At 38.1% G+C, this 144,179-nt stretch overlaps 1 protein-coding gene across 2 annotated transcripts; it reads right to left on the minus strand.

Moving 5' to 3' along the window:
- Nucleotides 1–16,990: 16,990 nt before the first annotated feature.
- On the minus strand, nt 16,991–85,805 carry SLC27A6 (solute carrier family 27 member 6). 2 transcript variants are annotated; one of them, XM_037028427.1, is made up of 11 exons: nt 84,786–85,805; nt 72,895–73,098; nt 69,612–69,770; nt 60,390–60,514; nt 32,968–33,162; nt 26,964–27,054; nt 26,281–26,367; nt 23,853–24,051; nt 22,831–22,928; nt 19,862–19,992; nt 16,991–17,394 (listed from the first exon to the last, which is right to left on the minus strand). In XM_037028427.1, exons 1-11 carry the CDS (start codon nt 85,357–85,359, stop codon nt 17,218–17,220), a joined length of 2,040 nt encoding a protein of 679 aa, XP_036884322.1. In that variant the 5' UTR covers nt 85,360–85,805; the 3' UTR covers nt 16,991–17,217. The 2 variants fall into 2 exon arrangements, with proteins under 2 accessions (XP_036884322.1, XP_036884328.1); XM_037028433.1 differs by lacking the exon at nt 26,281–26,367 and having other exon boundaries at nt 84,786–85,801.
- Nucleotides 85,806–144,179: the final 58,374 nt, after the last annotated feature.

A 144,179-nucleotide genomic window follows, 5' to 3' on the forward strand; every position in this document is an offset into this window, starting at 1 on the left:
TATTATATCTAATGCAATTGAGGGTAAATATTTTTATTTATTTATTTATTTTAATGAAACTTTTAAAAAAGATTTTATTTATTTATCCTAAAGGGGAAGGGAAGGAGAGAGAGAGAGAGAAATATCAATATATGGTTGCCTCTCATTAGTCCCCCGCCAGGAACCCGGAACCGGGAACTGGCCTGCAACCCAGGCATGTGCCCTGACTGGGAATCGAACTGCAATCATGTGGTTCGCAGGCCCGCGCTCAATCCACTGAGCTACACCAGCCAGGGCCCTAAATATTTTTATTAAGGTTAATTACATTAGTATACCATGATGAGTTTCAAATAAGAGTCAAGTTCCAGGTGGAACGGTATGGGTTTTATGTTTATGTTCCTCTGGAATGTTAAATTTATTAATGAAATTGTCATCTTGTAGTTAAAAATATTTTTTTATAATTTATAATCATATATTTGTATTTTTAACACTTTATTGATTATTTTAAAGATTTTATTTATTTATTTATTTAGAGAAGGGAAGGGAAGGAGAAAGAGAGGAAGAGAAATATCAATTTGTAGAAGAAAAATATCAATTGCCTCTCATGTACTCCCAAGTAGGGACTTGGCCCACAACCCAGGCATGTGCCCTGACTGGGGATTGAAATGGCGACCATTTGGTTCACAGTATGTGCTCAATCCACTGAGCTACACCAGCCAGAGCCTATAATCATATATTTTTAATGTTTATATTATTTTGTAATTATGGACTAACTCTTCTATGTTCTAAATAAAAAGGGGTAAATTAAATTAATTAATTAATTAATTTTTTATTGTATTTTTTCCATGACCATTTAGCCCCCTTACACCTCTCTCCTCTCTGTAATTACCACTGTGTTGTCCACATCCATAAGTCTTTTTTCCTTTTTGCTCCATTCCTCTACCTCCTGCCCTCCCCCCCCATAGCTGTCATCCTGCTCTCTGTCTATGAGTCTGTTTCATGCTTTTCTTGTTAGTTCAATTTGTGCATTAGATTCCACATATAGTGAAATCATATGGTATTTGACTTTCTCTGACTGGTTTATTTCACTTAGCACAATGTTCTCCAGGTCCATCTGTGCTGTCGCAAAGGGTAAAAATTTCTTCATTTTTATGGCTGAGTAGTATTCCACTGTGTAAATGCCCCATAGTTGTTTTATCCACTCATCTACTGAGGGGCACTTGGGCTGCTTCCATATCTTGGTGATTGTAAATAATGCTGCAGTGAACATAGGGGTGCTTATATTCTTTTGAATTAGTGTTTCAGGTTTCTCTGGATATATTCCCAGAAGTGGGATTGCTAGGTCAAAAGACAGATCAATTTTTAATTTTTTGAGGTATTTCCGTACTGCTTTCCATAGTGGCTGCACCCTGCACCAGTCTGAATTCCCGCCAACAGTGCAAAGGGTTCTCTTTCTCCACATCCTCGCCAGCACTTGTTCATTGATCTATTGGTGATGGCCATTCTGGCAGGTGTGAGGTGATCTCTCATTGTGGTTTTATTTGCATTTCTCTGGTGATTAGTGACATTGAGCATCTTTTCATATGTCTATTGGTCATCTATATGTCCTCTTTGGAGAAGTGTCCATGCAGGTCTTTTGCCCATTTTTTAACTGGATCATTTGTTTTCTTGGTGTCAAGTTGTATAAGTTTTTAAATAAATTTTGGGTATTAACCCCTTATCAGCCATTTTGGCAAATCTGTTCTCCCATTCAGTTGGTTGTCTTTTCATTTTGTCGATGATTTCCTTTGCCGTGCAAAAACTCTTTACTTTGATATGGTCCCATTTGTTTATTTTTTCTTTTGTTTCTTTTGCCTGGGGAGATACATCTGATAAAATATTGCTATGAGCAGTGTCTGAGGTTATCTTCTAGGATTTTTTTTATGGTTTCAAGTCTAATACTTAAGTCTTTAATCCATTTCACATTTGTTCTTGTGTGTGGTGTAAGAAGGTGGTCTAATTTCATTTTTCAGCACATATCTGTCCGGTTTTTCCCAGCACCATTTTCTGAATAAACTATCATTGAATAAAGCCCATTGTGTGTGCTTGCTTCCTTTGTCAAATATTAATTGACCATTAAGTTGTGAGTTTATTTCTGGGTTCTCTATTCTGTTCCATTGATCTATGTGTCTGTGTTGATGCCAATACCAGGCAGTTTTGATTACTATGGCCTTATAGTATAGTCTGATATTAGGTAGCATGATTCCTCCAACTTTGTTCTTTTTTCTTAGGAAACTCTGTTGCTGTGTGGGGCCTTTTGTGATTCCATGTACATTCTTGAAATATTTGTTCTAGTTCTGTGAAATACGTCATTGGAATTTAATTTAAACATAAAGGCTTCAGTTCAGAGGAATTTTAATTTCTCTAAGTTTATCACAAACTCTTTAATCAGAAAGTTTTTCTTATACTTGACTTGCTTTAATCTTTTTAATTTTTAATAATAGAAACTAAGACATGAAAGTGATAAAAACTATTTTTTGAGTATTTTTCAAGGGTTTTCACTTGTGCCATACTTTTTTTTGTACCAGCAAAAGTTTTTTCTCTTTAATATATTAATATATATTAGATCCAACTTTTATTATTATGCATAAATACCTTATTTATACCTAGGAAGGTTTTAAAAATGTAGAGAATTTAAAGTTCTACAATTTAAAAAATGTAGAAAATCAAAATAGATTTATATTAAAATAAAATTTATATTAATTGAAAATTGCATGTACATCATGATTACAATTAAATATTTATGCATATAGAAGATGAAATGCAAAAGTAAAAAGTTTATTTCACTAATGTAGGATTATACATTTTTGCTATTCTAGACATTTATTTAATGTTAGGTATTCTTTCAATAAAAAGTGAGTACTCTGTGTGTGTCTGTGTACACATAGACAAAAATGTTTTCTTATACTCTGTGATGAGTTTAGAAAAACATGGGTCTTAATCTAAATTAGAAATATTAATTTTCTTTGTAGCTAGTGTTTTAGTTCTTTTTAAAATTTTCATACCGAGTTCATATTCTCTCATCTTCTAAAAACTTTGTTTTTACTTTCATATTTATATTGATAATCAATGTGTAATTGATTTTTGTTTGTAGCATGATGTTGAAACAAGTTTTATTGTTTTTCCACATAGATATCCAATTTCCAGAGCATAATCTTTTGAAATCAATGCTATTTCCCCGCCACTCTTCTGTGCTACTTTTTTCCTCAACAAAATACACCTACACAGGTATGTTTCTGTCTTGCCTAATCTCTTCCTTGTTCTATTTTCATCTTTGTGACACTATGATAACATCTTAATTATTTTAGCTGTATAATAAATCTTTAATTACAAATTGGATTTATTTAATAGAAGAATATTCAGATTTACCATTTTGTCCCGTATCAGGTTTAATAAATTGTATTTCTCTAGAACATCTAACATATATTTAATTAAAGCCACAGAAGGGGAAGAAGTGGACAAAAGAAATATCCGAAGATATAACATTGAAGAATTTCCCAAAACTGATGAGACTTTGATCCATTAATCCAAGAAACTGAAATTGCAATCAAGATGCAACTTAAGTTAGAGGCAAATACAGGGGAAGATGGTTAAAGAAGTCACAAAAGTAGAAAAAAGAACAACAAGTAGGCAGAATATATAGACCGCAAGTAGCGAGACTACAGTTTTTAACTCAAATACTATTGTTGCTAGTCACAGTCAACGCAAATGTGCTAAGTGCCAGGACTGGGATTTTTCCAACTTCTCAGATGACTTCCTGCTGCTCTGCCTTCTCTGTAAGAGCTGACTGTTCCCAGTTTACCCTGATTCTTAAAATACAATTTTCTGAGCCTTAAAGCACTGTGGGTTTCGAAGGGTGCCTACCCCTGGTGGGCTCCGGAGTGCAGGCAACCTTCGTCCCCACTCGCCCCGCACTCCCTCAGCCACTTCCGGGCCCGACCAGTCCCCGGGGATCCTCATTTCTCTGCATTTCTGTCTTCTAATTCAATAATTCTTTATTGCTTTGTTGGGGTCCGGATCACTTCAAATAAGTCTTTTATAACGTATTTTATTCAGGTTTTCTAGTCATTCTCAGTGGGAAGAGGAGTCTCAATAACTAGTAATTCCCCCATTATTATTTTTTACATGGAGAGGGGCCATCATTTTACCTTCTAACCTAGTTAAAATGGTTTCTTTACTTTTTAAACTTATTAACCATAAGCATTTCAATAAAAACGGCATGCAAATCACATTAAAAGTCAGAGAATCTGTGAAGTTAATCATTAATATTATATTTATTATTTGCAGACAAGAATTTAATGGATTTATTGTATACATTGCCCCAGTGTCCAGTTCCATCAATATTTAAATGAGCATAAGTTTTATGGAAGAGTGCTTAACTTCAACTTCCTTTAGCTTAGCTGACTTTAAAGAAAAATACGGTAATAATAAATATGATCTTAGGGATAAGGAGCAAGTGGATTCCTATATCTATAACGAGGAAGACATGGAGAAATAGAATGACCATGAAGCTGAAAGGAAGGCAGAAATAAAGGGAGACACGCACAGAGGACAAATTTCACTTCTCAGTTTCGCTGTGATCTGCTATGGCTCTCTGAAGCTGTACTAGAATAGCTGGCAGCTCTCGTAGCATGCAGACCACACTGAGCTGGGGGCTCATGTGATGAGTTCTCTCATCTCAGTCTCACAGATCTGTGCTTGGCTATTCTTAATAATGAAAACCAGGCCAGATGGTATGGCCCGCTACCAGGCTGTAAGAGACAGCTACCAGAACTTAGTGGGAGTTAGTTTTAAATAACTCAAAGGCTTTTGGTTGCTTTTCTTCGTGTGAATGGGAAATGTGTAGTCAGTTGGCAAGAGATGGACTCAGTTACTTTAATACTTTGAGCTTTGCTCAATGCAGCTCTGTTCGGAAAGTGCTTATGGAGTAAGAAAAAATTTCCTGGTAAAGACCAAGTCTCTGGTGACTGTTGAATAATGAATATGAATTAGCGAAGGTAGAGAAGGGCATGGGGAAGGGTAATCAATGCAGGGAGATATTTAAGAAATTTCCGACCTGAGTCACTGTGTGGATGGGTAGTAGTGGGTTCACTATGGTCAGAAGAAATGCAGTAGGTTGAAATCCCGAGATACATCAACATTTAATAAATGAGTTGAAAAAGAGGGGCAAAGGACTTTGAGGTAAATAGAGGGAACCCAGAGAAAATAATATCCTACAAGTCAAGAGATCTGAGAGTTTAAAGAAGAAATAAAGTCTCAAAGGTGTCAAATAAAGTCTGTGAATTTGAACAGGAAACACTGAAAAGCCATTGGATTGAACAATATGTTGATCATTAAGGACTTTCAGAGAGCAATTTTGACATTAGGTTGGCATCAAAAATAAGATTTAACCGAGTTAAGATGCAAAGGAAACGGAAATAACAAGGACATAGCAGACCGCTGAGAATCTGGGCTGTTGTAAGGTGGAGTGGTAGCTGCGAAAAGATGCAAGTTGAGGAAAGGTTTTTGTTTTTGTTTTTCTGGTTTTTTTTTTTTTTTTTTTTTTTGCCACCTGAAGTAGTAAACTTAGAGGCCAAGAAAGACCCAGAGGACTGGTAGGATAAATACAGGAGAAAAATTGTATAATTGATGGAGAAAATACCAAATGAGAAAGAGACGTCTTGATGGAAAATAATAGGAGGTGGTTGGCTATAAAACAGGGCATTTTTAACACCTGGGTTGGCAAAGTTGCCTTAATGAAGATACAGATGTGCAGGTGTTTATAGAAGTTTAGCTGTACAGATGATTTATGGTCAGGCCTGAACTCTGCAAGATATATTGATTAGTTGCACTCTAAAAACTCAGTGGAAGTTGATTTCAATACAAATGTTATAATTAAGAAAAATAAGGTGATTTGTAATAGTCACCCACATAATGAAGACTCAAATAAGAAACTGTTTGCAGACAAATCCAACAAGAAGACTTTAAAAGAATCTCGTGTGGTAGACTAAGTTTGAATGACGATTGTAGACTGGAAAGGAGTTGCTGATTCCACACAGGCTATATTCTCTCCAGCCAGTCTACCCTTATACTTCAAAGACGTGCCTGTAGTCAGGCTAAGGTGAATATTTGAGATGGCAGAAGACAAAGAGCAAACTCTAACTAAACACATGATGCAAAATAACAGCTGCAGAAAGGATTTTGAGGCATTCACACTACCACTCATTGTACCTGGTAACCTTGTCTATTTATATTTGGGATTTAAATAGCAATCCCACACCCTAACTTGCCTGGTTTATAACTATTGTCACAGCATCATTTCCTGTTTTGTGTTTGTCACAGGGTGATCCTAGATTTAGCCACATTTGGTTGAACACCAAAATGAAGAAAGGTCCTGATGGAGTTGCGTGCATGTGTCAAGTTAGGATAGCTAAAAATAATTTTAAATCAGATTGCTGCGTCCACTGATGTTTGCCCTGGGCCACTTGCAGCCAATGCATTTTGCTTTAATCTAATTTGACCTTGATATGCTTGATATTATGAGCTTAGCTATTCAGACTACAGGAAATTAGCTAAGGCTGAACTCCTGGCCTGATGATAAAAATCTAATCACAGGAAAAATGCCTGTGAGGCTCCTAAACCCCTGGAAACATCCTCACGGTCTCCTGGTGGCGCCTGGGAGAAGAGTCAGTGGCCTAGAAAGAAGTTATTTGCAGTCACATGTGATCAGGAAAGATTCCATTAGTATTTTTTTAAAAAGAGAGCAAAGGAAAAAAAAACAAAAAAAAGTCAAATTAATTTCTCTTTTTCCTGTTCATTTGCTTTGCTTTTCTTCTTTTTCTTCCCCATCTCCCTCCCTGTCTTGGAAAACTAACTTGTATTTTGAATATTGTTTCTTGAATACAAAAATCAATTCCAAATTCTCTGTTGGCAGATTGGATTTTATACTTGAGCTAAATGGGTCTCCAACTTTGCCATTAGAAACTCCTGGAGGGCTTGTTCAAACACGGATTGCCCCCGGAGTTTGTTTCAGCAGGTCTGGAGTGGAGTTGGAGAATGGCATTTCTTTCAAGTTCGCAGGTGATGCTGAAGCTGCTGATCCAGAACCACACCAGAGAACCACTGCCTGCTACAGATAATTGCTCAAAACACCCTCTTGCTTACATGGTACCTGAGAAGCCCTGATTCCTCCTTCTCCCACTGCACTGCTTCCCAGAATCAGTGAAAATTCAGGCCTGCATTGAAATCCCAGATTACTCCTGCTTAATGGTGTGCTTCAAGATACTTTCTAGCCCTGGCTGGTGTAGCTCAGTGGATTGAGCGCGGGCCTGCGAACCAGATAATCGCGGTTCAATTCCCAGTCAGGGCACATGCTTGGGTTGCAGGCCAGTTTCCGGCAAGGGCCAGTTCCCTGTAGGGGATGCACAAGAAGCAACCATACATTGATGTTTCCTTCCTCTCTCCTTTCTTTCCCCTCTAAAGATAAATAAATAAAATCTTTTAAAAAAAGATACTTTCTGACACCCAGGGGGTTCTTTTGAGAATTAAGTGAGAACATATTAAGTTACATGGCTATCAAGGTTCCTGATGGAAAACCCAAAAGTCCACTGGTTACCAGCACAATGCCTATAGGAGCCCAATGAACCAGTGTACACGACAGCATCCCTGATTTGTGATGTGTGACCAACTTGGACCCCGGAGCAGACCACAAAGAACTCATCTGCAGTCAATGAAGCATCATTTCTTTTGTATCCTCATACAACTATGATTCTAATGGCAGTTGGCAATTTTACAGATTACTTAATAGAATTGCCTAAACAATAAACCATCATCCTTAGTAGTTCTTAAATTTTTTAGGTCCTGGACTTTGAAAAATTGAAGAAAGTGATGGACACTTTTCCCAGGAAAATGCATGTGATTTGTTGGGTGAGCAGTTAGAGATCTCCCGAGGGACCTATGTTCTCCAAATTCAGAGCCTCTTCAGGTTGCTCCCTTCCTGCTGAGAGAGCAGTTCACCGTGTTACCTACCATCTGAAGGGTTACTTCCCGGGGGATTTCAGAATCAGGATGGGGTGGGTTCCTGTTGACCTGATATAGTCTCTGACTTTACCTCAATTTTTGTCCCAGAACTTGACATCTATATTAGTTTTAGCTGTTGTGACAAAGGACCACAATCTCTCATAGCTCCGGGGGCAGAAACTCTAAGATCAGAGGGTCAGCAGAGCTGCATTCCTCTTGGAGGCTCAGGAGAGAATCTGTTTTCTTTCCTTTTCCAGCATCTAGAGGCCTCTGCCTTCTTTGGCCGGTGGCACCTGCCTTGGTCCTCAAAGCCAGCATCCTAACTTATTCATGTCTCTCTGCTTCCCTCTTCGTGACTCGGGCTTTCGTTCTGAGTCTCCTGCCTTCCTCTTTCCCTTTATGAGGGTTCCTGTTCTTTCTGTGGGTCCACCCAGATAATCCAGGATGACCTTCCCTTCTCAGTATCTCTAACTTCCATGGTGGTAATATATTGGTAAATTCTCTACTCTATTTAAGGGAACATAGTCATAGGTTCTGGGAATTAGGACACAGACAGGGTGTGCAGGTGTGAGAGACATTAATCTGTCTACCACAGCATCCATTTATATTATTATTATCTCTCTAACACTTAATACTGGCTTTTGGTTGATAATCATTAAATTTGACATCAGTCAAAAAAATTATTAATAACTGTGGCTGTCAGTTAAGCATCTTAAACTTACTGGTAATATTTGGTAGGACTCTAACAGTCATGCCATGAATTGTAAAAAGCTTCTAAAATTAGATATTTATACCCACATGATAATAATGCTGCTTCTAGTCCTCTAACGTAAAAGTCACATCCTATGGAAACATGGTCAAATGATCCTATGATTTGGGGCCAAATGAAAAAAAAGATAGAAAAAGAACAAATTACTTTGCCCTAAAAGCAATAGAAAGACATGATTTCACAGAAATATTGTCAAAAGTAAAGTGCTATGATTAGTTGACTCCATGTTCAATATGAATTCTTAAGACAATGCAATTTTAAGCTGAATTAATAGTAATATAATATTTAGAAAATAAGATAACATTCATTCATTTCAAAACAGATTGTTTTCAAAGCATCTATGTGCCAGGTACTGTGCTAGACAATGGAGATATTGTGGGGGTGACTTTGTCTGCAAGTCCCCCATGCCTGCAATGGATGAAGGTAACACCACCAAGACATGATCTGCTTGGGGAGGAGAGGTGACCAATTTCTCAGAGGAAAAAGGCCAGGAGCCCCTTCTTCCAGGGGCTTTTATTGGGTTGTAATACACAGGAATACAGAGCAGCAAGGATCAAACAGTAGATAACATTTCAAAGAAATCTGAGGGCTTTGTCTGAGTCAGTGTCTGTCAGGAAAGGGGGCTACAGAAACTTTGGGAGACATAGTTGTTTTCTGCTTGGACTCTTAACATATGAATGAAAACACTCCTAGAGAAGCAGGTTTCACAGGATTTTTAGGAATTCTTTCTTATGCCTGATTACCCCGGATACCGCTCTAGCTGGCAAGGAGCTGCACGGCCTCCCCATCACAGGTTTTCAGGCTTAAGTGGATTAGAGCCAGGAAGCACTTCTCCCAGAGGACAGGGGGACTTGGGCTATGTTAGAATAGCCAGGGGGCAAGGGTCCATCACTCCCTTTTTGTTGCAGCCAACCCCCTCCCCCCACCAGTCCTTCCATGAAGGCCTCCCAAGTGATTGTGTCTGGCTTAGGTTGTCCCTCTTGTGAGGAGTCTTGCCCATCATGGACTAACCCACCATGCTTTGGGGGCTAGGGGTGAAGCAGAGGCAGCGTTTGGACCAGAGACAAGCTTTGTCTCCTTAGTGGCTCAGCCTTAGCCATGGGGGGTAGTTACAACTCCGGAAACCAGGCAGAGCGGTTCCCAACAAGATACTTTTCACTCTGTACTCTTACTATGTCCTCATTTAAAAAAACAATCAGGTTCATATAACCTGAATAAAAAATGATTGTGGTAATAGAAAAAGGCCTAACCTTTAAACTCAATAAAATCTTTATACAGCAGGTTTTTTATGAATTATTGTATCTGATCACATAGATTTATTAGCAAAAATCTCATTTAAAATTATTTATTATCTTCTAGGTCTAGGTCATGCATATTAAGGTTTTAAACAAGCTTCTCTCAAAGATCACCATCTGCAGCATTTGAAAATTGTTTATTTTTCTTTTAGTTTTGCTTATATTCCTCCTGAACATTTCTCATGAACTTAAATCATTTATAGAACTTACGTTCTACTATTATTTTTAACTAAACTTTAAATATATTGCAATTTTAAACTGCAATAAGAGTAATGAAGGAGGTATTATAAAACATTTTTAAACAAATTATGTAGATAATACTCTAAATTATCTCAACCTTCTCCACAGACTCAAATCCCTATTTCATCAGTATATTCCACACGCATGCATGTTATTAAAATCCTGAATTGATACATATGTAGGCAGATGCTATTTGTGTTAAACATTTTATGACAAATAATTCATTTCTCTCCCACAGCAAAGGAAGCACTGCAGAAGGTGGGCAAATAAGAGTGGTGGCTGGTGAATGTGTCAGGTCACAAACCGAGGGGCACAGAAACGACACCAATCCTCAGTCTTTCTCATTTCACGCTGGCACCTGCTGACTCGTCCGTCATCCCATTAGTGCCTCTGGTCTGCAGACCAGACCAGTGACACACCAGTGCAGCTGAGTGCCTGTCTTCTCCAGTGCCAAAACTTTTTGGTCCAGTTCTTTCATTATTACGGCAACCCTCCAAAAGGCTTGGGAAAATACTTGGCTGTGCTCCCCATTCCTGGTGGAGCGAGAGGCATGCTCTCAGGCTATCTCAGACCCTTTTTGCCTAGACATGCAACAGGCAATCCCTACCCACACACCATGTTGGTAAAGGGGTCCTTTAGGTCTTGCAGCCCCTCCCCCAAGCACGATTTAATTGAACTGGTGTTCAGACCCCCCCCCCATCAAGTTTCTATTAGGGTTTCTATTGTTCTTCTCTTTCTGGTATTTGGTCTTAGACATTAGCCTGGGAATCATACCAACATTAACCCTTTTGTATCTACCCCCTGCACTCTCCTTCTGCTCTGGAAAACTTGAATATTATTTTCAGAAAGAATAAACTGTGGTTCTGACTGACTTAGCAACATACATTTCCGAGGCCCGGAAGCTATGTACTAACTTCTTTGTTCTGTGTTCTGCTGTAATTGGCAGGCTACCTTTGAGGTCATGAATGGCTCTTGCCCTAGCTAGTTGAGAGGGTGGTGAGGGGGGAGGGCAGAGGGTGGTTACTGGGATAACTAGGAGGTGGATTACAATGTGGAGTATTAGTCTCAGATTCATAGGGATGAGGAAAAGGACAACTATGAGAGTAGATATTTGGAGGGGAAGCTCTTAATTATGCAAAATTCTTGAAATTGGATGAGTTGTGGGGTGAAAATGGCTCTGCTTGAGGGAAGAGCATTAAAGAGTTAAATTCAGGCTAGAATAGAACATCTATTTTCCATCTCTCTCAGGTGAGAGAGAGAGAAAGAAAAAAGTTAATTAGCCAGTTTTGAAAAGTATGTGCATTTTTATTTATTGTAATTCTCTTGACGTAAGTTAACTTTTAGATTTTTAAAAATGCCATGAGGAATAAAATGTGCTGGGGAAGAGAAGAATTCACTCACATTTTTACAGCCTGTTCTCTTCCAGTCACAGGGGGCTTGCAACATTTTACCTCAGGGAAAAAGTAAAACAAACAGGCAAAACAGAGAACTGGTCCTCATCATCCTCTCCCTTTTTTATTGACAAATTTCAGTTGTAAACATCAGATGTTACCCAAAGAGTATGAGTGGAAGTTTTCTTTGTCTCTCTTTTTCTTAAGTTGATATTTTCAGAGTTACTCAAGCAGTACTTGTGTTTTTGCTAGAAAATTATTATTACAAAACTCTATTTAATCTAAATGTCTTTTCATGTTTTCATATAGCACACAATTAGGTCATAATATCTTCAAATATGTCCTCTTTTTGGATTTAAATAGGGTTGGAAATTATTTTAATGTAGGTCATAAATAATGGACCAGTTATAGACTTTTAAAAATTATATTTTATTGATTATGCTCTTACAGTTGTCCTAATTTTTCTCCCTTTGCTCCCCTCCACCCACACCCCCAACTCCATCAGGCAATCCCCCCACCCTTGTTCATGTCCATGGGTCCTATGTGTAAGTTCTTTGGCTACTCCATTTTCTATACTGTATTTTACAATCCCCATGGCTATTCTGTAACTACCTATCTATACTTAATTCCCTCACCTCTTCACCCATTCCCCACTGTAGGGTAAGTGGAGGCAGTCTGGCTTCCTCACCCAGGTGCCTGGGTAACTAAGGGGAGCAGTGTTCTCATAGCCTTGGAGGAGCCTGATAACCCATGTTCTCACAGCCTTGAGACTGGGTCCTATAAACTGTTCCCATAACATGAAGTGAGCTCACATGCACAGAATTATGTTATATAATGTTCTGGCAGTTTTCCGGCTTTGTTCCTCTCTAGCACTTAAACAGATAGGGACTCCCTGCTGGGGCGATGATGATGAGAGATGCTGGGGACATCTCTCATCAGGTGCCATCATGGGTGCCAGCCACGCTGGGGAGCAGGGGCCATGACATGAGACATGCAGATAGACATGCAGCTTACAGCCCACCCATGAATAAAGGCATGCCAGGCATTCCAATGGCTCCATGAATATTTTCCATCTGCACAAATATCATGGACCTGCCTGGCCTTGAAGGGTGTCGACACACCTACACCCCCACACCTCTTATTTTTAATCTTTGGCATTTTAATTATGAAGTGTCTTGGAGTGTGCCTCATTGCATCCATCTTTTTTGGCACTCCCTGTGCTTCCTGGACGTGTATGTTTATTTCCTTCATCAAACTCTCCCCCTCTTAAGAATCATCCCCAGTTATTCTCTTTTCTTTTTTGCATTTAACCTCTCCTCTTTACTAGATTATTTTCCTTAGCATGTAAATATGCTTTGTTATTTTCCATACTGAAAAATACTTCCCTTTCCTAGAACTAGGTATGGTGATTTTAAAATTTGTGTGGAAAAATAAACAGGCAGAAAATATCTAAGATAACTTTGAAAAAGGAAGAGCCATGAGGTTAAAACATACCATAAATCCTCAGCAATTAAAGCAGTGTTACTGGTTCATAATTAGACAGATACACAAATGGAAAATGATGAGAAGGTTAAAACAAAGGTAAAAATTTAGAATACAATAAAAGTGACATCAATAGGACAAATATTAAATTTTAAATAAATGGTCTTCAGATAACAAGATTACCACCCAGGAAAGACAGTTAAATTAACGCCACACACTACATGTGAGAATAACCTCTAGATACATGAAATATTTTAATGTAAAAAAACCATAAAACACTGAAAGAAAATATAAACCAATTTCTTTATGATACCGAAGAGGTTAAAGCCTTTCCAACTTAACTCAAAATTCATAAAACCAAAGAGGGAAGATAAAACTATTTGATTATATAAAGGAGGGAAGGAAGGAAAAAAAAAGAAAAAAAGAGGTAAGGAAGAGAAAGAAAGGAGATGGAGAGCAGGGAAAAAGGTAAGAGAGAGAAAAGAAAAAAATTCTGCTTGAGAAAAAAAGCTACAAATAAATAAATTAAAAAGCTACAAATAAATAAAAAAGCTACAAATAAAAAGCAGAGGAGAGGATATCTCAACTCACATCACAGATAAGGGATAATCTCTTAAAGAAAGATCTCTTAGAAAAGGTAAGTAACAGAAAAAAATAGACAATGGTAACAAGCACAAACAGTTCAGAGAAAATAATTCAAGTGTATAAAAATGTCCAAGTTTATTCCTAATAAGAGAAACACATACTGAAAGTGCACTTAACTTCTGTTTTTCACTTATCAGATTGGCAAAAATTAAAAGTTTCACAACAGTTGGCAAGGGAATAGGGAAACAGGCCCTCAGACACTGCTGGCAGGAATGTAAAAGTTTATAACCCCCCAAAAGTCAGTTTAGCGATACCTATCTACATTATAAAAACACAGGCCAGCCAACTCATTTTCAGAAACTTACTCAACAGATGCACCTGGACATTCACAGAAGGAATGTTTACAAGGCCACTGATGTGGGCACTACCTGTAGTAGCACAATTTTGGAAACAATCCAAGAGCACTTCTACAGGTGGCTGCCTAATGTGTGATATATACATCAAAAACTACTACAAAAAATGAGAGAGCTCTCTCTCTCCATACACTAATGTGGAAAGGTCTTCCACATTCATTATCAAATGGAAAACTTCAGGCACAGAATAGGATTTTATATGCTTAAAATGGGCCCAGAAATAAGAATATGTATTCATATTTGCTATATCTTCATAAAGAAACAGTGAAAATTTTCATAAGAAATGAATAAAATGAAGTGTTTATCAAGGGTGGGCGACAGGATGCAACCAAGAATCATCAGTGGACTGTCTCATCTTGTCTCATTTAAATATTGCTTTATTTCAATCAAGATGGTTTACTTAAATTATAAATAAAATATTTACATTCTCTTGACTCCACATATCCCTCAAGGTCTTTATTTCTCTGTTCCTGTTTAATCCAAAATTTCCTAAGAGGTTCACTCCACTTCCTCACCTGTCTCATTCACTCTTCAACATACCTGAATCTCTTTTTGCCTCCCACCAGTCAAAAACCACTCTTGCTGACGTCCATACTGACAAACCCATGTAACTCTTTCTAGCCTTATCATTGTAGATCAACCAGTAGCATTCTACACCCGTGGCTGTTCCCTTGGTAGGTCTGCGACACTATGGTGCTCATTTACCTCCTACTTCTCTGATCTCCCCATGTTTCCACTTCTACCCAAACTCTGACTGCAGTTTTCCTCACACATTGGTCTTAGGCTGTCAGGGCTGGACATGGGTCATCTTTCATCCTGCTACTAGGAGGTTCCCTCAAACTTCTTAACACTAAGTATTCTATTTATGTGGCAATCCCAAAATTCAAACTCAAACTGCCCACTGAATCACATATTCAAAACTTCACGTGTATACTTGACCCTCCGTGGATACCTCACTGTTAACCTGGGCATAACAGAACTAATTCCCACTATTCTCACCACCCCAATACCTACTGTTTTCAGTAAATAAAATCACTATCCTTCATTCCAGTCAATAAAATCACTATCCACCTAGTTGTTTAATCAGAAACCTAGGAGGTAATTCACTCCCTTCCCCTTAACCCTTTATTCAACGTCATTAAATCTAGCCAATTACACACAGACATATCTTGAATCTGTATACTTTTATCACCACTCTGATTTTATCTCTTGCCTACACCACAATAATAGTGTATCAGTCAGGGTTCTCCAAAGAAACAGAATCAATTAGATACGAATTTATATCTAGATATATATCATGTATCTATCTTTAAAGGAATTGACTCCTATGATCATAAGGGCTGGCAAGTCAGGAATCTCTAGGGCAGGTCAGCAGGCTGGAAACTGAAGCAGGATTTCCGCATTACACTCTGGAGGCAGAATTCTTTCTCTAGGAAACATGTGTTTGCTCTTAAGGTCTTTACCTGATTGGATGAGGCCCACCCACATCTCTTAATATTAACTGATTGTAAACTTAATCATGTATATGAAATACATTCACACCTGCACTAGTGCTTGCCCAAACAACTGCACACCACAGCCTTCCAAAGTTGACCCCAAACCATAAAACTCACCAAAACATGTACTTCTAACTAGTTTGCCTCATTTCCCAATCTGATTCCCACACAGTGGTTCGTATCATCTTTCTAATAGTGTCTCTTCCATGATTAAACTATTTCCATTGTTTCTCACTGCGTTTGAAATCAAATCCAAACACTCTGCCTACAGGTTCATCTCTAGCCAAGTTTTCTCCTCTGTGTTTGCTGTGCTCAAGTCACGGGGAGGAGTACAAGCCTCTGCTCTGTTCATCCACCACTTCAAATTCTTTCCTTTACTCGGGCCTCTGCGACTACTTCTCAGATGTGTGACATGTATTTGCTAATGAATAAATAATAAATAATCCCCTCCGATGGAAGAGAGCTTTGTTAAGAGAGTCTTTTGTGTGGCTCCCTCTTGAAGCAAACCCTGGAGGCTGGTGCTTCCAGACTGAGATTAGCACAAACCATGTGCTCATGACAGAACCCTTGCACTGTATTCCCAGTCAGCCACTCACAGCCCTGTCCCACTCAAAGCCCTTTCTGCCTCTGATCTTGGTATTAAATCCTGTTATATCCTAGTCTCTCCTTTCCATCTATTATAAGTCGTTTCTCTAGCTCTACTGGATTTGATTGTGAATTTGATCCCATTTATATATCTTGAAAAATTCCCGAGTCCTTTGGTCTTACCCGTTTTCCTCCTATGTAGTTTCACAGTTTTATGTTTCTTCTACCATTTTAGTGTGTGTTTAAGATATGGGAGATAGGAGTGCATGCATTTAGTCAGTCAGTTTCTTTTGACTGGACATTTACAATTAAAAATATCAGAACAGAACCTCAAAACACATATTAATGAAGATGATTTTATTGAATAACAGGACAAGGCACATAAAAATCAAACATTCGAGTAAAATTTAATCATGTATTCAAAACTAGAAACTTTAAGTATTGAAAAGTACATTCTTATTAAATATCTAAACATTGCCCACTTATTTATTATTTAAAAGTTTTTTTAAAAGATTTTATTTATTTATCTTTAGAGGGGAAGGGAAGGAGAGAAGGAGAGAAATATCAATGTATGGTTGCCTCTCGTGAGTCCCCTGCTGGGAACTGGCCTGCAACCCAGGCACGTGCCCTGACTGGGAATCGAACCACAATTGTGCGGTTCCTAGGCCTGCGCTCAATCCACTGAGCTATACCAGCCAGGTAAAAGTTTTTATCAAGGCAAATTTTTAGTTATGCACTGAATCCCCCAATAGGTAAAAAGGCTAGTAAAGTCTGTTATTAAAACAAATTAAAGTTCTTAATTAAAGAAAAGCAGTTGCATAGTAAGGAAATACAGCACATGCTTAGTGAATGTCAGTTCCTTTCCTTGTCTCGCACCGAGAGCCACACACCCTCCTCTTGCCTCTCCTGAGAAAGCATATGGAAATGCCACAGGTTAACCAAACCTTAAAGTCTGATCTCACCTAGCATTATCTGATCATAAACTTCTTTGGTCAATGGAACATAAGCTTTTTTTGAGTTGTCCATGAAGTAAAGTGGATCAGAAATTTTCAGTGGACTAAATCCTTCTTGCACCAACTGAAACTTCTTTGGTTTGAATGTCCCTGTCACTTCCATCTCTTCCTACAAAGCAATGACCAAGATTAGTGGAATGATTTAATATTATTATAATATGTAAGTTAACACATTTAACAACATAGACTGTAATACTGAGTTATAACATTTTCATACCCAGTGGCCGTCTCTATGCATTACTAGTAATTTAACATTAGAAATAAAATATGCCGTCTGGAATATTTAAATCTTTAGCTTGATTTACCTGTGAACTTGATTCAACAATAAAAATTACGAACATAGTCAACAACTGATTACAACTGATTACAAATATACGGAAGAAACATTAACTCTTCAATTCAATGTCAATACAAAATGATGTACAAAGAATGCCATTTGACACCAACAATATAAAAAATGTAAAAGACAGCAATCTATTCCATCAGGAAGAACACTTTATGAACCAGGAGGAGGAAAGAATGATCTAAAGCTTGAGTTTCCAAGCTATGCACTGAGGTGCATTGCGGAACCTCACTGAATTTCCAGGTTCTTCATGGAATATTTTAAATTTCCAAAATAAACCCAGTGACATCTGTCAGTCACCACTGGCAAGCTACTAGCTTAGTATTACTTTCTGTTACATTCTTATCAACGATGTCATAGCTTTGTGAAACAGTATCAGGGGAGCTACAGTAAAAAAGCAACTCCAGCCCCAAATCAATGTGAACATGGAGTTAGGCTGGCCCTGTTCAGTCAATCCAATTCCAAGGCTTGAAGAGCTGTGTAATGCTCAACGTACACATCTTTAGCACTGCGGTTATTTGAAAATGAAATAAAAGCATGTTTCTTTCAATATATATGTATTGTTTTTTCAAATGGCAAATACTTTGTTAGGCCCGTACTTACTAATTTGTTTTGAACTAACCACTGAATAAATGAATGTTTAGGTATTTGTTTTGGCTCAAGAGTATCATACACTAATTACTGAGACACTAAAGATGCCATGAATCTAGAAAGTTGAATTCTCTACTTTATGGGATTTAAAGGAGATGAGAGTGGACTCTCTGTGGCAGTTTCAAGCACCGAGACTCAACCTTGTTTTAAAACAGATGACATGTACTGGTCTGTGTAAAGGTCTATGAGTAACTTGGTCATTTTGATTTATCATTTTAGACTAATCCTAGAGTCACTTTCTCTTTGAAACTCCTTCCCTGATCCCATCTATTCTCACCCCTCTTCTACCCAACAATGTCACCACAGAATTAGAGGTGACTGTGTAGAAACAAATATTTTAAAAATTTTATGTTTATTTCTCAATTACAGTTTACATTCAATATTATTGTGCACTAGTTTCAGGGGTACAATGGTTATACAATCATATACTTTACAAGGCTGGACCCCCAATATTTCAAGTACCTACCTATCATCATATATAGTTATCACAGTATTATTGATTGTATTCTCTCTATAGTACTTTGCTTCCCTGTGGCTATTTTGTAATTATTAATTTGTACTTCTTAATCCCTTCACCTTTTTCAGTGCACTTCCTAACACTCCTCCCCTCTTGCAACCCTCGGTCTGATCTCTGTCTCTATGTGTCTGTTTTTATTGTTTGTTTGCTTATTTTGCTCTTTAAAGTCCACATATAAGTGAAATCATGTGGTATTTGTCTTTCTCTGTCTGACTTATTTCTTCGATGTTCACTGCAGTGCTATTTACAATAGCCGAGAAATGGAAGCAATCCAAGTGCCTGTCAATAGATGAGTGGATAAAAAAGTGGCGGTACATACGTACAATGGAATGTTACTCAGACGTTAAAAAGAATGAAACTTTACCATTTGCAACAACATGGATGGACCTAGATGGGATTATGCTAAATGAAACACATATTCTTCTTTTTTTTTAAAAAAAAGTAGAAGCTCACTATATTTATACAATTTGATGTTCTGCTTTAAAAAAAATAGTATGCCAGGTAAATCTCCCCAGGTTAGGTAATTTTCATCAAAACAGCACTTTTTAATGGTGTCATGTCATCTAATTATAATATTTTAAGTAATCTCCCTCTTATTATTGAATTTAGAACATAAGAATTTTTACTACTATAAATAATACTTTGATGGTATATTTACATAATGGAATACTACTTGGCCACGAGAAAGAAAAATTTAACCCTTTGCAACAGCATGGATGGACATGGAGAATATTATGCTAAGTGAAATAGGGCAGTTAGAGAAAGATACATACCATACAATTTCACTCATTTGTAAAATTAGGACAAAGACCTCTTAGCATTTCATCATGCTCCACCTTCTATAATTAGGTTTCAAATATGGCATAAATTAGCATCCCCAGACTTTTCATTGCTCTTGAAATTCTCTAATATAAATAAAAATTCTCTAATATAAATAAAATGCACATATTAGCTAAAGGATAAAATATTATTTTTTAATGAATCCATCTCCAAAGGATTTTTGGTTTTAAATTTTGTGGGTAAATAAAATTACCTTAATTCTTAAAATTCAGACAGCAAAATTACCTGAATTCTTAAAAACTGTGGCCAGGCATACGCTGGTAGAAATGTTACAACTTGTTTGTAAACTTTTTCCAAGTCTAAAGATTTATTTGGTTTTAAAATAATAGAGGCCATCCCTGCTTTCCCTTCACAACCTGAAAAAAAAGTTTGAAACACAGTTTATTTTATGAATACCAGGTGAATTTTTAAAATAATACTGTCAATTACATACCAGTTGCTAAAAAGGGAGACATTAAACTACTGCAGTGGAGACAGTGCAACGGGAGGGTGAGAGTGGGTCCTTCCCTGAGCGTACGGTTAACCCTCCAGAGATAATTTGGGAACGGGGAAGGGCAGTCTATCCCTGACTGTCTACACCACAAAAATAAAACAGATGGAATGGAAAACACCATAAACGACCCATGATTTGCCTCTTACCACCATTAATATAAAATATGAAGGGAAAAATTTATTTAAAGACAAATATATTCCAGAGAAATGTCCATAATAAGCATCCATGTAAAAAATAAAGGGTATAGTTTTAAGGTCAAAAACCACAGGCCGGTTTAGGTATTTTCATAACTAAATCCACAGATCACTTGCTGCTTTATTATGCCACCTGTGGCCCTTCCCGGGGACTGGAGCCTCGCACAGCACTTCCCCTGCACCCGGCGCTGGCCACTGGAGGAAACACCTACTTCCTTTGCTCCCCCGCGCACGTGCTCATCGCCACCCCCATGTCCTCAAGCACCCACAAACATTAGCTGGAAAATATTGTCATTAATTAAAAAAAAAAGACAGTGGAGAGGAAGCTTGTGATTTCATGTCGGTCACTTTTATTTGCCATTTCTACCATCACGATATAACCCTGCATATTCATATAGATAAATGAGGCCAAACAATTTTTAAATAAGTAATTTTTAAAAAATTCAACTTAACTACAAGTGAGTGCTATTAAACTTTTAAACTAGAACACATTTCTGTTTCGTGTGGCATATGTAAACTCTAGTCACAAAGAGAAAAATAATATCACTCAAACAAAAATGGGCATTGTGAAGGGAGCAGATAAAGTTCTGGCCAAGATGGAGGTGTAGGTAGTAACCCTTTGCTTCTTCAAACAACAAAAAGGAGGTTAACAACCAATCTAAAATCAATAAACAACCAGAGTGCCAGAAAATCAAACTGCATGGAACTCCCAAGAACCAAGGGATTAAAGAAACAGTCAGGTAGACCAACCAGACTGATAGCAATAAACTACAGCAAAGAGGGTTGCCCCACCCTGGTGAATATCTAAGGCCCCACCCCCTTATAATGTAACAGCTGCACAGAGACAAGAATAGAGCAAAACTCTAGAAAGAGAGCTAAGCAATGAGGAGACAGCCAACCTATCCGACAGAATTTAAAGTCCTGGTAATCAAGATGCTCACAAACTGAGTGTGGTCGCAAAATGAAAGAAAAATGAAGGCTATGCAAAGTGAAATAAAGCAAAATATTCAAAGAACCAACAGTGACAGGAAGGAAACCTGGACGTGGATCAACGATTTGGAGCAAAAGAAAGAAATAAACATCCTATTGGAACAGAAGGAAGAGACAAGAATTTAAAAAAATGAAGAGAGGCTTAGGAAACTCTGGGACAACTTTAAATGTTCCAATAACCAATCATAGGAGTGCCAGGAGAAGAAGAACAAGAACAAGAAACTGAAAACTTATTTGAACAAATAATGAAGGAAAACTTCCCCAATCTGGTGGAGGAAATAGACTTCCAGGAAGTCCAGGAAGCCCAGAGTCCCAAAGAAGTTGGACCCAAAGAGGAACACACCAAGGCACATATCATTAAGTTACCCAAGATTAAAGATTGAGAATCTTCAAGCAGCAAAAGGAAAGAAGATGGTTACCTACAAAGGAGTGGCCATATGGCTATCAGCTTATTTCTCAAAAGAAACCTTGCAGGCAAGAAGGGGCTGGAAAGAAGTATTCAAAGTCATGAAAGGCAAGGACCTATTAACAAGATTACTCTATCATACAAAGCTATCATTTAGAATGGAAGGGCAGATAAAGTGCTTCTCAGATAAGGTCAAGTTAAAGTAGTTCAGCATCACCAAGATCTTATTATATGAAATGTTAAAGGGACTTACCTAAGAAATTGAAGATTAAAAACTATGAACAGTAAAATGACAACAAACTCAGAACTATCAACAACTGAACCTAAAAAACACCAAACAGCAAAAACAAATACTAAGCAAACAACTAGAACAAGAACAGAATCAGAGAAATGGACAGCACATGGAGGGTTTTCCGTGGGGAGGGGAAGGGGAAGAATGGCAGGAGAAATTGGTAGGAATAAAACAGATGGGGAGAGGTTGAGAATGGTATAGGAAACAGAGAAGTTTAAGAACTTATATGTACAAGCTATGAACATGAACCAAGGGGAATGCTGGAGGGTTGGGGGGTGCAGGGCAGAGTGGGGATAAAGGGGAAAAACTGAGAAAACTACAATAGCATAATTAATAAAATACAGTTTAAAAAAGGAGCAGATAAGATAAGCAACTGTATGTTCACCCCTATTGATGTGATTTCTTTGCTTGGCTTTGTTCAGGATAAGCTCCTTTCACTGTGTATGTTTCTCCATGGCAGTAAATTTTTAATGCCCGCCCCCCCCAAAAAAAGAAAAAAAACAGACCATTGAAAAGCTGTAACTATGGTCAAACAGTGAGTCACTGACCAGAATTTTTAAACTCTGCTTAAACACACACAAACACACACACACACACACACACGTTAAATTTCAATGGGGGGAAAAATCAACCCACACTAAAATAAAAAAAAATCATTAAAAAATTCAGTGGGTACTTTTCCTCTGTAGGGCATTATTTATCATGACAAGATGAAGATAACTATTGGATATATAAAAACCAAAATGTTGAATTAGTGAGATAACTGCAGACTAAAGAAAAGAATTCAGAATTCTTCTAAAACCTGAAATATATTCATACCTGGCACAGCCACACCATAGACATTTGATTCTTCTATGAAATCCAACATTCCAATAACGTCTGCAACCTCCGTGGTTGCAATGTTTTCCCCTTTCCATCTAAATGAAAAAGAAGTTCCATTTAGCACACCTATATTTGGAGAATTTGGCTCTGGGCAAGTACCAAGTAACCAAAAATGATGGCAGTTTTGCAAACAAAAAGCCTTTTTACATAAATGATTGATTATGTTATTATTTTTATTTTACTTATTTACTATTTATTTCTAGGAAGATGGGGAGGGAGGGAGAAAGGAGGGAAACATTGATGTGAGACATAAACAATGATTGGTTGCTTGTAGTATGTGCCGCAGTACCTGACCAGGAACTGGCAACCTTTTTGCTTTGCAGGATGGCACCCAACCAGGCCACATCAGCCAGGGCCAAAAGGCACTGTTTAAAGATGTGCTTTGTTGATAAGTCGATGAAATCAACAAAATCAATTTTTTAGTTGAAATTACTTTCTTTTTCTTTTTTTTAGAGTTTATTTATTTTTAGAGAGAGGGGAAGGGAAGGAAAAAAGAGAGGGAGAGAAACATCAATGTGTGGTTGCCTCTTGCACTCCCCGTGCTGGGAACCTGGCCTGCAATCCAGGCATGTGCCCTAACTGGGAATTGAACCACAGCCCTTTGGTTCACGAGCTGGCTCTCAATCCACTGAGCCATGCCAGCCTGGTTTTGTTTGACTCTACCATTTAGACCGTGTGTCTATCTACTTGGTTGATGTTCTAAAAAAAAGGAAGCTTATTGACTGGAACCAAATGGAGTCATTAAAATAATGATAAAAATTGACATCAAAATTTAACTTATGTTTCAACCTAGAAACAGACAGCCAATGGTTTTTTTAAATGGGGACACATGATTGAGATAAAAGGCTGTGTCTGCCCTGAAGGTAAAGAGCACATGGTCTGAGATGTTTCCATAGAGCCTTGCTGTGAGCAGGGTTCCCAGTCACTGAACAGGCAGTGTGACCGACAATGTCTCATACCTGAAGGTGTCTCCAAGACGGTCCCAAAAATAAAGGAAGTCCTCCTGATCTTGGACCATTAAATCTCCTGTGTTAAAGTAAACATCTCCCTTCTTAAAAACATTACATAGCAATTTCTTTTCCGTGTGCTTCTTATTTCCAGCATAACCAAAGAAGGGATTGTTTTTATTCACTTGAGAAATGAGAAGTCCGGGTTCTCCTGTGAGAAAAAGGCATTTTTCAGTGATTTGAATAAAACTATTATTATACACAGCGGGCATGTACCTAATTTATATCTGACTGACACAACCAGTGTTGCCTATCTTCCTTTCCTCCGAACTTATTTTTATTATATTTGACATCATTTGCTCTGGGTGCTTAGAGCAAACAAGCACATCGTTTTGCAGACTGCCAAAAATGCAAGTAACTTTGGAAAAACTAACAAAAAGAAAACTGAATGTGAAAAAAGGTACATACATCCTGGGTGGATAGAACAATGGCTACTTTTCTTTTGCATTATGTAGATTTCACCACTGATAATAATGGCAGTGATATAAATAACACCATGGCAATAATTTTAATAAGGTTATGATAGTAGTCTTATTCGTTGGGCACTTACTAGGTAGCAAGCCCCATATGCCCTCTGCAACTGCCGTCTTGTTTATTCGTCACAGAAATCCTTTGAAATTGACCATTAAAATCCCTGTTTCACACGGAAGGAGGAAGGGCCCCAAAGAATAAAGTCATTTACCAAAGTCCAGCCGATATAAAGGAATGTATGTAGTACTCAAAGTCAAGTCTTAATGATTTTGCAACAAGGTTTTTGTATAACGCTATCTCTAGTCTAATTAATGTTATTGGAAGTTTAGGCAAGTGTTTTATTCCTCTGGTATGTTAGCCTGAAAATTCTCAATGGGCAAGAGATGAGACATGAAATTCATTAGTTTTACTTATAGACACATTATCAAAATGTTTTTCTCAATCGCATTTATTCAAATGAATCAAAATTTTGGACAACGATTTGCAAGGTGAACAACTAGTTCTAGGAGAAGGTAGAAGACGAGGGAGAGAGCAGCAATTTGTGAAGAGAGTCATCATCCTCTTGACGAGTTAAATGGACTGAATTCCAGTTTGTTTGTTTATTTGGTTTTTTTAAAACTCTCTTTTCAACTTGCAACTACTTCCACACCTTCTGGATATTCTGGCTCCAAGAGCACACACTGGCATGGAGGTCAAAACAAGCCTGTGCTGCTGCGGCAGAGAATGCTCCTCCTCGCGGTCATTATCAACATCCCTGTCATTATCCTCATCTTCATTACACGTATTGAGCACTTTTTGGGTACCAATCACTATTCTGAGCACTTTACATATGTATCCCATCTGATTCTTATCCCAAACCTGTAAGGCAGGGAGGGCCCTTATATAATCTTTATTTTACAGCTAAAAAAAAACTGAGGAAATAGAAGAAATGTATTTTCCCTGTAGCATACAGCAACCAATTGTTGGGGATGGAATTTTTCTTTAACCAGGTCCACCTGACTCCAAAGCCTCCTGTCCATTGCATGTTCCATCAGTCTATACACACTGTAATTCAGAATTTCCAAGCCTCACATTTCCCTTAAACTTTAGGTTGTTTTTCTTTTTCAGGACACAAGTGATGGTTTCTTTCTGAGAAATCAATTATTGCAAATGCTTAAAAGGTCAGAGTGTATTCTTATCTGTCCTTTATAGGCATAACTTATGCAAGAAACAATGCTTTAATGGAAAAATAAAATATTTAGTAATCCATAATGAGAACAGCAAGGTAGGAAGAAGCAGTTTTGGGATTCAAGTTCCAAAATCAGATATTATTGTAATTGTAAAACAAAACAAAACAAATCAAAACAAAACAATACATATTAGCAAAGTGTGCTTAAATGAAATTCTTTGTAATCCCTTTAGAAATGGCTCTTCTCTTGAATACTACCTATAAAGTTCAATTAAGGAAAGATATTTGATAAATGCCCTTAGGCTTGGGATTCAGAAGACTAGGAAATCTGCTTTTTGATAGGTAAGGTTTATATTTTTTCCAGTGTTTCAGCTGTCAGGAAAAACAAAACAAAACAAAAACCAGGTTTGCAACCTTTATCTCCACAGCTGAAGTTAAGATGAACAGGATATCATCTCTGAAATGTAGTTTAAACATTTTGAGGCACAAAAAAGTCATTTTGGCCAGATTTATTCAGACTGGAGTGCCAAACAATTCTAAGTGCACAGCTATACATTTAGTTTTCTAGAATAATTATATGCAGTGGCAAGTTAATTGGAGCACTTGCTATCATTAAAATTTCTAACCAAAAGCTATAAGAAAGTCTACCTTGGGGGAGGAAGGGGAGTGAGGGCAGAGAGGAGGGGTGGTAGGGGGACAAGCAACACACCAGGCTTTCTGCAGGGGTGTCCCTTTGCCTACCAGGGGCGTCCAACTTTTGGGCACCTCCGGGCCACTGGAAGAAGAGTAGTCTTGGGCCACACCTAAATACACAAATGCTGATGAAAGCTGATGAGCAAAACAAAGGTTTTAAGTAAATTTATGATTTTGTGTTGGGCTGCATTCATAGCCTTCCTGGCCACATGCGGCCCACGGGCTGGACACCTCTGCATCATCTCATGTAATTGTCAACAATAATCTCATGAAATAAGCATGTCACTTCCACTCTACATATAAAGAAAATGAGACTTGGGCAGTTTGAGTGACTTTCTCACAGCAGTACAGTTTCTAAGTGTGCAAGCCCAGATTTAAATTCACATCTGCCTGACTTCCCGCTACACCTAGAATGTTAAATTAAGTCCTTTGTTTTTACGTTGTGTTTTGGTGATATAGGACATGGCACATTATTGCCACAGTCACAAACCAGAAGTGGTGGATAAAGAAAAATAAGAGCCCAACAGTAATCACTTTTAAATTTTAATAATTTATGATCTGAGAGACTTTGAGTCTCCTAACATCTACTAATTAAATCATTCTACCTACACTGAACTTCCAAGTAAGTCACATTACATGTTAGAAATATCCACTTTCTTTTCTAAATTTAATAGTAATTTATAAGGAAATTCAGAAACTGTGCCTGAGGCGGCATCTTCATACAGTATTACCTTTTTTCACACGGCTGCACCAGCCCTGTTCATTTCGAATGGGTTCATCTTTCTGAAAATCATACTTTATCAAGTCAAAATTGAAAAAAACCTGCAAAAACAAAATCAAATGAAAACACAATTTAGTTATTTGTGCAGTGACATCTACTGGTAGATTTTATGCTCAATTGAAATGAATTAGAATGTGGATTTATTAAAAGAAGGAGCCTTTGCTGATGAAATAACTAAATATTGAGACACCAAAATTGAAGGTATTAGTCAACAGCACTCATGTACTGGCATTTACTTTCATTTCTTTTATGTTGCACATTCCTTGACAAAACATCACTAATTTTAATGCTGAATGAGTGAATGCAAGCAATCCTTGAGCTTGACTACATTTCCTATTAACTATAGGGAAGAGGACCACTTCTCGCTTTCTTCTTTTTGTATTCATTGGAAACATACTTCGAAATGGAAAGTTTTGATAGCACTAAAATGTAAACTATGTGAATGCAAGGATTTTATTGCCTATTTTTAATTTACAATCTCTTGAAAAGGGATCAGATGCCTAAAAAGTACTTGTTCTCTGACACTGTGACCTTTCCCACGGGGCTTTGACCTAATGTCCCTAATCTCACACTCGGTACTTCTGTGCACTATCGTGGTGGGAGATTGCAGGTTTGTTGGACCGTCCTAATCACGCTGGTACTAAGCTTGTTGGACATCTCTCTTTGCTGCCAAATATGGCCAGTTGCCCTGTTCCTGAAATGTACATTACTGCCATGTCAGGCGGAGTCACAGAGTCACTAACATCTGACCCTGAGAGAGGAGACGGATTGATTCAATCCAGCCCCCTCATTTTACAGATAAGAACATTGAGCTTTTCTTGATCAATTAAGTAAGCAATCTTATTAATTAAGCTAAATTAGAAAATACTAAACTGAAATGGAGGTAATAAAGTGAAGTGAGAAAAAAATAGTAAAAAAGGACAAATAGAAATAGGAGAAGGGCCAAGAGGACATGAGAAATGAACACATATAGAACAAATAAGTGGGAAAAGATGAATGACATTGATGAGATAAATGTAATAGTATTATTTATTATAAAAGACTAAACGCAAATATCTCTGGTTTTTAATCTCAGTAAAATCAGCATACAGCTAGAATCACAATTCACTATTTGAATTAAAATATAAAAGGGATTGACTAACACTGATTTGGCACTTAGAATATGCCATTGTGCTAAGAGTTTAAGAGCAGTATTTAATCGTCAAGACACTCTATGAGGTAGAAATTAGTGTTATTCTATTTTAAGATGAGGTCCAAGGAAAGAGGTTGCAAAGCAAAATATATTGTTATTCTGGACATAAAGAATCTTTATTAAAATGCAAGACTGCATCTTGTTGGTCTTTGTCTGTAATTGGGATAACAGGATATTGGCTACTTGCCTAATGACTGGCAAAAAGAAAGATTCCAGAAGTTCCGGAACTGCATTTATCGTTTTGGCCAAAGAAGAACAGAGCCCTGTTCCTTATTCAATCTTTTCTCTGCTGTTTTAACATGCTTTATATTTTGAAACATTTGCCCACCAACTGGCGTTATCAGCTTTAGTGTTATTTGTTTTCAATTAATTTGGCAGCCACATGTGTGGCTGATATTCTTTCCACACTAAATTACTGTTCATTGTGCCCGTTATCAGACACAGGTGACTCGATGGTCAGAAATTGGGTGATTTTATAGTACAAATGAAACTTACATATATCACAGCATCTTCTAGAAGTAGTCAGGATCAGAGCATTAAGTCTCAGCGAGAGGGATTTCTGTATTTTTTCCTGCCTTCAAGAGGTCCCATAAGATTATAAAAAATGGCTGTTATAATGCACACAAAAAACTAGGTGCCACACGTTAATATGCCTTTGATGTATATGTACAGACACATCTTCAGCCTACACTGTGTACATCCTCTGTTTTTTCTGCCTCAGCATCTCCTTATGGTTCTTTATGTTCAATAATTTCACCAGGATATATTTTTCTGATGATCATTCTGTACCATATTTCACCTTACCCTCCCACCCTGGAATACAATGTGCTCTTTTGCTAAATACTCAAATCTTTATTTTAAGGAAGTCTTCTTCTGTTAGGTTTCAAGTGCTTTTTAAAATCTCTCTGACTTGTCTTTTTTCCTCCTACAAGAACACCACTTAAGCATATGTCAGAACACTGTCTTTGTTTTCAAATTTTATCTTTGAAATTGATTTTATATTATATGCCTATTCTTTTGTTTGTGTGACCCCTTAGTCCCATCCATCTTGCTCCCTGATGATGTTTACAGTCCTGCTTAAGTCCTTCAGTGTGATCATCTCTGCAATATTTCCATGTTTTCCTTTTATGAATTTATTTTTCAGAGCTGAGCAGACATACTTTCAAACTCCTTTTGTTGATTTAGGTTTTCCTTGCATTTTTGTCTTCTTTGAGCTCTCATTTTTAAAGGAGTTGGATTAGGTACTTTTTTCATTTCCAAATTGAAAAAAAAGAATTTGAAAATCAGAAATTTTCTAAGTAAATAGGAGATGTAATAACGCAATTTTTTAACCTATGGGAAATAGTTTTTCTAAATATTTCCTGGCCATGTTGGAGGACTTATTATTTTGATGTGCATCCATATTTTTTCCAGCTGCTTTTTATTTAGACTTACCTCCCACCCACTTTGCAAATTTCATTTCCCCTGGGGATTTCATGGTTGCTCCTTTTCTCAAATACTACCTCCAGGTATAGAAAAGAAGGCAAGTCCATAACTTTTACTTGAGTTTGTTTCTCAAATGAGTTGTCACCAAATTTTTTATATTGTTTGCTTTGGGAGCATATATAGGACACACAGCCTTACAGTCTCATGCATTTAGATAGTGAGTACAGCACACAAGAAGGACATTTGGGTCATAGGAACTCTGTTGCTGCCTCATCTTTTTCCTTCACTTACTAAATCCTCTCTCTGTTTACAGCCTGATTCCCTCCTGAGACAGTAAGTGTAGACCTCTGTGAGGGTTAAATTCTTGAGAGATATACTTATCACATCTCCCCACGCAACGATGGAACAGTTATTGGCCCAGTTTTTTCTGATCGCCTGCTATGGAACAAAAACAGTATGTGAATGAAATGATGAAAGACTAAATTTGTACTAGGTACTTTCCTCATTTCCAAACTGAAGAAAAACTAAAATAATTTGAAAATCAGAAATTTTCTAAATAAATAGGAGACATCAGGAGTTCCTGCATTATTGCCATTATTATAATCTGACAGGGAATTTAAGATATCAGAACATTAAAGTCAAGACTGATAAAAATACAAGTATAATACTCTTTATTATACTCCTGTGGGATGATTACTTTGGAATGATGCAGTTTCACTAAAGGAGCTTTTAATATAAATACCAGTTTTTAATGGAATCAGTTCAATGAATTGAGAAAATTAACTGTAAGGAATGTAAAACTCAGTAATATAATCACTTACTTTCCCCAAATTACTTTTGTTCAGAATGCAAATCATTAGAGCAATTTACACCAGCTTCAAATTTACTTTTTAACAGTTATATTTTATATCTCTTTTTATTTTGAAATTACTGTGTAAATTCAATATTATTTTGAATTAGTTTCAGTTTATAGCATACTTTTTATCTTTTTTGACATTAAATGTTTCCTTACTATTTAAAATTTTTTTGCTTTTTATTATTTCATTTTATTTCTTTGATTTTTAAAAAAAATATTTTATTTATTTATTTTTAGAGAGGAGAGGGAGGGAGAAAGAGAGGGAGAGGAACATCAATGTGTGGTTGGTTCTGCATGCCCCCTATTGGGGACCTGGCCTGCGACCCAGGCATGTGCCCTGACTGGGAATTGAACCAGCAGCCCTTTGGTCTGCAGACTGGCACTCAGTCCACTGAGCCACACCAGCCAGGGTTGAGTTTTTTAAATTAACTTACAGAAATGGATATTTAGCCCACAAGTTTTCAGCTGCTATTATCTGAGTTTATACATTTTGAAATGTAACATTTTCAATATAATTCAGCTCAAACTGTTTCCTAAATTTGGTTTTTTTTGTTGACTCATGAAAATTTAGAGATGTTTTATTTGCAATCATATAGGAGATGATGTACCTGTCATTTAAAAATTTTATTTTACCTTAATTAAACTGTTATCAGAGAACACAATCCATGTAAATTCAATCTTTTGAAATTTGCTACAATTCCCTAAGTAGCCCAATAATCTTTGTGAATTTTCATAAGTGCTTGAAAATAATGAATATTCTGTAGCTTTCAGATGTGGTGTCCTATTTATGTCCATTAATTCAAGTAGTTTGTTTATAATATTATTCAAATGTCATATATCATTGAAATTTTTCTTTGTTCTATTAAATATTAAAAGAGATGTGTGTGTGTGTGTATATATATATATATATATATATATATTTCTGTTACCAAATAAAAAAGATGGTTTCATCTGCCTGACACCACAAAAGCGAAACTCATGTGGCAGTATCTGGTAAAAAAGGAAAAAGGTTTTATTCAGATGGGGCATGACCTGGGAGAATGGTGGACTCTCTGTCTCAAAGTCCATCTCCTCTGTAAGACCAAGACAAGTCCAACTGTCCTCAGCATGACCAAAACAAAAACCAGTGTCCAGAGTTTCTGCTCCATTTTAAAGTCCTTTGGAGCCTGCAGGGGGTTGCTAAGTGGACATCTAGGTAGCTTAACTTGTTCCTGGCTGCTGCCCTTTTTGGGCTCCATCCTGGAGTCCATGGGCCATGAGGCTGCTAGGGCCACAAGATCGTGCATTCCTGTACCAGCAAATGCATCACCAGGTTTATGAGAAACAGATAGATAGAAAGATAGATAGACAGACAGACAGGCAGGCAGACAGCTGGTCATGTTGATTCTACCTCCTGGAGGCCATGGGCCATGTGGCTGCTAAGGCCACATGGCCCATGGAAAGAACAGGCAAGTGCACCATCCAAGTAGTGAACCATGAACAGGAGAGAGCTTCTTTGTTCCCCAGGGACTATATTAGCTTGGGTGTGGGACAAACCCAGTGCTTTCTCAAAAATGACCAATCAACTTCCCAAATTTTCATGTGCTTCAGATGGGTCCACCTCCCAACCAATCCTCTCCTTCCCCAGGTTAGACTGACAGAGCCTCCTGTACCACCATTTTGACTTCTATGGTGCATATTCCTGTCTTCCCCTGGTCTCGGAGAGGCAGTGGGGAGGGGCTTTATGCAGTTTCATTGAAAGAACCTCGCTCCGCTGCCATCCTGACTGGGGGTGGGAGGAGACACTCCCACCCCTGCTCTGAATGACCGTCCACTGGTAGTAACACTACTTATAATTCTGATTTTATTTTCTCTGAAGGTTATATAAATTCTGAGACATCTTCTTTATTTTCAATTTTATTCCTTAAAAATATTGTTGAGTACTTATTCTATTTGACTATTATTTTCTCCAAGCCTGTTAAAGATATCTGTCTATCATCTTTTGTCTTCCATGGTTGCTATTGAGAATGCAGCTATAAGTCTTTCTTAAGAAGGTGATTTTTTGGCTGTTTTTAAGATTTTAGTGGTATCTTGATATAGTTTTTAAATAAACCATGTATTAGAAGCTTAAACATAATTTTTGAATGATATAAAAATGCAAAGTAAATAGAAATAATGGATTAAAAATACTTAAAGAAAATGGAGTCAAATTAATATATATCAGGATCTATGCTTGCTTTTCATACTTATATCATGAAATTTAAAAACTAAACAAAATAATTAGGTATCATTATCCCCATTTGATAGAAAGAAAATATGGGAGGTTGAGGTTTTCATAACCTATAGAATACAGTTCACTTAGAGGCCACTACTTTATTTAGAAGTTCTCAACTTAAAAAAAAAACATGTGATGATATTTACCATAAGGTATAAGCACAAAGCTAGAAGACAGGCTGGCAGGTCTCAAAATACTTCTTTTGTAAAAAAGAAAATGGTACTTACTTTGTAAAAGAAATTTGTTCTCCCGACTGCTCCAATTTGCCCAGTGTGATTCATAAAACAAATGTTCCCTTCAGTTGCTCCATAAAACTCACACATCTTAATATTTCCGAATCTGTCTACAAATTCTCTCCAAACATCACTCCGCACACCGTTTCCAATTGCCAAACGCACCTGATGGTCCTTTTCTCCTTCTCTCTGTCAAAAGAAAATATTTTACTTGTAATTTATTAAATTCTAGTTCCCAATTCTTTCTTTCATTACTATAACTTAAATGGTAACTATCTAGAAGTTGCCTAAGTGCAATAACGAAGAGAAAGTAAAAAAAGAGAAATCATGTAACTCTTACAGAACTGTGTCCACTAGCTAATAAAACTAAAGTGGCCCAGAGTAATACAGCTTTTATTTTCCCGTATGTGGGAAAAGCTCTTCCCAAACTCCAGCTTATTGAAACATTATTTTGGTAGAGTTAAGGTATGAAAGAAAGTGCATTCCAGGGGAAAAAACATTACTTTAAAAATACTGTAAAATGCACTTGAGTTCATATTGTTAGCTTTACCATTATCTATGTAACTTTGAACATGAGGTTGAATAATATTCCAACTCAGTTTATTGTTCTGCAAAAACTGCTAATAATATCTATCTTATATACTGAAGTATACAATTAAGACCAGTGCCTAGCATATAGTAAGCAATAAAATGAGGTCATTTAAAATGACACTGTAACCTGTCTGTCATAGCTCAGTGGATTGAGTACAGGCTGTGAACCAGAGGGTCACAGGTTCAATTCCCAGTCAGGGCACATGCCTGGGTTGCAGGCCAGGTGCCCAGTGGGGGCCACATGAGAGGTAACCACACATAGATGTTTTTCTCTCTCTTTCTCTGTCCTTTCCTATCTCTAAAACAAACAAACAAAAACCCACTGTAATATTTGGCTTGCAAATATTATGATTATTACTTGTAACTATTATATTTTCCAATGTGCAATGTTCCATTAATTTTACTTCTAGATTATATTTGGAATTAAAAGAAAAGCTAGATCTATATTTTATTCTGGATTCAATAAGCACTATGTTAATTAATATGAATGAAACAATGATAAAAAGTCACAACCTCACACCGGTTAGAATTACTATTACCAAAATGACAAGAAATAACAAGTGTTAATCTCTCTAGGATGTGGAGAAAATGGAACCCTAGTGCACTGCCAGTAGGATTTACATAGAGAATTGCAATCACTATGGAAAACAGTGTGGAGTTTTGTCAAAAAATTAAATATAGAACTACCGAATGATCCTGAGATTCTACTTCTGGTTATTTTTTCCACTTTTTAAAAAAAAATTTAAGATTTTTATTTATTTATCTTTAGAGGGGAAGGGAAGGAGAGAAGGAGAGTGATATCAATGTATGGTTGCCTGTTCTGAGTCCCCTGCTGGGAACTGGCCTGCAACCCAGGCATGTATCCTGACTGGGACTTGAACCGCGATTGTGTGGTTCGCAGGGCCACACTCAATCCACTGAGCTACACCAGCCAGGGCCTACTTTTTAAAATTGTTCAAGTACAGTTTTCTCAATTTTCTCCTGACTGCTCTCCCCGACCCCAATGACTCTCACCTCCCACTCTCACATTCCTACCCCACTTCGGTTTGCCCATGGGTTCTTTTTTTTTTTTGATTTTGTTTTTTAAAATTTATTTATCATTAGAGGGAAAGGGAAGGAGAGAAGGAAAGAAGTATCAATGTATGGTTGCCTCTTGTGCATCCCCCATTGGGAACTGGCCTGCAATCCAGGCATGTGCCCTGACTGGGAATCGAACCGTGATCCTTTGGTTCACAGGCCTGCGCTCAATCCACTGAGCTACACCAGCCAGGGGCTATCCATGGGTTTTTATACATGTTCTTTGAGGACCCTTCCTTTTCTTTTCCTACTTTACCTCCTGCCACCTCCCCTCTGGTTATTGTCAGTTTGTTCTTTATTTCATGTCTCTGGTTATATTTTGCTTGCTTGTTTGCTTTGTTGATTAGGTTCCACTTATAGATGAGATCATACAGTATTTGTCTTTCACTGCCTGGCTTACTTCATTTAGCATAATGCTCTCCAGATCCATCCATGCTGTCTCAAAGAAGGAGTTCCTTCTTTCTTTCTTCTGCATAGCTTTCCATTTTTTGATCCATTCATTTACTTATGGGCACTTAGGTTGCTTCCAGTACTCAGCTATTATAAATTGTACTGCTATGAACATTCTGGTGCATTGGTTCTTTCGGATTGGTGTTTCAGGATTCTTAGGATATTATCCCAGCTTGGAAAAGTGTCTGTTCAGATCCTTTGCCCATTTTTTAATTGGATTTTTTGTCTTCCTGGAGTGGAGTCATGTGAGGTATTTATATACTTTGGAGAGAAACACTAAGCAACGTGGGAGTAGAGGGAGCATACCTCAATGTAATAAAGGCCATATCTGAGACTACTACAGCTAATATCACACTCAATGGGCAAAAACGAAAAGCTTTCCCCCTAAGATCAGGAACAAGACAATGGTGTCCTCTTTCAACATTTCTATTCAACATAGTATTGGAAGTCCTAGTCACAGCAATCAGACAAGAAAGAAAAGTAAAAGGCATCCAAATTGGAAAGGAGGAAGTAAAACTGTCATTGTTTGCAGGTGGCATGATAGTATACATAGGAAACCCTGTAGGCTCCACCAAAAAACTACTCAAACTAATAAGTGAATTTGGCAAAACAGCAGGATACAAAGTCAATATTCAGAAACTGAAGCCATTTTTGTACATTAACAATGAAATATCAGAAACAGAAATCGGGAAAAAATCCCATTTGCTATAGCAGCAAGAAAATAAAGTACCTAAGAACAAATCTAACCAAGAAGGCAAAAAAGACCTATATTCAGAAAACTACATAACACTAAAGAAAGAAATGAAGGAAGAAACAAATAAATGGAAGCATATGCCATGTTCATGGTTTAGAAGAATTAAAATAATCAAAATGTCCATATTACCCAAAGCAATTTATAGATTCAACACAATCCCTATTAAAGTACCAATGACATATTTCACAGATATACAGCAAACATTTAAAAAATTTATATAGAACCATAAACAACCCTGAATAGCTGCAGCAATTTTGAAAAAGAAGAGCAAAGTAGGAGGGATCACAATACCTGATATCAAACTATTCTAAGGTCACTGTAATCAAAACAGCCTGGTATTGGCAGAAGAACTGACATGTAGATCAGTGGAACAGAAGAGAGAGCCCAGAAATAAACCCAAGTTTCTATGGTCAATTAATATTTGAAAAGGAGGCAGAAGCATAAAATGGAGTAAAAAATAGCCTCTTCAACAAATGGTGCTGGGAGACCTGGACGGCTACATGCAAAAAAACAAAATCGACCACCAACTTATGCTATACACAAAAGTAAACTCAAGGTGGATAAAGGACTTAAATATAAGTTGCGACACCAGACTAGTCCTAGGGCAGAACATAGGCAGGAACATCTCAGATAATCCATGCAGCAATATTTCCACCAATATGTCCCCTAGAGCAAGGTACATAAAGGAAAGAATAAACAAATGGGACTTCATAAAAAAAAAGCTTCTGCACGGATAAAGAAAACATCAGCAAAATGAAAAGTGAACCAACTGTATGGGAAAATATACTTGCCAATGATATCTCAGATCTCCAAAATATACTTCTGATTGTTTATCTGAGAAAATGAAAACACTAATTTGAAAAGACAATGCACCTCTGTGTTCACTGCAGAGACAATGTATCGATAGCAGGAGGGTACTGTTTATCTTGACAGTATTATTAGACTTTTTAAAACTGTTAAAAACAAATTTGATAAAACATAAAAATTAAATTAAAAAATAAAATAAGAGACAGCTAGACTGTGGGTACATTGGAAATAACATTCTGACCTGTTTCAGGCTTAGGCCCACACAAGGGGGTTAACATAAATATTTTATGGATAGAGAAAAAAACTCATTCATACAAGAGCAGCTCCTTCCAAGTCAGAGGATTCTTTTCAACCGCTAAATATAGCTCCGAGCTGTCTGTCCTGGTTCACACCTGTGGGCTTGTCAGCTATCGCCTACCTGGCAGCAACTAGTTCTTGGACCTTGCACTGCTATTTTCCCATATAAAACACTAGTGTTGGCAAATCTTAGGATTCATTCTGCTTGAACAGTGAACACTATTTAATATGGCCTAACTCTTGGATGCTTTTCAGGTCAGAGATAAGTTTTAGCAAGTGTTATTATTTATAAAATATGTTGGCATACTCTGAAAACCAGTCAAAAGGAATCTAATGAGCAAACTAAGGAGCAAAACAGAACGAGAGACATGGAAACAGGGAACAGACTGACAGCTGCCAGAGGGAAGTGGGAGGGGAGAATGGTCAAAAGAGAGGGAGAGAGTAGTCAAAGAACATATATGAATGACCCATGGACATGGACAAGGGTGTGGGGATGGACTGTGGGAGTGGGTGAAGGGACAGGATGGAGGAGGGCAAAGGGGGAAAAATGGGGACCACTGTAATAGAATAAACAAGAATATCAAAAAGAAAAAAAGGTAAAAAGCTTCCCCAAATATCCAATTTTAATGCAGTTTCAATAAGAATAGCATAGTTTCTGAGCAGAAAAAAGGTGGTTTATGAATCACATTCCACAGACTTTAATCTATGTGGGCTATAACCACACAAGCTTACTAAGAATATACATGCATCAAAATAATTTAGTTGGTATAGAAAATCAGATTCTCAAAACTAAGACAGGGCTTTTGTCAAGAAATATAAAATTCATTTATTGAACTCTCCAGGTATTTTTATTCTATTTTCCTCTCCTTTTAAAGAAAATCTGGAAGATCATGCTTTAAGTCTTACGAGAAAAGGTTAACTGATTCATTACTTAGTGTTGTGGGAAAAAGACAGTCTGTATCTCCTGTCAAAAAGTATGCATATGATAGAAAAGTTGGGAAGTACAAAAAAAAAAGAAATAAAAGCTGTAATTCTATCACACCATTCTTATTTTTATATATCCAGATAAAATGTTATATACCACACTATGTATAGAGCTAAATACTATTCTACTTTATTAATATATATTACATTCTGAGCATTATTCTAAATTATCAGCTCTTATCCTTTAAAAACATGATTATATGATTTTCATGTAATGATATCACAATTTATTTATTATCACCTATTTTGGGGTAACCACACTGTTTATAAATGTTCACCCTTATAAATAATAGTGAGTGAATGTCTTGTTTATAAATCTTGGCATCTCATTAGGATAGACAGATTCCTGGAAGAAGCTAATAGTTGTAAATATTTTTATGATTTTGCTATCAAATTGTTGTGTAAAAAGAACATCCTATTTATATAATGCCTCCTCAATGCACCAGAACTAAAGACTTCCAGAGGGTGGAGGGTGGGAGGTGGGGATGGCTGGGGTGGGGGGGAGGGTGGGGAAAAATGGAGACAACTGTACTTGAACAACGATTAAAAAAAATAATTGATTTGATAAGAAAATGTGGTGTATTCATTTCTAGATTCAATTTGTTTTTTCTGTGATTTTACACAAGCTGAATATCATATAATAAATAAGATTAATATTTTATTTTAATGGCATCATTCATTTCCTTTTAATTTTACCTTTAATATTTTTATTTGATGTGTTTATTCTTATAATTAAATATATTATTCTCTTCTCCTGTTCCTATTTCTTAATTTATGATTAAAAATCTTTCTCAACTCATAGCCAAAAAAAGTCAGTAGATTTTACATTTAACCATTATATTCATCTACAATTAAACTTGTGAGAAAAGTGTAACATTTTATATTTCATATAATGATTGATCTAATTTATTTCCAATTCAGACTTCATAAAAGTTTAATTTTAAATTCAATCAACAATACTTACACAAAGACTTGCAAATGAAAATTCTTCAATTAATGTCTAAAATTTTATGAACATCTTTAAGCTGATTTAGTAAGCATCTATAAACAAAATACTTTTAAACAATTCTCTAAAATCTTTCTTTAAAAGATAACTGAGAACCTAAATATAAGCACTACTGAGGGAGTAAAATATAAAGGACTTAACTGACATGTGATAGAAATTATTTTACAGTTTATTGAGATCATTATCTAAAGGTGTCATTGACATTATTCAGATTTTTGTTTGCTTGATTCAAATTATATCTAGGTAATAAATATAAATAAAATAATATATAAAGATAAAAATAAAAATACATTAAAGTAATATATAAATAACAATAATATAAAAATTATGTGAAGCCCTATAGCAAGCCCAAAAGATACTGTTATTTTTGGCAAACACACACACAAAAACTCTCACTCACTCATCTGTATATACATATATGGAGAGAGAAAAAGGAAAAGAACCCAAAAGTTTTTAAAAAACAAGTTTGCACAGGAATGGAAATTTTATCTGAAAGATATACACAATACAATGTTACCATAAAGTCTAAATCAAGGGTTAGCAAACTACAGCCTACAGGGTCCCAATCTAGACTATGTCCTGTTTTTATAAATAAAGTTTTATTAGAACATAGTCATACCGATTTATATGAATTGTCTATTTCTTTTGCAACACAGAGGCAGATGTAAGTAGTTGTGACAGAGACAGAATGACCCCCCAACCCCCCAAAACTTACTAATTTGATGCTTTACAGAAAAAGCTTGCTGACTCCTGTCTAAATTATAAATAAAGTGAAAGAGCAACAAGTTCTCTACTGACACAAGTCAAACACCATTTGGTTCATTGTACGACACTGGTGCTGCAAATGTTGGTTCATTAAGCTTTCTCATCCAGATTCCCAGGTATGTCCATTTTATGATTCTCAAAATGGGCTTTATCTCATTGGAAATAACTGGGCATCGGTTTTATTTGTAAAAGAGGTGAGGAGAGTTTTGGGCACATTGAGCATATCGGTAGGTGGGCAAGATTTTGGTCAGATAAGTCTTTTAAAAAAACAACTACCCACCTAGTGATGTTGTGAAACTCTCCTGTGACCCTGGAAGGTGACTGGAAGCCAAGGGAAGGCATCCAGCAGAGCCTGATGGAAAAACAACAGCGCTTGGCTCCACCGGGCACAGTGGACTGGGAGGATGGCAGGGTCAAGGAGAGTGGCTGAAGTGGTCCAGATAAAAGATGATAAAGGCAAGAACCCAGATTACGGTCAGAAAAATGGAAGAGGAGAGTCCGCAGAATGACAGAGGCGAGGCAGGAAAAAATAATCAGAATTGGTAAAAAAGAGCCTTAAAAAGTGATCCTGGAAAACACAGAAATTGAGAGGACGGTCTGAGGTTTGCTAATTATTTTTGGATTTACATGTGTCCATTTTGAAATCGCTGTAAAGCAAGCAGTGCTTCGTGTAAGACAGAACCAGGTCTTTGTAACCCCTACCTGTAGTTTTAAAAATCCCCTTCTTTGTTCATCAATCCCCTGAAGCCTCCTTTAGAACAAATTCCTACTCCTTTAATCCTTTCTGAGCCAGGAGGTCACTACCTAAATACCATGGGGTATCTAAATACGCTGGGAATAGAATGAGGAGAGCATGCGCACATAAATATGAATACAATTAATTAAATGAACAAATATGTAACATCTGCATGTATATACACACAAGAGAAAGACAAGCGTGGCAGAGAGAGACAAAGAGTTGGACAGAGCCAGAGACAGGGTGATGAGACAGAGAGAGACTGAAAGCAGGAAAGACAGAGTGAAAGCTAAAGAAAGTGAAAAGAGACCCACAAAGAAAGAAAGCAAAATATAGAGACATAAAGAGCAAGAGGAGAGAGAGAGAGACAGAGAATATAAACAAACAAAGAGTAAAACAGAGATGCTCCACAGAAACCCAGACACAGAGTGACATGTGCAGGGACATATGCACACTGGGAGTGAGATACACAGGCGCGCAGAGAGATGCTCTCTTTCTCTTTCACGCGGGGGCTCGTGCACACACACACACTGTCTCTCACAGAGAAGCAAAAGAAAACCCCAACAAACCTGGACACAGACATACTTGAAAAACCGAGAGAGCCGCACACATACGAGGCACACTAATATGTAGACACAGTTGCACACAGAGACATAGTAATTAAGACACACACAAAGATATACATACAAACACAAGAGAAGATGTACAAACAGAAACTGACCTAGAGAGAGAGAGAGGCCAAGAAAGAGTGAGTACAGATATACAGAGTGCAGAACAGGAGCAAGAAACATGTTTGCAGCCAAATCAGGAGAAGCAAAGGGAGTAAATATCTGAGTAAATATTTGAGTTCCATGTCCAGGTACTATCTCATTTTAATCACCACAATACTCTATAAAATAAGACGCATTATCCTCATTTTGCACATTGAGGTAATGAAGTTCAGGTCCAAGGTCACATACCAAATAAGCAGAGAGAGAATTTGAAGACATGAAAATGTAAGTGCTATGTGGGCAGGGAATGTTGCCAGTTCTATCTGCTGTACTAACTGCCTAGGACAATGCCTGGTGCACAAGTGATCCTCACAACCCATCTGTAAAAGGAAGAAAGAAAGAAAGGGAGGGAGGATGGAAGGGGAAGAAAGGAGGGAAAGAAAAGAAAGGAAATAGTGAGAAAAACCAGCTTTAATAACCCCTTAAAAGCCCATACTCTATTTTTCCAAGCCTTTCCCCATGATTTCATTAATGGGAAGCAATCAGAACTTAAGTTTCTGACTCAGTAGTTAGTGTTTAAATGTTGACACGCTCCCACCTACATATAGAGCAAGCCATTTCACGATATGCAGAAGGTACTCATTTTATCTTCAGCCATTTAAAATCCCATTTGGAATTTAAAAGAGAATTTACTGAATGGATCAGAGCTTTTCATATTGCCCCAAATCTTGGATTTTCAGCAGACCGGTTTCATTCTGGCTTTCAGTGCCAAGCATCAAATTGATGAGACCGTACCCGTGAAAGAGTCACATTGACTTCAACCAAAGCTCCTGTTTCCTCAAAACCTTCTTTGGGACCTGTGTTTCCAACAGTGCTGCCTGTTGGCCCACTATTATGTGAGGCAGTGATTGAGCTATAGTTTCCTCCTACCGGGTCACAGATTTGTTTACTCAGTAGTGGGAGATAGCAGGCCTCTAACAAAGTCTCTTTCTTCTAGAACATGTGCTTAATCTTACTCAGAGAATCCATAACACACCCAAGCTGAATGGCCTCTTTATATGCTTATGAAAGGTGAAATTGGAAGTTCTATTTAAATACAGGTAATTTTGTATCAACCTTGATTTCCTAGTCAACAAAGAACGTGCTGTTTGTTAATAGAGAGACAGTAAAGAAAGATAAATTCATAGTGCAAACAAAGGGGAATCATTTCTTCATTCAATCCAGGAAAACTAGCTGCTTAATGCCTCAAAACAAAAGTATGCTCTAATTCCTAAAGGATCATCTAAAATGTATAACGACACATGTTAGGGATTGTAATTCTTCACACTGAGAACCACACATGGGTCACACTCACCTACCCCCCACGACTACACACTCCAACAGCGTGCTTCCCTCACAGACACTGACATACACTGAAAGCACATGGCAGCGAGCCAAGCAGGTATTACAGAACAGGTACAGAATAATGCTCAACACAAACAGGACAGCAGATAATCCTAGGACAAACAAACAAACAAACAAACAAACCCAGGCATAAAATAGCAGACTTTCTTATACTATAGCAGGCAAGGAATGGTAGTGGGAGAGGGTGGGGGCCTCTTTTGAGAGAGGATGGGAGAGTCCATAAAATGTGAAGCCTGCTAGGCTAGGACAGTAGGGGCTCCAGCTGTCCCCTAAAAGTCCCTGTCATGTTGCCTCTCAGCCTGGGTCTGGGCAGGCCACGGTTTCAGAGATGACAGCCATCAGCTCACAAACTACTTTAAGGCATAAGTAATAGTTGGAAAAACATGATCTGTGATCTCAACTGTTGGAGAAAAAAACATATTGTGGGCTTATTCCTAACTCATTTTCTAAATATTACAGCAATAGGGATTGCAGAACAGCTTTTCTGAATAGGTGTTTTCCATCCTGGCAGCACTTGGGAGAACTTAAAGTGGGAGGAAGGCAGTGCTTCAGGCCAGAGACATTTCGACATTGCCTTGGAAAGAAAGACAAGTTCCAACAGTCTGCAACGCTCACCTCTAACCTAAAAAAAGGCTGTATAGACATAAAGGGAAGTTGTCATGCTGGAAAACCTGGGAAAGGGTCACCTGAGCCGCAACTACCATGATTCATTAATGAAATGTTCTAAAAAGTACGGGTGCCCATTAGCAAGATCATTTCTGCTGTGAGCTGGATGCAGCAATGGCTTGACACCCTCTGTGCAATGATGCAAATCTTTAAGTTACCTAAACTCCCTCTTTGGGCAGTGTCATTCTCAGGAACTCTGACTTTCTGATTACAACTGAGCTTCCCTTGCACACTGAGGACTAGAGGAAATTGGGCTGGACATGAGCGCCTAAGTTCTCAGCAATTGAGCTTGTTATATTTATTACTTGATTTAAAAAAATAATTCTACAAATTTCCACTGAGCACCTACTATGTGTCAGACACCATTGTAGGTACTGCAGATACAACTATAGATAAAAAACATTAACTCCTCACTCTCCTGGAACTTGTAGTGTGTGTAGGGTAATGAAAGGGTAGTATGTAATGTGCTAATAAGTTAGATGCAGAAAAACAAAGCAGTGAAAGAAGAGAAGGAGATAAACAGTTGTAATAAAGAACTGTACTCCATTCTTGATGTTTAACTACTGATGACCTTCAAGCCCCACCAAGTGCCCTTTCCTCTTCTGCCCCATATCTGGCAAGCCAATCAGAAAGCCCAGTGCCCCTTCCATTGGCACTAACAGGAAGTTCAAAGCTCACAAGCAGTTCTGTGTGCAGACTCCTTATCTCAGCACTGTCTGCCTATCACAATAAAACCTGAACCAGTCTCTTTCGCTTTCTCAAGCCATGTTTCCACATGCTTAGGACCCTGCCCTGCTTACCCCAGAAAGCCCCATTACATGAGTAATAAGCCTGTTCATATTCTCCTGGTGCACATGTGGCATCAACATAACCAAATTTGCTACAGGGTCTGAGTTAGTAAGGTGACCATACAAGACATCAATAGGGATTGTGACCAGAAAAGGCCCTTCCCTAGGGGGCCATGTGACTGGGTTAGGGAGTGAGCCATCAAAATATCGGGGTGGGGGGGCATTCAGTGGGTGAAAACTGAAAGCCCTAGTGCACAGAAGGAAAAGCAAGGAGGTCGGGGAGGCTGCAGTGGAGTGAACAAGGAGTAGAGTGGGTGTGGGGCGAGGGTGCAGGGTCATGGGAGACCCCAGCAGGGGAGCAGGTCCCTTAGAGCTTTGGGGTTGATGCTAAGGGAATTTGGATTTTCTTCCATCATCAGAGGGATCTGAGTAGTAAAGTAACATAATGTGACTTATACTTTATTAGAATCATATTAACTACTATTCCAGAGTAGAATTTAAGAGGCCAAAAGTGGGGTTAAGAAGAGGCTATAGCTAACATCTGAGGCAGGAAGTAGTGCTGACTTAGATGAGAGCAGCAGGTAGGTGGTAAATTGAGGTTTGTCTGTGGACATATTTGAAAGTACAGTCTGCTAGATTTACTCATGGATTAGATGAGGGAGTGAGAAAAAGAGGTTTCAAGGTAGATTCCATAGTTTTTGTGACTGAATACCTGGAAAGATTGAGCTGTCATTAACTGCGAAGGCCAAGATGGCAGGAAGTGGTGCATTTTGATGAAGGAGGTGGTAAAAAGTTGGTCTTTGGCCATTTTTGACATAAGATGTCAATTAGATTTCTAAGCAAAGATATTAAGTAGGAATCTAGACATATAAAACTTAAAATCAAGGGAGAAGACAGGGCTGGAGATATATATTTGAGACTTCAGTAGTAGACGGTACCTGTGGCCAGGAACATGTTCAGGGAAAGAAGGAAGAGAGAAAAAAGAAAAAGTTTGAATGTGAGTTCTGGGCACTCTAACATTTAGAGACTGAGAATACTGAGGAATATTCAGCAATGGCAATAATTTAAAGCTATAAACTGGCATTTTGGAGCCTGATGTACGTAAGTCTAATATAAAGGCGTGTACTGATTAAATGGGGTTGTGAATCTGTCGGGATGAAAATGAGATCTTCAATTTTCGTGCATTCACCAAAATCAAAACCATCTTGTGAGGCCTCTTGGGAGAAGGCTGTCTCCTTTTCCAGAGAGCCTCTACTGCTGTGGTCCATCTGTCTCCACGTGAATTTCGAAACTTATGTCAGCTCATTAATCCTTATATCAACTCTGGATGCAATTGCCACTATACTCATTTTATGCATGAAAAAAAAACTGAGATCAGGGTTGCTTAGAAAAGCAAGATAGTCTGCTCAAGATCACAGAGCTTGAAAGACATAGAATTTAGGCTTGAATTTCAAGCTCTTTAATTCCAAGGACAAAGAAATAAATGACTTGCCTGATGTCAACTGGTGAATTAATGGAAAAGCTGGAATTAGATTCTTGATCTTTTAAAATCTAAATTAATTGCTGCAAATTTTTTTTCCATTGGGAACAAAATGGTCTATTGGAAAATTATAGTCATTAATCATTTGCTGAAGATATTGTATTTGCTGGTAAGTCCTCATTGCAGAGCGAATAGTGATCATTTCTGACTTTGACTTTGACTTCTCCATAGCAAGGAGAAGTACAAATTACTACAGAAGTAGGAAATGTAAAACATAGTAAATGAATAATAGTATAAATAATCTTGAATGTAAATTTAAAAATGTTAAATAAATTTGGAATGTAGGAAAATCTAACATACCACATTTATAGTAACAAAAGTATATAACCCAAGAGGAAACTGGCATAATAGTTTCAAGGTTTCTGATTTTATATTCTGATTTCTAGTGTTTTCATTTGTGACAAGTATATTACTAAATTGTTAATATTTTAATATTAAAGTTTTATTTTTAAATTATCATAATCTATTTAAATTGACTTTTGCAATCAGTATTGTATGATTTTTTAGTAGTCAAGACCAATTATTTTTCAACACCTACAAACATTTTTCTAATTTATAATGATATTTGTGAAAAACATTGCTACATTCTATTTAAACATAAAACCCTTCCATTTCTCTTGAACATTCCAGTTTACATTTTTTTCACATGTATCTTGTGACTGGATTGGGAGAATCAAGGGCCAAATTAGGAGGAATGGGTATTGTTACCTATTTTATATAATCACAAGAACCACAGCTCAGAGGGAAAAATGATGAACAGAAAGGCAGACAACAAAAAGAGTTTGAAATTGAGCCTGTGTTTTTTGATTCCACAGCCAATGTACTATCTGATGACTTTCTAAATAAAGATTATATAAAGCTACATTTATTGGGAAATTTAATAAATAAGACATATGTGTATTTTCAGTGGAAATGAGAGCACAGATTGTATAAGCAGGTTGACATAAAAAGACACATCTATTTTATATGTAACTTAACTATGAATCATTATGTATTAAAATTAGCACTAACTAAAAGTCTTTAATATATACACAGTTCTAAAACCTCCCCAAAATATTTACTAATTCCCTTCTAATTCTATTAGCATTTACATTGCTAATACCTACTTCTTATCTTAGTCTCTTACATTTCTACATTTGTAGTTTGTGAACGGAAAAAAAAAGGTGGTACTTTGCCAACTTTTCTAAATGCTTTCATATCTAGTATAAAAATATTAAGCACATCTTTGGTTTATTTAAGGAATACTGAGATTTAAAAGAGATGTGATTTTTCTCAATCGTATAACAGTATGTTTCAAATATTTGGGGAAAAGAAACAATAAAAACATGTACACATCTTAAAACAACTATGTCTTGGAGAAGAAAATGGTAATGAAACTAAATCAGCACATCTTAATAAACAGCAAAGTTTACATTAATGTAAAAGTGGCACTCATTAGAGGTTACTAAGCAATGAGAGAAGTTTTCAAAGATTAATGCTTTGGTAGCTATGTCTTTTACAAGATGTGGAATGGGGGAAACATGATTACAAAACACCTGAAGTTATGTAAAAACTAAGAAAATGAAGACATAAAAGAACATATGTTTCTGATATATTCATTTTCAATAGGAAAAAAAAGAATAAATGGTAATGCACTGAACCAGGGACAAGGTAATGCCAATGTATTACTATCTTTAGAGTCATTTAAAACATAACTGGTAAGAGAGATGCAAGATGGTGGCAGAGTAGGTGGAAGGCACATCCATCTCCTCCCAGGACCAAACTGGAATTACAACTAAATTATAAAACAGTCATCCTGAATAACCAATTGAAGACTAGCTGAAGAGAAGCCTTATAACCAAGGATTTGCAGAAACAGCCACATCGAGACTGGTAGGAAGGGTGGAGATGCAAAAAGGGCTGGCCCTGCTTCCACAGACAGCAGCTGAGGTCCTGGAGGGATATCTCAGCAGCAGGGAGGGGTCCTCCCTGATAAGTGTGGAGTCTAAGCCCCAAGCTAAGCCCAGAGCACCAGAGCTGGGAAGAGGTACCCATATAACATCTGGTTGTGAGAAGCAGTGCGGTTTCTGTCCTTCATGGAGAGACAGGAGCCTGCTGGAGACACAGGGACCCTCTTAAAGGGTCAATACGCGAAATTTCATTTGCAGCCACTCACCTAGGCTCTGCTGGAGGGAGAGCAGAGTGGACTAGTGTCGTGTAAGGAGAGTCTGGGACTTGTGGCTCTGGGGAGAGAGACCTGAAGGGACAACTGGCAGAATCCCTATGCTGAGTCTTTCTCCCATGCTGCAGATGCCATCTTTCTTGGGTGGAGCACTCCCCTCTGTGCTGCACAAGCTTGGGGGAAAGCAAGAGCCCCACTCTTTAAATTTTCTCTTGCAGCACTTTGCAAAGCTATGCCTTGGTGAGGAGTCAGCTGCCTTGGCTAGAGTGCAGAGGTCTGGGCAGATTCAGAGGGTGTCAATGACTGGGTTGTGTGACTTCGGGATGGGGGCCATTCCCCCAATTTCCCATGACTGGCACTTCCCCCTTATAGGAGATCCACTAGAGCCACCATCTGGGCTTTGGTTAGACCTACTCTCTAGGCTTTGGCTCCAGAGGCCCACCCGACTCCTAGTGGCTCCATCCTGCTGGGTGAGGGCAAAATCTGGGACAGACTGAGTGGTGTGGCTCTGGGGAAAGGGCCACACCTCTGCATTCCACAAAGCCTGACTGGCCTCTCCCCTTCATGGGAGATCCACTAACCCCATCCTTCTGACTCCTGGCAGCCCCACTCTCCCAAGCTCCATCCCCTCACAATGATATCTGGGACATACTGAGCTGTGAGGCTCTAGAAAACACGCCATTTTTCCCTTGATTGCCTGACTGGAGCAGAGTCCTCTCTTTGCGTGGCCAAATCTTAGTCTGTTTGGGCCTAATAAACTCTGTTGGCCTCACCCTGACAATTCCCCGAGATCCTGCCCCAACAGAAGTGTGTGAGCACCCAGCAGGTGGCAGCCAGACTTGGCATACCAAGAAAAATTTGATGAGTGACCTCAGATCCAGCACTGGCACCAAGTTTGAACCTGTACAGACCTGATGAACACTACTCATCCCTACCTGGTAACTCACTGTGAACCTACTGAATCCAAGTGGAGTATAACCAGAGGCTTTTTCAGTGACTCAGTATATTAGGCAGCCAGCAGGCAAAGGCAGGTGGAGGAAGATTTTGGAGTGCCTTGGGACTTTTGCAAGCCTGCCCCTGGGCCTGGTATGGTAAGAGCTGGCCATGGTGCACAGTTTGGTCCTTCCCATGCATTCCTAAGCCCAGCAGAGGCAGCCAAAAACTGTGAATTGCTCGTAGTTTCAAAAAAGGTTGCCGAGGGCCAGTCACAGGAAGCATCTTATATTGGGCTGCACCAGAGCCCCTCTCGAAATGTTCAGAATCAACACACACTAAGACCAGTTTCAGAAAACATCAGAGCAGGATCCAATAAGCTTCACAGCAGCATATCCAAAGATAGATCTTGGCAGGCACCAAATATTAGTGAGACAAATTCTGTTTTGTGTGGTTGGCATAGCAGCTTGCACATCATGATTGGGATTGAGCTTGACAGTAAGTCAGCCTAAGGGTGGGTCTCACACAGATAAGCGACATAGCAATCAAGACTCAGTTACAAAGGGGCCCCCACATAACGCACACAAGAGACAGTCCTGGAGCATCTGGCTCAGGTGATCAAGGAGACTGTACCACTGGACCACACAGGACACCTGCTACATAAGGCCACCACACAAAGACTGGGGGTCAGAGCAGATCTATTTAATACATAGAACAAACACAAAGGGCAGCCAAAATAGAGAGGCAAAGAATCAAGCCCCAGAGGAAAAAAAAAAACAGGAGAAACCTCCAGAAAAACAGCTAAATAAAATGGAGGAAAGCAATTTATCAGATAGAAAGTTCAGACTAATGGATATAAGGATGTTCAACAGCATAAAAAAGACATATAAATCATAAAGAAGGATGAGTCAGAAATGAAGACTACTATATGTAAAATGAAGAATACACTGCAAGGAATAAACAGATTGGATGAAGCAGAGGATTGAATCAGTGATTTGGAAGACAAAGTAAAAAACCACCCAATCAAAGCAGCAAAAAGGGAAAAAAAATTTAAAGAATTAGGATAGTTTAAGGGACTTTTGGGACAACATTGAGTGTACCAACATCTGCATCATAGGGATACTGTAAAAAGAAGAGAGAAAGCAAGGGACCAAGAACCTATGTGAAGAAATAATGACTGAACACTTCCCTGACTTGCTGAAGGAAAAAGACATGCAAACCCAGGAAGAAAAGATGTCCTAAACAAGATGACCCAAAGAGACCCATATCAAGACACATCATAAATAAAATGATAAAGGTTAAAAACAAAGAGATAATCTTTTTTTTAAAATTTTAATTGTTCAAATACAGTTTTCTGCCCTTTACCCCCATTTCAGCCCACCCCCAGCCCTCCCCACCTCCCTCCTGTCTCCACCCCCAACTTGTTATTGTCCATGTGTTCTTTATACTAGTTCTTTACAAAGATATAATCTTAAAAGCTACAAAAGAAAGACCATTAGTTACCTACAAGGGAGCTCCCATAAGACTGTCAGCTGATTTCTCAACGGAAACATTTCATGCCAGAAGGGACTGGCATGAAATATTTAAAGTGATGAAAAGTAATGATCTATAATCAAGACTGCTTCACCCAGCAAGGCTAACATTTAAGATCAAAAGAGAAATAGAGAGCTTCCCAGACAAGAAAAAAACTAAGAGTTTGTTACCACTAAACCAGTATTACAAGAATGGTTAAAAGACCTTCTGAAGAAGGAGAAGGAGGAGGAGAAGAAAGAGAAGAAGAAGGAGGTGAAGGGGAAGGAGAAAAGGGAGGAGGATAACAGAGGAACCTAGTTAAAAGAATAAAATCTAAAAAAACCCACATACCTATCAATATTCAAATTTAAATGTAAAGGGCTTAAGTACTTGTCATAAGACACAGGGTAGCTGAATGGATAAGAAACCAAATCCATGTATAAGGTGTCTATAAGAGACCTACCTCAGAACAAAAGGTACGTGCAGACTAAAAGTAAAGGGATAAAAAAAGACATTTTATGCAAAAGAAAATGATAAAAAAGCTAGGGTAGCAATACTGTATCTGAAAAAATAAATTTTATTTTCTTTCCATTTGTAGATCTATCTATCTATCTATCTATCTATCTATCTATCTATCTATCTATCTAAATGTTTATTCTATTACAGTTGTCCTAATTTCTTTTTTCCTTTTTGTCCCCTGCCACCCAGGCTAGCCCCTTTTCCCACAGTCAATCCCCTCTCTGTTGTCCATGTCCGTGAGTCATTCATCCATATTCTTTCACTAGTACCCTCCCCTTCCCTCCACCATTCCCCCACTCCCTCCTTCCCTCCTACAGCTCTCAATCTGTTCCATGTTTCCATGTCTTTGGTTCTATCTTTCTCATTAGTTTATTTTGTTCATTAGACTCCAGGTATAAGTGAGGTCCTATGGTATTTGTCTTTCACTGACTGGCTTATTTCACTTAGTTTAAGAGTCTCTGGTCCTATCCATGCTGTCCCAAAAGGTCAGACTTCTATTTATCTGTTACATAGTATTCCACCATGTAAATGTACCACAGTTTTTTAATTCACTCATTTACTGATGAGCACTTGGACAGTTTCAAAAACTTAGCTATTGTAAATAGTACTGCTATAAACATAGAGTGTAAAAGATATCTTGAATTTCTGTTTTAGGATTCTTAGGGTATATTCCTAGCAGTAGAATTGCTGGGTTGTATGGTGGTTCCATTTTTAATTTTTTAGGAAATTCCATACTGTCTTCCACAGTGGATGGACCAGTCTGCATTCCCACCAACAGTGTGCACTAGGGTTCCCTTTTGTCCACATCCTTACCAGCACTTCTTGTTTGTTGATTTATTAATAGTAGCTATTCTGACATGTGTAAGGTGATAACTCATGGTGGTTTTAATCTGTACCTCTATGATGGCTAGTGATGTTGAGTATTTTTTCATGTCTATGGGCCATTGTGTATCTTCCTTGGAGAAATGTCTATTCAGGTCCTTTGCCCATTTTTTGACTGAATTGTTTGTCTTCCTGGTATTGAGTCATCATATGAGTTCTTCATATATTTTGGAGATTAAACCCTTGTCTGATGTATCATTTTCAAACATGTTCTCCCATACAGTTGGTTCCCTTTTTTATTTTGATGGTTTCTTTAGCCATGCAGAAGCTTTTAAGTTTGATGTAGTCCAATATGTTTATTTTTTCCTTTATTTCCCTTGCCCTAGGAGATATATTGGCAAAATACTACTATGTGATATGTCTGAAATTTTACTATGCTTTCCACTAGGATTTTTTATGAGATGGATAGAAAGAGACCCACTCCAAGACACATCATAATTAAAATGGCAAAATTTAAATACCAAAACAGAATCTTAAAGACAGCAAGTAAGAAATAGCTATTAATATACAAGGGAGCCTGATAAGGCTATCAGCTGATTTCTCAACAGAAACACTATAAGCCAGAAGGAACTGGCATTAAATATTCCAAGTAATGAAAAGTAAATACTGCCCTGGCTGGTGTAGCTCAGTGGATTGAGCATGGGCCTGTGAACCAAAGGATCATGGTTCGATTCCCAGTTAGGGCACATGCCTGGGTTGCAGGCCAGTTCCCAGCAGGGGATGCACAGAGGCAACCATACATTGATATTTCTCCCCCTCTCTCCTTCCCTTACCCTCTAAAAATAAATAAAATCTTAAAAAAAGTAAATACCTGCAACCAAGACTACTCTCTCTAGCAATGGTCTCATTTAACATGGAAGGTGAAATACAGAGCTTCTCAGACAAAAGAAGGCCAAACGTGCATGTCCACCAAGCCTGCACTGCAAGATATGTTAAAGGGACTGCTTTAAGAAGAAGGAGAGATAGACAAAGAGAGAGAGAGAGTGGGGGGAACACAGGTACAAAGGGAAAAAGTGGCAATAAACAAGTACCTATCAATAAAAGCCTTAAGTGTAAATGGATTAAATACTCCAATCAAAAGGCATAGGGAAGCTGAGTGGATAAGGAGACATGCTCCGAATATCGGTGTCTACAAGAAACACACCTCAAAACAAAAGATCCACATAGGCTGAAAGTGAAGGGATGGATGAAATAGTCCAAGCAAATGGATATGAAAGAAAAGCTGGTGTGGCAATACTCATGTCAGACAAAATAGACTCAAAACAAGGGTCACAATAAGAGACAAAGACAATCACTACATAATACCCAAGGGAGTGGTACAAGAAGAGGATATATCCCTTATAAACATATACGTATCCAACATAGGAGCAAATAAATACATAAGGTAAATCTTGGAGGACTTGAAGGAGATTGACAGCAGTACACTCACAGGGAATTTCACACTTCACTGTCAACAACCAATAGATCTTCCAAAAAATCAACAAGAATATTGGAGCATAGAACAACATTCTAAATCAAATGGACTTAATTGATATTTGCAGAACATTTTTCCCCAAAGAAGCAAAGTATACATTCTTTTCAAATTCACATGGATCATTTTAAAAAACAGAACACATGGTAAGACACAAAACAAGCCTTAACAAATTCAAGAAAACAAATCATATCAAGCATCTTCTCAGATCACAGTGGCTTGAACCTACAAACCAACCTCAAGGAAAAAACTCAAAAACACTGACATACATGGAGACTAAATAACATGTTATTAAACAATGAATGGGTCAATGATGAGATCAAGAAAGAAATCAAAAAGCATCTGGGTACAAATAAAATGAACATACAACAACGCATAACCTATGGGACACAATGAAGGCAGCCTTGAGAGGTAAGTTCATAGCAATATAGGCCTACTGAAAGAAGAAAATCTCATATAAAAAAATCTAACCCTACATCTAAAAGAACTAGAGGAATACCAAACAAAGCCCAGAGCGAGTAGAAGAAAGGAAATAATCAAAATCAGAGCAGAATTAAATGACATAGACATTAAGGGCTCCAGGAGCTAGTTCTTTCAAAAGATAAAATCGACAAACCTTTAACCAGACTCATCAAGAAAAAAAGAGAGAAGACCCAAATAAATAAAATCAGAAATGAGAGAGAAGTAACGACCACAGAAATACAAAGGATTGTAAGAAATTACAATCAACCACACTATATGCCAAGAAACTTGGGTGAAGTGGACAAATTTCTGAAAGCTTGTATATCTCCCAAAACTGAATCAAGAAGAAGCAGAGAGAATGAACAGACTAATAACAACCAGTGAAACTGAAACAGTAATCAAAAACCTCCTAGCCCACAAAAACCTTGGTCTAGATGGCCTCACAGGCAAAGTTTACCAAACATTCAAAGAACTAACACCTATCCTTCTCAAACTATTCCAAAAAATTCATGAAATCCAGCAAACAATTAGGGGTTCACTGCAAGACTGTATAAACTTTACTAATGAAAATACTGTACAATTTGTATGGTTTTTAACAAGTAATATTTAATAAACACTGATCAAATATTCAAGTGCTTTAAAATGTCCCTCTTTTCATAAAGGAAGTTGATTATAATCCATTTTGTCAAAGTTTTAATACACCTTAATGAAAATATATAGAATTAAATATATAGAGTCAAAGGATACTTTCTGGTTCCCAGTGAATTTCTTAGCTTTTAAGAAAACAGAATAAAGGAAAGGGATATAATTTACAGAAAACATATATATTAAAATATGTATATTAAAAAGTATGGAAAAAAAAGTATGGACTGTGTGTTTAGAATGCCAAAATGTAGGTGTTCCACATGAAAAGGTATGAACAAAATAGATAGGCTAAGTGATAAAGTATGATATTAACTTTATTTTTTTTAAATTTTTTAAAATTTAATTCTTGTTCACGTAGTTTTCTGTTTTGTATTCCCAGCACCCCCCCAGTGCTCCCCACCTCCCTCGCATTTCCGCCCCCCACCTTAGTTATTGTCCATGTGTCCTTTATACTTGTTCATATGAGTCCATCCCCTTTTCCCCTGTGATTCTCTCCCCCCTCCCCTCTGGACCCTGTCAGCCTGTTCCGTATTTGAGTGTCATTGATCATATTTTGCTTGCTTGTTTGTTTTGTTGTTTAGATTCCTGTTAACAGTGACATCATATGGTATTTGTCTTTCACCGCCTGGCTTATTTCGCTCAGCATAATGCTTTCCAGTTCCATCCATGATGTTGCAAAGGGTAGGAGCTCCTTCTTCCTTTCTGCAGCATAGAATTCCATTGTGTAAATGTACCATAGCTTTTTGATCCAGTCATTTGCCGATGGGCATCTAAGTTGCTTCCAACTCCTGGCTATTGTAAATTGTGCTGCTATGAACATTGGGGTGCATAGGTTCTTTTGGACTGGTGTTTCAGGGTTCTTAGGATGTACTCCTAACAGTGGAATTGCTGGGTCAAAAGGCACGTCCATTTTTAGTTTTCTTAGAAAATTCCATACTGTTTTCCATAGTGGTTGTACCAGTTTGCAATCCCACCAACAGTGAACTAGGGTCCCCTTTTCCCCACAACCTCTCCAGCACTTGTTTGTTTCTTTGTTTATGATAGCCATTCTGACTGGTGTAAAGTGGTATCTCATTTTGGTTTTAATATCATTTTCTTAATTAGACCATGTCCTCTGTACTCTTTGGGCTCCAGATTTGTACATACAACTGCCTATTTTTACTTCTTCACTTGGGTGCCCAATTAACATAGCAAACTTTACAGGTCCAAAAGAAATTTAATTTCAGTCCTTAAATTTCAACTTTCCTTATCTCTTCAAATGGTTCAAAATCTACCTAGATGTTTGAACCAAAATTCTGGGATCAATTCTTGATTTTATCCATTCCTTCACTCCCTATCCCTGAACTAACATGTCCTTTTGTTATCTTTCCTTCAAAATAGATCTCAAATTGGTATAGATTTTTCCAATTTGCTTTTATCTTTTCACAAATGCTCTGATGGAAGTCAAATAAAGATTTCTCTCTACGGTCTACCAAGCCCTGTAAGGTCTGGTCCAAGGAAGGCTTAGCCACACTCTCCTTGCTGTATGGCTTCTTAATTTTCAGACTGTTCTGTTGCAAGTACAATCCCCCAGCTTCTCCATGTCTGGTTCCCACTTGTCCTATCAGTTCCTCATCTCACAAGTCACCATTTCACTCACCTCCTTCCCTGATCACTCAATCTAATTAGCAATGTCCCACTCCCATCACTTATCCTTCTCTATCTCCTCAACTTGTTTTATTTCTCACAATACTTGTCATCGTCTGTAATTGCTTGTCTTCATGTTTTTGCTGGCTTATTTTCTTTCTCCCAAATGAGAGTGTCAATTCCATGAGAAAAGAGATCTCTTGTGTGCTCCCCATGCACTCAAACCTACAACATGACTTGAATGAAGGAGTGAGTGACATGTATGACCCTACCTCTAGATATATCCTTAGGTATGGCTCCCTGGTGACTGCCTTAGGCAGTTAAATACCATATACTATGTACAACAGGAGCTCCCCCAGGTGATCACTGCTGTCTAGAATTCCACCATATTCCTCATCTATCAACATTAAAAGCAGCACTGATATTAAGAAAATGTAAAACTAGATCCAAATGGAAATTGTATGGTATTGATCCGTGATGTAGAAAACCTGGAAGACTGAGAAGTTGGGATGAGCTGCTCTCCGGGTCTCAGGGAAAGAGAGTAATTACCCCATTGCCCTGTGACCAAGAAAAGCCAGTACCTTGGCTTTTTTAAAAGGATAGTGCTGCTGCCAGTAGTTTGAGGCACATCCAATGTTTATGCCAAAGGAACTTTTGCAACTGGAGCTTTGAAAACAAGAAAAAAGTCAGGATTCAGCGGGGGCTGGATAAACACTTTCCACCAGGGAAAGGGCAACCCTGGGGTGTTTTTACGCAACTACATATAAATGCTCAATTCAGACTGTGAGTCTGCTTGCAGATAAATCTCCTTAGGAATACATTTCTTACCCTGAGATTGACAACAGATCTGGATATATTTAGAAAATATGTGGGGTTTTTTTTGCTTTCTTTAACTTAAGTATTTATTTTAAGTAAATGTTTATGGAGCTTCAAGTCATAGCTATGAGACACTTGATTTTCATTCTTTGAGGGTGTGGACTATGTCACTTGTTCACCCCCTGGCCCTATCTGAATCCACTGCTGTTCTGGTTGCACAGCCCACAGCACTCCTCCCCTGGAGAAGTTCATTGAAAGGGATAAATATTGGGCAGCAAAAAGTAAGATCTTGAAGGGAGAAGATGTCATAACAGAATGACTCTCCTTTTCCTAATCTTTAATGCCAAGAACTGCTTGTACCCACTCTGTGTGAGATCAACAAAGGGGATTAGGTAATACAATGCATCTCTGCTCAGAAAAATGATTCAGCTTTCCTTTGGGCCAAGCTATATTTTTTTCACTCTTCCTCAATTTGCCTTAGAGGTTATTTCACAAATACTGTCTTGCCTTCAAAAAACTGTAGCTAAGGATTAAAATACTTAATTAACTAAAAGCAATCAGGAACTCTTTTTCAATTCTCAGCTTTCTCAAATTATCTAATTGCTCCAAAAGGTAGCTGTGCATTACAAATTCAAAGAGGTAAAAAGGATATTTCATTTCATAAAAAAGTGAAAGGAAAACACCTTGGAAAAATTTGTAGGAAACATGACAAATTATTTATATCTTTCTTATATAAAATAATACCTCAAATGGATAAGATAAAACATTATGTGCCAGAGTTAAATGAGTAAAAAACTCAGAAGAGATTTTAAATGGCAAATATAGCTAGAACACTATTCCACCTAGCCAGTAAACTTAATAAAGAAATTTAAAATATGCTTTTTGCATTCTATAAAATTAAAAATAAAGTTAAATAATCTTTTTCCCACTCTTTAAAAAAAAACCCAAGGCATTCCTTGTTAAAACAAAATATTATTAAGAAGCGCAGGCAAACTGGGTTTCACCTACCCTATTTGAAAGGGTGAACCACAATGACTGGCCTATTTTCCCTGTTCTTCCCTCAAGGACTTTGAGGAAGCTTGAAGGAGCATCTAGTTCTCTAGCAAAATTGGAAGATCTATTTTTAATGCCAGCGAGTACCAATGAAAGATAGTACAACAGGCATATTTCCACATTGTTGACACACTAAATCATGTCAACCACTTTGAAAAGCAACCTAGAAACATTGCATAGAAACCACCCTGATACTCACGTCCACTGACGACCTTCACATCTGTGACCCATATACTAGCCATAGTGCATGAAGATACTTAAATGGCATTATTTAAGATAGTACAATTTTAGGAAGAAAATAAATGCATGTATACAACCATTCAATAAATATTTACTGAGTAAACAAGCTTGCAAAAGCTAATGTTTCTACTAAAGGATGAGAAGAAATAGGAATGGTTGGGGGAACAGTTTAGAAAGGTCATGCAGTTCACTAGATAGTGCTCACTATGCCCTTTACTAAAGGTGGCTTTCATCCTACTGGAGGACATTAATTCCTTAAATTAAATTAGTTAGGATATTATATCACCAAAAAATACAGTGAAAACTAGAAGAGAAAATTCTTCCTTTGGAACTCTTCAGGTGAGATCACAACACTGATATTGCTAAAAATCAATATTATATTGATATTACCAAATATCAATATTCTCTTTCTGAAGAGACTAAAGGTAAAAATAACCTAAGACATTTCTCTGGGACTCTCTATCTCAGTTGTGGGCCTAGGAAACCTATCGTCATTTGAAGCACTCCTGACCAGACGGGAAGAAGCAGGATTGCTTCTGTCACAAAGTAGGTCAGGAGCGAGACAGGAGGTTTCTCCCTGGTAAATTCCAGGCTTAAAATGAATAAAAGCATTTGTAAGTAAGCTTATCCAGTTTCACATTTTTTTCTGTGTTTATTTCCCTTTTGTAACCCCATATCTTAAATAAAGTTTTATTTAAATACCTCCAGTCTTTTTTCAACTGTGCTGTGGGTAAAAGAATTCCTTATTTTAGCCAACCAGAGAAGATATCCCAGCCCCCTCTTATGCCTTCAGTTGGTGTAATGATGGCAGAGGTGATGAGTGAGTGTTGGGAACCGCCCTGCCTGGTTTCAGGAGCTGTAACCCACTGTGGCTAAGGCTGAGTGAGTGACCTTCAGACCATAAGCCACTAAGGAGAAAAAGCTTATCTCCCTGGCAGGAGCGCTGCTTCTGCTCCTTTTTTCATAACTGGCCCCCAATGCTTGATTGGTTAGCCAGTGATGGGTAAGATTCTTCAAGGGGGGATTGACCTATGACTTGCAAGATCACATGGAGGCCCCAGGGAAGGACTTGGGGGGCTATGGAAAAAGGGGATGATGGACTCGCACCACTCGCCTTTGACAAAGCCTGACTCCCCTGAGTCCAAGAGAAGTCTCCAAAAATTCCTGGGCTATCTGGCTCCTCTGCCTAACTTAAGCCTGAAACAATGACTGAGGGCAATGCAGCCCTGTGCTGGAAAGGGTGGGCTTCCCAGGGGATCAGGCCTGAGAAAGGATGTAAAATCCTTTGAAGGATTTTGATATGTAAAATCCTGTGAAGCCTGCTTTGCAAAGAATGCTCTTAGTTAAATGATAAAGGTCTCAGCAAGAAATGAGTTTGTTTCCCAAAGTTTTGTAGCCTTTTAGCTGATAGATCCTTACTCAGAAGAAGCCCTAATAGTTCTGTGTAGGCTATCTATTGCTTGACAATGATTAATGAGCTGTACCAGTATCCCTGAGCAAATTAAACCCCAAAAAAGCCTGTCTGGGCAACGGTGAGTGCTCTCCCCTTGAGAGAGTGGCCAGGCCATTCTAAGGTGCTCCCCCCTTGAGGGAGTAGCTGTGCTGTCCCTTTTCCTCCACAGGACTCGGTAGTCCGTGTGAATTTGTTTCATATCTCATCCATGACGCTGCAGGCACTGCAGGCTGGTGCTTGCGTCAAGTGAGAGATGCCCTAGTCTAAGAAAGGTGTTTCTCAGAGGCCAATGGCAGGCCAGCAGATTCTGCTGCCCTGGCCCACACAGGGAAGCATTTTCTATCACCATCCTTCAAGGGGCTGGTGTTAATTTGATTACTGAATCACTTTTTTGTAGCCTCAAAAATGTTTAGAAATCAGACAGTTAAATAAGCATCTGGAAATACAAATGATACCAAGGAAAGAAAAATAACGTCTGAGGTAAAAACGCAAACTAATAAAGACAAATTTCAGGCAACTCTCTTTGCCTGTTTACTTTAGAAAGAGGGTAATTTATAAAACTATGTGGAAATGAGTGCTTTAGGGGAGAAGATAAGTGTAAATCAAAGCAAACCCAAACAAAAAGATATTCTAATATAATCACTTGTTCAAAAGAAAAAAATAGAAAAACAAACATAATCAGTGTTAATTTTCATTTAAAAGATTATTTAACTCAACCTTGGAATAATTGGTTTCTGTAAACATAGCATGCATCTAACTTCATAATCAGATTTATGCCATGTATGCAGAGCGTTTAATCAGTTCAAACATGAAGTGAACTGGATTGCAGGTCTGCCTTTCCTGCCACATTATAAAGCACATTATTAGTACAATCCTAGATAGGTCTCCTTTTATTTTCTCTGACTTGTTTTGCATTCATTTTATCTTGGGGTAAGTCATTTTATCTGTGTAAGTCAGCTAAACTATGTTGTGGAAGAAGATGGAGTATAAACCAATAAAAATAACTTTTTCTCTTAATACTTTTCCTTTCTATGAATGACTTTTTCTGTGTGAGAATGACTACTCTTACCTTAGGTTGTTTGCAAAGGTAGCGACAGATTTCCCCAATATATTGAAACACAGTCACATTATACTTTTTGCAGTCATTCCAGAATTGGCTTGCTGAGAATTTCTTCTTTAACACACAAGTAGCTCCTATGAGAAAAGGCAAAAGAAACACTAGGTGAGAAAATTCAAGGGCAGAATTCAGATAAAACACACATGATGTTGCTCTGTCACTTTATCACTTTCGAGGCTTTTACAATCCATCAGTGTGGCCACTTATATCAAGTTCATTTGAAAACATTAATGTTACAGTTCATATCTTGAGGTTGAGAGTAAGGTAGTTAGTTCACTGATGACTGTAGAACCTAACTTTAGCAATGATGTAAGTCATATGAATATGTCTGAGAGAAAAAAAACACACTGGCCTTTGTCTTTACTTATCGTGAAAGTTAACCACAGTCTAAATATGCTACTCCATGAAATTACTTTATAGTATTTTAGACATATGAAGGGGCACTAAAAAAAAAACCAGAATTATTTTTTGGAGGGTGGACCCCTTGTGTACAGGCTTCCTCCATGAGGTTAGTGTTTTAGGAGCGCATCTGTATCACTGTACCACCTGGTATGGGTGTGAGAGGTTGCATTTGGCTTTGGTGAATTTTTTGAAAACCCATTCAATGTACTTGCTCATTTCATGATGGGTGATTTACAGGAGCACCTGTCCATACTGCACTGAGTATTCAGCAGTTTTTGGTCAAAATCAGCATGACCCCTGTCCCCAATCCTCACTATTCACCCAATCTCACTCCAAGTGACATTCTTTTTGTCCCCAGGGGAAAAAGTCCTCAAAGAGAAATGTTTTACTGATGTGGAAGAGGTGAAACAAAAAACAGCAGAAGCACTAAAAGGCATCAAAATTGACGAGTTCAGAAATGTTTTGAACAGTGGGAAAATGGCTCTATAGGTGTGTTGCATCAAATAGAGAGTACTTTGAATGTGACTGAAGTTTAAACATGTAAGTAAACACACAAATTTTTATAAATAAATTCTATTTTTTTGACACCCCCCCAACCCCATATCAAACACAGTAAATGATCTCTCTTCATTTATTATTTTGGGACCAGCTGGTAATGGACCCATAATCTCAGCATGTTTATAAAGGGAAGTGACTGTGTTACAAGCACTGCCACCGGACTTACTGGGTATTTGGGGTGTACTGTTTGTGAAGATAGCCTCAGCAATGCTTACCATGCACTTACCTTTGCAATGTGAATTTGCTGTTCCTCCCTTCAGGAGGTGATGTTTATTTCCCAGCCCTTCAAATACTGAAGCTAGATTGGCCTGTAACTTGCTTTGATCAACAAAATGCAGATGAAGTGATTTAAGTGACTTCCACAGATAAGCCTTAAGAGCTATGTAGTTTCTACATTCACTCTCTTGGAAGGTTCCTCACACCATTTAAAGAGGTGGGGGTAGATTATCAAAGATGGAGTGACCACATGGGGAAGAAAGCCCAGTTAACAGCCAGCACCATCTGCATGGCCAAATTACTGGGGCAGTACTCTTTCAACTTCAGGAATACACTGAGTGTACATACATGGTTCCACTGTGGAGGGACCATATGAAAATTTCGAAAAACTCAAAACAAAACCAGTGTAATACAAAGCTAAATTTTCAAGCCATACAAGTCGGGCTTTGGCATCCTTTCAGCCACTGCTCTAATGGCTGAAAAACCTCTGGCTCAGACTACTAGGCCCAGCAGAGGGAGCCACACTCTGCAGATCACTCAGCCCCAAACAGATTGCACAGGGTCAGTAACAAGCAGCATCTGACAAAGTCTGCACCAGAATCTTTGCAGCTCAACCTAATACATAGAAACAAATACAAAGAAACAGCCAAAATGGAAGACAAAGAAACAGGCCCCAAATGAGAAAAATAATTCTGCAGAAGAAGAATTAGATGAAATGGAGGCAAGCAATTTATTCAGACAGAGAGTTTAGAGTAAGGATTATACTCAACAGCATGAGAAAACAAAACATAGGAACCACAAAAAAGGACCAGTCAAAAGTAAAGAATGCAGTATTTGAAATAAATAATAAACTGAAAGGAATACATAGTAGGTTAGAAGAAGCAGAGGATCTAATCAGTGCCTTGGAAGACAATGTAGAAAAGAACACCCAAGCAGACAAGCAAAAAGAAAAAAAGAATTAAAGACTTCTTTCTGGTCAAGGTAGAGGGGTAGGTAAGCACACTTAGCCTCTGAGCACAACTACTGCAAACATTACAACTAGACTAAAAAACAAACATCATCCAGATTTGTCAGAAAATCAAACTATATGGAAGTCTGACAACCAAGATTTAAAGGAGCTACATCCATCCAAGTGGGTAAGAGAGGTGGAGATGCAGAGTGCTACAGAGAGGTGGTGGGAAAAGTGGTCCCAAATTCTTGTGTGGTGGATAAAAATTGGGAGGGATACATTGGGAGCAAGTGACTCCAGTCCAAGAACAGACCACCCAGCCCAGGGTTCCAGTGCCAGGAAGAAAAGTCCCCATAACTTCTGGCTATAAAATCAGTGGGGTTTGGGGTGGCAGAAGAAATGGAAGGTTTCTCAGGAGAGTCCTCTTAAAGGACCCACTAAGGTCTCAGGATTTATGCAAAACATACCCCCTCTAGTATTCAGCACCAGGGCAACAGCTGCAAGGGCACAAGTGCAGATGGAGAGAAGGGGAGAAAGTGAATTGACTGGCAACAAGGTAAATGCAAGAAGACAGCTTCCTCCCAGGCAATCACCACAGGCCAGGTATCATCATTGTCCCCTCTCTCAGCCCTCCCCCACACAAGCCACAAAGTAGTGGAATGAATGGGTTGCCTCACCCTGGTGATTGCGTAAGGCCACCAAACAATTTAGACGCGCCTTTGCTACAATAGGTCACATTACTAAAACAGAGTCAAAGCAGCTCTATGTAATACACAAAAACAAACAGAAGGAGGCTGCCAAAATCAGGAGACAAAGAAATATAGCCCAAATTATTACATGAAAGAACAGAATAAAACTCCCCAAAAAACCCTAAATGAAATTGAGATATGCAACCTATCAGAGGCAGAGTTAAAAACACTGGTTAACAGGATGCTCAAAGAAATCACCGGGTACTGCAACAGCCAAGAAAGACCCAGGCAGAAATGAAGTTGGCATTAAGTGAAATTAAGAAAAATCTACAGGGAACCAACAGTGGAGGGAATGAAGTCAAGAATCAAGCCAACACCAGAAGACATAAAGAAGAAAAATCCATTCAATTAGAACAACAAGAAGAAAAAATTTTTCAAAAAATGAAGACAGAATAAGGGGCCTCTGGGACATCTCCAAATGTACCAATATCCATATCATAGGGGTGCCAGAAGGATAAGAGAAAGAGCAAGAAATTTAAAACTTATTTAAATAAATAATCAAAGAAAACTTCCCTAAATTGGTGAAGGAAATAGACATACAACTCCAGGAAGCACAGAGAGACCCAAACAAGTTGGATCCAAAGAGGACCATACCAGGATATATCATAATTAAAATGCCAAAGGCTAAAGATGAAGAGAGAATCTTAAACACAGCAAGAAAAAAGGCAGACAATTACCTAGAAAGGAGTTCCCATCAGACTGTCAGCTGATTTCTCAAAAGAAACCTTACGGGCAAGAAGGGGCTGGAAAGAAGTATTCCAAGTCATGAAATGCAAGGACCTACCTCCAAAATTGCTCTATCCAGCAAAGCTTTCATTTAGAATGGAAGGGCAGATAAAGTGCTTCCCAAATAAGGTCAAGTTAAAGAAATTCATCATCACCAATCCCTTATTATATGAAATGTTAAGGGGACTTATCTAAGAAAAAGAAGACCAAAACTATGAACAATAAAATGGCAACAAATTAACAACTATCGACAACTAAATCTAAAACACAAACTAAGCAGACAAACAATGGGAACAGAATCATAGATATGGAGATCATTTGGAGGATTATCAGCTAGGAGGGGGAAAGGGGAAAATAAGGGAAAAGGTGCAAGGATTAAAAAGTACAAATTGGTAGGTACAAAATAGACAGGGGTATGGTAAGAACAGTAAAGGAAATGGAGTGGCCAAAGAACTTACATGCATGACCCATTGGATATAAACTAAGGGAGGGAATGATGGAGGGAATGAAGGTGAAAGGTTCCAGGAAGAAAAAATAGGGACAACTGGAATAGCATAATCAATAAAATACATTATTAAAAAGATAAATTTATTTCTTGCAAGCAAATTTTAAAAAGATCTTATTTATCTTTAGAGGGGAAGGGAAGGAGAGAGGGAGAGAATATCAATGTATGGTTGCCTCTTGTGAGTCCCCTGCTGGGAACTGGCCTGCAACCCAGGCATGTGCCCTGACTGGAAATCGAACTGCGATCTTCTGGTTCACAGTCCCACACTCAATCCACTGAGCTACACCAGCCAGGGCCTCTTGCAAGCCAATTTTTTAAAAAGATGTGAAAAAAGAATTTTAAAAAATGAGAAAAGCTTAAGAAACATTTCAGACAACATGAAGTGGAACAACATCCACATCATGGGAATATCAGAAAGAGAAAAGAGTGAGCAAGAGATCAAGAACTTATTTGAAGAAATAATGACTGGAAACTTCCCTAACCTGGTGAAGAAAAGACACAGAAGTCCAGAAAGCTCAGAAGTCCCAAACAAGTCAGACCCAAAGAGGCCCACATCAAGACACATCATAATTAAAATGACAAGGCTTAAAGACAAGGAGATAATCCTAAAAGCCACAAGAGAAAAGCAGGGACAATCTAATTTCTCAATAGAAACATTTCAGGCTGGAAGGGAATGGCATGAGATATTCATGGAGATGAAAAGCAGGGACCTTCAGACAAGGCTTCTTTACCCATCAAGGCTATCATTTAAAACTGAAGGAGAAAAAGGAGCTTCCCAGACAAGAAAAAGTAAAGGAATTTGTTAGCACAAAATCAGAACAAAACAAATGTTACAGGGCTTGCTGTAACAGAAAGAAGAAGAAAAGGAGAAAGGAAAAAAAACACAGGAAAATACTCTAACAATTAATGGCACTAAATACATATTTATTAATCATCACCTTGAATGTAAATGTCTTAAATGCTCCAATTAAAAGTCAGAGGGTAACTGAATGGATAACAAAATAATATTCATGTATATGCTCACTCTAAGACTCCATCTCAGATGAAAAGATACACACAGACCAAAAGTAAAATGATGTAAAAAGATATGTTATGAAACTGGAAAGGAAAATATGACTGGGGTAGCAATACTTATATCTGACAAAATGGACTTTAAAAACATGACTATAGTAAGAGACAAAGAAGGACACTATATACTGACAAAGGGAACAATCCAACAAGAGGCTATAACCCTAATAGACATTTACACACCCAACATAGGAGCACCTGAATCCGTAAAGCAAGTCTTGATGGACATAAAAGGAGAGACTGACAGAAATACAGTCATAGTGGAAGATTTTAACACCCTGTTGACTTAAATGGGTAGATTTTGCAGAAGAAAATCAACATGGATATAGCAGCCTTGAACAGCACACTAGATTAAATGGATTTAATTGTTATCTTTGGGGCATTTCACCCCGAAGCAGCAGAATATATGTACTTTTCAAGTACACATGGAATATTTTCTTAGATAGACCACAGTTAGGATACAAAAGAAGTCTTAATAAATTTTAGAAGATTGAAATCATACCAAGCATCTTCTCTGACCACAATGCTATAAAACTAGAAATCAATCACAAGCAGAAAACTGAAAAACACCCAAAGACATGGAAGCCAAATAAGATATTATTAAAAAATGAGTGAGTTAACAACAAGATCAAGAAAGAAGACAAAAGAGACCTTGAAACCAATGAAAACGAGGACACAACAATCCAAAATCTGTGGGACACTGGGGACGCAATCCTAAGAGGGAAATTCATAGCATTACAGGACTATCTCAAAAAACAAGAAAAAGCTCAAATAAATAATATAACTTCACATTTAAAGGAACCTAAAAAAGAATAACAAATAAAGCCCAAAGTGAGTAGAAGGAAGGAAGTAATAAATATCAGAGCTGATATAAATGAAATAGAGTCTAAAAAAATACAAAAGATCAATGAATCCAAGAGCTGGTTCTTTGCAAAGATAAATAAGATTGACAAACCTTTAACCAGACACATCATGGAAAAAAGAGAGGACCCAAGTAAATAAAATCAGAAATAAAAGAGGAGAAATACTGATTGACACCAAAGAAATAGAAAGGATTATAAGAAAATACTATGAACAAGTATATGCCAACAAAATGGACAACTGGAGATGAAATGAATAAATTCCTAGAAACGTACAGTCTTCAAAAACTAAATCAGGAAGAATCAGAGAACCTGAATAGACAGATTACACCTAGTGAAATTCAAGCAGTCATCAAAAGACTCCCAACAAACAAAAGCTTTGAACCAGATGGCTTCACAGGTGAATTTTATCAAACATTCTGAGAAGAACTAATACCTCTCTTTCTCTATTTAAAAAAAATTCAAGAAGTAAGGCTCCTAAGCTCATTTTATGAGGGCCAGATTATCCTAATTCCAATACCAGACAAAGACACTACAAAAAAAGAAAATTATAGGTCAATATCCCTGATGCACATAGATGCTAAAAATCTCAACAAAATATTAGCAAACCAAATACAGCAACACATCAAAAATATTATACACCACAATCAATTGGGATTTATACTGGGAATGCAAGGATGGTACAACATTCACAAATCAATAAATGTGATTCACCACATAAACAATATGAAGTATAAAAATCCCATGAGCATATCAATAGATGAATAAAATGCTTTTGATAAAATCCAGCACCATCTATAATAAACACTCTCAGCGAAGTGGGAATAGAGGAAATACACCTAAACATAATAAAGGCCATATATGACCAACCCACTGCCAGCATCACACTCAATGGGTAAAAACTACAAGTGTTTCCCTTAAGATTGGGAAGAAGACAGGTATGTCCACTTTTACCTCTCTTATTCAACATAGTGCTGGAAGTCCTAGCCATAGCAATCAGGCAAGAGGAAGAAATTAAAGGCAACCAAATTGGAATGGAGAAAGTAAAACCATCATTATTTGCAGATGCTGTACATAGAAAATCCCAAAGATCCCACCAAGAAACTACTAAAACTAATAAATGAATTCAGCAAAGTAGCAGGATACAAAATTAATATCCAGAAATCAGTGGCATTTTTATATATCAATAATGAACTAACAGAAAGAGAAATTAAGAAAACAATCCATTTATAATTGCTCCAAAAAGAACTCGGTACCTAGAAATAAACCTAACCAAGGATGTAAAAGACTATACTTGGAAAATTATAAGACACTGAAGAAACTGAAGAACGTACAAATAAGTGGAAGCACCTACCGTGTTCATAGATTGGAAGAATTTACATTATTAAAATATCCATACTACCCAAAGCAATCTATAAATTCAGTGCAATTCCTATCAAGATACCAATGGTGTATATCATAGAACTAGAACAAGCATTTCAAAAATTTATATAGAACCACAAAAGGCCCCACATAGCAACAGCGATCCTGAGAAAGAAGAACAAAGTTGGGGGAATCATGCTACTTAATATCAAACTATACTACAAGGCCAAAATAATCAAAACAGCATGGTACTGGCATAAATACAGAGACATAGATCAATGGAACAGACTAGAGAGTCCAGAAATAAATCCATAACTTTACAGTCAATTAACATTCAACAGAGGAAGCAGGCACATACAATGGGCTAACGATAGTTTACTCAATAATCGTGTTGGGAAAATTGAAAGATATGTGCAGACAAATGAAACTAGATCAACTGCTTACACCATACACAAAAATAAATTCAAAATAGATTAAAGTTTTAAATGTTATACCTGAAACCATAAAGATCCAGAAGAAAACATTGGCAGCAAAATCTTTGGACATTGTCTGTAGCAATATTTTATGATATGTTCCCCAGGCAAGGGAAACAAAAGAAAGATTAAACAAATGGGACTACATCAAACTAAAAAAGTTTTGTATAGCAAAGGAAAACATCAGCAAAATAAAAAGAGAACTCACAGAATTTGAGAACATATTTGCTGATATATCTGATAAGGGGTTAATATTCAAAGTTTATAAAGAACTTAGAAACTCATCACCAAAAAAACCCCCAAACAACCCAATTAAAAAACGGGCAAAGGACCTGAAGAGACACGTCTCCAAAGAGGACTTACAGATGGCCAACAGACATATGAAAAGATGCTCAACATTACTAATCATCTTACACCTGTCAGAATGGCTATCATCAGTAAATCAACCAACAACAATTTTTGGTGAGGAGGTGGAGAAAGGGGAATCCTTTTGCACTGCTGATGGGAATACAGACTGGTGCAGCCACTGTGGAAAACAGTATTTAGATACCGCAAAAAATTAAAAATGGATCTGCTTTTTGACCTAGCATTCCCATCTCTGGAAATGTATTAGAAGGAATCCAAAACACTAATTTGAAAGAACATAAGCACTCTATGTTTGTTTCAGTGTTATTTACAATCACCATGATATGGAGGCAGCCCAAGTGTCCATCAGTAGATGAGTGGATAAAACAACAATGGGACATTTACACAGTGGAATACTACTTGGCCATAAAAAGAAGAAAGTTTTACCCTTTGTGACAGTATGGATGGACCTGGAGAATATTATGCTAAGCCAGACAGAGAAAGACAAATACCATATGATTTCATTCATATGTTGAATCTAATGAACAAATTGAACTAATAAGCAAAATAGAGACAGACTCATAGATAGAGAGCAGGATGACAGCTAAGGCAGGGGTGAGGTCAGGGGGTGGAGCAACTGAGCAAAAGGAAAAAGGACTCATGGGCGTGGACAACAGTGTGGTGATTGTGGAAGGGAGGTAGAAGGAGACTAAATGGTAATGGAAAAATACAATAAAAAATAAAATAAAATAAACTTACCAAAATTAGAAAAAAGGAATATACTGAATATGTCATGACACTATGTACTTTTAATAAATTGTACAATTTATTAAATGGCATGATTTTATAACACACACACGCAATCATTCTGAATTCTACTGGTATAGTTTAAAACTTTAAAAACATGAGTTCTAATTATTAGGCATTTTGAAAACTTACTATAAACAAAATAAAAGCTTACCTAACTCAATACATCCACCAATTCCCAGGAGAGCTCCTGCGCTATGATACAGAGGAAGGGTTATGTAAATAATATCGTCAGTAGTACAACCAAAAGCCCACATTCCAACGGAACCCTTTAAAGCCTGCAGCTGAGTAATCACAGCTGCTTTTGGTAGACCTAGAAGCAAAGAAAAGAAATACACATGTAATATGTAACAGAAATCAAGTCTAGCCTTTCCTAGACATTCCTCTTTTTTTTTTAGGTGTCAGAGGTCTTTATTGAAATAATAGCACAGTTATACATCCAATACCCTTTCCACTTATATACAATAGCTTAAAAATGCTTGTTACATGCAGTGCACAGACAGTTCAATAATTAGGACCAACTCAAATGCATCTGAAATAAATAAAATAGTCTATTGAATAATTTAAAGTAAAATGACTGTACAATATGAACATAAAGATACAAAAGTATTAGGATTACTAGACATGCTTGAGGCCACCTAACCAAGGCCAATGGCAATTACAGAACTAGAAGTTAGCAGACTGAATACACACATAGACCCTCAAAACAAAAAGAATGGAATTAGAGATGACAGCAACAAAATTTAGAAAAGCAGACGGACAACTAACACCACCCATTCAAGAAGCTGAAAACTAAGGTGAAGCCTTGAAGAAAGGTGATTTCCCCCAGAGAATTCCACAGAGGCTCGGAAAGTTGACCACCAGGTACCTCACAGAGAGAAGACAGTTATGGAACTATAAACAGGGAGTTTCAAAGAAGTTCTGTTTATGAAGCAATTACATCAAGGACATAGAAAAGGGAGTTTATGTAACTCTTACCCCTGGTTCATCAAGTTATTACATAACCTCCCTAGTCAAAAGATATAAATGGCATGAAAACTGACCTCAATTCTTTTCTTATTCAGAGACGCTCTGAATTTGTTCCTGGATCCTGGAATGTAATCTTTTCGTGATCTTGGGCAAACAGGACTTGGCAGTAGTAAGGGTTGCTAGGTAATAGCCAACATCATCCAAAGAGTTCCCTTACAACCTGCAGAGAGAGCCTATGAGCAGACCCTACTCCCATTGTGTAACTTTTCAAAGCCTCACTTCCTAACTGGCACCAACACCTCCTTCATTATCAATGTAATGTTGTTGGTGGTTAAAATCAAGTAATTTTTATGATTTTAGGTGGCATAATATTATAAATTCTCATATTTTTAGCACTACAATCACTTAATTCAGCTCTGGATTTTGAGTTGCAAAACATCAGTTTATGTTAGTGAGAGAGAAAGAGAGAAATGTGTTTTATTAAAATGTCAAGTAAATCCTTAATGAACTCAATGTGATTTTATTACACTCTTTGATAGCTTTATATCCATAAAGCATGACATTGTCTGTATGCCCAATTCCGTATGTCGCTCTGTGCTGCTCTCAACAAGATTTCATAGTGCTCAGGACTTTAGGCTATGAGAAGATATTTGTATTTCTTTCTTGTATAATAAAGTCATTCACAAACTAATTTTGCAAGAATATCAATACGTACTTTTACAAAAGATTTTATTTATTTATTTTCAGAGAGAGGGGAAGGGAGGGAGAAAGAAAGAGATACATCAACATGGGTTGCTTCTGGCGCATCCCCTGCCGGGGACCTGGCCTGCAACCCAGGCATGTTGCTTCCCATTCCTAACTGGGAATTGAACCGGTAACCCTTTGGTTCTCAGGCCAGCACTCAATCCATGAGCCACACCAGCCAGGGCTCAACATATACTTTTGATATTTGCTTTAAAATGCAAAAGAATAAAAATGAAAGTAAACTACAGTTCCAGATTGATTCTTCTTCCCCGGTAGATCTCAGATTCATGAGATCTTATGAAAGGTGATCATATTAAAATCTCTTTATGAGACTTTATTAAAGGTGACTCTGGAAATAGCAGAAAAAGAGAGACTGGACAGTTGGAGAATAAGAGCAAGTCTGCAGACTCCTGCAGCTCCTTTTCAGCCCTTGACTAGGTTTACCCATCCAGAGTCTCATCTGAGGACTCCGAATAGCTCAGAATAGCAAAAACTGAAAGACACTGACAGTCACGAACCCCCCAACAAAGTGCCATGGACAATGACACCAGTCAGTCCACCAGGTCCACTCGGGCACACTGAGCTTATCTAGTCAGGATACAGTACGTGTTGTGTGTCTGTGTTCTGGTGTCTGTACTTCAAATATTTACTGTCAGCCCAAAATCAATAGATATTTCAGGTAATCCTGTAGGGTAAAGGTTAGAGACCAATACAAACCCCCAAAACAAAAGGATGTTGAAGAAAATAAAGACAAGACGGAGAGAAGAAATTTTCAAAAAATGACTATAATTAATATTCCAAGAAAAACGAGACTATAGAATGTCAATAATACAAAGATAACAGAGAGAAGAATATTCAGGAAGCATAAGAGAAGATACATCTCTTAAAAAGTCAATTGGAAGTCAGGATAATTGAAAGAGAAGAGAAGAAAAATGGGATAGAAAAAAATACAAAGTGAATAATTCTATCCAGGAGGGCCAATCTTCAAAAAGTTAGAGTTCCAAAGACAAACAAACAAACAAGTGAACAGGGAGAAAGAACAGAAATAAAAAAGGAAAAAGAAGAGAACATACAATAGCATCAAAATTTTTTTTCGAGTAACTAGAATTGCAAGCTCTGAGTTTCTAGACTAAAAGGGCCTACAAATTTTTCAGCAAAAAAAAATGATTTAGACAGTCCTGGTACAAGTCATCATGATGTTATAGACTAATAAAAACTCATAAAAGATTCTAAAAATTCCCAAAGAAAAAAAAAGGATACTAGTTTGCACATATAGGATAAGAAATCTGAAAGAAAAAGACTACTCAATATGTATGCTGAAAGTTGGAAGGTAATAGAGCATGCCTTCAAATTTCTTCTACAGTAGGAATCTGTTTAGGATTTAACATTTTCCACAAGAATATAAAAAACTGTTTTAAAGTAGACTAATGGATTCTCCAGCAGGATAACTAGAAACCATTTAAACTAATCTCCTCATTTTATTTATCAGGAATCTAAGGAACAGAGAAGCTAGCAAAGATCTTGCCAAAGAAGCTGTTCAAGGCTTCAATGGTGCTTTGCTCTTGGTACTGCCAAACTTGAAGACAATAGCCCAGTAGTAGATGGACATGGTGGCTTGCCAAATTAAAGGTAGACCAAGTTAAATTTAATGCCACTACTCTTGGCAGACATTTGTTCAACATTGTTGCTTTCTTTTTAGATCTTAAGAAAAAAAGAAATCATACCTGTTGTTCCAGAGGTAAAAATATAAAGATAAGGAGACTTGAGGTTGGAGGCAATATGGTGGCTACGCGGCACTAGCTTGTCAGAGGCTGTCATCAGTTTTTCTGTGAGTGAAATTATGCCTCGGGGAACAGAGTCTCTCACTCCCCAAACACTGATATCTTCTGGGAGGTTGGGGAGGATTTCTTCTATGGCTTCAAGCAAATCTGAAAACCAAAGGATTAGCAATCAGTAAGCAAAACCTAAATCTCAAACCATTCACCTGGTGCTTTCTCTGGCATTTTGGAACAGAGATGAAATTTAAATACAATGCTGATTTAATTTTCATGTTGAGTAAGTAATATCTAAGTCATGTTATGATTCTGTTTCAACAGGACCAACTAAAAGGGAAATCTAGTCATCATCTAATTTAATAAATGCAAATAGACCAATTCAAATTAGATTTTGGAGAGGCCATTATCCAAATGGCTATTTTTTCCCAATTTTCAAATAAAACTAATATTTAGACTCTGCTTTAAATCTAAGGTCAGGACATTGCGCTAAATGTTGTCCTTGAAATATTGTGCAACTCAGCAGCTCATTATGCCAAAAAACCACGTCTGTCACTGTTTAGTTCCACAATAATGTAATACATTTGGGAGAACCCCCTGAGCACTCTAAAATCACAAGACCACTATGACCTAGAAACCACCGAAGAGCCAAAGGGTAAATGAGGAGATTTAGAGATGCCACTGGCCCTTTAGAGTTATACAAAAAATGCCCAATTACCAGGAACCACCAGAAGTTAGGAAGAGACCAAAAAAGACTCTTTCTTAGATTCTTGTGGGGAGCACTGCCCTGCAGACACTTTCATTTTGGACTCCTAACCCCAGAACTGTGAGGAAACAAATTTCTGTTGTTTTAAGCGACCCAGCTGTGGCACTTTACTGTACAGCTGCCCCAGGAAACTAACACACCAAGGTCACAAGTTGGTGGACAGTGAAGTTGATGTTATTATGACCCAAGTGTAAGTCTAAAATTTATACATGATCTCATGACAGAAACCAATGATAAAAAATATTATTATTAAATATAAAATATACCCTGGTCAGAATGTTCAAGAACATGTAAATATGGACCTTTCCACCTAAACAATTATATTTATTCTCAAGTTTTAACAAAAGTTTAAAAATCATCACAAGGTATGTTCTGCTTTGAAGCTGAGTTCAGGGCGCTGCATTAATTAAATTTTTTTCCTGGAAATGTCAATCACTATCCCGTTATCTCAAAAAGCCATCTAGAGACTTCCAGTCAGGATAGCAGCATAGATAAACACGGCTCGTCTCCTTGCACAACCACATCTAAATTACACCAAAAATGTAGAACAACTGTCACTCAGAATTGTCAGAAATTGAGCTGAATTTGACAACTACAGAATTCAAGAAACCACATCCATACAGACTGGTAGGAGGGGCTGGTCCCCCAACCCCGTGTGGTAGGTAACAACTCAGGAGGCATATCTCAGGAGTAAGAAGTCCCAGCCCCACACCAAGCCCCCCAGCCCAGGGTTCCAGTGCCAGGAAGATAAGTCCCTATAACTTCTGTTAGCAAAACCCAACAGGGATTCGATCAGTGGAAGAAACTTTTGGAGTTCCAAGCAGTTCCTCTTGAAGAACCCACATAGACTACCACAGACTCACTCCCTCCGACCCCCAGCACCAGGGTAGCAGCTCGAAGAGCATCAGTGGCATCCAGGGAGGAACTGAGTGTCTGGCAGAGGCCATGGTCCTTTTTCTGAACCCTCCCACCACACAGCCGCAGAGTTGGATGCAGGTGCCATTTCTGAGACTCCATCAACCTGGCTAACACTGTTTGCCCCACCTTAGAGATCCCCAGAGACTCTGTCCCACCTAATTTATGGGCCCACCGAAGCTGCTTTTCCATGTGAATGGCTGATCTTGGGTCTTGCTTCATAATTTCCTAAATCCTCTCAAATAAGCAACAGCCAGCTTTAATGAGCCCCCAGCTCCTGTGCCTTTTGCTAAGTGGCCCCAGGCCCAGGATTAGTGACAACCAGCCTAGATTCACAGCTTGGCTTCCCTTAGGTATCTCCAAGGCCAGCACAAGTAGCAGCCAACATAAATTGTTTTACAGTTCAGGCAGGGTGGCCCATGGCAAAACAAAGATGGGAGTTGACCTTTCTCAGAAACCACAGAGCCTGTGTACCCAGTGGAAAGCTACGGGCCATGTGGAGCACCACTGCCCTGCACCCTCACAGCTGTGCCTGCACGGAGGGTGGAGGTGGGTGGTCAATGGACACTACCAGCCCTGGCAGCTGACTCATCTGGGTAAATCCCTTCCATTGACCTGCCAGCAGTAATCAAGGCTCAACCACAATAGGAGAGTGTACCCATTCCACAGGAAAGGCACACCTGAAGTACTCAGTTTAGGGGAGGCTATGCCACTGGACCCTACAGGACACCTACTTCATAAGGCCACAGTACCAAGACAGGGAGTCATAGCAGCTCTACCTAATACATAGAAACAAATGCAGGGAGGCTGCCAAAATTAGGAGACAAAGAAACATGGTCCAAATGAAAGAACAGATCAAGACTCCAGAAAAATAACTAAACAAAATGGAGATAAGCAATCAATCCCATGCAGAGTTCAAAACACTGGTAATAAGGAAGTTCAAGGAACTTAGCGAAGACCTCAGCAAAATAGAAAAGACCCAGTCAGAAACGAAGGATATACTAATTGAAATAAAGAACAGTTTAAGCCCTGGCTGGTGTAGCTCAGTGGATTGAGTGCGGGCCTGCGAACCACACGATCGCGGTTCAATTCCCAGTCAGGGCACATGCCTGGTTGTAGGCCAGTTCCCAGCAGGCAACCATACATTGATATTTCTCTCCTTCTCACCTTCCCTTCCCCCCTCTAAAGATAAATAAATAAAATCTTAAAAAAAAATAAAGAACAGTTTATAGGGAAACAACAGTAGAGTGGATGAAGCTGAGAATCAAATCAATGATTTGGAACATAAGGAAATGAAGGAAATGAAAAACAACTAATCAGAACAAGAAGAAAAAAAGAATCCAAAAAAATGAGGATAGTGTAAGCAGCTCCTGGGACAACTTCAAGAGGTCCAACATGACAGGAATGCCAGAAGGAGAAAAGAAACAGCAAGAAACTGGACATCTACTTGAAAAAATAATGAAAGAAAACTTCTCTAATTTGGTGAAAGAAATAGACATGCATAAAGAATCCCAAACAAGATGGATGCAGAGAGGCCCACGCCAAGACACTTCCTAATTAAAATGCCAAGGGTTAAAGATAAAGAGACAATCTGAAAAGCAGCAAGAGAAAAGAAATTAGTTACCTACAGGGGAGTTCCCATATGACTGTCAGCTGACTTCTCTAAAGAAACTGCAAGCTAGAAGGGATTGGCAAGAAATATTCAAAGTCATGAAAAGTAGGGACCTACAGCTAAGATTGCTCTACACAGCAAAGCTATCATTTAGAATCAAAGGGCAGATAAAGAGCTTCCCAGGCAAGGAAAAGCTAAAGGAGTCCATCAGCACCAAACCATTATTATATGAAATGTTAAATGGACTTTTTAAAGAAAAAGATCAAAACTGTGAATAATAAACTGTGACTAATAATAGTACATACAAATCTCTCAACAACTGAATCTAAAAAATAAACTAAGCAAACAAGAACAGAGACAGAATCGTGGATACAGAGAGCATTTTGACAGTTGCCGGATGAGAGAGGGATGTGGAGGAATGGGTGTGGAGGTGAGGGGATTAAGAAGTACAAATAGGCAGTTACAGAATAGCCATGGGGATGTAAAGTAAAGCATCGGAAAAGGAGTAGCAGAAGCACTTATATACATGACCCATGGACATGAATATGGTGGGAGGACTGCCTGAGGGACTGGGGGTGCTGGGTGGAGGGAGGCATGGGGGAACAATTGGGACAACTGCAATAGCATAATCAATAAAATGTAATTAAAAAATAAAAAGCCATATGCCAGCCACTGTTTAGTTCTACTATAATACAAGACACTGGAGAAAAACTCATGACTTCCTTCCTCAAAATTTATAATCCAGGCTGACCACAAAGGGGCAGCAAAAGAAATATGTCAAATGGGACAAGGCGGTTCACCAATAAAACCTGCAAGAAAACAAAAGGAACACAGAGAATGGTAAAGGTTTTATTTTGTAGGTGGTAGGCAGATTGGGACTTGAAATTTCTTACATTAATTTTTATATCTATAACAAATCCAAATAAAGTAAACTGCCCGAGTCTAGAGAAAATATCTACGATAGTTCTACTGAGCATACACAGCCAGCTGCTGTATACAGATTGCTTTGGTAAGAGGGAGAAGTGAAAAATATCATGAGGAATGCTAGGGGAAGAATAAGTCATAAACAAATGACAAAGCAAGATAAGCAAATAATCTAGACTTCCTCTTTTCTTTTAACTTTTAGCAGTAAATTTTGTTTAATTGCTCTCTGTGGCACTTTGCATGTGTCAGTACAAGTCTCTGAATTGACTCATTTTATTACCTTAATTTCAAATCTCTCATCTGGAATCGTAAATTAGAAGCATATACTTTTATATGTTCTTAACCATACATATGTCTAAGTTGGCAAAATTAGCATAAATCAAGATAAAATATGATTCATTTCATCGTGGCCCAAAATCTTTGTTGGAATTGTAGAGTCTAAAGAAACAGCGAACATTTACAAAGTGATGGGGAAATTTTACAGGAAAAAGTAGATGAATAGATTCCTAAGGATCAGAGGAGATACAACTTAATTTCCTTCATACATTAAAAGTAAATTGACTTAGATGAGCCTTATAGAATTTTAAAGCAGAATTTTATCTAACAAAACATTTCTGTAATAGTGGAAGGTAATGTGGGTAACAATAGTGAAAACTGAAACAAAAAACTGAACATCATATAGAGGGGATAAAGAATCATTGTTTACTTATCACTGTCAATCTTTTGTAACAAGAAGAAAAGTTTCAGTGTCATTTGGAAAGTAAATTCTGAACATTAAACCCTAACCTCCCCCATCACCTGCCCAACTAGCATTTGTTCAAATACTTTAAGGAAACTTGGCTGTGTTTCATGAAGGTTTCCTCTTCAGTGAAGTGTCTTGCCACTGAAATAGACAGTGAGGGATGGAGAGATGCCTGGTCGCAGAATTGAGCTCTGCCCTTGGGATCCATCGTGTGTGTGCAGGTGTTAAAAGTAAACCACCATAAGAAAATGAGATAGCTGAATATTCTACGACCTTTAACAACGCCTACATTACAGGAGAAGGCTCAATCTCTCTCTTCAAAGCAATAGGGTCTTCCAGAAAATAAGAACTGTTTCTCGCCTTATCAGGCACTGTGTCAGGAGGGGTTGCAAGCATAAAAACAGGTCTCTCCTTATAATCCTTTAGCACTTTTTGTACAAATTAATTTCTTGTCTCTACATCCTTATCACGTATCTTATTCAAATTTCTGAGACTATAAATTCAATGAGTTGTTCACACTGTATTAAAAACTCTTGCAGCTCTTAATACATTGGCAAACATTTCAACTTTAAACTTTTATGCATTAATAGAACTAATACGATATTCAACTACAAATGGTCAACTTTAGCTTTCCATTATTGCAAGGCAGAATCCAGTGGAAATTACAGATCTCACCACATGTTTATAACTACCATCCTCCTGCCCAGAGCAACTCCATAGGCTGTTCACAGAATGCATGGGTGGGCTATGGTTTCTAAGAACACTGACGTGTAAGTACTTAAGCAATGTCCTAAAGCAATTCATATCATGATGTAGATACTAACACTTCACATTGGTCCAGAAACTCATTTCATCAGAAACCATGTGTCAGCTATTTTTACGAATATTAGTTTATTAACAATCATCATAACCCTAGGAAGTGTGCAGAAGCACATCTTTCCATTGTGATTACATATCCTTCCCTGAAGCGGTTTTACTAACTGCCCTGAATATACGCACACAAGTTTGTGAGAGGGTTTGTCTTCTCCCTTCAGCGGTCCTCACAGCTTCTGGGGAACAGGTAGGCAAAAGTGTACAAGGAAACACGAAGTAGAACACTTCATTTGACATTATTTCTAGCACATCTACTGCCAATTAACAATCATTACTCAAATGCGACCACAGTGGGATGATGTGTCTGCTTTACTATTTTTATTTTTCTATGACAAGGCAGTGAAAGTTAGAAAAGTAAATGCACAAGGAAAGCTCTCTACACATGAAGCTGCTTAAACTTCTATAAAAATTAGTTGTGTTCTTTTGGAATGGAGGTAATTCTTGACCTAGCTTAGTCTAAAAGGGGGGGGAAAGGCATTCTACTAAATACAAGTAAAAGAAATACCCTGAGCCCTGGCTGGTGTAGCTCAGTGGATTGAGCCCGGGCCTGCGAACCACACGATCACGGTTCGATTCCCAGTCAGGGCACATGCCTGGGTTGCAGGCCAGTTCCCAGCAGGGGACTCATGAGAGGCAACCATACATTGATATTTCTCTCCTTCTCTCCTTCCCTTCCCCTCTAAGGATAAATAAATAAAATAAAATAAAAAAAGAAATACCCTGAAAGTTAAAATAGATTTGTGTCAAGGTTTCATAGTACATGGATAATAAAAGTTCACATGAACTATTTTATCTCTCTGAATACCTATTACTTTTTATAAAACTTAAAGGGTCTTTAAGTTTTGTTATGTTTTCTCTAACTCTTAGTTTCGGTCTTTAAGAAGCAGATGGCTTTCTGGGTGAAAGTCATTTGGAGAATCACACTGGCTCCTTTGTTAACTGGAACATTTGTCCTGCACATTCTGAATGCAACGGTTCATGAAAACTGACAGGGCGAGGCCGCATGCATTATTTCAAGTTCATTGAACAGACACAGGATGTTTACTTCTTGGGAACAGAAATCCAAAGCCCTCCTAAACATGTGGAGATGCAAAATACTATTGAATCTAAAGCCTTCAGGTAACCAGCACACAATTTTTGGCTATACATTTATAGTTACAATGATTTAATATGCAGTATGCTGACAGAATCTGAAAGCTTGTGGATGCTGGGTATGTCCAAAACACTGCACCTGTGGGGTGTCATGAGTCTAGCACTTGGCAACACGGACACACAATAAACAACAAAGAAGTTCCATCGATATACCTACTCTCAACGCCAGTTACCAAATGGACAGCAGAGGGTCCATTTATTAGCAAAAATTTGTAAGTAAATGAAGTTACTGAATGCCCATATGTACCTCATAGTCTTTTGTTAGGTCATTCAATCATATGGACAATGGATATTTACTGAACCTCTCCTCTGTGCTAAATTCTGAGAATGTTTCAGGGAACAAAATAAACTTCCTCACCTCAAAGAGCTTACATCTGAGTTCTAGGTTATTCCCAAAGCCACACAAATATCCATTTGTGAACTGGCTATAAAACTTTATCACCCCATTGCATCACTGTGAATCATAGCACACCTTCGGTGTGAAAGGTGCTGAGAGCCAGCAGATGGATAGAGGGAAGGAAAAGAAATGGCATGAGCGGGATGGCGAGGAAAGAGGAGTGGATGGGAAATGATGGAGATGAGGGAATAAAAGGAGCAGAAAGGAGGACAAAGACAAACATGCACCCAACACACTTTTATGATTTAGCATCAGAAAATCTGGACTCCATCCCCACACTGCCTCTCCTAAAGGCACGAGCTACAGGCGACTGCATGCCCACTCTGTGCTTTCCTCGCCTATGAAACAAGGCTGTGGTTGTGGTGAGGATCACTAGACAATATGTGGAAAACACTGAAAGTTATAAAGTACTTTGAGAATGGAAGAGATTATTATTATTGCCATAAATATGTCGAGAGTGTAATTGCATATACTTTTTCAAATGACATATAATTGTTGCAACATTTCATGTTTGCTCTTAGTAAAGAGGAAAGATTATAGAGGCAGATGACAACCTTAACAGAAGGCAACAATAATCAGAGCTGAAATACTGGGGGAAAGGAATAGGTTTAATCTAAGCATATTTAATTTTCAACAAACACTGACGTTGCCCAGGGAAATTTAAAGCACTACCTGATATGTCTTCTGCACCAAATTACACAGATACAAAACTTCTTTGCAAGCATCATGAGAGAAAGGAATACTGATGTTATTTTAATTTTTTTCTGGTTATCTGTGTATTAACAACCTGATGTCTTAGTATTTGCAACTTTTACTTAGTGCTATGTTTGCATAACTACAATGCATGTATTTTTCATACTTATATCCTAAGGGGACTGACAGCCCCAGAAACACCTGGCCTGTCCAGGACAGCAGGGTCTCACACCAGAGACCAGTCTTTGCTCTGCAGCCTACCGAGTTGTGTCACCTTGGCCACCTGGGTGACTTTCTCTCCCTCTCCCTCTCCCTCTCCCTCTCCCAAAGAGAGCTCTGCATCTGCCTCTCAGAATCACTGGGAGTGTCTCTTACACAGTCAGCCTTGAATAAATGGCAACTGCTGATATTTTTATTAAGGAAAGTGACAGTAAAAATAACATTTGCCCCATGGCTTAGCTTTTCCTCTGGCTTGCTCCGGGGCACAGAAATCATTAGACACCTGCCACAACTGAAACTTCACTTATCACCATGGACACTGTCTGGTCCGTCTGTAAAACCTTTTTGAAATTGGTTCTATAATACTTCTGAAAAATAAAATTTTGCTAATTTTTCTTATAGCTAACACCAAATAAGGTTGTAGCAGCAAAATCCTAGTGAGAAGAGCCCTGGCTGGTGTAGCTCAGTGGACTGAGCCTGGGGCCTGCGAACCAAAGGACCAAGGGGTTTGATTCCCAGTCAGGGCACAGGTCTGGGTTGCAGGTCAGTTCCCAGCAGGGGACTCATGAGAGGCAACCATACATTGATATTTCTCTCCCTCTCTCTTTCCCTTCCCCCCTAAAGATAAATAAATAAAATCTTTTAAAAAATCCTAGTGAGGTGCCAATCAAAAGCCTCGGGTGAGGCTGTAATAATAATAGCAATTATTTCAATTCACTAAGGATCTACTCAGTACACACCAGGCACTCAGCTAGCCACCTTCCAAAAGCTATGCCATTTAATTTTCAGAATCACATTCCGAAGTAGATGGTATTATCACTATCTTATAACCAAGCAAAGTGAGCCTAAGGCATGTAGCTGATTTTATCTTCTATCACACAGCTAAGAAATGGCAGACCATAAATAAAACCGAAGTCTGTCTGATTAATTTCTGTCTAAATCACTTGACTGGTCTTTCCATCTCCATACACTTACTTTCCTGGGGGATATAATGATTTAACTGTACACCCCTATCAGAAATATCCAATGGGAATCTAATACCTCTGAAATTTATTCTAAAAACTATATGTATATATTGTTCACTGATTAGACTCAAAATGCCAAGAACAAAGTATTTCAGGGTAAGAGCTTCAAATACAGAAAAGTTATCTAAGCGAAGTCTTACAAAAAATCTAATAATTAATCAAAATAGAATTGTCCCATCTTTTTAAAAACCTATATAATGAATATATTTTGGAGGTATGCTAAAAAAGAACCATTAGTAAGATTTAAGGTTGATTTCTCCAGCTACCTTCTTACTAAGCAGAGCAACTAAATGGTTCTGGCTTAAAACTCCAGCGTCTGCCTTGGTTGGTGGCTCAACTGGTTGGAGTGTCATCCTATAAACTGAGAGGGTTGTGGGTTTGATAACCAGTCAGGGCACATGTGCCTACATTGTGGGTTCGATCTCCAGTTGGGGCATACACAGGAGGAGACCAATCCATGTTTCTTTCTCACATTGATGTGCCCCCCCCATTAACAAACATAGCCTCAGGTGAGGATTTAAAAAACAAAGAAACTCTGGCATCCCAAAGTGGCTTTTATATGTAAAAAAAAAAAAAATGACTGTTAGTATTCAAAACAAAAACAAGGAAATAATGAAATTCATTATTGCAATCAAAGGAAAAGCAGGCACAAGTAAAACTGCAAAGTTAATGGGTCCTCATTAAGCAACAACTCAGTCAACAGTAAAGTCTGCATACTCTAGTTTGAGAGTAACCAGGCCTATTCATGTTAAGAGGCCCTCAGGAGACTGGCTGTTTTTCAGGTTGGCCTTAACATCACGGCTCCAGAAATCGAATTTTCAAGGATACTGTGGCCCTCTTAGTCTGCTTTTCTAAGGGGAATTTATGGCTTATCAATTTGTAACACAATTTAAGGTTTAGATTTGCTCTAGAAACCGCAATCTAGATTAGAACAAGCAATACTATGGGAAGTGGAATACATCAGCGCATGTCCAAAGATGAACTGTGATATTTTTTCCCCACTGCATTCCCATTATCACTTGCACCCCCGCACAAATGGTAAACATTGTTTCACTGTGTTATTAAAATCGTGTGACTTACTTATCCTTTTTATTACTATAGTTCAGAGAATAAGTATCATTGTTTTCATACTTCTAGTTTACAATACTTTGTAATGTAACCCATCTTCCTAGGTTCTTTGTTAATAATTAGACATTAAACCAAACACTTTTCTTTTTAGCTCAGGCTCAACATGTGTATCCAAAGCCTAACTCCAAGGGGAGGGAAAAGAAGGTTAAAACTTACTGAATGAAAGAAAGCTGTGTGTGGTATATTTACACGATGGAATACTACTCAGCCGTAAAAAAGAAGGAAATCTTACCCGTTGCGACAGCATGGATGGACCCGGAGAGCATTACACTCAGTGAAACAAGCCAGAGAAAAGACAAGTACATAACATTTCACTCATATGCTTAATCTAATGAACAATGTAACTAACAGACAAAATAGAAACAAACTCATAGACAGAGAACAAACTCTCAGAGGGGAGGGTTTTGCAGGGTTGGGTGAAAAAGAGGAAGGGATTTAACAAAAAAAACCAGAAACAAAAATAAAACAAACCCCATAGACACAGAAAACAGTGTGGGGATTACCAGAGGGAAAGGGAGGTAGAAGAGGCTAAAGGGGGATAAATGGTGATGGAAGGAGACCTGACTTTGAGTGGTGCACATACAAGACAATATACAGATGATGTGTTATAGGATTGTACACTGGAAACCTGTATAATTTTATTAACCAATGTCACCCCAATATATTCCATTAAAACAAAACAATAAAAACTTGCTTGCCATTTGTCTAAAAAGAGAAGAAGAAAAAGAAATAAAGTAATCATGTACAGGAGGGGCGGGGAAGAGAGTGAAGTAGGCCTAGAATCTACCACTGGCTGCGAGGTGGGTGCCCGCCCTGGCTAGGCAAATCCTAATTTGCAAGCAGTGCAAAATAAGAATAGATATGAGGACAGGAATTCGTGCACTTCCGATGAAAAATGTTTGTTTCGAGAATGTAGTCAACTTTGATAGTGCTACTATTAGAGGCAGGCGGGTGGTATTGCAAAATGAAATCAAGATAACTTTCCTACTCATCAATAAATTTGGTCAGATCTGATAAAATCTAGAACTGACTAAGTTCTAAGTCTGTGTGTTACTGCACTCAGTAAAACTATAATAAATAGCGGTACAATCATCTTCTTCCCCAAAATAGTTAGAAACAGAGATTTCATAAGTTTTCTGAAATTGTCTTGATATTTACTAATCTACAACAGAGTAAGTGATCAAAGTGGGAGGGGGGTATTAAACCGCCAGTAATAGAATGTAAAATTATTTTGTAGTGTGTAAATTTCATCACACACCCAAAGTATTAGATGTGCACTGTTCTAACAGAAAAACAAAAAACAAACAAACAAACAGCAGCAATAACAACAACAAAACACCGGAGGGGCTGGCCAATGGTCAGGGCTGACATTCTGCAGCAGAGGACTCATACCCTACCTGCGCCCACCACGAGGGCCCTAGGCTCACAGCTGCGGATGCAGTGCAGGAGGGAGTTGGAGCGAACGTTGGAGTTGAGGAAGGCCACCACACAGCCCAGCTTGGCCAGGCCGAACCACACGTGGACAAAGTCGGGCTCATTGCTCATCAGCAGAGCCACAGTGTCCCCCCTTTTCAGCGTGGAATGGTTCAGGAAGACATAGGCCACCTTGCTGCTCCTTTTGTCCACATCCTCATAGGTGTAGATGTCCCCCTCGTAGATGATGAAAGGTTTCTGGGGCTGCTTCTTGGCGCAGCTCAGAAATTTATCCAGGACAGTGACAAGCTCCCCTTTCCGACTGTACAGCTGCAGCCGAATTCCATAGCGTACCACCTTCAGCAGGTACCGGAAGTCGTCCCAGAAGTAGGGGAACAGAAGTTTCTGCACGAAGTGCAGTAAGACTATTCCAGCCCCTAGACCTGATATCCATAACAGGAGCATGGGGGCCACGGGGCCAGAATGCCCCTCTGATCCCAGCCTGCTGAGTGAGTGTCCCTCTCTTCCAGGCCGGTTCTCAGGGCTCAGGTCTGGCATCTGCAGTTTATACCTGCCTTCGGGGGTGGAGTTGGGGTAGTGGGGGAGAGAGAACCTGTGAAACAGAACTAGGAGTTTTCAAAGAGAAGCGTGCAACAAAGGAGAGGATGCCAGGAATAAGACTTGAGACACCTGGTGGCTGCGGAGAGAGAGCAGGATTCCGGCGAAATCAACGCAGGCAGCCTCAAGGGGCCTTGGCCCAGCGCCTTCGCCCGACGGTGCCCGGCGGCACTTTCCAGCCGGGTCCTCGGGCGGGTCGGGTCAGTTCCAGGCGCCTCGGCGGCGGCCCTAGAGACTCACCACCGCCTCAGGAAAAGTCAGTCCAGGGTCAGGGTAGTTCTTCCAGGGGCTGCGACTTGGAGGCTGAATTGGAACCAGCAGAAACTGGGGTGGCGACGGCTGCGAAACCACAGCCTTCAAATGCCTCAAGGCGCCAGAATCCGCAGAGGGTATCGGGGCCAAGCCGCCGCCGCCGCCTCCTCCGCCGATGCTGCCCGCAAGGCCCGTACGATCCCGGCGCCGGAGAGACGCCGTCGCTGCGCGCTGCACGGCAGGCTCCCCTGCCGGACGCACCCGGTGCGGGCCACCTACTCCCAGGTGACCGCTGCCCGCGGGAAGGAGTAGCCCCCAATCCCGGCCGCAGCTCCTCTCCCAGTGACCTTGGGGCTGGTTGATCTCTCCTCTCGACCCCGTGGGGCTGTCCTCCGCCTACCTTCCGCCTCCTGGTTCCGGGCCACCCCCAGCTCCGACTGCTCGTCGCTGCACAGCTCGGGCTCCCCCTTGCCGGCTCCTCCTTCGGCGCTTATCCTGCCTTCGGGCTCAGAAGGGCCTCTGGCGGGGAAGCTGGAGGACGTGGCAGAGGGTCCGAGAGGACCATGTGGCTGGAATTGGGTCGGGGTTGTTCGTTTAATTAAGTCAATAAAGAATTGAGGGACCTAAAACTAAAGTCTGGAGAGGAGAGGGGGACAAACAAAACTGCAGAGAGACAGAGGGGGAGAGATGAATTGGGCCATCAAAGAATGTTTGGATTCTTGAATTCTTTGTTCATAAAACACCATAAAATTGGCTTGTTCTACAAAAAGTATTTTTGAAACCATATATTACTAGGTTTTTATGGGCATTTATATATCAATTCAATGCTTAGAGTGCCCAAACAGTGTTTTTCACAAAAATTTCAAAAGTGATTGATTGATGTGGAAGCCTAAGTCCATATCTACACCCGTATTTTTTTTAAAGGTATAAAATACTGACTATTCTTTGTCCTTAAAGATAATTTTTAACAGGTCATTTAAAAATTTCTCAGACTTCAAACTAAGGATTCCAAATGAGAAAGAAGGAAGTGGAAAGGGAAGAGGTAATTGCAAAGAATAACAAAATTTTTGCAATGATGAAATTTTCCTGAAGATAAAAAAACTGAAGGGCATTTAATTAAATATTTTCTTGCAGACACCCATCTCAGCTCTCTGTTTTTAAGAAGTGAGTATAAAAAATTAATTGTACCCATTGTAATGATTAAGAATTGCTTTTCTGTCTATGTCTTGCAACTGGGTTCTAGCTAACCTGTTTTTCTTTTAAAGAAAAAAATAGCTCTGAAGACAGACGTCTGAAATGATTATTTGTAGTCACAGTGGAGAGTCCAGAAGTAAGACAGCCTCTTGAACTCCTTTTGTGTACATGAAGAACACACTTTCTAAATTTACCCGGAGGCTCCGGTCTTTTCAATTCAGAAACATCTTTTCAGTTAAAGTAAGACTGTTGGTATCAAATATTTCACAACTCAGAAAAGCAGTTTATAACTTGAAAAGCACATTTGATACTACACTTGATCTTAGCCAAAAGGGTGAGAAGCGATTGAAAAGCACATTTGAAATTCTCTCCTTTTTACTCCCCGTTCTAGTCTTGTGGTGGGCAGTCAGATAGGAGCAGAGCAAGGATGATGGACAGGTACAGAAGGACAGTGGGGTGGAAAGCCCCTGGGGGCCTAGCAGTGGGGAAAACAAGGACCTCACCCTCAGGGCCACCTTTCCTCTGGCATATTGCTGGTCCTGGGCTTTGGGTCCTCCTCTGACCTTTCCTCCCCTGGCATATCACTAGTCACATGGTAGACTAGTTTTTCTTTAACAGAAAACCTGAGGTCAGCTAGAACACAGTTGCAAATCATATGGTTCACTAGTGATATGCCATGAACGATCATGATAGCCAGAGAATAGCCCTTAAGCATTAAGTCCCAAGACAATGAGGTTCTGACCCAAATCAGTTGCGTTCCAAACCCAGAAAGAGCAGCAAAAACCAGACACACGCCCTGCTGACCTCAGGACCATCTGTATTGACTTATGGCCCCCTCCCCTAGTGCTGACCAATCTGTGGAGACCAAAACTCTGAAATAACACACCTGTGAAACTGATGCATATTCTGTTGATATCCTCCCCCAGGACTGCCCCTGAAACCCCATTCTTAAAAGCCCTTAGGATGGAGGACCCAGTGCCTCTCCCTCCTGGGTAGCATGCTGGAGCCTTTCCTTTCCCCTTCTTCCCCCCACCCTCAGTGCTACCTTTACCTTCTCTCCTGAGCTCCAAGGACCCTTCTTTTGCCTTTGTAACTTGATTCCTGAATCCAATTCCTCTATGGCTGACTTCTGCCTCTATGACTTTCTAAACTTTCTCTGTTGTTTTAATCTTGGTTCTGAATTCTTTCCTAACCAGATCTCAAGTACTAAGGCTGCTGAATCAAGGTGTGGTTTGACCCACCCATCTAACACTTGGTGCTGTTTCGCCACCAACAGTCTGATTCTCTCCTCTACTAGAAGACAGACGAAGCACAGAACAGAATATGGAACAGCTGGTGTCAGACTTGTAGCTTTCCAATACAAGTAAAATCTGTCCTCCTTTAGTGGAATAAAATGAGTAAAGAAACAAGATTTCCATCTTTTAATTTTGTAAATTAGAAATACTATGCAAACAATTACCATCTACTGTCACCATTGTTTCATAAAGGGAGGGTGTATTTCAACATTAAAAAGAAGAAAGGGAATATCATTATAATAAAAGAAGATATTTCAAAATAAATAAAATTACTTCACCCTGGCTGGTGTGGCTCAGAGGATTGAGCACCAGCCTATGAACTGAAAGGTCCCCAGTTCCATTCCCAGTCAGGGCACGTGCCTGGGTTGCAGGCCAGGTCCCTGGTTGGGGGAGTGCGAGATGCAACTGATCAGTGTATCTCTCACAAACTGATGTTTCTTTCCCTCTCTTTCTCCTTCCCTTCCCCTGTCTCTAAAAGTAAATAAATAAAACCTTCTAATAAAATAAAATTAAATTAAATTAACTACATGAGAAACACATTGTGTTGCACTTACTTCTCTTATCATAGACTTGCTAACACCACTTCAAAGTTTGGAACTAAATTTTCAGCAACTACTGATGTGAGTTGAGAATATATTTGACACCATAAATGTGAGACAATTTGACTTACTAGGAGAACTACAAGCATATTTTGCCAAAATTTATATTGACCAATACCAATTTTGTGCCTGAAATCTTATATTGAAAGAAGGAATCAATGAAAATCTTGGGATTTTGTTCATTCCTATCAATCCATGTGACTCCTTTTATTTTTTCCAAAAATTTTGTTTGTTTTCAAATTGTGCCAAAGACAGCTGAGTAAATAGATACAATTATTAATTCTAATTTTAATTATTGCAAAATGGGGGAAAGACTAAGCTAGTTGCAAGTGAGTAAATTTATCATTTAACTAAAGTAAAGAGAAGTAAAGACATGCAAATAGTCTAGACATTTGTTAACATTATGTTTGATCAGGGACAATGGAGTATTTCTTAGTTTTCCCTTTAGAAAATGTAAAAATGTTATGTTTTTCTTTAATATTATTTGAAAATAAATATTGTGACAATGCAAAAAAGATATTTTTTCTTTTATTGCTTTATTCAAATATGTTCTCATCTACCCTTTTCCCATTTGTGACTAGAGTTTTCTAACAGACTCCCAACCCCTTCTGCATCCCAGGTTCTGTTGCTGATGAGTTTACTGGACAGATCAAAGTGAGACTGAGCAATAGCATCATATGATGGATACTGACTCATCTTGCGCTCACAGGGTTTTACCATTGTAACTTGAGAGAATTCTGATTTTGTACAAACACGCTACTTGTGTCTAGAGGAATTCTGATAAAACTCTAAGGCAGCAACATTCTGGATTATGAGAAGTTTGGGTGAGAAGGAAGTTTGGGTGAGAAAGAACCCAAATGATGCTATGTTGGTACCAAAACATGGTGACAGATGGGCCAAGAAGCTCTGAGTACCCGGATGACAGCTGGCACTTGGGGAAGAGGATGGGGGGGAGTGGATATGTGAGAGAGTGGGTAGTTCTAAACATGCGGGTCAGATGCTGAATATAAGACACATCTACTTTGCAGTTCCATCCAGGAACAGAGTCGTGGTCAGGTTTTAATCACTATTTTAGTCTCTGATTATAGCTTGGTTTTTGATGGGAAGCTTCCTCTTCCTATAATCTGTTTGTATTAATGAACAATCATTGCCCAGAATATCATTCCTCACAAGGACTCATGAAGCAAACTCAACATTAAAGATGAAGGCTGCTGTTAGAGGGCTGGGAGGCATTAACATTGCTACATGTCTTATACACATCAAACACTTCTTGAAATATAAAAATTTTATAGCACCAAATAAGTGAACCTATAATAATAGTCTCCGGAACAATTCTCAAACAAATTAAATATTTAACTATCATTTTTTGCCACAGATGACAAACTATGTCCAGAATTTTATGCCAAACAGGATCCTGACAAGAAGACTTTTTACACCTGTATTTTATTCATGGTTTTACAGACAGTTTTCTTATCTCCAGATACTTCTGTTTATGAAAGTTCCCCTTCCCTATTGTTGGTGAAATGTACTATTTGGAAAAGATGTTTATGTAAAGTTTTACCAGTGACTCTGAGTTTCCAGAACAGCTTCATTTCTATTTTATAAGCCACCTGTGTGGAAATAGGTCATTTGATCATCATTGAGATAAATCAAAGAAACTGGCGAAATTTATTAAGCATTAATAATAATCGGAATATCACAGTGAATTATTCCATGGGCCCCTACTTGTGCATGTCCTGTGAAGTCTAACATTTAGTCTCAAAGGTTTGAGAGGGGAGAGTGTGGCTTCTGAGGTTCAGAGTGTATATCACATTTCTTGACACATCATGCAAATTTACAACACTTAAAATTTTTGCCCCAATGGCTTTATTATGATAACTATTTCTCTCTTGGTGGGCGGACAGTCCAGTGTGGGTAGGTCCAGGGCTGACTCGACTCTGCTAACATCAGCCTGTGGCTTCCACTTTCAGAGTTAAGGCAGCTGCTTCAGCTTTTCCTCATGCAAGTCCTCAGGAGGGGGACAGGGGGCCCCAGGAAGGTCAAGACCACTGGAATTTCTTTGTTTCAGTTTTGTTGTTTAGTTTTCATTAACTGAAAGGTTTCAAATACACATAAAGTTATGAATAATAAAAGTGACACCCTCCACTCATCACCTAGATTTCATGACTAACATTCTGGCCAATTTGCTTCAACTATTTTTTTCCCTGAAGTATTTTAATTACAGACGATAGGACATTTCTATCTTAAATATCTTTGCATACACATCTGAAAAAAGAACATTTTCCTACCTAATAACCATATCATAATCACATCTTGTAAAATTAACAACAATTTTTTAATACCGTCTGATACTTAGTCCATACTTAATTCCTCCCAAAATGTCTTGTGGAATTGGCTGGTCTAAAGCCAGAATCAAGTCAAACTCTAAAGTCTAAGTTACCTTTTAACATAGACTAATCCTTATTATGACCTCTTTATTTTTTTCCAAGACATTTCCTTGTTAAAGATCACAGGCCAGCAATCTTGCAGAATGTCCCACCGTCTGCACTGGTCTGATTGCTCCCCTATGTTCTCCACTGGTCTGATTGCTCCCCTATGTTCTCCTCCGTTAAAAAAAGAAACAGCAGGCAAAAATGGAGTCACTTTTGTTAAGCTATTTCACCAAATCAAAATTTAATAACTAGCCTAATTGCAGGTACAGTCTCTCCCAGGAGTGGAATTTTAAGCCAACCAATCTGGAATTTTCTGATCAACACTAGTAAAGTAACCTGCCTGATAGGACTCCTTGCCTTCCCCGAACGGGAACCATCCTTGCCTGAGATACTGCACTTTTAACTTCTTAGTTCCACATTCTTTCCGTGTATATTTCATTTTGTACAGTTCACCCAAGTGCCCTTCTAGTTGCTAGCTAGGATGCTTCCCCATTCATGAACTGCTTAATAAACACAATGAGATCTTCAAGTTTATTTGGCTGAATTCTGCTCTTTAACGCCATGAACATGTTCATTTCCCCCCAGTATTTCATATAAAATGGTAGTTAGACCTGAGGACGTGGTGAGACTCAGGCTAAACATTTTTGGTAAGAATACTTTATGTACTTTACCTACTGTATGTTATATCACACAAGATAAACATAATATCTATTTGTTGTGCATTAGACAAGTAATTTCACTGTTGATCACTAATCATCACTATTGGTGATGAAATGTGACTTGCTGTGTACACCGACCTGCACCTTGCTTTTTTCACCTAATATATCCTAAAGATCACAATCTATCATTATGCAAAGATCCTCATTTTTTTATAGCTCATGTCTACTGATGGGCTTGTTTTCAATCTTTTGCCATTACAAATAGTATTACAATTAATGAGTTTGTGTACATGGCATATACACTTGCCAGTGTAACTTTAGGATAACTTCCCAGAAATAGGATTGCTGAGTTACAAGGTAATTATAACTGTGATATTTCTGGACATTGTCAACTTACCCTCCATAGCAGTCATATCATTGGCTCATTGGCATGCCCGCCTTCCTCGTATGAGAGTATTTGGGAAGTACTCTCAAAAGAAGTCTGTAATAAGAGTATTTTCACCATATTGGACATACAAGGGACTGCATATAATGTTCCCACAGATATGTACACATTAATTTGTGTTACATTTTGTAAAGGTTTTGGTTCTGTTCTAACACCATTATTAAAGTGCTTCATGCCTATTAAATGTCCATTTTCTTTTATTTTACATGGAACTATATAATTCAAAATCCACATCCGTTTTATAATTGTGCGGTACTAAATTTTAGCCTATATTATATAGTAAATTAGAAAAACATATTTACAGCAAAAGCTAAACTAAATGAACAGATCTTTTCAGAGATGAGAAATGTGGGAACAAAGTGGCCTCAAAATGCAGACCACGGACTTCAAAACGATATTGTTCTCCAAATGATTACATGAATGCGTGCTCTGATTTCCTATAGGAGGCACATACAATTTTGGCTCATCTAATTAATGATATACATGAACTGCATAATATAATTTCAAATGGAAAACAAAAGTTACAGGAAAGAAATTTCTGATACATGTCAACAGGAAAAACTTGTCAGCTCTTTGACGTTGGCTTTTGAACCCAAGGAGAGACTCCAAAAGGCCTAATATGGACCATTTCCAATGTGGAAATTTCACGACTAGAACTACAGATTTGAAAAGACATCCTTTTGCCACCAAAAGAGCCCTAAAACAAATGGAGAAAACCTGCTACTCCACCACAACTATGGGTTTCCAGGATTAATGCCAGATTCTGTGGCTCTGTTCCAACAAACTGGGAACCAGAACAAACATGGTATGTAATATCCTTCTTTAACGATCAGAGTAGAAGGGACATAAGTTCAAGCAATAACATGCTGAAAGAACTGTGGGCTAGAGGAGTCACCTAGAGTAGGGAAGAAGCAGTTAGATGACTGCCACATAATTGATAATCTATCAAAGCCTAAGCAAAGGGGTACTCTTTGCAACTCAGGACTATCCTTAATGAGGCTCTAAAGCAGGGGGCCCCCACCTCTCTCCCCACTGTCTGTGGACACAGCTCCCATTACCACCTGAGTTCCACTTCCTGTCTCCTCCTACCCCCACCCTGGATAGTGAGAAAATCATCTTCCATGAAATGAGTCCCTGGTGCCAGAAAGGTTGGGGACTGCTGCTCTAAAGGGAATGTTAATTAATTAAATTGTTTCTCCCTGGAGAAGCTCATGTCTCGCCACTCTACCTGGGCCTGTGCTTAGTGGATCACCAGCAGTATTAAACATATGGAGTCCAGGCTTCAGGGTCATCTGGTGATGCTCACGGGACAAACGATCCACAGTGTAAAGAATATATCCATCTACCAGATGAGCCAAAGAGATTTCTGTGCCTGCTTCTGATGCCTAAGCACCCTGGGGTCTGGCCTCAGTGGACCTGCATATTGGTCTTTACACTCCTATTGGCCAAGATTGTCCAATTCAACCTCTTTATATGAATCACTCTCAAATCTCCACACTCAGTCTTTATGTCCTCTGGCTTCCAAGATCACATGATGTAAGACTAAAGAATTCTAATACCCATTCTCTTGGTGAGCCCTTTAAAAAAATTCCAGGTCCTTTTATAGTTATATTCAGTCCCTGCTCCCATGCCAATTGCCAATGCAGAGAAAACTGCAGCTGAGGGTCCCTGGAGTGCTGCATCGCCTAGTGTAGCACTCATTTCTTTGGGACAAGATTGGCATACTTTAGTTCCCTTCAGGTATTGAAGTAGTGCATATTCACTATAACAACTTTATCCCTCTCATTCACTGTCATCCTGGCTATTCCAACAACCGGTCCAAATTCAGAGACGCTGCATGACAAATAAAAGGGTTCAAGGTAGGTAAATCAGATGGAAAACTGTAGCCAACAAAGTGTAGATTCTCCAAGCCCATACATATTAGGCAGCCTCAGTAAGTGTAAGTAAGCTGTAGCTTTCACCTCTTCAAAATCATTCTTAGACCTCCCAATAAAAGACAGGTTCCTTGACCAGTCTTTTAGCTCAGGGACCAAGCTAATACCCCAGGAAAATGTCTGAGGGTTCTTTTCCCTTCTTTTAAGTTTGGAACCCTGTCTTCTACCATTTCTTCCAATTATTAGCCCACAGGATGCTGCCTTGTTGCAACTCTCTCTTCACCAGCCTGAGTATCAGGAGTAAAAGATTGGGTTATATGGCATAATAACCATGTACTCACATCATCTCAATGGTCAGTTGCAGAATCAGGTGGAATCGGAGCGTTCTAGACCCGCCCACCTCAAGGATACTTCTCAGCTCTATTTGGTCAGAACATCAAGGGACCCAGCCTGCCCATTTTTAGCAAAAATCACCTACTAGAAGATGAATGAGTAGTGTTACCTGATACTTGAAGGACTCAGGCCACATGGGAAGGAGGTATAGCTGCTGGGACCCACTCTTGTGTTTCCCCAGCAGAAGAGCGCAGGTTGGTCCTAGTCTTTCAACTTTTGCAGCTGGCCACCCCCCACTGATTTGCTTGGTTGATCCTTAGGTCACCAGTGTGCCAAAGAGCAATTTGAGTGAGAAAGTCACCAAAAGTTAATTCACAAAAAGATAATTTGCTGAACTATTGAGAATTTCTTTAACATTTTAGGGATTTTATTTGTTTGTTTATTTGTTCTTCATCTTATTGTATTGGTATCAATGCCTCAGGCTTGCCCTTGCACCTTCCAGAGGCCCTCAGACAAATACTGGAATATGTATAAAACAATCAATTTGGCATTGTTATCACTAGAGAATTTGGTGAAGAAGTGAGGGGAATTAATTGTGGGAGAATAGGTGAAGAAGTGAGGGGATTAATAGATAGTGGAGAATAGTCATGGGAATGTAAAGTATAGTATAGAAAACACAGTAGCCAAAGAACTTACATGCTTACCCATTGACATGAAAAATGGTGTGGGGATTGCCTGAAAGAATGGGGGGTGCTGGCCAAAGGGAGGGAAAAAGGGGGGAAATGGGGACAACTGTAGTAGCATAGTCAATAAAATATAATTTAAAAATAAATAAATAAATAAAGTACTGCTGAAAAATAAAGTGGAAGGGGATAGATTAGCCAAGAATGGCAAAATGTTCATCATTATTAAAGCTGAGTTATGAGTATTGGGAAAATAAATAAATAATATAAAGAAAAAAGAGTTCATTTGATATATGTCCAAAGAACTTAATATATGTATTTTATTTTTTGTTTGTGCTCTGATTTTATTTTTATTATTTAAAAAAAATTTTATTGTTGTTCAATTACATTTGTTCCCATTTTTCCCCCATTATTCTCCCCTGTCCTGCCCACTCCACCTCTCACGTTCAGTCCTCCCCTGCGTTGTCCTTGTCTATGGGTCCTTTTTACATGTTCTTTGATTTTACCCCTCACCTTCTTCCTCCCATTGTCCCCCTCCTTCCTTCCTCTCTGGTCGCTGTTAGTTTGTTCTTTATTTCCAGGTCCCTGGTTCTATTTTGCTCACTTGTTTGTTTTGTTGATTGGGTTCCACTCACAGGTGAGATCATATGGTATTTGTCTTTCACCGCCTGACTTATTTCACTTAGCATAATGCTTTCCAGGTCCATTCATGCTGTCACAAAAGGTAGGAACTCCTTTTTTCTTTCTGCTTCATAATATTCCATTGTGTAAATGTACCACAGTTTTTTTTATCCACTCATTTACTGATGGGCACTTAGGCTGTTTCCAGCACTTGGCTATTGTAAATAGTGCTGCTATGAACATTGGGGTAAATAGATTCTTTTGAATTGGTGTTTCAGGATTCTTAGGGTATTATCCCAGCAGTGGGTCAAAAGGCAGTTCCACTTTTAGTTTTCTGAGGAAATTCCATAGTGTTTTCCACAGTGGCTGTACCAGTCTACATTCCCACCAACAGTATACTAGGGTTCTCTTTTCTCCACAACCTCACTAGCACTTGTTGTTTTTGTCTTGTTTATGATGCCCATTCTCACCAGTGTGAAGTGGTATCTAATTGTGTTTTTAGTTTGCATCTCTCTGATGGCTAGTGATGCTGAGCATGCCTTCATATGTCTATGGACCCCCTGTACATCCTCCTTGGACAAGTGTTTGTTCAGGTCCTTTGCCCATTTTTTAATTGGGGTTTTTGTCTTCCTGTAGTGGAGTCGTGTGAATTCTTTGTATATTTTGGAGATCAAACCCTTGTCCAATGATACCTTGTCCAAGGTATCATTGGCAAATATATTTTCTCATACAATTGGTTCCCTTTTCATTTTGCTGATGTTTTCTTTAGCCATGCAGAAGCTTTTTATTTTGATGAAGTCCCATTTGTTTATTCTTTCCTTTATGTACCTTGCTCTAAGGAACTTATCAGTGAAAATATCACTGCATGGAATATCTGGAATATCATGCATTTTTCTGCCTATGGACTACTATGCCTCCAGCACTATTGTGGTGTCACAGCTTATATTTAAGTCTTTCACCCATCTTGAGTTTATTTTTGTGTATAGTGTAAGTTGGTGATCAAGTTTCTTTCTCTTTTTTTTTTGCATATAGCTGTCTAGGTCTCCTAACACCATTTGTTGAAGAGGCTATTTGTACTCCATTGTATGCTCCTACCCTCTGTCAAATATTAGTTGACCACAGAAACACGGGTTTATTTCTAGGCTCTTCTGTTCCATTGATCTATGTGTCTGTTCTTATGCCAGTGCCAGACTATTTTGATTACAGCAGCCTTGTAATGTACTTTGATATCATGTATTGTGATCCTTTCTACTTTGTTCTTTCTCAAAGTTGCTGAGGCTTTTTGGGGTTGTCTATGGTTTCATATAAATTTTTGAACTATTTGTTCTATCTCTGTTAAATATGTCATTGATATTTTAATAGGGATACTCATTTTAAATAAAAGAATGTTTTCTATATTCCTTAGACTTACCATTGCTTTCTTGGTATAGATGTATTCATTAATCTTGATTATTTGCAGCAGTTGATATTCATTATTGTATTAAAATGATAGTAAATGGTAAGAAATAAAAAAAGAAGAGGATATGAGGCACAGTGGTGCTAATTAGAAAAACTGCCAGATAGCCATTAAAATCATAGTGAGTTCTCAAATTCTCAGAATTATTGCCATGGGCTTTGAAAAATATCATGATAACAATTATAACTGGACTTGGTCAGAAATTGTATTCTTGTAGGTTTCCTTTGTTAAAGGAAGGATGAATTTCCAAATAACAGAGTAAAACAGGGATGATATGTGGACTAAATTCTTTTGTTCTTAAAAGTACTTTCAAATGGAATTGTTGGTGTTATCTTCACAAGTTTCTTAAAATTTCAGTTTTAAAATTATGCAGTATCTCTGTCAATACTGTTTCTCTAACCAAACACCATTGGGATTGAATTGTTAGACATTCTTTAGAAAAAAGGACATTAATTATGGTAAAGCATTCCATGTCTGCCTTTTAAAACCCTTGACTTACCCAGTTCACTTGTGGGATCAGATTCCAGTTCAACGATATTTGGTTGCACAAGTAAAATGACTTTCTAAAACATTACTGTACCTAGGAAAGACTGATAATAACAAACCATGCTTTCCAAGGCAGATTGATGAATATGAGAACATGGGGAACAGGAAGAGCACTAAAATTACTGGTGTTAATCATCTATATTGACAACTCTAATTTACAACCCTCATTTCTTTGGATAATTTAACCTGTTTGGCAAAGCTCTTTCTTCTGAAAAATTACAGAAATGTTTCCCATGGTTAAACTTAATAAGGTAGCTGAAATACACCAATTCTTATATTTTGCAACTTCATGGTTAATGGAAATGTCTATAGCTTCTTTCCCAACCACTCACTGGTTATAAACTTAGGCTTTATTTTTTTTTACGTTTTTTTTTTAAAGACTTTATTTATTTATCTTTAAAGGGGAAGGGAAGGAGAGAGGGAGAGAAATATCAATATATGGTTGCCTCTTTTGCGTCCCCTGCTGGAAACTGGCCTGCAAGCCAGGCATGTGCCCTGACTGGGAATTGAACCATCGAATCCTTTGGTTCGCAGGCCCCTGCTCACTCCACTGAGCTACACCAGCCAGGGCTTAAAATTAGGCTTTAAGAAAAACAAATAAAAAACCCGAGGGATCATATTTTGGTAAAAAGAAAACAATAACTGCTGCCTAATTCCCCAGTAGGGTGCCTCTACTCCACTCCCAAACTCTGTGCTCTCATGAGGCTGCAGTGACCATCCTTGTGCACATCTCTTCATAAATCTCTGAGAGAATTTGGGGGCGGGGGTGGCTGTGGTCCCTGTATATACCATCAACCCCAACAACCTGGCCATTGCTGTGAATCTCTTCAGTCATGGGGCAGGCAATTTTCCACAGACGATGTAGTAAAAAGTAAGAACAAAGTTTACAGCTCTCCATTCTGTCCCTCCACTTCGGTCTCCAGACACTCCTACCTGCATAACACCACTGCCTCACTCACTCCTCATACCAACACATGACAGTCCCCAGGCTCCTCAGGAGGACTCTTGTCTTTGTGGTTTCTCTGGGATCCACTTAGAGGAAGGAAATCAGGAGCCATTAACAAAAATCAAGTGTAATTCTTTGGAAATGGTATTTCTTTCCTTACCATGCCAACTTAGGAAGAAGCTCCCAGCATACTCATAAAGTCTTGTTCCATCTGGCTCTTGAGATGGATAAGAACCACTATTATCATTTCTACCTGCCCTGTGGAATCTAAGGTCATAGGCGCTAATCATAGTTGTTGCTTGACATTTAGCATGGCTTAAATTTTGTTTTAAAATTATCAGCTGAATGAAATATTTCTTGAAATATCATGCCATAGTAATTTTATAGTTTATCACTTTTATAACCAGGTAAACTAAAAACTAAAAATAACAATCATTCACAGTTCTCTAGGAAAAACTGGTGAACTTGTGGTACTGTCATAGTTTGGGCTGCTATAAGAAAAACCTTAGACTGAATAACTTAGATAATAAACATTTATTTCTCAGTCCTGGCAGCCGAAAGTCCAAGATCAGGGTGCCAGCAATATTGGGTTCTTGGTAAAGGCCTTTGTTGATGTAAAAATTATTCAAACCTGTAGATAATTTTAGGAGTTTATTTGAGCCAAACTGATGGTATTGTTGGGAATCAAGATCTCAAATAGTCCAAAGAATGACAGGTTTGGAGTTTATCTTCTGCATTTGGAATCAAGGAAGGAACACGTGGAAGATTACGTAAGAGAGGAAGAAAGCAAAGTACAGGATAGTTAACAAGATTATGTGCCCTTAAGGATGGTTAGGCCTTCAAGGCCTCTGGAAAAGATGATTATTCCTGGCACACCAAAGGTGTGTTAATCTAGATGCATGAGAACAATGGACCGGGCTCACTTAAAAACCTTTTACTAAAAACATTGGAGATGCGGGGGCCATGACTACCCACCCTGACTTGCCCAGTTAGAAATTTATGATCAGATCACCCTGTGAGGTTACTTTGGTCAGATTTGTTGTAGCACCCCCTTTTCATCCACACCCCCTGCCTGGTTTATAGTCAGCCATCTTCTCATTGTATTCTCTCATGGCTGGGAGAGAGAGGAAGCAAGTTCTCTCCTGCCTGTTATGAGAGTACTAATCTCATTAATGAGGGCTCCAACTTCATGACCACACTACATCCCAAGGCCCTACTTTCTAACACTCACATTAAGGGTTAGGATAGCAACATAGGAATTTTGGGGAGATACAGATATTTAGTTCGTAACAGGCACTCAGGGATATTTAACAAATATTACAGAACACCTCAAGTTGTTAAGATTTATTTATTGAAAGCTATGTCATAAATATATGGGTTATGAATATATACATGTGTATACACATGTGCATTATACATTAAATAATATGCACGCACATTTGTGCACATAATCATGTGTATGTGTGTGCGATACCTGTATACGTGTGTGCACATAATCGTGAATGTGCATGTGTGTATATGATATCTATATATGTGTATTTTTATCTATCTATCTATCTATCTATCTAGTTTGGAAAGTATATCAGTTTCCTAGGGCTGCCATTACATTACCATACACTTGGTAGCTTAAAAGAGAGAGATTCTTGTGGCCTGAGTTCAAAATCAAGCAGTGGGCAGGGCCTCAGTCCCTATGGAGACTCTAGGGGAGAATCTGTTCTGTGCCTTTGCCAGCTTCTGGTTAGTAGTCACAGCATTCCAGTGTCTACCACTGTCTTCACATTGCCTTCCCTGTTTGTCTGTCTTCTCTTCCGTGTGTCTCTTATGAAGACACTTGTCATTGGATTTAGGGTCTACCCAGATAATCCAGGATGATCTCCTTGTCTCAAGATTCTTAATTTATTACATAGCAAAGTCCATTTTCCAAATAAGGCAACACTTACCGGCTCCAAAAACTAGGGCTCCCACATCTTTTGGGAGCTACTGTTTGTTTAACCCACTTCAGAAAGCAAGATATTTCACCTTTAGTGATGCTTGCCTGGAGTTAATGTCTTTGCTGTGTTTTTTCAGCTTTGTGTTATTGCAACAGTAATATTGTACTACAGTATTCTTTCTTTTATCTCAGACAATCAACAATGGGATACTAGAAACAAAAAAAGACATTATATACCAAATTAGGCCTTAATATACCATCCACAAGTGTTTCCAAATTATTTGTTCTTTTTTTTATCACTGTGAAGATGAAAGCACTGTCAAACTACATGAAGAGCAAACACCATGTGGTGGAGTCATGGTTATTTGGCAAACACAGAGGGAACTCTGGATCAGATGCGTACATCTCCACAGGCAGAGTTCAGGCGGCCAGGCTGCACAAAAGTGGGCTGACACTAAGGCCCTGCGATGTCACACAGCCCACGTATTGCCCTCTGTGGGTCTATAAACGTTTTAATTGGACTGTTGAAGACATTCCTTCCACGTTTCAGTCTGGCCTTACTTCATTTCCCAGAGCCAGGCCTACATAGCAATCTCTTTTCTTCTGAAAATACGAAACATGACACTTTTACACGGGATATGTTCAAACAGAGTTTTTTTTAAAAATGAAGAGTGGAAAGGAACACTAGTGAGGCCAAACACGGGGTGCATAATTTGTTTTGAGGACTTCATAAAACCTGTAAAATACGTTTCCATGTCAATCATTAGGTAATAAATGAGACTAACAGTATTGTGTTGACTTTCTTTACTGGTTTCCAAGGTCTTAAATTTGAGTAACAGTGATGCTATTGCAAAAAAAATGTGGATTTTTCTTTCTCAGGATGAATTTTTACTTAGCCTGTGTGGGGCTATGATAAACAGAATACTTTGTTTCTCATTCATTACTTTCCTGTGAAGAATTCTGTCCCTCGGTGATAATGGAGGACAATTTGAGGATCGTCTCAGAACACTGTGACTTTGTAGATCTCAGAGTGACTCTCAGATTTTGAAATGAGGATCTTAGGGGTGAGGGCCTCAAGATAGGATGCACCATTCTTCAATACTTCTTGGGCCCTGGTCAGTAATTGACCAAATTTACTTGTTCACAGTAGTAAGGGGGCATATATAAGGCTGTATGGGTGATAATAGTGATATATTCAATGCATCCATTTTTTGAGAGTTTTTTATTTCAAATAGTTGTACTACTATCTAGTTGACTGGTAAAGGGGGGAATATAGCACAATTCAGATTTTATGTCCCACCATTTTAATAAAATGCCAGTTGTATAACAATGTGCTTGCAGTGTTTCTTATTTTCCAACGTGCATGGCATGGGCTGGAAGGAGCCCTTCACAGTCTGTGCCTCAGAAAATCCTGTGTTCTAATTTGAGTTTTCCTTTTAACAAAGTGCTAGAAATATTCCCATATTTTGCTTGTCCTTCTGCTTTTACCTTTTCCCCAGCTTGAGATGAATATTTGTTTTTTCATAATTAGATTTTGGTTCATGGTATAAATGATAATACTTATGAAGCTTTAAAACAAAAAAATATTCATTTTTAAATTTTCCCATACAAAAAATTATCATGGGAAATGGCACTGCATGGATGATACAAAATAAATGATTTTAATATGTTATTATATATAATTAGATATTGTTTGGGGTATGTAGAAAAAGGCACTAGTCAGAAAGAGGAGCAATTAGGCAACTTGAAGAACTATTCGTGTCCACCCAAGTTGAAAAGCACTCAATGTCATTCATAAGATGAATTTGGAATACCTTTACTAACAGAAAAACGTTCATATATTTTATTTAAAATCTGTAATGCCTAGCCAATTATTAAATATGAATAGAGGGTTTCTCTTAAATGTTGGATTACATTTCAATTTGCCTTACAGCAAAGCCCAGTCTCCATGATGGAGTAAATTGAAAGTTGCTCTTGACAAGAGTGACAGTGCGGAGAGCTCAAAGCTGTAATAATAAATACATCTGATTGCTTGCATAGCTATTTTATTCTCTACTACTCAGTTCCCTAGGCTCTTCTTGATGTTGATTTTTTGCTGTTGTTCATATTAATTTTGCATGTTAATGCATAAGAAGGTAATCATAAGAAAGATACCTTCTAAACATCATAGATGAACTGGAATTCCTCAATGATGGTTTTCTCTTGATCACTGTTGATGGGTTAAAAAGGAGAAATCACTTGAAATTTAGGTTAGCTAAAAGTGTTTAAGTGGAGGTTAAAAAATGGAGCATATATTTCTCGCCCTTATAATTTAAAATAATTTACCATTAATATTAGGGTGATGTCCCATAAAAACAGAAACCAGGACTGCTTGGTTTTTATTTGAGCAATGTTTCAAATATCATGCATATTTCTATGTTTAGTAAATTTGAATTACCTGTGAACAGTATATTCTGGCCATCATACAATCTTCCTACTTAATAATACTCTATTTTTACCCAAACTACAACCAAAAATTAACTTGCTTATAATTTGTCTCAGCTCTATATTTCCTCCATTATGAACTTGCTCATTTCAAGATGCAGAATTCTAGAATCTTATTTTCCATCTCTACCAACTCTTAAGAAAAGAGAAAGAATACTATTTCTGGGATAGCCTAGGTCACCGTAAATGCACTCACTAGCAGTGAATATGTCACTCACATTAACCACATCAACAACACACTCACTAGCAGTCTTTACTGATGACCCATAGAGCAGACGTATTTCTGCTTTTATGGGCATCTGAAGTGTGGTAAAGCCATCCCTCTACAACTGCTGGGACCCGGAGACCTGTGCTGTGTATAGCATTGCCACATCTGAATCTGTAACTTGGTAGTTAAAGATGAAATGGAAGTCTGTCCTAGATGATAAATCATTTTATACTGCAAATAATTTTATTAACTGTCTAAAAATTCCAAAAGCCTATGTCTAAAAGTTTTATGACTCTGATAACAGAGAAATTTATGATTCATTCAAGTGTATTTTATCAGAGAATTTTAGAGGAAAAGGATTAGTCCATTACTTCTTAATATGCACTCTAGGTTCCTTTTTTAAAAATAATTTTTATTTTTGATTACAGTTGACAGACAATATTATACAAGGTGGGGCAAAAGTAGGTTTACAGTTGTTGATATGGAAAATAATACAATAATAATAATACAAGAATGAACTCTGTATTTTGCATACTCACAACTATAAACCTACTTTTGCCCCACCCTGTATTAGTTTCAGGTGTACAACCTAGTGATTAGACATTTATATGCTTTATGAAGTGATCACCCCAGTAAGTCTAGTACCGTCTGACACCATATAGTTATCACAATATTACTGGCTGTGTTCCCTGTGCTGTACCTTACACCCCCATGACTATTTTTATAACTGGCAATTTTGACATCTTAATCCCCTTCCTTTTTCCCTCTCCCCACTAACCAACTCCCATCTGGTAACCTTCAAAGTGCTCCCTGTATCTATGAGTTTTTTTCCTTTTTGCTCGTTCATTTATTTTGTGTTTTAGATTCCACATACTGCATTAGTGAAATTGTACAGTTTTTATCTTTCCCTGTCTGATATATCATTTAATATAATACCCTGTAGGTCCATTCATGTTGTTACAGATGGCAAGATTTTATTCTGTTCTATGGCTGAGTAATATTCCATTGTATACACATACCACCACTTTTTTATCCATTCGCTCATCCATTGATGGGCACTTATGTTACCCATATGTTGGCTATGTAAATAATGTTGCAATGAACATAAGGATGCATATATCCTTTCAAATTAGTGTTTTGGATCTCTTCAGACAAATACATATAAGTGGGATTACTGGGTCTTTATCTCTTGTCGTAGCTTGTTGATTTCACCTCTGAAGATCTATCCGCGGATGGCAATGGATGTTAAAGTCCCCTAATGATATCACTGTCAATCTCTCCCTTTATATTTGTCAGTATTTGCTGTATAGATTTATGTTCTCCTACATTGAGTATATAAATGTTTGCCTTTTTAAAAGATTTTACTGCTTTTATTTCTAGAGAGAGGGGAAGGAAGGAAGAAAGGAAAGAAGAGAAACACTGATATGCAAGACAAAGATCGATCAGTTGCCTCTCACACATCCCCAATGGGGACCTGGCCCACAACCCAGGCATGTGCCCTGATGGTGAATCAAACTGGCCATGTTGTGGTTCACAGGCTGATTCTCAATCATCTGAGCCACACCAGCCAGGTCAACAATCGTCAGTAAGGGCGTGGAGAAACTGGAACTCTCATACATTGATTGTGAGAATGTGAAATTTGAAATATACTTTGAGAAACAGTCAGGTATTTCCTCAAAACATTAAAATAAAGTGACCATATGATCCAGAAATTTTGTTCCTATGTAAATACCCAACAGGAGTGGAAGCATGTGGCCACAAAAAAATTTGCATGTGAATATTTATAGCAGCAGCATCTGTAATAGCCAAAAAGTAGGAACAACCTTAATGTTCATCAACTGACAGAATGCACTTATACACATTATGTAATATTATTCAGCAATAAAAGAAATGAAGTACTCGTGCTTCTTACAACATGAACCTGGACAACATGATGCCTAGTTAAAGAAGTCAGATGTAGAAGATCACGTGTTGTTCCACTACATTTATATGGAGTGTTGCGTTGGCGTTCTTTGTTTGGTTTGTTGGTAGGGGGTATTGCGGTCAGAGCTGGCACGCCCCCTCTCAGGAGGGATCTCCCTAAGCACCAATCTAAAGCAATTATCCATTCCCTCTCTGAACATCATCAATTTTCTCAAAGATTTAATTTATTTATTTTTAAAAAGAGGGGAAGGGAGGGAGAAAGAGAGAGAGAGAGAAATATCAATGTGTGGTTGCCTCTTGCATGCCCCCTACTGGGGATCCAGCCATGTGCCCTCACTGAGAACTGAACTGGCAATCCTCTGGTTCACAGGCCAGCACTCAATCCACGGAGCCATACTAGCCAGGGCTGAACATCATCAATGTTAACATTCTGCATAAAACTAATTAAAATGTAATATTTATATATGGATATATGTATTAATATTTTATCATCCTAACCCCGAATATAATCCATATAAGCAAAGACCTGGTTTTATTATTCATGGCTGCATCTCTAGGACCAAGAATGGTGCCGGGCACAAAGTTGACCACTTAATAAATAGTATGTTGTTTACATAAGACGTTTAGCATAAATCTATGGGAGAATCAAAGATAAAAATATTAAACTAACCATGTTAAACTAAACTAACATTAAATATTAAACTAAACTAACATTTCTTGGATGTCAGTACTTTGAATGCACTGTCTTGTTTGATCTTCATTTAAGCCCCGGGTAGTCAATAGTACTGTTTCTACTTTTAGAGAGGTTAATAGTTCACCTCTCTAAATAGTTGAGATTTTAGTCTATGCCAGAACAGGATTACTGCTGATGTTTTTCTCACCACAAGTGCAATGCTTTTAATAATTAGACAGTACCATTGCCAGCACACGGGCAAGTGCTATTGAGTTGTGCGGTGTCAGGGAATGCTTCAAGGAGGGATATTAGTTACTGGGTTTTGAATGAGAGGAAAGATCTTCCGGTGGTGGGGTTACATATCAACCACAAACATGGGGAGAGGAGGGCACAGATCTTACAGAAAACTGTGAGTGGTTTACATTGGTGGGAGTCCAGAATGAGCTATATTCCAGGAAGAAGTTGAAGAGTGAGGTGATTATCATGATTAATTTGCTCTTTTTTGCATAAGTGATTAGGCCAGGCCTTCATAAAGTTTTGTTTCTCTTTTCTGTCCAGATGCTACCTAACTAAAGATCTTCCTCAATGCCTAGAAATAATAATTTGGATGTCTCCTCAGGATTGCTCAATAATTCCATTACAGTTTTTGAGGTTAAGAAACATAAATCTACTCATATAAAGTAGTGAAACTTTACAGGTTTTTTAAAAAGGTACATGACATAAACAACAACTTGGCTCCCATACCTATTGGAAGTAGACTGCTAAGTGAAGAGGAAAAAAATGGGCTAAATAAAGAACTGTTCATTTACTTTCTAGTTTAAGAAACAAAATTGTAAGCATGTTTGTAGGAAACCGTTCTGCATGGTGTGGGCCCAGCTCCCACTGGGAGATGCACAGGACCCATACCCACGGATAGGTTCTCCTGTGGGGGATCAGGCCTGCTATGTATGTACCTAGGCCGCTTTGAGTCTTGCTTTTTGCTAAAAACTCCCTCACCTGGATGTGTGGTAAATATTTACTGCAAAGTAACTTTCTAAAAATCCATGCTAAACCTTCCAAGGATGAGTGTAACGAGTTCAAACACTTTAGCCTTTTCATTTGCAAATATCCCTCTTCTGTGATGTGATTAGCAGCATTGGCTCCTTTGTTTCCTGTAAAACGTAACCACCTAAAGTGAACCTGTGCATAGTAAATGAGGACCATGATGTAATATGCTGAGAAACCTAACAAAGGTCAGTGAGGGCAAGGGCCAAGGCTTTTGCTCCCCTTGAGAGAAAAGCCATGCTGTCTCTTTTCCTCCACCAGACTTGGCAGTCCATGTGAATGTCTCATTTCATCCATAATGACCCGGACACTGCAGGCTGGTGTCCGTATCACGTGTTAACACAGCTAAGAGCATTAGAGTGACTGCCTCAGAATTCAAGTGAAGAGAGAAAAATGAAAAACAAAATTCTATGATTTACCATATGTTTTTTAAGAGCTGAACCAAATTCTCTTGCTGAGTTTAAGGTTTACACAAGATTTTTGGCATTTTTATTTTTTTGGTTACAATATGGCCTGTATATAAATTAGATTGCAATGGGCTTATTTTTTCTTATTAAATGAAAGGTACTATTGATGACTACTATTTCCTTCTATTAAGGCAAGCTACGCCAGTTTTGAAGAGAGATACCTGAGTACATTTACCACTTGTTAACTCTATGACAAAATTGCATATTAATATCTTTCATGTAGGTATAGGACATTCATACCTAAGAGAAATCATTTTGGGTCTTGCCCATCCTTTTACAACAAAGTCATAGAAGAGCTCTTTATACCTCTTTTACTTCAGGTCACTTTGCCCTCTAACCTGGACCACAGCAAATGTTCTGATACTCAACCACGCTCTGTAACTTCCTGCTTCTGTGGCTGACATCCTGGTGATACTTTTGCCTACAGCCCCTACCTTCAGCCGTGTGGCCTCCTGTCAATATCCTGTTTTTTTCAGCCTCCTTTCGAATACCACTGGTTCAAGTAGACCCTTCTGAATGCTTCTACCAATAAGCAGCTATGCTACAGTATCAGATATGAGCCTTTCTTCATTTGACATCATTAAGAAATACACTATCTTTATAGCTCTTCTAAGATCAGTTTCCAAGACTTCTCCTTTCTTATGGTAGTTTCTCTTTTAAAAGTGTATTTCTATTTTAGATAATACTAGGGACTTGCTCATATGGCTCGTATATATTTACATGCTAGTTAACTTCCTTGTTTGTTTAGAATAGCCCTGAAGGCAGGAGTGATGATAATAATTATAGAAGCTCATCATTTGCATTTTCTGTGTTATTTAAACATGTCTGTATGATGCAGTAAAATTATCTCTATTACGGAGCACTGTACTTAGATCAAAGTAGATGTTCAAATAATTCTATTTGTTGGGAAACCTGTCCTCTTTAAAACATTTTTACTTGTTACTTTAGAGAGAGGGGTAGGGAGGGACAAAAAGAAGAAAAACATTGATGTGAGAGAGAAGCATCGATTGGCTGCCCTCTATATGTGTCCCCACAGGGTGGCGGGACCAAACCTGCAACTCAGGCAAGTGCCCTGATTGGGAACATCCTTCCAGGATGCCCAACCAACTGAGCCACACTGGCCAGGGCAGAAAACCTATACTCTTATTGACGTATTGGATATCATCTATGTATTATGTATTAATAGAACATCCTTCACGACCATCCTTTGTTTCACTAAATGGTACCTAAAGAAGGAGACTCCATTTGCACTTTAACTGAACATCTATTCAGTGCAAGGTCATGTTCTTTGTGCTGCATGACATGCTTGAAGGACTGACACAGTGGCTCCAAGGATATGACCATCAAATTGTAAGGATAAGGCAAAAGTACAGTGTAGAATAGACAATAAATAAAAACAGTAATTAGAAGCACACACAACCTGTTGTGGGATTCAAAGTAAGGAGATCTCAGATAGGATTAGAAGTTAAAGATTTTATGGAATAGGCGATGTATTAGCCACTATGGGGGAAACTATGGTAGATATCCAGAATATCTCCATGGATATCCATTGTTCCCCTTCCTTCTTAGTCCAGAATCCTGAATTTTAGCTGAGCGTATTGATAAATGGAATGGCAGACTACATTTTCCAGCTTCCCTAAAGCTAGGTGTAATCATATGACTAAGCACTAGCCAATGAGATATTAGCAAAAATGTTCTGCGTGATTTCTATGAATGTTGCTTAAAGTAGCTGGCTTGCAGGAAGGAGTCTCTTTTTATCCTTCTGCCTTTTGTCTGTCTTCTGGCCCCACTTATGTGTGGCTTGAGTTCCACAGACCATCTTGGGTCACAAGGTGACTTGAAATTGAAAACCTTGTGCTAGGCTGGCACAGTAGAAGGCTAGGAGTTGCAGTTTGGGGGGGGGGTGGGAAACAAGGTGACCTTCCTATCTCCTATCTCCAATTTATTTTGCATGAGAATAAAATAAACTCCTCATTTATGTAGGCCCCTATTAGCAGGTATGTGCCCATCTATCCCACTGAAACAGATCTTAATACTACTAGCCCTAGAATTTCACTGAAGGGAGGCAGAGAAGAAAGTTACTCTAGCAATTGAAGTTGCATTTTAATTATATTCTCATTTTTGTTATTTCTGTAAAGCCTTTAGTAATATTCCTGTGGTCCTCTTTCTTTCCAACAACACTCCAGCATCAGGGGAGGTAGTTGGTATGGACTCCTGAGTCAAACTACATGGTCAGGATCCCAGCTTGGTCTCTCATGAGCTGTGTAACTGAGCAATTTTTTAACCACCCTCAGTTTCCTCATTCGCAAAGTATAAACATTGGTAAAACCCAGTTTATAGGGGTTTCTCAATTATTAATTAGTAAAGCATATAAGAGTGAATGTTGGAGAGAAATGAGCTATCACTCTCAAGAATGACTTGTTGAATGTCAGTTTGATATTGAACTCTGTATGTCAACATGATAGTATATCATGAAATTTATTTCCCCCCACAAAAAGGAAAAACATACTGGCTCCCAATATCTTCAAGTTAAAGATAATTCAGTTTTAGGAAGACCTGAAAATGAGTAATGACAAAGTATGACAATATTAAAAATGTCTAATATTAATGAAATTTGTGTAAATGCCAAATTAAACTATCAGCTTTAAGAATTTTTTTGTAGTATGAAAAAAATGACAAAGCAATTTCTACATAGCTTTTATTGCCTGTTCATCTGTTTTTACTGAAAGATACTTCCTCTATTGTCCACATGACAGCCCCCATCTCTTAGAACTACTGGAAGATATTACTAAATCATTAGAGAGTTGTGTTAGTTCTTTAGAAATTAAACATATTTCTTATAGAAATAATGTTATACATGTAGCCTAACTCATGATGTGCCTATATATAGCAATAATAATACTCTTGACTCTGGCATTGTATTCCAAGCTCTCTCACGGGAAATTCACAATGGATTCTAACTTAGGGTGTCAGGAACCATGTCACAATGCTGTAACCCTTCCCGATACTCTATCCTCAATCACTGGTGACAATTATTGGGAACTGGTAAAGAGTTTCAGCCATCTGGGGATTGGGTAAAGGACAATAGGTAGAGAGCAAGGAAGGAGTCCTTGGAGGTCCTTGATTTTGCATCAGCTACTAATTACATTTCTTGCAAGACCCTGAAAGCAATCCACACATTTCCTGTTCTGCTACTTTGACGTGTCCCTTCTCTCCAGTTTGTCTCTTCTTCTAGGCCATTACCATGGAAGACTAAAGTTATTCTCTAGTTTCCAGTCCTTTGGAGCAGTGATTTTCAAAATTTTTAAAACTGTGACCCACAGTAACAAAAGCATTTTATGTCATAATTAAATAAAATACATACCTATACTTATACATAACTGAAACAAAAGTTTTATGGGAAAAAAGTCATATTATGTGATAATGCACATTGATAATTTTTATTTCATTCTCTTAAAAAATGTTACACAGCTCACTAAATTGATTTCACATTTGATTTATAGGTTATATTCTACTGTTTGAAGAACTGTTATTAAAAGGTTTTATTTTTTTAATATCGAATATCCTCAGACATTAAGATAGGCAAAGATTCCTTTTTAAAAAAAATTTATTTATTTATTTTTAGAGAAAGGAGGTGGGAAAAAGAGAAGGAAAGAAGCATTGATGTGTGAGAGATATATCAATCAGTTGCCTCTCACACCCCCCCCAACTGGGGACCTGGTCGACAACCCAGGCATGTACCCTGGCTGGGAATTGAACCCATGACCTTTCAGTTCACAGGCTAGCACTCAATCCACTGAGCCACACCAGCTGGGGCTTAAATTTTTATAATAATTAAAAATAAAAAACAGTCTAAAACTCTGGGGTGGGGGTGGGGCTACCAAAACTAAGATTCTGTGGGTAGAGGAGGGAGACAGTCATCAGCAATGAAAAGGAGGGGAGCTCTGGTTGCAGCATTGGGAAGTAAAAAGCAAGCCATTATCGTCACTCCTGAGACAGCCTTTGTTATCAAAAGAACGTCCAACCTAAGAAAAAGTTTTATGATAGCATATTTGAACCAAACTGATGACAACTGCCAGGAAGCAAAATCTCAATGAATTGAGAAATTCTCTGGAGAAAGGCATTTTTGCAGTTTATTTTATACATTAGAATCAAAGGAACAGACCTACAGAGGGTTACATTAAACCCATTCATAATAGATTAAGCGGGTGGGAGAAAGCAGAGCTACGAGAAATCTCTGGGATTGGATAAAAAGTAAAATGGAGAGATACATACTTCTTTTACATCTGTGGGTACAGGATCATTAATAATATTCACAGCACTTAGAGAAAACAAGGTAACCTTGAAGGGTTCTGTGCTCTGGCATGATGGATGTGTCCTTCAAATGTATGTTATCTTAGACCCAAAAAAGACAATATATGGGCCTAGGTAAAGTAAAGATTGATCTTTGTCAAGGAAGCCACAGGTCTAGGACCTGAGTATCCACCATGACTCACTTTTAATTATGAAGTTTTATGTTCAGACCTTCCTTTGTGGTCATTTTGGGTCTCTGAGTTTGCAAGGCCTGCGGGCAGGCCTCCCCTGACCTTGTCATGTTTAGTGTGTGGCTCCTTTTTTGTTGACACCTTTCACGTGCAAAAGACCAGTCCTGGATATAGATGAATAGAGGGCATTAAATAGTACATTTTAAACATGCACTGTTATTATATATTATATTAATTATATTATTCCTTGATAAAGTTGCTTAAAAGTAAGATATTCACAAAATCTCACTTAGTCACATAAAGAACACTTAAATTTGGCCAATAATAATCTCTATTATTGGGGACTAGAGAGTGAAAGAACATGGATACAAACGTGCGTACATATAAACTTGAGCTAATTCTGAGTTATTTACCTTATTGTTGTTGTAGAAGAACAAACTTTCCTCTAGGCTCACAGTTCTTCTTACTCATCTAATAATTAGATAGACATGAGAGAGATTAGCAAGAGAAAATAACCAAACTTAATCGATACGTATGTATGGGAACCCCACATACATGAGAGAGTCAGAGACCCCACGTGCAGGGATAGAAAGGGAGCAAGAGCATTTGAGACATCCCAGCCAGGGAAGAGGTGAGGTGCCCTGGGGGCTTCAAAGTGTCGTTGTGGGATGATAAGCAAAGCAGACTTTAGTGAACAGAAGTTTGCCCTGCCCTATAGATAGGTTAAAAGAAGTTCTTTTTGATAATCTCTTATAGAAAAGGCCTCTAATTTAAATTCTTCTAGGTAGTTCAGGGAAGGAGGGGTGAGGCAAAAGATTTTCTTGAGCTAGTGACTAAAGTTAGCTTTCGCTTAAAACTATCAGCATACCTCAGAGGTACATCTTAGACCCCCACATTGAGAAGTTTAAACAAAAAGAGCCCATATACTACTGTGAATGCCTCAGTAGTAGATGTTTCCATATATGCTGTTGTTTAATCTCTATTTTTCATCCAGTGAACAAACATCCTTTTTTATTTCAAAACCAAGCCTGCACAGAAGCCAAACTGTTCGTGAGAGCACATTAGAAAACAACCTAAAAGCTGAAGAGGAGCTGCTGAAGCAGGTGGTACAGTAAATGACTGGGTTAGCCTTAGCCTGGTGCTTTAAATAAATCATAATTCCTAGCAATAAATATAAAGAAGTAGTTTATATGTTCTAATTCTTTTATTCTATCTTCTATAACCCTCAAATTAATTTTCAGATAATTAAGAGGCTTTAAGGAAAAAAAATCCTCATTAGGATTTGTCATTCCCTTTCTCATTCCAGCTTCATAATGAATCTCGAGTAACTTGTAGGCTTACTCTTCCTTTCTCCTAGTGCAGTGCAAGGAAATATAGCAAACTTTGTGCCTAGTTCAAACTTTGTTGAACTATTTGGAAAGTTCCTGTTTTGCTACATGAGGTAACTGCCTCCTCTTGAAACCAGAAAAGTTGGTGTTCATGCTGCCTGTCACTATCAGAACCAGTAAGTAGAGACAAGGATTGATTCTTTGTGGGAGCTTTATTCAAATGCCAGTGATCTGAGAAGATGGTGGGTTATACACCCTCAAAAACCATCCTAACATTTCATTTCAAGCCAATATTTTCATAAGGAGAAGGGTAAAGGGTTTGAGGGGGAAAGGTTAATTGGATAAGAGTCACAGTCAGAAGAGATTTTCCTAGTACTGTGCTATCTGTTGACCAACAATTCTTTATCTGCATTCCCTCCTTGGAACACAGTGGCTCAGATACCATCTCCATTGCTTGTAGAACCCCTGGGGCACAAATGTTGAATTGCTTGTCAACCTCCTAGAGTCATGTAAGTCATGCATTCCAGTTTCTGGAATAACAGCTTTCCAAGTGCATTAATCACTTAACCCTATCAGCTATAGCTAAGGCTCAAATCTTTAACTCTTGAGTTCCCCTACTACTCCTACATCTTCTCTTGCTCTGCCATCACACTTGATCCTGTGCTGTTTTATATTCAAAGGTGAAATGAAAGGATTCTCAGCAGGTGACAACAATGGGGGGTTTCCCCGCCTGTCTGGAAACCAACAAAGCCCTCTCTATACCCATGATTCTGTCTCTGTTCTTGTTTGCTTAGTTTGTTTTTTAGATTCAGTGGTTGAGAGATATGTATTTATTGCCATTTTATTGTTCATACTTTTGACCTTCTTTCTCTTAAATAAGTCTTTTAATACTTTATATTACAATGCTTTGTTGATGATGAATTCCTTCAGTTTTTTTCTTGTCTGGGAAGCTCTTTATTTTCCCTAAAATTATAAACAATAACTTTATTGGATAAAGCAATCTTGGCTGTAGGTCCATGCTTTTTATGACTTTGAATATTTCTTGGCAACTCTTTCTAGCCTGCAAAGTTTCTTTTGAGAAATAAGCTGACAGTCTTATGGGGACTTTCCTATAGGTAACTAACTGCTTTTCTCTTGCTGCTTTTAAGATTCTCTCTTTAGGCCTTGTGACTTGGGCTGTGGGCATGCTGGAGGGTCTTTGGCCATGGTTTTCTCAAATAATGATGAAGGCCTTATTTTAAAAAGTTAACAAAAGAACTTCTCTTAAGAGTTCTAGCAAAGATGGAGGTATAGGTAGAAATGTTTCACTTCCTTGCACAACCAAAAGAAGGGTAACAACCAATTAAAAAACAATAAACAAACAGAACTGCCAAAATAACAAACTGCATGGGACTCCGAGATCCAAGGAGTTAAAGAAACATTCATCCAGACTGGTAGGAGGGGCAGAGATGGGCAACCAGGTGGTGAGAACCAGGGGCAAGGCAGCAGACTGCTCAAGTGAGGCAGGGTTGGCTGACCAAGAAACTAAAGATTCAAAACTTCTAGCTATAAAATTCTGTGGGGGTTGTGAAGGTGGGAGAAACTCCTAGTTTCACAGAAGAGTTTGTTGGAAAGTGGGGCTAGAGATGAGCAAGTGAGCAGCATTGTTCCTTCTCTGACTTCTCCCCCACAGACAGCACCACAACTCAGTAAAGAAGTTTGTCCTGCTCTGGAAAATACTTAAGGCTACGTCCCCTACAACATGACAGGTGTACTGAGACAAAGAAATATGGCCCAAATTAAAGAACAGATCAAAACTCCAGAAAAAGAGCTAAGTGATGAGGAGATAGACAACCTATCTGATGCAGAGTTCAAAACACTAGTAATCAGGATGCTCACAGAATTGAGCTCAGTCATGAAATGAAGGAAGAAACAAAGGCTATGAAAAGTGAAAAAAAGGAAAATATACAGGCAACCAACAGTGAAGCGAAGGAAACTGGGACTAAAATGAAGGATTTGGAACAAAAGGAAGAAATAAATATCCAACCAGAAGAGAATGAAGAAATAAGAATTTAAAAAAATGAGGAGAAGCTTCAAAACCTATGGGATAACTTTAAGCTCTCCAACATTCAAATCAGAGGGATGCCAGAAGGAGAAGAGGAAGAGCAAGAAACTGCAAACTTTTTGAATAAATAATGAAGAAAAACTTCCTCAATCTGCTGAAGGAAATAGACTTCCAGGATGTCCAGGAAGTACAGAGAGTCCCAAAGAAATTGGACCCAAGGAGGAACACACCAAGAAACATCACAATTAAGTTACCCAAGATTAAAGATAAGGAGAGAATCTTAAAAGCAGGAGGAAGAAAGGAGAGAGTTACCCGCAAAGGAGTTCCCATAAGACTATCAGCTGATTTCTCAAAAGAAACCTTGTAGGCAAGAAGGGGCTGGAAAGAAGTATTTGAAATCATGAAAGGCAAGGAGTTACATCCAAGATCACTCTCTCCAGCAAAACTATCATTTGGAATGGAAGGGCACATAAAGCCCTTCCTAGATGAGGTCAATTAAAGAAGTTTATTATCACCAAGCCCTTATTGTATGAAATAGTAAAGGGACTTATCTAAGAAATAGAAAAATATAAAAAACTATGAACAGTAATGTGACAAAAAACTCATAACTATCAATGGTTGAACCTAAAAACCAAAAACTTAGTACGTTATATAATGTCTAATCACTGGGTTTGCATCTGAATCTAATATAACATTGTGTGTTAACTGTATTTAAAAATAAAAATGAGGAAGGGTTTGAAGGAACTAGTATACAGGACACATGGACAATAAAGGGGGGTGGAGATGAGAGAGAGGTGAGGGGAGCTGGGGAAGTGGGCTGGGATGGGTGTAAAGGGCAGAAAACTGTATTTGAACAACAATTAAAATAAAAAATAAAATTAAAAATAAAAATAAAAAATAAATAAAAATGATTACACTAGAAAAAAAATACATGAATGAGATCATCTATTAAAAAAACAAAAACAAAACCCCCAAATACCCCCAAAACTTAAACTAAGCAAACAACTTGAACAGGAACAGAATCACAGAAATGGAGATCACATGGAGGGTTATCAGTGGAGAAGGGTAGGGGGAGAATAGAGGAGAAAAGGTGCAGAAAATAAAAGCATAATTGGAAGGCATAAAACAGACAGAGGGCGGTTAAGAATAGTATAGTAAATAGAGAAGCCAAAGAACTTATATATATGACCCATGGACAAGAACTAAGGGGTGGGGGGAATTTGGAGAGGAGGGGATGCAGAGTGCAGGGAAATAAAGAGGAGAAAAATATTGGGAGAAGTGTAATAGCATAATCAATAAAATATACTTAAAAATAAAAAATAAAGATTCTCTTTAATTTTTTGCATTTTAGTTATGATGTGTCTTGGAGTGGACCTCTGTATGCACCTTGTTTGGGACTTTCTGTGTTTCCTAGACTTGCATGTTTATTTGCTTCACCAAATTAGGAAAGTTTTCTCTTATTATTTTTTCAAATAGGTTTCCAATTTCTTGCTCTTTCTCTTCTCCTTCTGGAACCCTTATGATATGAATGTTTGAACGCTTGAAGTTTTCCCAGAGGCTGCCCACACTATCCCATTTTTTGCATTATTTTTTCTTCTTGTTCTGTTTGTTTTTTCTTCCTTATGTTACAAATAATTGATTTGATTCTCAGCTTCATCTACTGTACTGTTGTTTCCTGTAAATTGTTCTTTATTTTAATTAGCATATCTTTTGTTTCTGACTGGATTTTTTTTAATGTTGTTTAGGTCTTCACCAAGTTCCTTGAGTATCCTTATAACCAGTGTTTTGAACTCTGCATCTCATAGATTGCTTGTGTCTCTTTTGTTTAGTTATTTTTCTGGAGTTTTGATTTGTTCTTTCATTTGGGCCATGTTTCTTTGTCTTCTCATTTTGTCAGCCTCTCTACATTTGTTTCTGTATATTAGGTAGATCTGCTTTGACTGTCTCTTTTTGTAGTGCCGCCTAATGTAGTAGGTGGCCTGTAGGGTCCTCTACAATAGGCCATAGCCTCCCCTTTCACCCAAGCTGTGTACTTGAGGTGCACCCTTCACGTGGGAGGAGTAGATCATCCTCTTGTAGTTGAGCCTTGATTGCTTTTGGCAGGTCAGTGGGAGGGATTCACCCAGGCCTGTCACCTTCAAGAACTTGCTGTGACCACTGACCACCAGCCATGGAGGATCACCTGTTCAGGGGTGGAGTTATGGTGCTCCAGTGTATTTTGTAGGTGTTCGCTAGGTGTGCAGGCTGTACAGTTTTCTGGGTGGTGTGGGTCAGAGAATCAACTGCCACCTGTATTTTGTCTGGGGCCACCCTGCCTGGGATATAAGACAGTCTCAGATGGCTGTTACTTGTGCTGGGCTTAGAGATTCCCAGGCAAAGCCAAGCTGTGAATCCAGGTTGGCTGCTGCCAGTGCCATGCCTTGGGATACTTAGTGAGAGGTACAAGGAGTGGGGCCTCATTGATACCTACTGTTGCTTGTTTGAGAGGATTTAGGAAATTGTGAAGCATGAGCCAAGACCTGCCATTCATATGGAAAAGTCTCCACTAACAGCTTGAGTGAGGCCATAGTGGGTGGGGCAGAGTCTCAGAGTATCTCCAAGATGGGTCAAACAGTGTTAGTGAGGTTGATGGAGTCTCATATATGGCGCCTGCCTACTGGTTCTGTGGCTCTTTGGAGGGAGGGTTCAGAAAAGGGGCAATGGCCTCTGTCCACCTTTCTGTCTGGGAAGCAGCTGTCCCTAAGTTCTTGCCTTGATGAGAGATACTTCAGCCACTCCCAGAATGACACTGGTACCTTTCAAGCTGCTACCCTTGTGCTGGAGCTCAGAGGAAGTGAGTCTGAGTAATCCCTGTGTGGGCTCTTTAAAAGGAAGTGTGTGGGAGTCTAGCAGTTTCTACCACGGACTCAGTACCCACTGCTTTTTGCAGCCAGAAACTAGGGAAATTATTTTCTTGGCACTGGAACCCTGGATTGTAGGGCCTGGGGTGGGACTGGGACTCCTCACTCTTGAGATATCCCTCTCAAATTTTTATCCACCACACGTGTAAGTGGGACCAGCCCATTCTGCATCTCTGCCCCTCCTACCAGTATGGATGGGTGTGGTTTCTTTAATTCTGTAGTTGCTGGACTTCCATTCAACTTGGTTTCTGATGGGTCTGAGTGATGGTTGTTGTATAATTTAGTTGCAATTTTGATGTGGTTGTGCAAAGAGGTAAGCTGTGTTTACTTACGTCTCCATCTTGACCAGAAGTCTCAATTTTTTTTTCTTTTTAATAGTCAATGTAAGTAGTAAACAGAATCAGCTACTATATAGGCCCAAGAGTTTAAAAATGGTCAGAATCTACAATAAAAAAAAAACATGTCTGCATTAGAGACATCTTATTGTAGGTCTAGGAAACATGAGACAAACCCTAAATATGCATAGGCATAGTTGTAGAGGTTCAGTTGCTTGAGTCAGATGGGGCATTTAATGATTTTAGTAAGTCTCAATTGTAATTATATATACTACATATTATACACATATGCTATATGTAAATATTACTTCTATTAAATATATAATAAAATATCTCTCTGCTCCGATCTACTTCTCATTCTTTAGCAATATTAATAGTTTTAAAATATCATATCTAGGTCATTCTTTTCCTCAAGAATGCTCAGCTTTCCTCCATATCTTGTAAGATAGCTCTCAAATTGTCCTTCCTAGCTATACCATGTTCTCTAACCTATCCCTCTCCCCGCAACTATTCAGCCATATCTCTCATGAATTATTCATACTGTTCTTTGCCCCAAACTGCCCATTTCCAACTTCAAGCCTTACATGAGTTTTTCATGCCAGCTGCCATTCTCAAACTGTCACTTGTGTAGCTTGAGCCCCATCTCTTTTAAAAATGTCTCAATATCTTTAGCACTCTTGGATCTGAATTCTTGTTGCACGTCTCATCTGCTTATTTTAGCATCTAATTATATACTTCTGTATCTTGTTAATTATTTTTGCAAAGTTTAATCAGGTTTCTATAATTAGGTATTTAAATAATAATTACTGCTGTATATGAGATCTTTTTAATCTGCCGAATGAATGAGTGTTGAGAGAACAAGTTCAAGTATAATGATCTAGAAAAATCACAAGTGATATTAGGTGTCTTGCTTACAGAAATCTAAGAAATATACAATATATAACAGCAACTGATTTCTCATCTGTGACATGTCAGGCAATGCATACCAGCGGGAAATGTATATGTGATCAAGGCACATTTAGTGCCTTAGCCAAGATTTTGACAACATTCTAGCAATGAGAGTATCTTGGACCTGGCTGACAGTAGTGAAAATGGAGAAAATATATTAAGATGACGGAGCTGACAGTGTACGTTGATGAATTAGAGGTTAGAATGTAAGAGAAAGAAGGTGACAAGGACAAACGCAAGTTTTTTGACCGAATCATCAAAAAGACAGAATTGCCAGGAGTTCAGTTTCAGGCATGTTTGGGTGGATAGGCCTGTGAGACCTTCAACTGGAGACACTGAGTGGCCACTAAGGTCTGGGGCGGTGGGAGGAAGTTCTGGCTCCAGATATACAAGGGGAGCCATCAACACAGTTTGACGCTTCATACCTATGTTGAGAAATGAGTAAAAGTGGTTTTATTTTTACTCCATGTTGATGAAATAAGCAACCTGAGATGCACAGTTTGAATGACAGCACAAGGCCCCTCCCCTGTCAGGTAGAACAGCGATGACACTGTCTGCCTCTCAGCCTCAGGCCAGGACGCTCAGTTACAACACTTGTCCTGTGTAAGTACATCTACCTCTTTGTTTGAGCCTCCAGGGCACAGATTCAGCACATATTTAATAAACTGCCAGGATGCGCAGGAACCGTTCTGCAGGCTGGGGATACAACAGTGAACAAAACTGACAAGATCCTGTCTGCTGTGGAGCTTATGTCTTAGGGGAGAAACACAACTGAATAAATAAGCTTATGTATAGTGGATTGGTAGATGATAAATGTAGGTTTTAATGATAAATCAAGATAAGAGGGGAAATAAATATCAGGGGCAGTAGAGGCATTATTGTGTCATTATTTTCTTGAGGGTAGTCATGGAGAATGTCACTGAAGTGAGTGAGCAAAGACCTACGGAGCGAGAGGGAAACTTGTACGATCTGGGGAAACAAATGATCAGAGGAAACAGCAGCAATTTGGGATGATTTACTCCAACAAGTCAGTAAATCAGAAGAGATGACACATGGAGATTGTGACTGAGGATATGTTGGCTCCCTGGCCTAAATGTAAATAGATGTTTCAGCAGATAGCTCCATTTATAAAAGAACAAATTTAGATCTGATGTTATGGGATGAAAAATAGACATTGCTCTTGAACTTAAGGACATGAACAACAAAGAAATAAACTGTTGTTATATTCTAGAAAGTGTATAACTTTTGAACCATCCTTTGCATATCCAAAAAACCAAAGGATACATTAACTATACACATGTACAAATATTGCTGTAAACAGACACCCTTGCATGTGCTGCCACCTTGTGGCATAACAGAAAAGTACTATTAAATTACTCCAGGAATGATTACGTTTATGCTACTACTAGTTCTCTTAGCTGACAAAATATGTCTCCTGGTAGACAAAACCATGGTTTTTAAGGGTTTTTTTTGGATTAAAAATTTTCCAAATAAATTAACACTAAATATAAAACTAAAAAGTGAAATTTATAAAAACGGAGACTATATTAGCTTGCTAAAAAAACAATTGTTTTGTAAAATTACTTTACCACACATGAGATTTCTTCTCAATACACAATACCTCATTTTAAGATTATTATCATTATTTTGTAATCCTCACATCACTCCTTTCTACACTTAAGCAGATCTTGCCTTTCAGTCTTTAATGAATTGCTTTCCGTACGTGCTAGGTAATATATAAAAGGATAACTTTTATTCTTCCCCACGTCCATACATTTTATACTTTTTAACTGTAAATGACTTGAATGGACCAACTGCCTTGGCATTTATGAGCACTGTGCTTGGAGGAATAGGATTCCTGAGGATGGGAGAGATGTTGGAGGAGGTGAATTAACATGTCTTAAAAAGTCACTCCCCATCACCTGGAAAGTTAAAAATCTGAGACATTACCAGTGGTGTGTTATGACCTCATTTGCCTTAAGAGTGAAAGTGCTTGAGAAATCACTCTGTGGGAACACTGAGTCACAGGTCTGAGCTTTGCCTCCACCTGGGACTACTCATCAATACTGACTGTGTGCTGTGGCCCTGCTCAGGCCTGGTCCCAGATTCATTACTTTTATCTCACAATGGATTGCTGTGTGGTGGGTCTCACAGACCTATCTCACCTCCCCTTACTGGATAATATTTTTGTATTGTCAAGACATATGGCATTTACATTTGGTTCTACAGCCTAATTCCCACACTTGCGTAACCTTGGTTTCATATTTAAATGAATTCGACGCTCATGGTCGAGACAGCTAGTGGTCCTCCTGTATCTATCCTCCACCTTGTCTATTGTTGGTAAACAGAAATCTTGATTTTCACTTGCACACTTGGTTGTTCAGAATGCAAAGTACACCTTCACAACTGCTAGATATGGCTAACTCACTAATCTCTAGCCCATGAAAGGAACCAGAAGCGGTGACTGACTTCTTCCATTTGCCTTTTTAAAAGGCAGCGAGTGTCCTACATATTAATTAAAAAAAACTATTTCAAGAAGTAGTATGTATGTTGGAGGACCTTAGACACACGATAGGGTGGGTGGGAAATAAACCCTACAAAATTTCAGGAACTCATCACATCAGTTAAGATTTTAGGAGTAAAATAATATGGAATGTGCCCACACATCCCTTCCAAAATAAAAGACAAATGATTACTTCTTGAAGCTTGGCACCCTTGTGGGACACCTCTGAGGGACCATCCAAACCCTAAACTCTCCCTTGGGTTGACTGAAACCTCTGCTGTATCATGCCTATCTGCCCAATCCTGCCTTCCCTGACTTTTCCCTTATAGGTGAAGGGGGAGGAGTACCACTTCCAGGCCCCTTAATTAAACTCCAGAAAACATAATTCCATCTCCGAGTGCTTTTCCAAGGAACCCACACTAAAACACCTTCCAGTGTCCACCTCATCTCCAGCCAGCCCTTCCTGATTTACACAATCTTCTGAACCTCACAAGGTCTGATATTAAATCTGTTTAATGCTGAATTTAACCCCCCTGCTATCCTTGTAGGCAGAGTGCAGACAGTGATACACCATGTGATTCTATACCTACATAAGCATATTTTTAAAACGCTGCACAAAACCCACAAAGTGTATACAGAATAATCTCTAGATTGTAGATAACTTTTGTTCTCTTTTTAACTGATTTTTTCCTAGAAAGAAAATTTATTATTTTTATAACAAAAATTTTTCATAAAGAAAAAAACTGTCATACCTGACAATGATAACAATAACTACCAGCCAGGGGTATCAGACATACCGAATAAATCAGATGGATTTGTAACACAAACCCCATTCACAGTGACTGATGAGGACATTCATTATCTCCAGTCTAATTCTTTCTCTGCATTCCAAATACAGAACTGAGATCCACTTTGTGGCTCTGGCCGAGAACATTTCAATGCTCAAAAAGGAAAAATCCAAAGAGCTATTTCTGCAGTCTCTAACTGTCAAGTGATGTTTCTGTTGTGATCTGCTTCAAGTCAAGTGAAAGATAAGCATGACAAGTGTGGGACGACAGCCACATTACGTGACACATTCACTTGGAATTGTTTGGGCTAATCAGCAGGAGTGACCTTTCAGAATTTATCGGGAGGGGATTTCTGGTGGTATTATTATTATGAGAAATCCAAGGAAAAATTGCTGATTCACTTTTTGCTAATGTTTGAGATCCTGGCTTTGAACCTTAACTCTCCTGAAGTCCATATAACTCATTTAGTTGGGTGTCCGTTCTTTTTCCTTCTAGGCCTGCCTTCCAATTTTTGCTGCACTTCCTCAGGAAAAGAAATCTCATAATTCTTTACAGATTTAAAGCTATCACTTATTTGAGGAAGGCGTATCTCTTTCTCTGCAGTTATTAGCTACACAGAGTTAGACCAATTATTCCTCCGTGCAGATAAAATTGGCTTTTTCACCACGTGTTTTTGAGGCCTGGCATTTTTTTTTCCTTTTGGTTTAGGGATAACGCTAAGTTAAAGTCACAGTGGAAACAATTCGCTCTGTGTGTGTGTGTGTGTGTGTGTGTGTGACTTCTCTGAGAAGTCTCTAGGACTTCATGTGTCTGGCACACAAGTGCCTCGAACTCTTCAGACGATACACGTGTTCTTTCAGATCTGAGTCCACCTGCATTAGTGCCACATTTTAGAAATTATGTCTTCTTTCCTTTAACCTTACAAACAGCTTTAAGAAGAAAGTGTTTTTAAAGAAAAACATTAATTAGTCCTAACTAGGTGTGGTCAATTATTAAGAATGAAGGAAATAAATGGGCTTGCCACCTATGGATTAATATTAAATTATTGTAATAAATAGTTTTCTTGTGATCATCAGCATGCCTGCGCACACTTTTTGATGAACACGGGGAGAGGGGTGTTGACTTCCCTCTGAAAACACCTCCCTGTCTTTTTGGACCTTGCTTGAGTGTGTCTTCTCAATAGCTTCTTGGATCTTAAAGGCTTGCCATTTTTTGTTTACAGTTTCACTCCTTAGCTATTAGCAGAAGGCCAGCATCTTGAACATAGATGGTGCTAATGGCTATTTGTTTAACTGCTTGATAGGTGAAAGATTAATACTGTGATGACACTGACTATATAAGCTATTGTTGCCAGCTTTGAGTAAGGGTGAACGGATGAGGCTATTTGCTTTAGCAGCAAGTGGACAGCTGTGTACATATATTCCAATGTTATTCTCAGCCCGTTGTGACCTTATGTGGCATACCAAAGACAGCCACAAGTTCTTTGTCACTAACACTGGGTCTGATGTCCCTTCCCTTTGAATCCAGGCAAAGCTTTGACTTCAGTGACCAACGGAGCCCCGTGGACGCGACACTGTGCCTGTCCTGAATCCAGCCTAGAGAGGAGCGGCAGCTTTCACCCGTGGTTTTTAGAAGCCATGGGCTGCCATGTAAGAAGTCTGACTACCCCAAGGGTCAGAAAATATGACAAAACTTTGAGATTACCATTCAGTAGGAGAAAGAGTGAGTGAATCTATCGTAGACCCCTCCAAACCAGACCGGCTGCTGGGCGAATAGCACCAAGTAACGCAAGTTGATGTCACACGAAATGAAAATCACCCAGTTCAACTCTCCCTAAATTCCAGACTCACACAATCAGGAGACACAACACAAAGGCTGTTAAGTGCCACTGCTCTCGTGGGTAGTTTCACACACAGCGATCACTGCCAGATCAGTCTGCATGTTGGTTTGCACCGGGCAGTCCCAGTTTCTGCCACTTGTCTAGGCACCATCACAATTTGTATTTGTTGGGGAGTTTCAATTTGTCCACAAGTATCATTATCAATTGTGTTGAAATAAGCCAAGATGGGTTTGGTAGTTTCTGTCATCTACTATCTGCTATCTACATATAGAAAAGCGTGAGGATTATGTGTAATAAACGTTTCAACCTGAAACTTAAATTGCAAGACAACTGACATAACCCTTTATCCTTTCCCCAACTGCTCAGACTGAAGAAAACTACATGCCTCTTTCAAGGTCAGCATGTAGGTTGCTTGCTAAGAAAGTTATGTTCCCGGGACATAAGCTGCAAGAGACAGCTGTCTCTTTCTGGTCTCTGGTAGCAGTAAAGAAACGCTCTCTAATGGGGCTGTAGCTGGCCACTGAGCAAAGCAGCCAGTGGTGTCCTGGTCCTGCCTTGGTCTACCAGATAGACAAATCTGCTAGGCCACCAGTCCTTCGTGATAGACTGTTCATGATAGATGGGGAGAAGAGCCTCAGGGGAATCATGGGAAATTATAGATTAAGTGTATGTGGTTAATGTGTAGGAAATAGTCCTGGAGCTGTCTTATTATAGAGTGAATAGAAAGTAGTCTTACTCTTGATGTGGCGGTATCATCATTATTGTGTCATGTAAATCTATAATATTTATGTATTGCTTATCAACTTTTTAAACTTCCCAATAAATATTCAGAAGCAATGAGCTAAAGATAGAAGTGAACATTTAAGGATACTGAATTTTCATTTCTGAAGGAGTAGATGATAAGTGATTTGTACAAATGTTCATTTCTCATCCACCATGATACTTATACTGTGTCACTAACTCATGTAAACTACATCTGCTAAAGAAGCATCAGCATCTACCTCAAAAATTAATTTTTAAGAAGACTGTGCCTGAAGAAAACAATTTAGTATGTACAATTGCAGAAAATGTGTTTACATATTAATCTGTGAAGCATGACTTTCATTTACATCGAAAATCCAAATTTTCTAAACTGTCATTATTTTAAGTTCCAGAATTTCTTGTGAATCAATAGCTGTTAATGCATCCTCTAGTAGTGAAAGAAGAAACTAGGTAAGTAATTAATGCTGCTTGTTTATCAATGTCACCACATAGTTCAAGTAGAAAATAAGTTAAATTTATATCAATAATCCTTCAAATATTTTCCTCCACCTATTGGAACCAAAGTGAAGTGTTTATTTCCTTTTACAAAAGGAAAACAGCTGACAGTGTGGATCCTATTGTAAAATTTGTCTAAAACTTCAACACTGAAGATAAAATGACTTATTTTCGTGGTAAAAATATGGAGACAAGCTGAGAATAAACAAAGTTTTATGATTAAAAAGTAGTCTTAAGATTTCATTTGGAATTGGTGGTGGTAAACACATAATTCAAAACTAAGTTCAAACAAACTTTAAAATTCTACCAATTGAAATTGAGTATGTTAATTGTTCAAATTTATAATTTATAAATATTATTGCATATACATGGAGCAACTGGTCCATAATTATTTGTGATGAAGTTTGTTTCTATTATTGTAAAAATCACTTCAACATAGCTGCAAGCCTTTCACTAACTGAATTTTGATTGAAAATAAGATGAATATTTGAGTCTTTGAAGAACTACCTACCAAGTCAATCTGTGTTCTACAATGGCATTAAGCATTGTTGAAATTAATTCTTTAAAGTTTAGCAGAATATCCTTTAAAATTAGTTGAAAATTTCTAATCAAAATGTCCCATGAATTGGGCATTAAAAATCTTTGAAGCACTTGCTCATTGCACCAACTGAAACGGAAGGAAATCAAATCATTCTTAAAAAAACTAAAGAGGAACCGAACAAAATAGATTATGTGAACTGAAGACATATGCTGTATAAGATTTAAGTTTAATGTTCTATAGTCGAAATTTGAACTGTCTCAATTTTCAGGAAGAATCTTTAATGTTAAGAGTTCCTACTTTTTAATTTAGGTATAGTTGGTGTACAACCTTATATTGGTTATATTAGTTTCAGGTGTAAAGCAGGGTGATTTTACATTTTTATACCTTAAAATGGGATAACCCCACTAATTCTAGTAATCATCTGTCACCATGGCAAACTTATTACAATACTATTGGTTATATTCCCCTTTGCTGTTTCACCCCGTCCTCTAGCCTTTCCCTTCTAGTAACCATTCCTTTGGTATCTGTTTCTATGAGTCTGTATTTGTTTTGTTTTCTTTTATTTTTTTAGATTCTATCTCTAAGTGAAACTATACGGTATTTATCTTTCGCTGTCTGCCTTATTTCACTTAGCATAATACCCTCTAGATCCATCTATGTTGTTACATATGGAAAGAGGTCATTCTTTTTTATCGCTGCATACTATTCCATTGTACACATGTACCACATTTTCTTTATCCATTCATGTATGGATGGACACCTAGGCTGCTCCCATACCTTGGCTATCATAAATAATGCTACACTAAACATAGGGAACATACATCTTTTCAAATTAGTATTTTTATTTTCTTTGGATAAATACACAGAAGTGGAATTGCTGGATCTTAGGGTATATCAATTTTTAGTTTTTTGAGGAATCTCCATATAGTTTTCCATAGGGGCTTCATCAGTTTGCAGTCCCTCCAATGGCTTTTACTTGTAATAAATTTAAATTCCACACAGAAATGGAATAAAACTGAGAAGGCCTACAGTATTCTAACATTTAAGCTTGACAAAACATTGAAAAGAATCATATACAGAGAGGATTTTTTGATAAGTTTTGTCTTGTAATAATAGTTGTCAAAAATCTCCTGAAATATTAAGCAAAACACTCATAACTTAATTAAAAAATTTGAAATTGGGAAAGTCTTCTATCTAGCAGAGCTTGTTCTGCGCTGACTAAACATGTCAGTGTCGGGAGAGCACCTGAGCAAGTAAAAGCCATCATAGTCTACGAACAAGCACATTTCAAATTCTGTGCCATAGAAAGCAACTTTCCAGAAGATTGGAGACAATTTTATGAGGAAATGAAAAATAACATCCCATTAAAATATATTCTCTAGAAAATATTAATAGCAAGGTAGTAAAAGCAGAAGTAGGTATAAAATGGATTAAAATAGGTATATTATGAATATACAGTCTATAAAACAGAAGCAATTATTTTGCTTGTTATTTTAAGTTTTCAGCTAATCAATATTTTTCCTTTAATGTATATATGGTGTACTCTATTTCTGAAAATGAATTTTAAATACAATGATTTTATAGGTCCATCAAAAAATAAAACCAATTTGCTGGCCTGTGAATATTTCTAAAAGCTATAATATTTTAATGGTTTTGGTGCCCATGGTTTGCTCTCAGAGTGTCTCAGTTTGGAGGATAGCCTACGTGGTTGCTTTACTTAATACTAATATGAATTGTTGTTTCTAGTCACTTATGTGCTCACATTATCAAACTGTCATCATTACCAGATTGTTTTTCTCTTTTCACAAAGGTGAAAATATCAATTTCCTTATGCTCTGTTATGATGTTTTGAACTCTTTCTTTCCAAAGCAACCTATGATCTTTCCCATTTTCTTTTTTTAAATAGTTGCTCTGCTAATTTATTTTTTATTTTTTAAAAAGATTTATTTATTTATTTATCTTTAGAGAGGAAGGGAAGGAGAGAAGGAGAGAAACATCAATGTATGGTTGCCTCTTGTGAGCCCCCTGCTGGGAACTGGCCTGCAACCCAGGCACGTGCCCTGACTGGGAATGAAACCACAATCGTGTGGTTTGCAGGCCCGTACTCAATCCATTGAGCTACACCAGCCAGGGCGATCTTTCCCGTTTTCAATATCTAATTCAAATATTCTCTCCTTCCACATTCTCTGAAGCACAACTAATCTCATAACCTTTTCTCCTCCTGAGGAGCTTTACTAGATCACATCCCTTTGGCTTTGCAGTGTAGATAACCGTGTACTCGGCTTCTTCCTCCAAATCATCCCGTTTTCATGTTGATCTCCTTCTTCCCTTTCATCCCCCCTCTGGCCTGTGGTACAGTGGATGAAAGCCAAGTGGCATAAAAGCCATGTGGTGCTCTGTAAAGTTTGTTTGACTAATTGCTATTTTTTCTATAAATATTTTCCAGTTACCTATTTGTTTTTACACATGTAATCAAGTTTATTCTTCAATGCATTAAATGTTTATATTCTTTTTATGATGTTTCTCACCCAAACTCCTCATTACTAGTATTTGAAGATGGTCTTCTAGGTTTTCCCTCACCAGTGGAAACATTTTCCTGTTGTCTTGTTCATCTCCTAGTTTTGCTGCACAGTCTTGTCTTTCATATTGTAATTCTAATGACTTTTTCACAAAAATATTATCATTTAGTTTCAATTTTTGAACCCAAATATTTCTCATCATAAAAAGAATCTATTATTTCTTCAGACAATGGATAGCATATGGTAGCTGACACAAACAGATGAAGATAATAACCATGAATATTACTGCTATAAGGAAGCCAGACAGGTTGCAGCATTCAGAAAACACAATATAGCCATGCTTAGTCAAATGCTTTAAATTATAACTTTCCAAGGAAAGGTATGAGAATTTGTTTAGTCAAAAAAGACAGCATTTCTGGTAACACAAACAATGAAAAATTACTTGGACTTAATTATCAAGAGCTTTTTTGTAATACCTGGCTTGTAATTAAATGCCATTTCCTTCTAAGGTTCTTTAATCTTTATTAAATTTGAAGCTCTGAAAGGTCAAGACCATGCCAGTTTGTGCTCCATATATTTTGCCCAAATATAATGCTCATTACAATAAACATTTACTCAATGAATGGATTATATAAATGTGTACGAAGTAGACCATAATCTGATGTTGTGGTGCCACTGTTCCTTTTTGCATTACTTCCACTTATGTCATGCTTCTCCCTGTCCCCAGAGACAGCTCCACAGAGCAGACATGTCTGTTCTTAAGCTCTCAGAACAGACAGGACTGCTTAATCGTGTGCTCAGGAACCCACAATAATCCTACAACTGGACCAGGCAAATACCTGGGCCACACGTACAAAAACGGTAGTTACATCAGTATTTGCTGATCTCCACACAGTATTTTATTATTGGCATGTGTAGAGATTAACATCTTTTTTTGGTAAATAAATAAATAAATAAATAAATATGTATGCATATGGAAATGTATGCATGTATTAGAAACACATGCATGTATGTACTAGAAGATCAGTAATGATCATACATGTACTTGTCATTCAACTTCCTTTTCCTCTTTTATTACCTGTTAACTCCAGACCCAGCTTCATGAAAACTTCGAAATCTGACAACTTTTTATTTTTTAATGTGTCCTTCCACTGTCCTTTTCAACCACCACTGCCCCTACTCTCGTCCCTTCCTCATGACATATCAGGATTCCCTGTGGTTCTCCAGACACCCAGTTTCACCTCCTCCATCTCCCCTGTGTTGAAAGTCCTTCACCTTCTTCCCCCTGTTCTTGTAAGTGAAGGATATTATTAAATTACTGGTAAACATCACAAACTGTTATCCCCTCTGAGAAAAAAAACCTCTAATAATGGAATGTCATTTATAGGAAACAGGGTGCCAGCTGAGAATTTTGAGAGCAAAAAATATTATCCATGTCTCTTATTCAAACAGTGCAGGTGTCCTCTAGCAACCAAAGACAACTCAGGTTTTTGCTCAGCGGTACTGTTCTTAGCTGGTATTTCAAAAAATCAGCCAGTACAGTGTGCAAGGAAATGTATCTTTTTAAAGCTATTCAACTGTTCTGAAAGGAAGAACCACACCCCTAAAACTAAACATTACAGTTCTTACTGTGGATTTTCTGCCTGCCTTTGGAAACTACCCAACAATTTTCATATGGTATTTAGTAGTCGTCCTCCACCCCCATGATTGATGTGGTTTGAATGGGAAAGTTATAGTTCCCTTGTCATCTGAAGTGATTTCCCAAGATGATCTGTTTCCTCTCAAACTTCAGACATTTTAACTCACACTCTGACAACACCCAAGGCACTCCTTATGAAAATCAAATTAACTTACCATCAAGGATACGTAAAAAAATTTTTCTGGATCCTAGTCAGTGTTCTTAGATGTTCCTGGACATGTCTGGAGATGTAAAACGTGTTCTAACTATAGTCACTATGGAAAACAAATTCTATTTATTTAAAGTTAAAGGAGATTGATTTTAAACATCCATTTTTTCCCAATAAAATTATTTCAGCTTCATTGTGACTACGCGCATTAAACAAAAGGAGGATTTGAGGAAATTACCCCTTGGGTAACAGAAAAAATGTCTCCCACTATTTTATTTTTGATCTGCACAGTTCATGTGAAGAGCCTTGTGTTGCTGATCAGCTGGGATACATATCTTTCTAGTAGCAAATGTGTTTCTGATGTTCTCTTACCAACATTTCCAATTAAAATTTAGAAATAAGAGTTCCATTCTGTATGTAAAAGACCAGAAAATGGAAAAGAATTCATGTTTATGCTTTGTAGGGGTGAAACTGAAATTTGTGGAACTGTCAGTAATATTGGCCTTTGCCCCCACCCACCATCCACTCTTGGCCACACCTGTCAAACACACTCCTCTGTCTGTCTGTTTACCAGGAAATGGTACAACCAGCTCCTGTTGCTTAAATCAAATACCAGGACATAAATCCAATACCAATCTTTTCTTCTATACTCTCAGAAGATACCATGTTCTGTTGTCTCTACCACATGTTAGTATTTCTAGAATTTCTTCACTTCTCATCACTCCCATTGGCTCTACTTTATCTGAGGCCACTGCCAACTCTTGCTGAATTATGGGAGAACCTCTGTCAGATTTCTATACCCACATTGCTTAATAGATCTTTCCCTTCTCCTCCTCAAACTCCATCTTTAACAAAGCTGATATATTGTCGAGTCCCAGCATATATCACATTCACATTTCCCCCTGGGCTTGTGAATTCTGCTTCTTTTGTTGGACTCATCTCCTCAACCTATCCCCAAGTACTTCTTTGCTTCTCTTTTTCCTTCAATGATGAGCTTAGTGATTAGCCTTCTTTACCCTTTTCACCACCATAGGTCTTTCAGCCAAGAGAAAATTTAAAACAAACAAAATCAAACTGATTTTTAAACTAACACAGTATACTTTGATCACGATAAAAACATGTTTTCTAACAGACTTCATGAATTACTAAGAAATAATATGAATTTCTGTTTTTGATTACACTTTAACACCCCAAGGGCAGGGTCACTGAGATTAATTCAAAGGGTGAAGTTGCTAACACCACAGCACTTCATTAAGGCAACATAGTGGGCAGAACCTGGTAGCCTGACTTCTCCCAGACTATTTGTGAAGTGACTTGCTTCACAGACTTGTTTATAAGAAGTATAGGTTTCATAATTTGGCATCCTTTCTTTCTCAACTTTATAAATCACAAGAGAATATAGATGCTTTAATTCATTAGAATTTAGGCATTTAGTCTGCTCTGTAAAGATTCATGTTTACTATTGTTTTCCTCTCAACCAAAAAGCCTCAGAACTGGTATATATCCTATAATTATGCCACAGCTTTAATGTATGTGGATCACTACAGAATACCATTTTTTCTTAACAGATTTTTCTATCATCACCTCAAATTGCAATCATTCAAATAGATTTGTGAACTAAAGCAGAGACAAATGAGTTAGAAAATTTGAATGATTTCACCTAAAAGGAGAAGTAATTTGATTTGCAAAATCCCCTACCTGAGCAATGTATAAATAAGGTCTAAAAGTAACCAAAATTTAGTCTCAGACCTCTAGGCACTGCTCAAGCTGTAATCTCTCCAAATTTTAGTGAAGCTTGGGTATTTTGTGTCCCTCCAGTCTCTCTGCCTTGCCCTAAGAAAATACATGACTTTCAAATTCTAGTGAAAGAATAATCCAGCTTTAAATAATATCCTTCTTCCATACACATCTGAGGAGGGGCTTAACTAAAAATATAAGTCTGAGGAGAAGCAAATTTTGGGAAGGGAAGCCTTCAAGATCCATCAAAACTTAACTGTCTAAGCATGAGGCACGCTGTCCCCCAGAGGAGTAGGTAGGTTGGTTCCAAAACTGTCCTCTATCCTAGCTGTTCTATTAAATGACATGAGCTGATATTCTACATGCATCAAATATTTAAGTCTGTAAAGTTTTTTATAGTAAGGTTGAATTAAAGCAAAATAAAATCTATTCAATCATTAAATCATCAGTGATTATTTTTAATCTTTTTCTGATTACAAAGGTACTGTAGTTTGCAGGACCTCAGCACTTTCATTAATAGAAAATTCTTGCTGATGTGAAGGAAATACATTTTTTTGTGTTTTGTAACACAAAAATGAAGAGTTGATTACCTAGTAATTTTACTAAAGGTATTGATTATTGTTTGACTTTAACACCATCTATATTCCCTTCTAACACCTGCTTAACAGCACTGAACTTATTTCGTATTCATGTGACCCCCACTTTAGCGCACATCATTAGAGTTTACTGATCTTCCTGGATGTGTAGATTGATATTTTTCATCAAATAAGAAGTGTTTTAATCATTATTTTTGTGCTCTTTTCTGTCTTCTTCTTCTAGCATACCCATTTTGCATAAATTGGTGTACTTAATGGTGCACATTTCTCTGACGTTCTGTTCATTCTTATTCATTTTTTCTCCATTCTTCAGGTTGCATAATTCAGGCTCATGAATTCTTTATTCTGCCAGTTCAAATCTACTGTGAGTCCCTCTGGTGAATTTTTTAATTTCAGTTATTTTACATTTCAGTAAAAAACCAGAATTTTCATTTGGTTCTTTTGTATCATTTCAATCTTTTTTATTGGTATTTTATATTAGATGAGACACTGTCAATATACCTTCATTTAGTTCTTTAAGCATGATTTTCTTTGGTTCTTTGAAATATTTAGACTGGCTACTTTGAGATTTTTGTCTATTAAATCTAATGCCCCCACCTACCATCCCAGTCCCATATTTAGGTTTTCCTTCATATGTCTCACAATATTTGGTTGGAAACTGGACATTTTGGGTAGTATATTAGAGCAAATGTACATATTGGTTCTCCAGCTCTGCGCGTTATGGCTTGCTGTTGTGATTTGCTTGTTTATTTATTTAGTGATTGGTTGCATTAGTTTCGTGAAGTCTATTTTCTCTCCATAGTGTGCAATCTCTAATTCTGTAGTGAAGTGAAGTTGATTTTCTCTGCATAGTGTGAAACTGTGAGTATGTGCAGTCACTCTGGGATGACAATGGCTTTGACAGAACTCCCTCTCACTCTCCCTCACCAAAACCAGCTGTTGCCCACCTCACTGACAATGGACTTCTCTATTGTTTTCAATAACAGTCTCAGCCATAAATTGCTCCACAGACTGATGCAGTTAAACTAAGATCTTTTGGGGGGGCTAGTTTTTGAGGTTGCTGTTTCAGATTTGTTTTGATTCTAGGAGGGCCTTTTTTAGTTGTCCATTTTACTGTTTTTCCATGGTAAACCAGCTGGCTGATGGTTTAGCTTGTATCTCCTCTTAACAGCTTTTTACTACAACCTCTATTAATTTTTAGAGCCCTCTTAGGCTTGAAAGTCCCTAAGGGTCTTTGTTGCAGTAAATTCAGTTCCTTAAGGAGGTGCTTCAGTTGCTGTTTTATGATCTGCCTTTATCTCTAGGTAAAATCTCTAATTGACCTCTGAAGCTCAGGGTAGGAAAAGTGACACACTTTTATCTGAGTGACAGCCCTGCTTCAAGGTCTGGTGCACATGGCAGGGAGGTAGGAGTTGAGGACAGTATGCTCACTCGTGATACAGCACCTCTGCCACATGAGTGGGTCAGGGGTGATGGGGTGCTAGTATTCAGTGCTTCCAAAGTAGAGCTCCTGCCCACGAATGGAGGCTAGGTGGAAGAAGGTGGCCCTCTATTTGGGCTGTACTTGCCATAACTTAGCCTCTGCAACATGCAGTTGGGAGCAGGATGAGATGTGATGACATCCTGTCCCTTCTTGGAAGATACTGTAGCCTCTGGCAGTGGGCTGGAAGAAGAGGAAGCACTGTGTTTTTGGCTACACCCATCTAAAGTAGCGTTTCCATCAGGCTAAACTGAGGTGAGGGGATTGGAGGGAGCAAGTTGTAGTTCGAATCCCACCTGTTTTTGCTATTCTTACCAACTTCTAGTAAGCTTTCTTGCATAGATATTTTTTTATTTGCTGTATGCTCTTAGGACCACTTCCAGAAACTTTAAATGGTTGTAATTTTTTTAAAACTAATTTTAACCAGTTTTTCTGGGGAATGGGGCCACAGAGTTCTTCACACTGCCATGACAGGAGCTCTGCCTCCTCAGGTGTTCATTATTAGTGGATGAACATACCTAGCTTGTATTATTGAACTTAAAATCATCAGCAAATCAGGCTCCTCTCAGAAATTTGGAATTAGGAAGCCAAGAGCCTGCTGGGGCAATCAGGAAGGGAATGTGGGAAAATACTACATCAAGAATTTTCATGAGGGCCTACAGCCAACATCATACTCAATGGGCAAAAACTAAAAGCTTTTCCACTAAGATCAAGAACAACACAAGGTTGTCCACTTTCACCACTTCTATTCAATATAGTATTGGAAGTTTTAGCCACAGTGATCAGACAAAAAAAGGAAATAAAAAGCATCCAAATTGGAAAGGAGGAAACGTAACTGTCACTGTTTGCACATGACATTTTCCACGACATGATAGTGTACATGGAAAATCCTATAGACTCTACCAAAAAACTGCTCAAACTAATAAATGAATTTGGTAAAACAGCAGGATACAAAGTCAATATCCAGAAACCAAAGGCATTTTTGTATACCAACAATGAAACAGCAGAAGCAGAAATCAAGAAAAAAATCCCGTTCGATATAGCAACAAGAAAAATAAAATACCTAGGAATAAACCTAACCAAGGAGGTAAAGACCTGTATGCAGAAAACTACACAACACTGAAGAAAGAAATCAAGGAAGACACAAACAAATGGAAACATCTACCATGTTCATGGATTGGAAGAATTAACATCATCAAAGTGTGCATACTACTCAAAGCAATTTACAGATTCAATGCAATACCTATTAAAGTACCAATGACATATTTCACAGACATAGAACAAACACTTCAAAAATTTATATGGAACCATAAATGACCCCGAGTAGCAGCCACAATTTTGAGAAAGAAGAACAAAGTAGGAGGGATCACAATACCTGATATCAAACTGTATTACAAGGCCACTGTAATCAAAACAGCCTGGTACTGGCATAAAAACAGGCACATAGACCAATGGAACAGAACAGAGAGCCCCCAAATAAATCCAAGTCCTTACAGTTAATTAATATTCGACAAAGGGGGCAGCAACATAAAATGGAGTAAAAATAGCCTCTTCAACAAATGGTGTTGGGAGAACTGAACAACTACATGCAGAAAAATGAAACTTGAGCACCAACTTACAACATACACCAAAGTAAATTCAAGGTGGATAAAAGACTTAAATACAAGCCACGATACCATTAAAGTCCTAGAGGAGAACATAAGCAGGAAAATCTCAGATATTTCATGCAGCAACATTTTTACCGATATGTCCCTTTAGAGCAAGGGACATAAAGGAAAAAATAAACAAATGGGATCTCATCAAACTTGAAAGCTTTTGCACAGCTAAAGAAAACAGTATTAAAATAAAAGAGAACCAACCATATGGGAAAACATATTTGCCAATGATACCTCAGATAAGGGTTTAATCTCCAAAATATACAAAGAACTTAACATGACTCCACTCTAAGAAGACAAGCAACCCAATTAGAAAGTGAGCAAAGGACTTGAATAGACATTTCTCCAAGGAGGACATACAGAAGCTCCAGAGACACATGAAAAGATGCTCAATATTGCTAGCTATCAGAGAGATGCAAATGAAAACCACAATGAGATACCACTTTACACTCGTCAGAATGGCCATCATAAACAAAGCAACAAACAGCAAATGTTGGAGAGGTTATGGGGAAAAGGGGACCCTAATTCATTGTTGGTGGGATTGCAGACTGTTACAACCACTATGGAAAACAGTATGGAATTTTCTCAGAAAACTAAAAATGAGTCTGCATTTTGACCCAGCAATTCCACTGCTGGATTATATCCTAAGAATCCTGAAACACCAATCCAAAAGAACTTATGCACCCCAATGTTCACAGCAGCACAATTTACAATCGCCAAAAGTTGGAAGCAACGTAGGCGCCCATCAGGAAATGAATGGATCGAAAAACTGTGGTACATATACACAGTGGAAGTCTATGCAGCAGAAAGAAAGAAGGAGCTCCTACCCTTTGCAACAGCATAGATGGAACTGGAAAGCATTATACTGAGTGAAATAAGCCAGGCAGTGAAAGACAAATACCATATGATCTCACCTCTAACAGGAATCTAAACAACAAAACAAACAAGCAAGCAAAATATAACCAAAGACACTGAAACAGAGAACAGGCTGACAGTGACCAGAGGGGAGAGGGGAGGGAATTTCAGGGGAAAAGGGGGAAGGGTTTACAGGAACTAGTATAAAAGACACATAGACAAAAACTAAGGGGGGTGAAAATGGGAGGGAGGTGGGGAGGACTGTTGGGGTGGGTTGGGATGGGAATAAAAGATATAAAACTGTACATGAACAATTACAATAAAATAATAATAATAATAATAATAATAATAATTTTCATGAGGTAAGAGGACCTGGTCAATTCATATGGGTTACAACGAACTGAAGTGAGTGGACACCATGAGAAAGTAAAGGGTATGAGATAATTGTTAGTGAGAATAGAAAAGCCACTGAGAAGAAGAGAAGCTATGAGTGAGGGACCATGTAGCTGCACTGACACCAGTTCCATTCCTTGTGCATTGAGGTTCTACTTTGCTTCTCATCTTTGCAGCCTTGTAATTCTGTTATATTCATGCAGCACAACCACCCTAGAATCAAATAGAACTTGAGAAAGCAATCATTCTCTACCTAATTCAGACTCAGGTTTTGTTTTCTCTGCTCTGTTGTGTATTTTTCTCAGCAATACATTTAAATAGAGTAAAAGCTTCAAGACTCTAAGAATAGTATATTTAAGGAAATGACTGTTAGAGGGAAAAATGCAGTTCAATAACCTCAAAACTTTTCCAATTAAAAAAAACCAGAAGTGTTGGATAAAATCTGACAAATATACTCATTTTTTTTACTGTGGCAATATATACAATAACATAAAATTTAGTGTTTTAACCATTTTAGAATGTGCATGCAGTTCAGTCGCATTAATTACATTCACACTGTTGTCAAACCATCACCACCATCCATCTCTAGAACTCCCATATCTTCCAAAACTGAAACTCTGTATTCATCAAAAAATAACTCCCCATCCCTCCCTTCCCAAAGCTCCTGGCAACTACCATTCTACTCTGCTCATTTATGAATGTGACTACTCATACGAGTGGAACCATACAATATTTGTTCTTTTGTGACAAGCTTATTTCACTTAGCATAATGTCTTTGAGGTTAATTTATATTGTAGCATGTGTTATAATTCTATTCCCTTTTGAAAGCCAAATAATATTCCACTTTATGTATATAGCACCTTATGTTTACCCATCTATCCTTAAGTGGACACGAGTTACTTCCACCTGTTGGTAATTATAGATAATGCTGCTATAAACATTGGTGTACAAATATCTGCTGAAGTCCATACTTTCAATTATTTGGGGTATATACCCAGCAGTGCAACTGATGAGTCATAAAGTAATGCTGTTTAATTTTCTGAGGAACTGCTATACTGACTTCCATAACAGTTGCACCATTTTATATTCCCACCAGCCAGGGACAGGGGCTCCAAATTCTCTACATCTTCATCAACACTTGTTACTTTCTGTTTTTTTTTGTTTTGTTTTTATAATAGCCATCCTAATGGGAACATGTAAGAGAAATACTTTTAAATTCTTATCTGAGCACTCAGGAAGAAATACAAAGATGGTGAGAGCCTAGGTGGAAGGGGATTAGGAGACTAAGCCTAGGAGAAGACACAAGGGAATAGGAGACAAATGTGGAGACTGTGCAAGGTGAAGAACTGGCTGAGTGCCTGGATAAAGTCAGAACCATCAAAGAACTACACTCCCAGTGAAGGAAAGGGCTAGGGGGCGGAAATCATCCACCAATTTATGGAGATGTTCACCAGTTTATGGAGATGTCCATGTTAGCCTGAGGTAGAAAGAACAGAAGTCTGAGTAAAAAGATCTCTGAGAATTTGTAACCATAAGTGTGCCATCAAGCAGATTTTGAATCAAATGTATAATACTATGTGGTCCAGAAATACAGAAGTTAGTACATCATCATGATAGCAGTCAAGACATTCTATCTAGTAACGCTTAGGGAAGAAGAAAGTATAAAATTGACTTTGGAGACTCCCACCCTCAATCCAGTCCCCATGAGAGTTCCTTAAATAAAGCTCCCAGAATACAAGCATATAGTCCAAAATTATGAGACCTGGGAAAATATAAGGTATAACAATGAAGTCATTAAACAACAAACAGCATATTTATACTCCAACATAATGATGAAATCATCAGTAAATAAAAACATTAAAATGGTTTAGTGTTTAAAGACATAAGAGTGAAATAAAAATAAAATAAAAGAATACACTTTCAAAGATGCCAAATGAAAAAAATAGTCACTGAAATTAAAAACAATCAGTCCATGGACTTGTAAATATATAATATCAGGCATGATTAAGAACAGAAATAATGAACTGAACTATAGTTCTAATGTGATTACCTATAGTGCAGCTATATTAAATAGAAAATGGAAAACACACCCACATACCCACAAAGAAATTAGAAGAGATGGAGGAAAGAATAAGAGAGGCCAATTTGTCCCTTAAGTTTTAAGAAGAAACAGAGGAGACTTCCAGTAAAGATGATAACGTAGGCAGACTTGGCTCACCTCTTCACATGACCACATTAAAATTAGAAAATATAGAACAACTGTTACTCAGAAACATCAGAAGTTGAGTTGAATGGAAGACTGATAAGTATGGAATTAAAGAAACCACATCCATTCAGACTGGTAGGAGGGGCACAGATGTGGAATGGGCTGGTCCCTCACTCAGGTGTGGTGGATAAAAATTTGGGAGGGATATGTCAGGAGTGAGGAGTCCCAGTCCCACACCGGGCCTCCCAGTCCAGGATTCTAGTTCCAGGAAAATATGTCCCCACAACTTCTGGCAGCAAAAATCAGTGAGGATTGAGTTAGTGGAAGAAACTGCTGGAGCCCTAAGCAGTTCTCTTAAAAACCCACATATGGACTCACCTGGTCAGATTCATTCCCTCTGAGCTCCAGCACTGGGATAGCAGCTTGAAAGACACGAGTGGCATACAGGGCAAAAGTGTCTGGTATCAAGGAGAACAGAGGCCATTTTCTAAATTCTCCCTTCACAGAGCCAGCAAGCTGGTGCCACATCTGAGACTCCATCAATCTGTCAACACTGTTTGACACATTTTGGAGATACCCAGAGACTCTGGCACTACCCAAATTCCAGGACCATCCAGGCTGCATTTCCACATGAATGGCTGGCCTTGGCTCATGCTTCACAACTTCCTAAACCCCATCAAACAAGCTACAGCTGGCCTCAGTGAGCCCCAGGCCCAACACTAGCAGCAGCCAGCCTAGTTTCACAGCTTGGATTGTCTATTGGGAATCTCCAAGCCACACACAAGTAACAGCCATCTCAGATTGCTTTATAGGTCAGGAAGGGTGGCACCAGGCAAAACACAGGTTGGGGCTGAACTTGGCCTGCGCACTTGGAAAACCCCAGGACCAGCACACCCAGTGGACAGCTACAGACTATGTCAGAGCACCACCACCCTGCCTCTACACAGCTGATCCTCCACAGATGACAGAGGTTGGTGGTCAGTGGTTATAGCCAACCCTTGCAGCTGACTGGTCAGGGTAAATCCTTCCCATTTATCTGCCAATAGCAACCATGGCTCAACTACAAGAGGAGGGTGTACTCAGCTCACACAAATGGTGTACCTTGAGTACCCAGTTTGGGTGACAGGAGAGGCTGTGCCACTGGACCCTACAGGGCACCTACTTCATTAGGTCAGGCTACCAACACACAGAGTCGAAGCAGCTCTACCTAATACATAGAAACAAACACAGGGAGCCTGCCAAAATGAGGAGACAAAGAAACATGGCCCAAATGAAAGAACAGATCAAAACTCCAGAAAAAGAGCTAAATGAAATAGAGATAAGCAATCTATGAGTTGCAGAGTTCAAAACACTGGTTATAAGGATGATCAAGGAACTTAGTGAGGACCTCAACATAAAAAAGATCCATTCAGAAGTGAAGAATACACTAATTGAAATAAAGAACAATTTACAGGGAAATTATAGTAGAGTGGGTAAAGCTGAGAATCAAATCAATGATACGCAACATAGGGAAGCCAAAAACAACCAATCAGAACAAGAAAACAAAAGAATCCAAAAAGTGAGGGTAGCATAAGTAGCCTCTTAGACAACTTCAAGAGGTCCAACATTTACGTCATAGGGGTGCCAGAAGGAGAAGAGAAAGAGCAAGAAATTGGAAATCTATTTGAAAAATAATAATAAAAGGAAACTCCCTTGATTTGATGAAGGAAGTAGACATGCAAGTACAGGAAGCACAGAGAGTCCCAAACAAACATAGATGCAAAGAGGCCTACTCCAAGACACAATTTAATTCATAATTACAATGCCAAAGGTTAAAGATAAAGAAAAATCTTAAAAGCAGCAAAAGAAGTTAGTTACTTATAGGAGGGTTCCTTTAAGACTGTCAGCTGATTTCTCAAAAGAAACTTTGTAAGCTAGAAAGGATTGGCAAGAAATATTCAAAGTCATGAAAAGCAGGGACCTACAGCCATGATTGCTCTACCCAGCAAAGCTATCATTTAGAATTGCAGGGCAGATAAAGAGCTTCCTAGAAATGAAAATACTAAAGCAGTTCATCATCATCAGACCATTATTATATGAAATGTTAAAGGGACTTATTTAAGAAAAAGATCAAAACTATGAACATAAAATGGGAAAATATGTATCTCTCAACAATTGAATCTAAAAAACAAACTAAGCAAACAAAAAGAACAGAAACAGAATCATGGATACTGTTTGGGAGGGTGGTATGGAGGAGTACGTGAAGAGGTGAGGGGATTAAGAAGTACAAACAGGCAGCTATAGAATAGCCATGGGGATGTAAAGTACAGTATAGGAAATGGAGTAGTGGAAGAGCTTATATGCATGACCCATGGACATGAACAATGGTGGGGGGACTGCCTGAAGGAGTGGGGGGTGGTGAGAGGAAGGGGTCAAAGGGGGAAAATCAGGACAAGTGTAATAGCACAATCAATAAAATATAATTAAAAATAAATGTTTGTTAGATTAAATCAAGAAACAAAAATTCTGAATAAGGAAAAAACAATGAAAGCACTTTCATTTCCTGATTTGGGAAAGGAAATAAGTAACTCATTTAGTATCTTTCCACAGTTGCTTGTGTGTGTGTGTGTGTGTGTGTGTGTGCACTATTTCTTGAATATGCCAATATCTAAAGTGGACATCTGAGTCAAAAACTGCCATTTTCTGTTTTATAAATTGTCAATGATACAATGGAAAATTAAAGTGAATTCTCCATGTATTAAGAGCTGCAGTATTGAGGCCATGTATTATATTCTGATGCAACAGGCTAAAATATTGAAGATGAAACCTGAAAGCTTATGCCAAAAGAGCAAATTTCTGTCAGACTGAGTTTACAACCAAAAAGGCAATTCTTTCTGCTGTTGCCAAGAAAACCAATAAGGGAGAAATATGAAATGATTGTTTTATATCAAAGATAATAGTCAAAACTACTGTTAATATACAGATGATTTATTGTAGAATTGTACACCTGAAACCTATGTAACTTTATAAACCAACATCACCCCAATAAATTCAATTAAAATGAATAAAAATAAATACATATTTCCATTAGAAAAATCCTACTGTTAATTCTGCATTAGTCAAATATTTTGGTAACTGATGAGCAAGCCAAACTATTAAATTTTAAAAAGACTCTATGAATGGTCAATTGTTTATAATGTGTATTAAAATAACTTCCTACCCTATTTAAATCCAAAAGAAGAAATAAGAAGAAGTACTTGAAGATATTATGACCTAATTGTGTGCTATACAAAAACATGAAAAGACATTTAGATCAAGTAGAGTCTTGTAGTAAAATAATTTTATAGCAAAAACCACAAGTGTTACTTTAGTGACAGCATAAAAATGTCAAGTTAAGAAAAGAAGAGAGAGAGAAAGAAAACTCCCACTCATACTTTTTGGCAGCATCTTATGTTTTCAACTGAAACACTTCAATAAAAAGGAGAGAGGCGTCCCTGGCTGGCGTAGCTCAGTGGATTGAGCGCGGGCCTGCGAACCAGACGATCGCGGTTCGATTCCCAGTCAGGGCACATGCCTGGGTTGCAGGCTGGTTCCTTGCAGGCTAACTCCCAGCAGGGGACGCACGAAAGGCAACCATACATTGATGTTTCTCTCCCTCTCTAAAGATAAATAAATAAATAAAATCTTTAAAAAAAAAAAAAGGAGAGAGGATGATGAGGACAAGTTCTCTGCTTTGCTTGTTTGTTTTACTTTTTCCTGAGGTAAAATGTTGCAAGCACCATGTAACTGGAAGAAAACAGGCTGTAAAAATGAGTGAATTCTTCCCTTCCCCAGCACATTTTCTTCCCCAGACAACTGTAATAGCAAAATCAAGAAAATATAATTTAAAAAAGAAGAAACAGAGATGATAAATGAAAGGCAATATTGAAAGATAATGGTTGAGAATTTTTCAGAGCAATAAAGATGTGGGTCCTCAGATTCATAAAATACACTAAATCACAAGCAATGCAAACTAAACAAAATTCACAACTAAACACAATTTAATAAAACCAGAGTATTTTATACCTATAACAATCTTAATAAAAGCCAGTTTTTCTAGACAACCAGAAAAAAAATTGAGAGCAGTGGAAAGAAAAATAATATCCTCAAGGTGCTAAGGTAAAATAATCACCAACTAAGATTTTTATTGCCCCAAAATACTATCTTTGAAGGATAACAATAAAATTATGGTCTATTCAAAAGAACAATATTGATAAAAATTTTCACCAAAAGACTTTCACTTTAGAAACTAAGTTTTCTCAGAAAAGAAGAACTGAGGCAAAAGAAGTAATGGCGAACAAAGAAACTGGTAAATTTGTGGTTATATTTACAGAAACAATAATTATATAAACTCTAAAAAATAATGGATAAATTAGTTGAGGAGGTAACTTAATGGAAATAGTCTTCAAAGTTAAAATGCTC

This window comes from Sturnira hondurensis, unplaced genomic scaffold (assembly GCF_014824575.4).
Source record: "Sturnira hondurensis isolate 20B ecotype Veracruz unplaced genomic scaffold, ASM1482457v3 Scaffold0001509, whole genome shotgun sequence".
Taxonomy (NCBI): domain Eukaryota; kingdom Metazoa; phylum Chordata; class Mammalia; order Chiroptera; family Phyllostomidae; genus Sturnira; species Sturnira hondurensis.

What these genes read in the sequence shown, in the direction of transcription:
- SLC27A6 (XM_037028427.1), bottom strand. Translation starts at nt 85,359, where the DNA reads ATGCCAGACCTGAGCCCTGAGAACCGGCCTGGAAGAGAGGGACACTCA. An exon ending in TTTTACCTCTGGAACAACAG is followed by an intron (nt 69,771 to 72,894) that starts GTATGATTTCTT and finishes CTTTGCTTCTAG; the next exon opens with GTCTACCAAAAGCAGCTGTG. An exon ending in ACCTTTGCAAACAACCTAAG is followed by an intron (nt 33,163 to 60,389) that starts GTAAGAGTAGTC and finishes TTCTTTTGACAG; the next exon opens with AGAGAAGGAGAAAAGGACCA.